The sequence below is a fragment of the Zootoca vivipara genome, chromosome 9, assembly GCF_963506605.1.
Source record: "Zootoca vivipara chromosome 9, rZooViv1.1, whole genome shotgun sequence".
NCBI lineage: Eukaryota > Metazoa > Chordata > Lepidosauria > Squamata > Lacertidae > Zootoca > Zootoca vivipara.
Genome location: NC_083284.1, coordinates 26,321,125 through 26,444,480, shown reverse-complemented (window position 1 = coordinate 26,444,480; position 123,356 = coordinate 26,321,125). Strand labels below are relative to the sequence as shown.

General features: G+C 43.5%; 1 long non-coding RNA gene across 1 annotated transcript; it reads left to right on the top strand.

Moving 5' to 3' along the window:
• Positions 1-6,009: 6,009 nt before the first annotated feature.
• LOC132592680 (uncharacterized) lies at positions 6,010-65,768 on the top strand. Its single transcript, XR_009558215.1, has 3 exons — positions 6,010-6,078; positions 64,977-65,047; positions 65,724-65,768. It is a non-coding gene; the product is annotated as an uncharacterized LOC132592680 (long non-coding RNA).
• The last annotated feature ends 57,588 nt before the right edge of the window (positions 65,769-123,356 follow it).

Sequence of the window (123,356 nt, the reverse complement as noted above, 5' to 3'; positions counted from 1 at the left end):
AAAAGGAAAAGGGAGCAGAGTGGGAGGATGGGGTGCTGGAAGCTGAAGAGGTAAGAAGGGTTAGTGAGCAGGAGAGGAGCAGGACTAGGAAACACAGATGAGGCAGGCTGCTGAAGAAACAAGGGAGTCTCCCCCCACTTGCCACAACCAGCTCCCCCCCCTCCCAGAACATGCAGAGAAATAAAGAGAGAAGAGCAATGGGAGCAAGATGATGAAGCCTTTGGCTGCTGGGGAAGGAACTGAGGGATGAGCCTTAGAGAGCGGTGGGAAGGCGGAGACCTTCAGTCCTTGCAACAACTTCATTGGGGCAAAACCTACAGGGAAAGATTGTAGGTAGTTCTACAGCAGGGGTCAGCAACCTTTTTCAGATGTGGGCCGGTCCACCGTCCCTCAGACCATGTGGTGGGCCGGACTATATTGGGGGGGGGATGAACAAATTCCTATGCCCCACAAATAACCCAGAGATGCATTTTAAATAAAAGGACACATTCTACTCATGTAAAAACACACTGATTCCCAGACCGTCCATGGGCCGGATTGGGAAGGCGATTGGGCCACATCCGGCCCACGGGCCTTAGGTTGCCTACCCCTGCTCTACAGGATGCCAGAACTCAGCCCAGGAGAGCAACCATTGTGGGCAGCACTAATTCAGTCGCAATACTGACTTGCAAAATGGCCAAGGAGGAGGCAAGCGGCAGAATCTCTCCTCCAAAACCCTTCAGAGGACAGTTATCATAGCCTTTCCCACTTCACCATGCTAAGTTGTCACAAAAGAGAATTTTCTTTACAGCACTCACCTGAGCACTGGCTGCTTAGCAATAACAAGCCTTTGGCTTTACTCACTTCTGAGCTGTTGCAATGCTGTTTATTTATTTATTTATTTAATTTTTTTTACTTACTTACTTACAGCATTTGCATCTTGCTCTTCAGCCAAAACGAATTCCAGAGCAGCTTACATATGATCAAACAAACAAGACAGTTCCTACCTGGAGGCTTACTATCTTAAACCCACAACACACAAGGGAAAAGGGACATGGAAGAAAGAGGAAAATCAAAATTATTCACAATTACCTTCTGCCCCACTCTTTCCAGGCACAGGTGCATGCTTAAAAGCTCTGTGTCTGAGCATGGTCTTTTGTGCGTGAGGATGTTCCCCCGGAGCTTTCCCGCAAAAATAACGAAGAGGATAATGAAGTCAGCCAACACTGTCACTTTTAGTTTAAAAAAATTAAGACTGTCCTAAATTACATGAAGCAGAAATTCTAAGAACCTAAATCAAGGTGTGTGGTGGTTGTTGTCGTTTTTTAAAAAAAGAAAAGTACAATAAAATATATGGTAATGGTGATTCTCCAGTTTAATCTTAATATATGGTCTTTAACTCTTAGCACAAATGTCAATTGGTATCTTAAGCGCATCGCTGTTTGCTCCGATTGAGCTTTAAAGAGCAAGTTATCACGAGAAAAGATCAAGAGGAAAAAAATAAAAAGGGTGCTCAGACACAGAGCTTTAAAGCACAGATCCAGGGCCGGCTTTAGGGGTAGGCTGGGTGGCGCAGGGCCGTAAGAGGGGCGCCGCGCGGTGCCAGAGCGATCTCCGCACCACGGTGCCAGGGCGTCCGACCTGCTTGAGACGGCCCTGCACAGATCGATCATATCTTTTCTGCGGGAAAAAGGTAATTGTGCCTCACCCACAATTACCAGCTAGCAGGAGGTTCCTGATGGAGCTGGGCCTCCAGCAAAGCTGATGAAATTGTTAATGAGCCCTGCATTGAGGCAGTCTGATGCAATGGGTGCCCTGAGGTGACACAGCTGATGGGAAATGAGGCCAGATAGAGCTGGCCTGTCATAACAGAGCCAGTGGAGGGAGCTCTGCTTTTCAGCTCTCCCACTATTTCAGATAGGTTGCAGCTATGAGTTTTGGCTACACTGACCCCAAAGTCTGAAGAGCTCCTGAACAGAGATGACATTTGTCTCCTTACATAGTTTTCCTGAGTTTATATCCTGTGTCTCGCCCCCACTTTCAGACCTCAGAGCTGGAAAGCAACTGACATTGAAGGAGTTGAGGGCTGCTGTTCAGCTGCACCTCTTCCTTCCGTGTCGTCAGGTCTAGAAGTGTGGCGAAGGGGCTACTCAGCCATGTGGCTTGACCTTTGCACTGACTGGTAGTGCCTTCTCTCTGACCTTTGGGCACCATCATTCAAATCCAGCAACATCTGGAGGGCACCTTGTTGACTGCCCTTGCCCCATGGCATTCCACACTATTTTAAAAGAGCCATTAAGTGCCCCCCCCCCTGGCAGTCATTGTAGCTCACAGATGCCAAGCAAGCCATGGAGAAGCTATGAAGAGCTATAAACCAAAAGGGTTCCCTGGGTCCTCTCCTCCTGGCATTTTGCTATGTGGACTGCCTTTTCCGTTCAATGTCTCTGAGGCAGAGCAAGCATGTACGTTTCTGAGCACAATTCAAAGTGTACGTTTCCGAGCACAATTCAAAGTGTTGGTGCTGACCTTTAAAGCCCTAAATGGCCTCGGTCCAGTATACCTGAAGGAGCGTCTCCACCTCCATCATTCTGCCCGGACACTGAGGTCCAGCACCGAGGGCCTTCTGGCGGTTCCCTCGTTGCGAGAAGCCAAGTTGCAGGGAACTAGGCAGAGGGCCTTCTCGGTGGTGGCGCCTGCCCTGTGGAACGCCCTCCCAACAGATGTCAAAAAGGAAAACAACTACCAGACTTTTAGAAGACATCTGAAGGCAGCCCTGTTCAGGGAGGCTTTTAATGTTTAATAGACTATTGTGTTTTATTTTTCTGTTGGAAGCCGCCCAGAGTGGCTGGGGAAACCCAGCCAGATGGGCGGGGTATAAATTATTATTATTATTATTATTATTATTATTATTATTATTATTATTATTATTATGTGTTTGCTCTCACTCTTTTCTTGAAGCAAGTAGTCTCCTTCCCCATGGAAACGGCCTAATCGATGTACTGAGGCCTAGCAAGTTTTGTAAAGAACAGCCCATTTGAGAGGAAGGTTAGTGGCGTGTGGACTGAAGCAGCCACTCATTGTGGCCGGTTGGAATGAAGGGCTGTGGGCCTAAATAGTTTTCCATGTGGAATAAATAACTGGTCCTCCTTAAGAAGCTATGGTCTCTTCGTTGGTGAAAGCTGGAAGTGCACTTCTGTAGGTCCTAAGTCCCACCCGGGTACGGTAATAGGAGCAATGGAACTAACACAAAGAGGCAACATGCCAGGCAGGATACAACAAGATTTATTTGTTCAGCATATGCTAACCCAGTGATGGGCAACCTTTTGAGCTTGGTGTGTCAAAATTCGCCAAAAAACCTAGCATAACTCAGGTGGTGTGTCACTTCAAGAAGAAAAAAACCCCACAATTTCACAATATTTATAGTTTAAATAACAAAAATGTATAATTGTAATATATAACTATATTTAATAGACCGAAAGCTAATTATTTAACCAAACCAAACCAAATCAAAAACCCCTTATTTATCACAACGTGCCCAGAGTTGTTGAGCTTTTTTTGGGGGGGGGAAGCTGCTGACCAAAGTTTTTGAGCTTTTTTTGAGGGGGTGCCCCAAAGCTGCTGCACTTTTTTTGGGGGGGGAGAACAGAAATAAATGACGATTAATACCTTCGCTGGAACTAACACGCAGCACTGACATAGTCTGCCAAAGTGCAAAAAAAGCACAGAAAGGGTTAAAAAGTGCCAAATAAAAACAACTCAGAAAAGGGTTAAAAACGAACCTGTTGCACCCAATCAGAAACATCCACTGACTCAGCTAATTGAAAAACAGACCAATCGTTGAACACAATCTCTGGCTACCAGGAACAACAACAACAACAACAAAAGGATCCGAGGAGGAGTGGGAGAACAAATGGGGGGAAAACAACAAACAACAACAACGTGATGCGCTTGCCAGCGGTGAGGGCTCTGCGTGTCATGTCTGACACGTGTGTCATAGGTTCGCCATCACTGTGCTAACCAAAGGTGCAGTGCAATCAGCTCGCAACCTGCACACCGACTGGTGGATGCACAATTCTTTTATACAGTCACAAACAGGCAGCATTTGATTTCCTTATCTACAAAAAGCACATGTATTCCAAACTGCCATACGCCCTTCTCCCTTCTTATCTGGTCTGGCCCAGCTTGTACTCCCCTCCTTCCTTTACTGGGTATGTAGGCATTTGATAACAGTTTGCAAGCTACGTGCTTATGGGCCCTTGCTTTTGTCACACTTCAAGCCCCTCTATACAATGTGCTGTGTGTGTGTTCCCTAAATACTATGCAACTATTTTCATATCAATTCTGTGTGTCTTAAAATAAAAGTATTGGCCCTTCACTTCAGTACTGATTGGAGAGCAAGTCCAGCCGTATCTCCCTGTACAGTACTGAGAAGGCAGAGCTACCTTTCCCCCCTTCTTCTGCTCCAGAGAGTCAAAAAATTGGCAAACGACCTGAATCAGTTTTATAGCAGGTTCGAAAGTCAGGCATTACCAACTACTGCCATTCGGTCAGCACCAGAGGCACCAACCATCACCTCAACCTGTTCTGAAGTAGTGTTCTGCACACTTTGTATAAAGTACTTTTACATTGCAATGTAGCCGAAACAAAATTCCAAGACCTGTATGTTAGTACTTGGCCAATAAATTATTATTCTATTCTATTCTATTCTATTCTATTCTATTCTATTCCTATCTCGAGGTTCAGGGTTGGAGTGTGACAAAAGATTAATGGCTGCACTGAGGCTCAACTTTTCAAGTAACAACAAAATGGAAAAGAAGAGTTGTGGTGTGTTTCTCCTTCTGAGCAAACACCTTCCTCCCCGCCCCACCCCACTCCCAGGTGAGGTGCAGGGGCTGCAGTGTGGCAGGAGCCCAATGGCATCACAAAGGCCTAGTCTTCAGGTAAGAACAAAATGGAGGGGAGCGACTACTTCCAGGTATCCTTGCCTCCCAAGCAGCTGACTATCATTCCCTTCAGCATGCCAGCAGTACCACTACTGCCCTCTACCTGAGACATATTTGGGAAACAGTCCTATAAGGGCTTCTCTACAAGTGCAAGGATTTACTGGTATATCTGGTGTAAGTATTGCTGTTCCTTACTAAGGTTTTGAAAGGGTTCTTTATAGGGGATATTGTTTTGTGTGCAACTGCTTTCCAACATGATTGGGTTAATGCCCTTCTTTACTTGAGACCAGCTCTATGCAAAATAGCAGCAGCAGCAGCAGCAGCAGCAGCAGCAACAACAAATAATAATAATAATAGTAATAATAATTTTTATTATTTATACCCAACCCATCTGGCTGGGTTTCCTCAGCCACTCTGGGCAGCTTCCAGTACATATAAAAACATAATGAAATGTCAGACATTAAAAACTACCCGATAAAGGGATGCCTTCAGATGTCTTCTAAAAGTTGTATGTACTGTATCTGCTCCAAATGCAACATCTAATGTTGCATGACACCAGGTGTGGGGCAGGCAGGTTGGATGTGGGGAAACTGTCCTTGTGGGCCAAATTGGGACCCCCAGCAACCCTGAGTAGGACTGTAGGCTGGAGTCTCCCCACCCATGCTGTAGGGAATGGGCCTGGCACTAGTTTAAAAAGTTGTGATTACTACTAAAAAGATGGCATAGTCAAGTTGAGGCCTCAGGTATTAAAGTGGCACGATCTCCCAGGTTTATAAGTCTTGGCCAAAGGAATCTGTGGAAATGTTTTTCTGGTCAGCAGGTATTAGAACAGACAGGTCCATCCACACTATATTCGAACAGTCAAATTCTAGAGGGTAGTTTGTGCATCTCTTCTTCGCATGTCTCTTCTGACAGGACACCACAGGGCCCATAGATCTTGTCCCAATGTACTTATCTGTAACTGATGAATGTTAATCTGCTAATGGTATTTTGTTTGTAAGTTATTTCTGTATTGAAGTTCTGTAACTTCATGTTTCTTCCTCTCTAGGAATGGGGGGGGAAATGTATTTTCTTGTTGGTCCTGCCTTCTACCTGGTGGAGTTAACTTTTTCCCCCTGTTTGCTGCATTTCCTACTGATCAGAAGAACACTTCAAAGTGAGTCCAACTTTCCATTCTCACTCTGTTTTGTGCCTAAGTGCAAAAGTTATAAACATGCCCCACCAAGTGTGAAGACTGTGCGTGTGTTGAATTAGTTGTCTGTCCCTCTTTAAAAATTGGACGTAGAAACCTGATCTGTTCATGACTGCTGTGTCCTTCACACTTGATGGGTTGTGCATGAGTATTTTGTACTTGAGTAAAAGAGGTAAAGTGAAAATTCACACTTAGACTTCTAGCTGTATGGTGATGTTCATGTTGCGAAATGATAAAGCAACGAAGTGATGACAGGGTTTTTTTTTTTAATAAAAAAATTCCATAATTTGTCAAAAGAACATCTGTTGCATATCTAGGATGAGCCTCTCAATCAGCAAACACAGGGAAATATATTCTGTGATAACTAATAGTTCTGCATTTCCCAAAAATATTAATAATCAAGGTGTAAATGATGCTTATTTCAAGTCCTAACAAAAAGCAAACTTCTTTAAAAAACATCCTAATTTTGAAAACTCAAATATCTGATCCACCACTATTTTGTATGGAAATCTACCCTGTTGGTGACAATCACATAATGATGTATGTTGAGAAGATGCATTTAAATAATAATTTCTTTTAGAGCTTTATTTGTGTATCAAAGCATGCATCATTTTCAGGGAATGTCAATCCAATCTAATTTCATGAAGATTCTTTTTAGCATGGAGATTCTTGGGCATCAATTTATATTTTGTAAACAATGAGCATCACAAGTGAATTGTGCATTTTGTAAGGTTTATGGCGCACAGATCCCCAACTTGTGCCATTAAGTAGACGGTTACAAGCTTATTCTCTGGTATTATTCTCAACAAAATAAGCAGCACTTCATTTACTGTTGATACTCCCCCCCCCCTAATTTCCTCATTTAAATAAAGGATTATATCATTCAGAATAATTATATATTTGCTGTGAATTGTTGTTGTTGTTTAGTCGTTTAGTCGTGTCCGACTCTTCGTGACCCCATGGACCATAGCATGCCAGGCATTCCTGTCTTGCACTGCCTCCCGCAGTTTGGTCAAACTCATGTTCGTAGCTTGCAGAACACTGTCCAACCATCTCGTCCTCTGTCGTTCCCTTCTCCTTGTGCCCTCAATCTTTCCTAACATTGGGTCTTTTCCAGGGAGTCTTCTCTTCTCATGAGGTAGCCAAAGTATTGGAGCCTCAGCTTCACGACCTGTCCTTCCAGTGAGCACTCAGGGCTGATTTCCATGGGACTCTCAAGAGTCTCCTCCAGCACCATAATTCAAAAGCATCAATTCTTCGGCGATCAGCCTTCTTTATGGTCCAGCTCTCACTTCCATATATTACTACTGGGAAAACCATAGCTTTAACTATACGGACCTTTGTCGGCAAGGTGATGTTTTAAGATGCTGTCTAGGTTTGTCATTGCTTTTCTCCCAAGAAGCAGGCGTCTTTTAATTTCGTGACTGCTGTCGCCATCTGCAGTGATCAAGGAGCCCAAGAAAGTAAAATCTCTCACTGCCTACATTTCTTCCCCTTCTATTTGCCAGGAGGTGATGGGACCAGTGGCCATGATCTTGGTTTTTTTGATGTTGAGCTTCAGACCATATTTTGCGCTCTCCTCTTTCACCCTCATTAAAAGGTTCTTTAATTCCTCCTCGCTTTCTGCCATCAAGGTTGTGTCATCTGCATATCTGAGGTTGTTGATATTTCTTCTGGCAATCTTAATTCCGGTTTGGGATTCAATTCCGGCTTGGGATTCCAGTTTGGGATTGCTGTGAATAGAGAGCTCTTAATAAATTATCTGAGCCTTAAGGCTTGTTTCACATGGGCAATTAGTACTTACTGGATGTGATAATTACCCTAACAAGGAAATGCTTGGGTGAAAAGTAAAGCTAAGTAGCAATACTGTTTTTAACAGCATATTCATATTATATACAACCTTCTGGTGGGAATGGTAAATCTTGTGTGTTTTAGGACACCAGAATCTCAAGATCTGCTTCTGCTTACATGAACCTGAAGTTCATCAGAAGCCTTTCTCCATATGCCTCATCCAAGGGATAAGCAGAGCAGAGCAACACAAGAACAGGATTTTTCAGTGGTGTCTTTCCGCCCCCACATTTGACAAATGCTCTCCATGAGGAAACATGCCTGGCATACCACTGTCAGTTTTTAAGCACCAGGCTGAGCAGGGCTGGCAGATTGAAGCAGTCACCTCAGGTGGCATAATCCTTTGGGGTAATGCCCCTGAGAGTGCCTTGCCTGCTACTGCCAGGGTTGCCCAATGGTGGCTTCCAGTAAGATCTCTCTGGAAGCAGCTATGTGACCCAAGCAAGTGCAGCTGCAGCACGGAAGAGCATCTTCCCGTTTCATCTCAGATGGGGAATAGGACTGGTCGCCCCTGAGGCTGAAACATTTTGTTTACCCAGATTTTTGGTGTTTATGTTTTTGAGATCATACTGTACTTGTTGTTGTGGTTAATTAAATTTGTAGTGTGGTCTTCATCTGAAGATCACAGGGTGGTTCACAACATAAAAATACAAAATGACAACACAAAACACGTAATTAAAAAAACCCACCATTGTTACTTTGCTAGATCTCATGATTGGTTTTTTTCCCCAAAGACTTCTTGGCTTTTTTCTAGTTCAGTGTGCCATTTCCTTTAGTGGCCAACCAGATGTTTATTTGAAGTGCAAAAGCTGAAACAGAAGGACAATGGAATCCTCCCACCATTGTTCTTCAGTCCCTGGTGATCAGGTACAAGCTACTTCTGATTCTCGAGACAGCATATGATTTTCATAACTCATAATGATTGATGGGCCTTATTCTCCATGAATTTGTCCAATCTACCTTTAGAGCCATCTTAATTTGATGCCCATCACCATGTTTTGCACTAGCAAAGTTTGTCTTTTAACTATGGATCTGGTATTTAAAATCTGGTGTTACATGGGGTGCTTTCCAGTTCTCTGGTAAGGAGGCCACATACCCACACACATGAGGGACAAGTTACCAAAAGAATACATTATTATTTAGACAAGCCTACCCAGATGCTTGGAAAGGGACGCAGGTGGCGCTGTGGGTTAAACCACAGAACCTAGGGCTTGCCGATCAGAAGGTCGGCGGTTCGAATTCCTGCGACGTCCCTGCTCCTGCCAACCTAGCAGTTCGAAAACACGTCGAAGTGCAAATAGATAAATAGGTACCGCTCTGGCGGGAAGGTAAATGGCGTTTCCGTGTGCTGCTCTGGTTCGCCAGAAGCAGCTTTGTCATGCTGGCCACATGACCTGGAAGCTGTATGCCGGCTCCCTCGACCAATAATGCGAAATGAGCGCCGCAACCCCAGAGTTGGTCACGACTGGACCTAATGACCAGGCGTCCCTTTACCTTTACCCTTACCCAGATGCTTAGAAAGTTTGGATGAGTTTTATTTTTTATTTTTTGAATATTTTTTGAAATTTATAACAATTAATGATACAAATCTCATTCATCATGTTATTTACAATTATTCTCCCTCCCTTCCTCTGGACTTCCCTCAACTCTCCCTCTGCTGAGTTATTTGGTTTTATTTGCGTGGACAGGCGGAGTCCTCCAAACCCCTAGGTGACCCCTTGAGCGGAATAAAGACGCAGGACAACATGTTATGGGGTTCAAATTGGCCACAGCTTTATTAAGATTCAGATGTAGGGAGACCTTGGCTCAGGCATTGGGCGTTATAATTCCCAATCCCCCGCTGGGGTTCTGGGAGGCTTCGGGGTTATCCACATGTATGGGGGTTAGGGCTGTCTCTGGAGAACATATGTTCAAGCACAGAGAGCCCGCCCCCTGTTCGCCGCCACTGGAAGGGGGAAGCGATGACACCTATTGGCATGGTCAAGGCTTTCCCCAATACCCCGATCTTGTTGTGGCAAGGGGGGTGAGGTCTCCGCCTCACGCCCCTCCCTCTAGGAAAATCGCCAAAGAATTCTGCCCAAGGCCTGACACTGCCAAAGTTGTGACGTATTGCTACGGGAAAGGCGAAACCTGCCAATGCAGGAAAATTCCTTTCCGACCCTTCAACAGCAGCCTTGACGTAGCAGCGCCTGTGTACCTGTAGAGAAAAGGTTAACCTGCAAAAGAACTTGAATGAGGGTGTGGAGGGTAGGAGAAGCTCTGGAATCAACTGGTGCTTAGGGGTAAGATTCAAATTCTATTGTGTGAGCAGGACAGTCCCTCCCCTTACCTGGCCATTCCCTGGCAACACCTCCCCAGGCAGGATTGGACGCTAGGCTTGGGTAGGCGGAGACCCCTGGCATCCTACCTGGGAAGGCGGTGCCAGTCCCGAACTACCAGGGAGTCGCCCTCTGGGATCAGGGGGCTGCGTGCGACCATGCAACTTTAAAATCATCCAAGAATTTCAACGCTCCTGAAATATTTTTGAATTGCAATTATATATATATATATATATATATATATATATATATATATATATATATAATATTAAGAACACTTCATACTGTTCCGGTGATGTTCCAAGAGGGCATAAAGCTCATCTGATTGTAGGAGATTATGAAAACATTCAAACATTTTGCCATAATGGCAGTGAAAAGCTTAGCATATGCATTTATAAGTGCAATTCGTCTGTAGGAGTCTACTTTGGAGAAATCTTTACTTGGCTTTACAATTAGGGTTAACTAATCCCCATGTTTGCGGGATTGTCCCGCCTTCTAGAATAGAATTAAATGAGTTTGTCAGCCATAGAAAATCATGCCTGTTCCTTTGAAGCTTGTTTAATTATGGAGTCAAACTATCAGTTTTGAAATCTACATCCTGAGTCTACTTGGATAATGTGTGAGATAAGCTGAATTGCTGCTTGTCATAGATGTGGATGAATTAATCTAAGCAAGGAATGTGAAAGAAGGTAAGGAAGGCTAATAAAGAGTAAGAACTGAATTGAAGCAGGAAAGAAGTGAGACTATATACATACCTGATTCCTCAGTCACATACTAATACTAGGCTTGGCAGACTGTAGGGTATCAAAACCATATTAATCTCACAGTGGCCTTGGTGGTGCAGAGTGCCTTCTATCAGCTTTGGCTGGTGCCCAGCTGCACCACTATGTTGCAGTTGTGCTGCATGCACTCCCCCCCCCCCATATTCCTTACTTACATAAAAACACTGTGTAATCTGGAATGGCTACCATGTCACAGTGGATTTCCAGCGCTGTATGAATCATGAAGTAGCCAGTGTGGTGCCCTCCAGATGTTGTTGAACAAAAACTTCAATCAAACCTGACTATTTGTTGTGTTGGCTGGGGCTGATGGGTGTTGTAATCTGGAGGGCACCACATTCGCTACCCCTGAATTAGACATATGCCCTGCTCTGGTGCATATTGGGGAATCGATACAGTTCCATCAGCCTCCTAGTTTTCAAGAGCTATGTGCCTGCTTCACTGAACTCTGCACTATGTCTCTCTGAGGAGCTTCTTACAAGAAGCTGAAAGAAATGGATTTTTCCCCCCAAGTTGAGATTGAAGAATTCCCTTGAAAGTTTCCCTTCAATATAATAGGGCCTTGGAATCAGCGGCGTAGCTAGCTGCTTGGGCACCCGGAGCGGCAACCCGCTCCATATGGCGCATGCGCCGTATGGAGCAGGTTGTCGGTGGCGGTCGGTGCTCCGCAGCTTGCTTGCTCACCTGCTCGTCGCTTGCTTTGCTTGTTCCTGCTGGGGCGGAGGCAAGGGACGGGCCAGGGAGGGGCGTCAGCGGTGGCCACTGATGCCCCTCTCTGGCCCACCCTTGCTTCCACCCCAGCAGGAAGAAGCAAAGTGTGCACCGAGCAAGTGAGCGAGCAGCCAACCGCCGAGCAAGGGTTTTTACCGGGTGGCGGGGCTCAGCTTAGGAGTCGGGGGGGCGCCAAGTGTCATCCCCCCTCCAGGGTGGGGCACATGGGGCGGCCCTCCCCCTATACCCCCCTTGCAAGCCCCTGCTTGGAATGACTCCTTCGTCAGGACAACATAGTGCTCCTGAAAAACATTTAGCTGGAATACTCAACCTTCCACATCTACCAGATAAAATATGTTTACAAAGTCACACCCTAGAATGGTCTGGATTTTAAGCTTTGCCTAGGTCAGGCATCACGAAACTTGTTTTGAGGCTACAGTTCCCATCATCCCTGACCACTGGTCCTGTTAGCTAGGGATGATGGGAGTTGTAGCCCCAAAACAGCTGGAGGGCCACGTTTGGTCATCCCTGGCCAAGGTGGTGGATGTTATAAAACTTCCTACCCAAATTAAGTGTTTAGTTTCAGCTTCTGTTATCAGTCATGCCTAATGAAGTTTGTCATCAAGATGACTGGGCTGTAGGGTTGCCAGACTCAATAGAGGACAGGACTTCTGTGCCTTTAATTGCAGTAGACATCCTGTTCCAGGTGGAGTCTCTTTTACACACTACAAAGATGTGGCGCCAGTTGTAGAATCTTAATTGTATAATCTTCTGCAAATGTGTTCATCCGAAGAAACACCTACGCTCAATTATTACTAGAAAGACAAATATTCAGATACTACAGCCCAGTAGGGTTGCCAGACTCAATAGAGGACAGGACTTCTGTGCCTTTAATTGCCCTGCTCTCTTTTGAGTCTGGAAACCTTAAAGAGAAACCAGCAGACCCTTTGTTTAATTTCCAAGCAAGATGGCAGACGGAGCTCTATTCGTAAGTAGAAACATTCGTAAGGCACAGAAGTCCCGTTCTCTATTGAGTCTGACAACCCTACTGGGCTGTAGTATCTGAATATTTGTCTTTATTGAGCATAGGTGTTTCTTAGGATGAACACATTTGCAGAAGATTATACAATTAAGATTCTACAACTGGCGCCACATCTTTGTAGTGTGTAAAAGAGACTCCACCTGGAACAGGATGTCTACTGCTAGTACTCAAGTGATTAAATAGGAGCATAGGCAGCTGCCTTTATTGAGTCAGAGCATTAGTCCATCTAGCTCAATGTCTCCACCAGGTATGGGGAACCTTTGACCCTCTGGATGTTACTGAACTACAGTTCCCATCAACCCTAGCAAGCATGGCGAATGGTCAAGGATAATGGGAGTTGTAGTTCAGCAACATCTGAAAGAACAAATACTCTAACTAGTCTACACTGACTCAGAGCAGGGAACATTCCCAGCCTTAGCAGGAAATGCTGGGGATGGAATCTGATGCTGTGCCATGGAACTTTAGCTTCTTCCTCACAAATGATTATCTTCTTGAGTTCTAGACTATGTACTGGAATATTAGAATCAAAGCATATATACACAACTTGCTTGCACACATGCACTGGTTTGCCTATAAAATAAGGGTGGGGTTATGCTTCAGGCTTCCCCAAACTGCAGCCCTCCGGATGTTTTGGCCTACAACTCCCATGATCCCTAGCTAACAGGACCAGTGGTCAGGGATGATGGGAATTGTAGTCCAAAACATCTGGAGAGCCAAAGTTTGGGGATGCCTTAGGGCTTTTCCACACTTCCGCTTATCCCAAGGAAAAGCACCAGGACAAGCAGAAGAGTGGACAAGCCCCTAGGTAATCAATACTGCAATCCTAAACATGTCTGCTCATATGAATGAATGAATTTACTTTATTATGGTCACAGACCAGCATAAGTAAAACATCTAAATAAACAGCATAACAATATCTCTAAGCGGATAATTATTAAATTAACTGGGAACAAGAACCAAACGTGGATTAAAACATATACATAGAATACTTGATTAAGCATAGGTAATATATGAATAAAACCGATAAGGAAAATTTAAAGGAGATCAGTTTAAAAAGAACTGCTCTATGGGGTGGGGCTTCAGAAGTGCGGATCTAACAATATGGACCTTCTATTTAGGACTGATTTGTAGCATAGACCATCCTTTGACGAATATATCACGGCAGCGCAAAATCTGGCGATTAAATATGTGACTTCTGGGCATTGGTCCTGTAGTAATAGGGAGATGCAGTGTTGTTCTGAATGCCCAGGGAACTTATATAGGATGGGCTGGATAAACCTAGCTTGAATGTCTGTGTAATACTGGCAATAAAGAAGGGCATGCTCTGTTGTTTCCTGCTGCCCAGTATCTGCTCATAAGTAAGTCTCAGTGAATTCAATGGGAGTCATCCCTAGACCAGGTAAATGTGTGGGGGATTTCAGCCCACATAGTCAGTAGTTTTAACAAAGTTAAAATATGTATGAAGAAGAGCAAAATTCAAAATCATGAATTTCATTAGCTATTTTTCTCCCCCTGGTGTAAAGCTTCCAGGTCATGTGGCCAGCATGACAAAGCCACTTCTGGTGAACCAGAGCAGCACATGGAAACACCGCTTACCTTCCTGCTGTAGCGGTACCTATTTATCTACTTGCACTTTGACGTGCTTTCGAACTGCTAGGTTGGCAGGAGCTGGGACCGAGCAACAGGAGCTCACCCTGTTGCGGGGATTCGAACCGCCGACCTTCTGATTGGCAAGCCCTAGGCTCTGTGGTTTAACCCAAAGCGCCACCTGCATCCCTTAACATACAGCTACGTTCTGTATGTTAGGGCAATGCACCAATGCCACAAATCTATTGAGGTGTCCTCATAAACAGTCAGATAGTATGGTTCCTGGTAAAAACACTGAACGGTGGTTGCAACATTAAATTGATCTAATCCTGGGTGTTTCTATAATCTGAAGGGATTACTTTAACAATAATAATAAATGCTATGGTGGAAGCCAGAACCTTTCCAGTTGTTTTTGAGTAAAGAGGAGAAACCCATGCTCAGAGATACTCTCTTTTGTATTAATATTGTTATATCTACTCAAGTGCTGAACCCAGGCATGGAAGAAACATGCCCCAGTTTCCTAAGTGTTTAAAACTATATACTGTATTGTTATAGGACACAAACTCAGTTTAAGTTCCAAGACCTCTGAGTTTGTGTTCCTTTGGAATGAGGCACAGCGGAGACTAGTGTTTTTAAGAAATAGTTTATTTTACACATATTACACCTGAAACCTTTATTGGAGTGGGTGCAGAACATTACACCCCAAGAGTATCGTTCGCTGTTTCTTTCATAGCTTCAGCAAGCTTGAGTCCAAAGCAGCAGCCAGCCATGCCCCCCCCCCCGGTGCAGCCTCTCCCAAGTTCTACCTACCGGTACTTCCTCCTCCTTTGCAGCAGCAGCCTCCCTTCCCGCTTCCAGCACCCTCCCATTCACCCTGCCAATCTGTTTCAGATGCCTGTTGCAAAAACCACTTGCAGGTGATGATATCACACCACCTGCAATCCTGGTAGCCTCCCCCTTTCTTTTCTGGCATTATCATCTTCTGCCATCTCTGTCACCACACCTCTAAGCCAAGCTCCTGAGGAAATTGGCTTGACTTCTTTTTAGGCCTTGCGCTAAATCCATTAAACAAACTCCACATATACTAATTTTAGAAATGATGGGGAGAATCTGGCATCCTCCAGGAATTTTAGGGGATCCTTGCCCCTTGCAAACTATTAACAATATTAATAAATAAAAAAGTAAATGTGTGGGGTTTTTAAGAAACATTTTCTTCATTCAGATTCATATGACATTCATATAATTAAGCACACATGCACTAGTATTGACTCTAAACATAACAGGTATCTCTGTTTCCTTCTTGAAAAGTTCATTGCCCTGATTAGCTGGCTTTCACTTCGGCCCTCATTAAATTCCCCTTGCAGTTTCATGTTTCCTGCAGGAGGTCATGTTAGCAAAAGGAGAGGTGCTCTCTTAACAAGCTTGCATTGATCACATGGAAGGCTTTGAATGTCAGCAAAGAGACCTTACACAGGACTCTCTGTTAAATGAAGATGCATTGCAAACAACAGAATCCTAGGTTATGTCCACATTGACCTGCATTACTAAGCAGTTGTAGTGGCTGGTGCTTTTTTTCTTCTACAGTGTAGCTTTGACCACAGTGAATAAGTCCTTGATTTTACAGTCCCACACGTTTGGCGTGCCTTGAGAGGTTCTATCATCCAAACAACTGCACAACTAATCTATCTTTGCATACCAAGGGGGTAGTATCTTGGAGCATCGGGTACATAGCTGTCAAGTTCTCCCTTTTTAAAAGGGAAATTCCCTTATGCTGAATAAGCTTCCTCACGAGGAAAGGGAAAACTTGACAGCTATGGTTGGGTATGTCTGACTGCCTTTTGAGTACACTGACATGCTTTTTCTACATTTGTGTGTAATTTACATGAGATGATGTGGGTACACATTCTGTGAATGTGCTGTGAGAAACACATGTATGTGTGACTTGTAACATTAGGATTGCCAATGGCAGGCAGGAATTTTTTTTTGGAGCAGGGGTGGGAAACCCGTGGCGCTCCAGATGTTGTTGGACTGCAGCTCTTACCATCCCTGACCATTGGCTGGGATTGCTGGGGCTGATGGGAACTGAGAATCTAACAACATTTGGAGGACCATAGGTTTTCCATCCCTGCTGTAGAGAGTCACATAGTGATTCCAGCTGCCTTATCCATCTTTGGAACATAGCCAGACAAGTCTGTTCCACATAGCAGTGATGGGGAATCCATGGTCCTGCTGACGTTTTTGGGCTCAGCATAGCCATTTAGTCAAGGGTGATGGGACTCTTAATCTTAGGGTTGTAGGTTTGAGTCCCATGTTGTGCAAAAGATTACTGCATTGCAGGGAGTTGGACTAGATGACCTTTGTGGTTCCAACTGCATTCCTAAGTTCCCAACACCTAAGCTGCAGTACTGCAAGAATAGACACAGGCCACAATGACTGGAGGTTATCAATTCATATTTCCAGGACTAGGTCACGCCATTGAAACCAAGTACAGTAGAACCTTGGGTTGCGGACGTAATCCGTGACAGAGGCACGTCCGCAACCTGCAGCGTTCGTAACCTGCAGTGCCGCGTCTGTGTGACACGATTTAGCGCTTCTGCGCATGCGCAAGCGGCAAAACCCAGAAGTAACCCTTTCTGGTACTTCCGGGTTTCCCGCAGCCTGCAACCTGAAAACACGTAACCCAAAGTGTTTGTAACCTGAGGTACCACTGTACTATGCTTTGCTCAAATTAATCCTTTACCTTAGGAGTATAGGAAGTTGACTTCTACCAAATCAAATCATTTGCCCGTTTAGCACAGTATTGTATACAGGGATTGGCAGCTGCTCTCCAGGCTTTCAGATAGGGTTCTTTCTCAATCCTACCTGGAGATGCCAGAGATTGAACACGCATGCTCTGCAGTTGAACTACAGCTCTCCCCCATAGCTACTAGGAAGGCAGTGCTAAGGATAGTGGCTTGTCTCAAAGCAAGTACAGAAAGCAACTTATTGATCCAAATTTTCATTGGATTGGTTGCATACAAAAATGGAGAGAGCTTTCTGACATAAAGAAATTTTAAATGAAGAAGACAATTCTGGCCTGAGTGGAGTGTAACACTAAAGGCACCACAATATGAGATGAAAAGAAATCTGTGGTTAGATCATCACATTAAAAAGGGTAGATAGCTACTTTCACAGATGGGGAGCTGGAAGGTTTATTTATTTTGGGAGGAAACATGCAGATACTATATAGGAACCTGAAAGTTTATCCCCACTGAGCAAATACTAGCTCAGGTGAGTGTGTGCGCGTGCACACAAGTATGTGAAAAAGAGAAAGGCATTCAGGTGGCTACTTAATGCGTAACCCCAAGAGAAGAAAAGAGATATGGATTGAGAGAATAGTATGGAGATATGGTTTGATCCAGGGGCACCAGCTGCAGGGGACCAAGCACTTTTCGGCCTTCTCAATATTTGGAGGGTAGGGACTGGGCCCCTACAATGTCCCATTAGTGCAGAAGCGAAGCACGGAGCCCAGCACGGCATGACTCCAGTGGGTGGCTCCTCCTGCTGCTGCTGCAGAGGGAAAGGATCACTGAAGCAGTCTCCTGCCTCTGGTGGCGCCAGGAGGAGGTGGAGGAAGAGCTCCTGACCGTTGAAGCTGTGCAGCTGCCACATTTGGCTCTGCCCCCCAGCTCCTCCCAACATCTTGACATCACGCGCCAGACATCAGGACGTTGCATGTGTGTAATGTCACTCATGTGTCATTGGCTCCACACCCCATCGCCCTCGCAAGCTGCCACCTCTGTTTTGCTCTGATTAATGAACTGAGGTGATGAATCTTCCAGCATCTTCTCTTTAATTGAAGTTCTTGCTTCAGTGACTTCAGTAACAAGCTAGTTGGATTCGGACTGTGTGGATTCAGACTCTGAGTGTGGGGAGTATTATCTATCTGTCTGTCTATTTATTTATTTATTTATCTATCTATCATCAATCTAATCTATCCAATTGATTGATCTGCCCAGAAATTTTTAGAAACCAAAAATATATTGTGATTTTTAAATGGTTAGTGTGATTTGTGAGTTTTGGACCCGCCATATTAAAATTAGGTGAAGTTACAGCAAAGTCACATTATGGTCTGCTATAGTGATTCAAAATGGTGCTTAGCATCTGAACATCAACAAAGACCATTGTCCCCAACTCAGAAACCCTTATGCTGAGTTCGGCTATAATATCTCAAGAGAAGGCCCAGCCTATGTCATAAAATAGGCAATGTCATGTCAAAGTGACAGTTTGACCATGGCATCCTCCTGGACCAGCTCTGGGGAATGGGAATTGGGGACACACTGTATTACACTGGTTCCAATAGTACCTTGAGGACTAAGTCCAGAGAGCAGCATTGGGAGAGTGCATTTTGCCCCCCTGGTGGCTATGTTATGGGGTGCCATAGGGGACTATCTTCTATTCAGTGCTGATTAATATCTACATGAATTCATTGGGAGTGATCATTAGGAGTTTCGGGATGAGATGCTATTAATATAGCGAGAAAACCCAGCTCTATTTCTCCATAACATCTGATTCAACAAAGTCCCCGAGCCATTGCTTGGATGCAATGGTGAGATGCATGAGGAAAAACAAGCTGAGCTTGAATCCAGCCAGATCGAGGCACAGTGGGTGAGTAGCTCTTGTGTGCGAGAAATTGGTCAGTTGCCTACCCTGGATGGGATTGCACTCTCCCTGAAGGAGCAGGTTCGCAGTTGGAGGGATGCTTATGGATCCAGCTCTGTCACTGAAGGCTCAGGTAGGCTCAGTGGCTAGAAGTGACTTTTGACAACTGTGATAGGTTCAACAGCTACGGCCTTTCCTGGACCGGTAAAGCATTGCCACATTGAAGTAGCATTGGCTACTTCTAGACTGGATTACTGAAATGTGCTGTATGTGGGGGGTTCCCTTGCTCTTGATGCAGAAGCTGCAGTCAGTTCAGAATGTAGCAGCATGGTTTCTGACAGGAGTGAGGCCTTGTCAGTATATAATACCTACATTAACACAGAAATCTGCACTGGTTGCCAATTTCCTACTGGGCCAAGTTCAAAATGGTAGCCGGCAGCCGGACATTGGACTGTCACTCCCACATCAGGAACCATCATACAGAGAGGTGTCTGCATGTACAGAGAGCAAACAAACATACAAACCATTTCCCAAAAATATATAGTAGATATATATAACAAAACATGGGGAGGAACTATTTTCTGAGATCTACAGAACTGACAAACATTTTTTGAAAAAATTTCCCTGCAATGTCAAGAGCTTAAACAAAAGGCTGCATTATAATGAAATGGTCATTTGACCAAACTCTTTTTTTCTGGCCCATCAATACTTCTTTGTGAGAGGGACATCTCTAAAATATGCCTTTGTCCTGAGTGGAATGTTTCCAGAGGCGTTCAACGCAAGTGTCTCAGTGGGCAGGCTGAAATACACAATGGGACCATACAAAGGTTAAGATTAAAATGTGTGTGTGTTTCTGTACCATGAACTTATTCATTACCTGGCTGCAGCTCAAGTCAGAACAATAGCGCTTAAAGGCTAACATAAACTTCTATAATGTTTTATACATACCCTTTTGCCATGCAAAACTATAAAACAATGTCTGTACCTATTTCCCTTGTATGTTTAGCAAGTTAACTGTGTTATCTCTCCAGCTACTTTTGGACTTTGATTTCTCTGGTCAGGAATGGAAACAGCGATATTGTTAAAGTGGGAAATAAGCCTTGATTTTGCAGACATACAACAGGCCTGGTCTGGCCTTAGGCAAAGCGAGGTAGCTGCTTTGGGTAGTGAACTTTTAGATGACATTAAAAGGCAGCAAATTGTCAATAACTTAGTTTATGTGTCTACTAAAACATTATATTAAGAATGCCTTGAGCCATTTCTGTACATTAATATATATAAGCTTATTAACCCCCCCCCCAGTAATTCATCTGGCCCCCATTGTCCAGAAGAAGCAGGCCTGCCATTGTATACCCTCCAACATTTCTCCAATGAAAATAGGGATGTCCTATTTAATAATAATAATAATTAATAATAATAACTTTAATCATAACCCACCCATCAGACTGGATTGCTCCAGCCACTCTGGGTAGCTCCCGACATATATAAAAACATAGTTAAACATTAAATATTAAGAAATGTCCCTATGCAGGGCTTCCTTCGGATGTTTTCTAAAGGTTGTATAGTTACTTGCCTCCTTGGCTCAGGGATTGCATATTGGTCCAAAGCAGATAGCAAGAAGAGGCAACTGGTAGGATGTGACTGAAGCCCCGTTGCACCTCTTCATGTGTTGACAGCACATCTGAGGGAGTCATGCTGTCTGGCCTCACCCTACACTGATGGTTGCCCCAGCCAGTTCCCCTCTGGCAGCTTATTTGGAGGCCATGTGAAATGGTCCTATGCGCATAGCAGCAGACACAAGCAAAACACAGTCCTGCCTTGTGCTCTACACACATATATTGATGCATTTGCAATGCCTTTTCACATAACTGTCAAATGCATGTCCAGTGGAGGGAATTGCCAGCACAAATGTGATTGGTGGGAGGGAAGGGCTACCTATCACAACCCCATGTCCCTTTTACACATGCTTTCAGTGCATGCAGTAGGCCAAATGAACCACCTACATTGTATCTACTGAAAAGGTCAAGAACTAGAGCTAAGAAGCAAGAGTAGTCAGAGATGGGGCCTTCAGGACATTGGACAGGTCCAAGGAGAAACAGCTCTTTCCAATATGTGCTTGGTGCTAACTGAGCATTTATATAGTCCCTCTGAACAGCACGCTCAACACCATCAATTTTATGTGTGAAGGAAAAGCATTTGCAGGGTGCCAATTCAGAATGTGCTGTCAATTCTGATTGAGACCTGTAACAAGCTGGAAACCCCAAACTCCAGAACTGAAACAAGTCCCTAGGATCTAAAAACACATACTGAAGCAGGAAAGGCCATGTCGGAGGGACTTTTAAGATGGAAAATTCTTTTGATGGAGAAGAGAAGGTTAAGGGGTGATATGATAGCCATGTTCAAATATATGAAAGGATGTCATATGGAGGAAGGAGAAGGATTGTTTTCTGTTGCTCCAGAGAAGCGGACATGGAGCAATGGATTAAAACTTCAAGAAAGAAGATTCCACCTAAACATTAGGAAGAACTTCCTGACAGTAAGAGCTGTTCGGCAGTGGAATTTGCTACCAAGGAGTGTGGTGGAGTCTCCTTCTTTGGAGGTCTTTAAGCAGAGGCTTGACAGCCATATGTCAAGAATGCTTTGATGGTGTTTCCTGCTTGGCAGGGGGTTGGACTAGATGGCCCTCGTGGTCTCTTCCAACTCTATGATTCTATGATTCTATGATTCTATGAAATTCAGTCTATGTTATAAGATGTGCTGCACTGAAGGCTATTGAGCAAGAATATATTTACTAATTTGTGGTTAGATTGGTATACTTCTGCAGCAAATACCTTGGACAATGGGGAAGTAACCTAAACTTTGTTAAAATATAGACAACAGCTGTGCTCCTCGGGTTAAGAACTTAATTCATCCTGGAGGTCCATTTTTAACCTGAAGTACCACTTTAGCTAATGGGGCCTCCTGCTGCCACCGCACGATTTATGTTCTCATCCTGAAGCAAAGTTCTTAACCCGAGGTACTATTTCTGGGTTAGCAGAGTCTGTAACCTGAAGCATCTGTAACCTGAGGTACCACTGTATAGAAAATGTGAATGAGTGGGTCAACAGGTGTGTTGGAAGCAACCACGATAGCAAAAAGTACCCACACTCTTGCTCAAAGCCGTTTGTGAAAGTTGGTGCTAGGGGAAATAGTTGCTGATCTTTGTACATAGATATGTTGGACTACAGCTCATAAGAAGTAGTCTAAACCGGATGAGAGAGAGCTAAGGAAGCAGACAAGCTCACTCCACCACAGCAAACCAGAAGAGCAGACACAACCTTGGATGTCTGAGGAAACCTGATCATACAAGCACTTATCTGGGAGTAAGTTTTATTGAACTTGCTAATACAGTACTTACTTCCAAACAGAGATGAATAGGTTTGTACCAGGGCCGGCTCTAGGCCTGGGCTGGGTGGTGCAATGCGCCAGGGCGCTTGGCCTCCAGGGGCGGCGCCACGCCACCAGACAGCTGATGTTTGCGCTGCTGCACCAGACAAGGACTTTCCTTCCTGATGATAAGGACTTTCCTCCCTTCCGGAGGGAAGTGATTTGCGTGTGGGGACCGCCTCCCGCCAGGGCGCCTGGCCACCAAGGGCACTCCTGCTCTGCCCCCACCTCCATGCCCATGCCTCCAGCACGCCCTGTGGGGCCAATGGGGAAAGCTTCTCCCCCCACCCCCTGCATTCGCTGCGGCCTCTGACTCCCTCCTCGTCGCTCCCTGTAAGGGAAAGCGAAAGAACAGCTCAAGAGAGTGCGTGCAAGGAGGAGCCGTCTGCGTGCCTTCACCCGCCCGCCCACTGGCCCTTCGTCCCCTTGCCTTGGGAGTGGCAGCGCCCGAAGTCGCCGTTCACCTGGTGCTTCGCGGGGAGGCGGGATGGAGAACCCTTCTGCCGCCGCCTGCTGCTGCCCCCACCACCCGCTGCAGCTGCCTTTGCCGCTTCTCCTGCTGCTCTCTGCCCTTTGCCTGCGGCCAGGTTAATGTGGGGCTCTGGCGAGGCGCAGGCGGGGGGTATTTAATAGGGGCTGGGGTGCCCAGTAGCCACACGTGGGGGGGGGAGAGCTGCTCTGGAACTATGGGCTACTTTGACCCGCTTGGATTTGCGTGCTGTGGGGTGGGGAGGCGGTTGGGAGGACGGTCCTGCTTATAGGCGTACCCGGGGGGGCAGGCAGGGGCAGCTGCCCCCCCAGAAGCAAAAAATTAGCGTATTTTACAGACCGTAACCAGCACTTTTCCCCTCCAAAAACTGAAGTGGAAAAGGGCAAACGAGAGACGTGTTTTGCTTTAGCAAGAGCCGCTCTATCTCCGCTTGCTTGGGGCGGGGCGGGGCGGGAACACAGCTGTAACAAAAACACATCAAATAAATAAAGCAAAGTGGCTATCGGTAGTTAAGCAGTTGAGACAATGGAGCAGATATCCCCTTTCAGGCAAGATTTGATAGCTCACCACTTCACCCTATTGTTCTTCAGTGGGAGTTGTTAATGAGCATTCAGGGATCACATTAAGAGTTCTATTGGCGATTTAATGAGGGTGCAAAGGATTCAATTTGTCTGAGGTGGCTCTGCAAGGCTAAAAGGAAGTGAATAAGAAAAGGGGGGCTGTAGCTTTGATAGACACAGTGATGTTCATAAAAAGCAGTGGTGTTCCAGTCTGCCCCTCCTCCTGCATCTGTATACTGTAAATCAGGGGTGGCCAACTCCCAAGAGACTCTGATCTACTCACAGAGTTAAAAACTGGGAGTGATCTACCCCCTTTTGGGGGGTTCAGGTCAAAGCTGTTGAGTTTTTTAAAGGAAGGGAAGCCCTGTTTTGGGGGGTTTAGGTCAAACTTGTTGAGCTTCTTTTAGGAGGGAGGGAGGCCCATTTTTGTTTAGGGCTTCAGGTCATAGTTCAGCTTTTTTTAGGGAGGAGGAAAATTTTGGGTGAGCTTTTTTAAGGGGTGCCAGTGATCTAGCAGTGATCTACCACAGACATCCAGTGATCTACTGGTAGATCACAATCTACCTGTTGGATGTGCCTGCTGTAAATCAAGCAGAGAGAAAGCTACTTACAAGGCTCCTGTACAGGCATACTGGTATCTTCCTCTTGCTGCAGAGTTCCAACATCACAGCGTCACCCACAGGCACCCACAAATGTGAGTTATCCCTCTCTCTATTTCTTCCTTCTTTCCTTCCTTCCTTCCCTCCCTCTTCCATCCTTAATAAAATACTGGGGGGGGGCAGGTAAGCCCCACATTGAAAGCCCATCAACATGGGGGGTGACTCTTTCAAATACGGTATTTACCAGTAATTGGGGGGGGCACCTAGGCCTCTAGGAGTTGGCTGCTATGCCTAGGACAATTCAAGAAAGCAGAATTATGCATATGCTATGGTAATATATCAATAGAATCATAGAACTGTAGTCGGAAGGGACCACAAGGGTCATTTAGTCCAACCCCCTGCAATGCAGGAATTTTTTTCCTAAGGTGGGGCTTGAACCCACGACATGGTTGAAATATTATGCTGATATGCAGCAACGCCTCGGAGCCATCATGACTGCGGCCGTGCCTTGCCTCGCCCTCGCCCGCCCTGCCACCCCCTCTCACCTGCCCGACCCTAAACAGGAGTAAACAAAGAGGTGCATCTGTGTCTAAGAGGTGTGTGTTTTTGAGAGAGAGGGGGAGATCTGAAATCCCCGTCATCATTTCCTAACTTGTCCGGGAAAGAGAGAGAGGAAGAAATCCCACATCACTTGAACTGGTAATGTTTGAGTCTGGAATACGTGTGTCTCCCAGCTTCGCAGGTCGTTCACTGTGCTGGAATCGTCCTCCAAGGATCTAAAAAGCTGGCGCCATGGAAACACGGATGGGAACTTCCCTTTTCTCTCTCAGAGTAACATTAAGGGGAAATTAACATGCCATTGAGGTTGATAAGGCGCTAATGAGGGCGCTGAGCTGGCAATGGATGCGTTTTGCTGCTCAGGCTTTCTAATGGGCAGGAGGGTTGAAAGCTGTGAAGCCACTTTGAATGGGATGCAGGCAAGAGGCAACAAGGTGATGGGGGGGGGCGCCAGAGGGATCTTCGCACCATGGCACCGGATATGCTTAAGACGGCCCTGGTTTGTACTATAAGTGTGCTACCAACAAACCTAATACTTGAATAAAGGACTGCAATGCAAGTCAGTCAAACTCAAATCTGTTACATTATTGTTTGCTTGAGATTAAATATGATACACAGTAGATTGTATGTTTAACCTTGTTATGGAAACAGGTGTCTAAAAATGGCAGTATATTTATTTTGCTTTTTTTTTAATCTGACCTGAAAGTTTCACTAATAGAAACTTCTCTAGAGCAAACTGGGACCTGTTTATATTTGTTCAAGCATTTTGAACAGGTTAATGATTTGAGAACACATGCAAGGGTCAATTAGATATGCTTTGATGCCTTCTGAGGGTGGTTTCAAGATATCCCAGTCACCCCCATAGTTGTAACATTCTTAGTTTATATAAAGGAGAGCTGACCTGGACAGTTGACACCATTTTGGCAGATTTAAGATAATGGGGAAACAGTGCCTTAAAAGGCTCTTATTTAGAGGGAGAGTGGTGGACTGAGCCAGGCTTGAAGCTCATTTACTGACCTTGAACCATTTACCTTCTCTAGTCCTAACAGACTTGTTGCAAGGATAAAGGGGGTGTCGACCCTGAGCTCCTTGAAGGAAAGTGGAATATAAATACACGTTGTTATTAATAATTATACAAATATCTTCTCCTGGACACATAGGGATCATGTGACTCCCTTGTTGAAAAGGCTGCACTGGCTCCTAATCTATTTCTGGTTGTTGTTTTTAAACCCCTCTAAATAGTTTAGGACCAGAGTATTGAAGGGCTGACTTCCTCCATACATAGCAATGTGGAGGTGAGAGAAATGAGGGATAAGCAATAGCAGAGGGAATAGCTCAAAGCTCTGTCTTCTCCAAGGGGATCCTGAAGCTGCTTCTTGAAAACATTCAGCTGAGTTTCCTCCAGCTGCCCTATGAAGATCACTACATTGTACTGATGTGGTATGAGGTATGTAGCTTCATAGAATCATAGAACTGTAGAGTTGGAAGGGACCCTGAGGCAGCGGCATAGCAAGGGGGCAATAGGGGCAGTCCGCCCCGGGATCCACTCTTTGGGGGGGGGTGACAGTCCCAAGCCGAGCCCCTCCAGCCTCCCGGTGGGAGCAGGCTTTTTACCTAGAGGCCGGAGGCTCGGGAGTCGGGGACACCGACTGTTACCCCCCTCCAGCTCCAGGGTGGCACCCGCCCGCCACACCGAGCGAGGCTTTCTACCTGGAGGCTGGAGGCTCCGTTTAGTCACCATTTTGAAGTCGCGAGGGGGCAGCATGCGTACAACATAGAGGGGGATCACGCCCCCCCTGTAACTTCTAAACGGAACCTAAACGGAACTTCCAGCATCCTGGTAGAAAGTATCGCTCGGCACGGCACACCTGCTGCACCAGCAGGCTTTCTACCAGGAGGCTGGACGATTCCCCTCTACATTGTACACATGCACAGCTTTGTTATGTAGTGGCACATGCATCATTACGTAGCGACACGCCCCCCCCCCCGGCATGGCAATTTGCCGCCCCGGGTGACACAGCGGCTTCCTCCGCCACTGCCCAGAGGCTCATCTAGTCCAACCTTCTGCAGTGCAGGATTTTATAAGAATTTGTAAAGCTGTTAAACGATTTAAAAAATGGGAGGTTCATTAATTGAAAAGTCAACTGTCAGAACAAGCCCTACTAAAACAGTTCTCTGTGAACAAAAATGTCTTGAATTGCTAAACAAGGTAAATACAACATATTTGTGTTAAAGTAAAGAATGTGTGTGCATGTATCAAGCTCTAGAAATATTGCCTTCAACTCTATCCTTAACATTGAGCAAAACTGTTGCTTTTCATTTCAAATAAGGTGCAACCTCTATTACTGATACTTTGCTAAAAGAAGTTACTGTAAACCAGGCACCCCCAAACTTCGGCCCTCCAGATGTTTTGGACTACAATTCCCATCATCCCTGACCACTGGTCCTCTTAGCTAGGGATCATGGGAGTTGTAGGCCAAAACATCTGGAGGGCCGCAGTTTGGGGATGCCTGCTGTAAACCAACATTTGTTCTATATGATCTTCTTGGATAGGGAACTGGAATTCACTTTACGAACTGTCCACCTTCCCCTCATGTTAATAGATGTTCCTGAGGTGTCAGCTTACCTAATTGCCAATAATTCTTCCCTTCAATTATTTTCTGCCCAATTCCCCACCTTCCAGCCACATCCTCTAACATGACTCAGTCAGCAGAGCTTAGCCACCTTACTTACTATATGCCACCAGGACTGTTTTCAGACTAAATTGTGGGCTCAGTCTCTGCTATGTTATTGCACCACCTACTTTGGTGGCCACAGCTAGAACTGGAGTCTAACCAGAACCATCTGACTTGAGGTACCAGTGCAGGCCTTGCACCAAGGTGTGTTTCCCAGCATAACTTGTCAGAGATTACCTGACCTCTGGCTGGACCTTTTGTTCTTGTCTTTCTAATAAACCATCAGCCTGTCTTCTGAGTATGTGTTCTACCTCTTGCCTATTTTTATCCTTGCCTACCTTTCCCAAAATTGGGCCCCAAATGAATCTGTAAGAATGCTAGGCCCCAGGCTCAACAAAGACAGAGCTCTTTTCCAGCTCTGTTAACTACCAAAGATTCATTAAACTGGAGATGCAACAGAATGAATCTGAAACCCTATCAACCTCATAAGACCCTCTGCTTTGTAAATATTGACGATATTGCATCCTCATGCTGTTCCAGACTCATCCAAATTTGTAATGGCGTTCTTTGTCCTCATTTCCCTCTGATGGCAGCAATCCAAATCAGTCTGGTTCTCTAATCTTCTCTCTTCCTAACCTCATCCTCAGAAAAGTTCATGTTCCGAAGTATTTACCTAGTCGACGATCACTTCTTTTCATCACATGAAATTTAACAAAACGTACAAATTGTGTCCTCTGGGCCCTGGACTAAATGCTAATACAGGTAAAGTCTCCGTTTTATTGCATTAGAAGGCTCAAACCTTTTAATTTTTTTTTCTAAACTCTGGAATATTTATTGTCATGAAGACTGAGAACTCTGCCATATGATATATAAAAATTACATATTGTAAGTACACCTAATTCTAGTTCTTTCCTACCTAATTAAATCATTAGCAAAATGATCTGACTTCCATTGCTGCTAATTGTTGGCCATTGATAATATTATCACTGGGAGGGGGGGTGCAAAAGGGGGGGGAAACCTCAATTGTTCTTCCTGTTAACAGAATCTTTTTATTTTCCACCCAAAGTTCAAAAGTGAGTGTGGATTTTAATGTATTCAAAATGATGCCATCCACACAAAAGAAGGAGGTATCAGCGGGCTTGGGGAAGCACCAATATTTGCAGGACCACAAAGAAGTGATGGGGAAAATCCTAAGAGGGGCATCAAAACATCTTAAGGACGACTCAACATGCTTAGTGGCCAATAATGCTGAATGACTGATGAAGTAAAAGTGGAAAACGGAGTGGGAGTGGGATATCCTGGAGAAGGACATGGCTGAACACATTACAGTGTTTTGTTGCAAGTTTCACTTGTTCCTTTCATTTGCTTGAAAGACGAACAACCAGTACATGGTAAGACTTGAAGAATTACAATGCATTCATATGCACCATTGCAGTGCTTTAAGAACTGAAGGTTCAACTATTATTTTCCCCCACTACTGCATACATTCAATGTCTTGCTACACTTTTGAGTTACGGAAAGCTCCCCCTCCCCCTCCTCATTGTACTTCCCCCATTCCAATGAGTTCTCTCACAGTATTTAACTTGTACATTTTTATATTTGGTGCCAGGATGCACCACCTTTTGAAAGTTTCCCATCAGCAGACTTGTTTGGATGTCATTCATTAACTAGGCATGTGACCTGTAAGTCAGATGTGTGAACAAATTCTAATCTGTCTTTCCACTCACTAACCCCTCTAGACTAGAGTTTCTGAGAACTATTAAATTCACCTTAAAGGTAAAGGTAAAGGGACCCCTGACCATTAGGTCCAGTCGTGACTGACTCTGGGGTTGCGGCGCTCATATCACGTTATTGGCCGAGGGAGCCGGCGTACAGCTTCCAGGTCATGTGGCCAGCATGACAAAGCCGCTTCTGGCAAACCAGAGCAGCACATGGAAACGCTGTTTACCTTCCCGCTGTAGCGGTACCTATTTATCTACTTGCACTTTGATGTGCTTTCGAACTGCTAGGTTGGCAGGAGCTGGGACCGAGCAACAGGAGCTCACCCCATCGCAGGGATTCGATCCGCCAACCTTCTGATCAGCAAGCCCTAGGCTCAGTGGTTTAACCCACAGCTAGCTCAGCCTAAAGATTTATGCATCAACTTGTTAGAAACCAGCACAAATTTTCAAATAGACAAAATAAGTGCAGCATGTGAAATGTGGGGCGCCTAAGAGCACTGAGATTATCCATCCACATGTATGTCTGCAGTGTGGTGCATTTTCAAGCATGAAGCATTTGATGTGGCCCCATTTCATGCAGATGATAGCATGCAGCTGCATCAAGACTGATCCTAAATGTAAACAAAAATATGATAAAGAGCAACTTGTTTAAAGTCACTTCCAAGGATTTGGTTGAGAGTCTATCACAACCTTGATCGTCGATATAAACTTATAGTTTAAGGTTACCAGACGTCCCCGTTTCCCGGGGACAGTCCCCGGATTTACAAATCAGTCCCCTGACAAAATCCATCCATTCTGACTGAACTTGAGAAGTGTCCCCGGATTCATTGAAAAAAATCTGGTAACCTTATTATAGTTAGGCAATTCAGTCTAACCTCCTAGGGCAACCATCAAGGTCAGTGCAAAAGTGATTGAATTGTAATATCAAAATCCAACAGCAACCTGGTATAGAGCATAATCATCTGTCTATATAACAGTGAACTGAATCCATTTAAGATAAGTATTTGACCTATTCAAGGTTACTACTATTTGTACTACTATTTACCAAAATGGTTGTTTAGGTCATTGCTAAATGTACTGTGAAAGAAGTTATTTTCTTTTCATAAAAACGTGAAAGGATGTTTAGCAGGTTAACTATATGCCCAACTTTAATTATGTAAGACTTTGTAGTCTAGAGAGACACTAAGACCATTCTGGTATCTGATGGTAATTTCTGGTTCTTTTATTTATGTGTTTTTGTCTGACCTGTAAAAACTTACTGATTTTGTCAGTGGCTCAGACTCTGCAGACTCAGCATATGCAAAAAAGCTTATCATATGTTTAGTATCAAAGGTGCTGGTAATCTGATAGAAGCTAGGTTGGGTCTTGATCGAGAAACAAACAAACAATAAGGTTAGTGAAAGCCCATAGAAAGAAAGGATGTGATTGTCCCGGAAGGGTTCAGGCAGCATGCAGACAATGAAAGCTATTATGTATTTCCTTTGGTACAAATGTTTGAATACAGAGTATTGTGACATTGCCTGCTCCCAGTGCCTGGTTTCATGCTCGCCTTGACCTTCAGTGTGGGTTGATGGAATTCTAAAAGGAGGATTGTATTACATATACATTAGAGAAAAACACATAGGGTTGTAAGTACTGTTATTCTGCAAGCTACAGTAAAGAAGAAGGAGGAGGAGGAGGAGGAGGAGGAGGAGGAGGAGGAGGAGGAGGAGGATTGCAATATGGAACATAAAAAGGGTCAATCATTCTCTGCAAAACAATAGTCTAAACTCTACATTAAAGGTAAAGGGACCCCTGACCATTAGGTCCAGTCGTGACCGACTCTGGGGTTGCATGCTCATCTCGCATTATAGGCCGAGGGAGCCGGCGTACAGCTTCCAGGTCATGTGGCCAGCATGACAAAGCCGCTTCTGGCAAACCAGAGCAGCACATGGAAACGCCGTTTACCTTCCCGCTGTAGCGGTTCTTATTTATCTACTTGCATTTTGACGTGCTTTCGAACTGCTAGGTTGGCAGGAGCTGGGACAAAGCAACGGGAGCTCACCCTGTCACAGGGATTCGAACCGCCGACCTTCTGATCAGCAAGCCCTCGACTCTGTGGTTTAACCCACAGCGCCACCTGGGTCTACATTAAAATACCCCAAATAGCTTTGAACTGCTCAGGGATACATATATCCAAATGCACTTTTCAGAACCCAGTGCATACATTTCAAACAATCTAAAAGCATCCAGCATAGAAACAGGTGCCCATGGAAAATGTCAAAATTGAAGATCTGTCATCTTTTGAAAAGGGGTGCAGTGCCAGTGTTTCATTCTGAAACCAGTCAGTTTAATGGCTGCATCATCAAAAGAGGAATTCTGTGTGTATGAATAAAGTTTTCAGAGATCAAACACTACAGGAAGCTGTCTTATCCTCTCTGTCCATCTGGTCCAATGTTGTCTGCTCCGCTGAAAGCAGCTATCCCAGGCCTCAGGCAGAGGTTCTTTCCGTCACTTGCTATCCAACACATTTTAATTGGAAATGTCAAGAAATGAAGCTGGGACCCTCTATGCCAGGCATGTCCAAAGTCTGGCCCAGGGCTAAATCTGGCCCCTGGTCGATTTAATCTGCCCCCCCCAAGCAATTCTGAGAAATGAATCTGTTGCAGTCCCTGAGCTGCTCGGCTTGTTCTGCCCAGGAGCCAACGCATTGATGGAGAGCTCCAGCTCTCCAGCATCGACCCTTGGAACCGCCCACCCACTGGTTCGTGCATGTGCCCTGTTATGTTTTCCGGCTGCTGGCCAGCTCATGCAGGCGCCCTGTGTGCGGCTCTGTATCGTGGCCGCTGTATGCCGGGTGTGCAGCTCGCTCTCCCGTGCAGCTCGCTCTCCCGGCTGCCTGCCTGCAGGCTCTTGCAGCGACTCACTATGCGGCTCGCTCTCCCTCCCGCCTGCCTGCGGGCACTTTCGCAGCTGCTCTCGCCTGCTTATCTACCCCTCGGTGAGCAACAACTTTCGGGGGGGGGGGAGTAAAAAAGAATAAGTCCTTCAATAGATCTTGAATAAGTCTTGAATAAGACTTCAATCCTTAAAGAGAGCTCAACAACTTTGGCCGGCCCTCATGTATGTTCACTTCATCAAATCTGACCCTCTTTGAAAAAAGTTTGGACACCACTGCTCTATCCAATGCAAGTGCTGTAGCACTGAGCTGCAACTATTTTCACATCGAGTCAAAACAGATTGATTTCCAGTTGCTTCACATTCTTCTGCAAGTGATTACAATGGAAACATATTTTTAAAACACACACATACACACACACACCGGTGATAGGTTTCCATCTCTTTGAACAGAAGAGGGTTGCGGAATGGTGCTCCAGAAGTTTCTAAAGGTCAGTGAGGCGAACAAAAGGGGGTGGGGAACCTCTCCTAATTCATGCTGGTGATGGAAAGTGGGACATTTTCAACCAGTTGTAACTATATCTGTCATGAGCACACCAGCTCCAAGTGTAATCTCGCAGCCGGCTGCAAAATGCAGTCAGGAACAGGGAGGCTAGGCTGTGACGCCGGCACAGGACTCCCCCTGCCAGGGTCGACTCCCCCTGACCTTGGAGGGCTGGCTGATAAGGGAGGGACAGAGAGCAGGCTGGAATATAGCCAAAGCTCCCCGGAAGCCCAAACAGGCGTGGAAAGCCACAGAGACAGCTTTTCAGAACAGGAAGGGGCTGCCCTGACCAAATAAGTCCAAGGCGTAGGTGTATAGGAAGGCTGCTAGACAGTAAGCAAATAAGAAACGTAAAGGTTGACGTTTCAATCTCTTCTGTCAACACAGGAAGAACTCCTAGATGGCTAGAGCCATCCGGAGATAATTGCTTGGGTTTTTTTTGCAATAAATCCTTTTTAATTACGTACGCTTACTGTGTTATTAAGCCAGGAACCTGGACTCCTAACAATATCCTGAAACATGGTAATAAGACAACGTTGGATGATAATAGACATATTATTTCGCAACCGAAATGACAATGTGCACACCAAATTAAATGTTGGTGTAGCTATCAAGCTTTGTGTACAATGTCTGCTTTTTAATTTGTTTTTCAAAGCACTGAATGTTCAAGAGTCTTGTTATTAATAAAAGAAGATACAGTACTTCAAAATAATTGTTGCAGAGTTTGGAAAGTGTTTTGGTGACATTACTGGTGTTAGTCAATCAGTACTGTGCATAGGCAATATCTGCTTGAACTTTTAGAAATCCCTCCCCCATGGCATGACTAGATAAAAAATCTGTTTAAACTCCGGGCAGTCACTAAATTGCTTCACTGCTCTAAAAACGCGGTACAAGTTTCACCCTCTGTAAACTCGGGACAATGAGAAGTTTTGCAAGATCTGCTTTTGAACAAATATAAAATGCTAATAAGACCCAGGTGGCGCTGTGGTTAAACCACTGAGCCTAGGGCTTGCTGATCAGAAGGTCGGCGGTTCGAATCCCTGTGACGGGGTGAGCTCCCGTTGCTTGGTCCCAGCTCCTGCCAACCTAGCAGTTCGAAAGCACGTCAAAATGCAAGTAGATAAATAGGAACCGCTACAGCGGGAAGGTAAACGGCGTTTCCATGTGCTGCTCTGGTTTGCCAGAAGCGGCTTTGTCATGCTGGCCACATGACCTGGAAGCTATACGCCGGCTCCCTCGGCCAATAATGCGAGATGAGCGTGCAACCCCAGAGTCGGTCACGACTGGACCTAATGGTCAGGGGTCCCTTTACCTTTACCTTTAAAATGCTAATAAGACTTTAATGAGATGTTCTCAAACTGCCTATATAAGTCATTCAGCTATAGATGGAAAGAACAGGATGAAATGTGCAATGCACATGATATTGGCCTGAGGCCCAGCATCACATCACCCCTTGACAAGGGCAATAGAGAAACAGAGTATGGAAAATTAAGAGAGAAAGATGCAAAGAGATTGAGTGCTTGGTTTTAAAAATAAAAGAAAATACATTTGCTAGGTCACCCTAAATATTTTTATTATGACTTTGCCACAGTCCAGCAAATTTCCCCCTCCTGATAGAAGAGACAACTTCTCTGTTGGAAAAATATGTATATATTATAAAAGATTTTCATGAACTGGCTGAGCAGAGTTTGAATGAGCTCTCCTTTGTGATGTTCCATTTATTTGATTGTAGCATGATAATTGTCATGAACATGGAGTTATTTCATCAGAAGAGGCCCAAGTGAACTTGGTTTTGCAGATTGCTTAATTGTTTAGGCTGTGCCCTCTACAAGGGTAGTCTAGCTGCAGTTGCAGGCCTATGGGGGGGATTCCAGATCCTACAGCATGGTCATGTCAAGAGAGACTTGCAACCCACAGCAGTGCAGCCCTCAGGGCCGTCTTAAGCACCCCTCGCGCCATGGTGCGCCAGATCTCTCCGTCGCCCTCCCGCCCCGTTTCCCAACGCGGCAGGCGGGTGGGCGCAGCGCACTGCGCGGCGGGCGGGCAGGCACAGCGCGATCTCTCCGGCGCCCTCCCGCCCCGTTTCCCAGCGCGGTGGGCAGGTGGGTGCAGCACGCAGCTACGCGGCGGACCGGCCGGCCAGTGGGTGGGTGCAGCTCGCAGCGCCCTCCTGGCAGGCCAGCGCCATGGTGCCCTGCGCCACCCAGCCTATACGTAGGGCCGGCCCTGGCAGCCCTGGAGTCCAAGGCATCTCTGCCAGCCAACCTGCCCAAGATGGATCTCAGTCTTTTCTCTTCCCCCTTCTCCCTCCCAGAACACCTTGCTTAAACTTCTTCCGTTTACCTCACACCCAGTTACCCTGGCAATGTTCCAGCCTCTTTTCACACCTCAGGGCAAGGGGGTTGGACAGTTCTCTTGCATTGCCAATGGCCCTGCATTGTTTCTTAATCACCCTAGCTTGGCCAGGTCATTTTGCATAGGCTAGTCCAGGAATTCTTCTGCAGCTTGTATTTCTCCCCTCACATCCCAAATGATCAAAATCCTACCATTTATTAATTTCCAGGGTACTTTGTCAGGTCTAAAATCAATAAGGCTCTTCTTCTAGCCCCATGTGCCAGCAGTCTCAGTGTTGTTTTGTTTTTAATAATAATAATAATTTATTATTTATACCCCGCCCATCTGGCCGGGTTCTCCCAGTCACTCTGGGCGGCTTCCAACAAAATACTAAAATACAGAAATCCATCAAACATTAAAAGCTTCCCTAAACAGGGCTCCCTTGAGATGCCTTCTAAAGGTCTGGTAATTGTTGTTTTCTTTGACCTCTGGTGGGAGGGCATTCCACAGGGTGGGTGCCACTACCGAGAAGGCCCTCTGCCTGGTTCCCTGTAACTTGGCTTCTCGTAGCGAGGGAACTGCCAGAAGGCCCTCAGCGCTGGATCTCAGTGTCCGGGCTGAACGGACACTTCTAAACTTTATTTTTCAATTTCTAGAAATACAAGTAACAAACCATCCACATATACCCACTGCCCAAGAAACATTCTGTGCATATACAGTGCAAATAATACAATCCAACATTAAGTTTGTAAAGTCTGAGCAGCCTTAGAGCTGTTTCCCAGGCCGCAGCCACACCTTGAAGAACTTTCTTTGTAGCTAGCCAGGAGAAGGGTGTGGCTGCTACATTGAGCAATTTGTTTTTATTAATATTTGTTGTGAGAAATTGATGCTGGATTGAGTGTGTATGTTTCTATATACCATCTTTTGCAATCATTTGTGAATGTAGGAGGCTTGGTTTTACATTTGGCTCACAACTTTCCGTTGGAAAACCTACTCTTTAGCAATAAATCAGAACAAATAGAAATCCATGGAAAATCTGATTGCCGTTTCCCCCAGGGGGAAGCGGTGGGGCAAATGGAAATGTAGATGAGCCCATTCCGTTACAAAATGTAGGATCATGCAGAGGATGATTCAGATGAGAATTCAGTGCGCATAACCTATGTGCAGTACAGGATCATGGATTACAACCAAGTGGGTAGTGCTGTAGTCTAAACCACTGAGCCTTTTGGGCTTGCCGATCGGAAGGTCAGCAGTTTGAATCTGCATGACAGGGTGGGATCCCTTTGCTCTGTCCAAGCTTCTGCCAATCTAGCAGTTGAAAGCATATCAGTGCAAATAGATAAATAGGTACCACTGCGGTGGGAAGGTAAATGGTGTTACTGTGTGCTCTGGCTTCTGTCATGGTGTTCTGTTGCGCCGGAAGTGGTTTAGTCATGCTGGCCACATTGGATCAGACCTTGCTTCCCCTTTTTAAAAGGAGGTTCCCAAACACCAAGAATTTCATACCTTTCTTATCTGTTGGTTGTTTGTTGCCGGGACTCCGTCTCTTCCTCAGTTAGTTGAAACGCAGGTTGGGCCGTCTTTGTCCTCCACTGCTTTCCCGGTTTTCAAGGATACCCCCCTTGGCACGCGCTTTGAAGAAAAATCCTCTGACTCGGCCGAAGTAGTAGAAGAGAAAAATGTGTCCCAAAGCGTCCTGCTTCAACCTTGGTACATCCAAGTATTCACGGCACCAAATGTTGTAAGCCAAAAATGGCTTATCTTCTGAGTTAGCCAATAAAACTCAGAGACAAGAGGAGTTAGGAGTCCACTTTGTTTATTGCAAAGCAATAAGGTTACAGTCGAATCTTCTCGGAATACTGCAACCCCGCCCAAAGGTCGGGCAGGAATTTATAACATTTCAGACAAAGGATTTTGATTTAACCAATTACATAAAGCATTACATCATTTAATATTTTAATATTCATCATTATCTCATTTCATATTTAATACGTATGTCATTACCTATTCTAATACGCATGCGCAATAAGCATTGCTAACTGGGCCAAGGATTGCTAACTAGGCCTTTGATTCTCAATAATATGTTACATTGTGAGATAGTATGCGTGTTGGGAACCTGTGTTACGTGTACTATGTAACAATTTGTGTTCTAGCTTATGAATTATATCTTTGTGATTTGTGTGTTAGCTGACCTTCTGTTCTGGTAAAAGAACGGCATCTTGCTAGATCATCAGTTTCTTAAAGCAACAAGTTCCCATAATTCACTATTATAAGCATATTCTAGGATTTATAGGGATTTACATTATCACCTTAATTGGGGCCCTTTGGGCCCCTGCTACAACATGACCTGGAAAGCTGTCTGTGGACGAACACCGGCTCCCTTGGCCTGAAGCGAGAAGAGCACTGCACCCCATAGGCACCTTTGACTGGACAGAACCATCTAGGGGTCATTTACCATTTTTACATGTATAGCAGACAGCCACACACTTGTTTTACACATAAAGTCCAATTCTTGAAGATTTGAATATCCTGAATGTGTCCCAGATTCTTCTTGCTTTGATTTTTAGGTTATTTTTTTTTTCATGATTCCCAACCTGGCCCTGTTCCCCCTGTTATAGATATTTTAGGGAGACTAGAGCAACTGACCTCTCCACAGTTAGCTCTCTCACCACCCTGGAGTAGCTAGCAGCTGAAGTGACACTACAGAGGCTGGCATGAACGGTTAAAACAAAACATTTATTTACAAACAGCAAAAGAACTGAGGCACACACAGACTTCACTTCTGACAGGAATAACCGACACCAACTGACACACAGTCACATGACCCCCTCTCTCTCCTAAGGTGGAATGGAACATTACAACACCCCCAATTCAAAGCAAAGCACAGGTAGGCTACAGAGATAATGTTTATATTGATTCTACCTTATTTATCAGTTTATATTCATTCCACCTTTTCTCTAAGGAGCTTGGGCTGGTGTTCATGTTATCATCACAGCAATCCTGCAAGGTAGGTTAGGCTGAGAGAGAGTGATTGGCCCAAGGTCACACAGTGAGCTGCATGGCTGATTTTAATCCTGGTCTTCCAGCTCTTAGTCTCATTAATATTCCTCTGCCTGATTCTACATTCTGGAAAAAAATATGTAAAAGTGATTAGGCTGGAAGAGGAGAATAATTTTCCCCGTAGGTCTGGAAATGTATGGGGCGCTCTTTGTTTATTGTGTGGCACCTTTAAAAGAAAGGTAAAGGTAAAGGACCCCTGGACACCATTTTAGGTGTTCAGCCGTGCATGTCGGCCAGAAGTGTGGGAGCAGTGGGGGCATCCTATTTTGGAAGCGCCTGAGCAGGATGAACTTCAGAGCACTGCAGTAGACGCCAAGTAAAGCTTCTCAAGGTCTTTTCTGTAGCCGATCTTTTTATTCTGGGAAGCCAGAATTCGAAGCTCCTTTGGAAGGTTCTACATGCCCCATGGTTTTTCTAACAAAGTCCTGGAAAGCTCTCTCTTGGCATGACGTTTAAACAAATGAAACATATTGCCCTAGGGACAAGGCGACTTTGTGCACACACACACTCGGATAAAGCTCCCAGTCAAAAGGAGAACAGACAACATCACATCCTTACCTCAGTTTGAGCTGCTGCTTCTTTTTCATATTTTCAAGTTATCTCTAATCCTTAGAGAAGAACAGGAACACCACACCCATGTCCTGCAAGCACTTTAAAATTGTACATATGTTTGTTCCTGTGCCCTGCTTCTGAAGCAATGTGGCCTGGATTATGAGGTTTAATATACAAGAAAGAGACAGCAAACTTCTATTTTATAATCTACAGTCAATAGCCAGTGGGGAGGCAGGAAGTCTGCTGACTACACCATACCCTCCAGCATTTATCCAATGAAAATAGGGACATCCTATTCCATTATTATTATTATTATTATTATTATTATTATTATTATTATTATTATATTTTATACCCTGCTCACCTGACTGGGTTGCTTAAGCCACTCTGGGCAGCTTCTAACATATATATAAAAATATAATAAAACATTAAACGTTTTAAAATTTCCATATATAAGGCTGCCTTCAGATGTCCTCTAAAGGTTGTATACTGTACAGTAGTCACTTATCTCCTTGGCTTAGGGGTTGCATAGCTCCATACCCTGCAACATTTCTCTGATACAGTTGTAGAACTGGAGGCCCCTCTACTCTCTTTGGGTCCAGTGTTGGACCATTTCAGTCGTATACTCCCCACTGATGTGGATAGATTCCTTCACGTTGGTAGGCCCACCACTTGCCCCCTTGATTCGTGCCCGTCTTGGCTGATTAGGGCATGCCCAGACGTTGCGTGGATCCCCCAGTTGAAATCATCCATTTTTCCCTTGGCATGGGGACATTCCCAGGGGAGCTGAAGGAAGCAGTGGTGTGTCCGCTCTTAAAGAAAACTTCTCTAGATCCTTTAGATCTATCCAATTACTGTCCAGTTTCGAATCTTCCATATCTGGGCAAGGTAATTGAGAGAGCAGGACTGCTGATTCTCTTAGATTTGTCAGCAGCCTTTGACATGGTCGATCATGATCTTCTGGACCACCGCCTCACCGATGTGGGGATATAGGGCATAGCCCAACAATGGCTGTGCTCTTTGATCTCTGGTCGGGGACAGAGGGTGGCACTAGGGAGGGAGATGTCGCACCACTCCTTAGTGTGTGGAGTGCCACAGGACGCAATCCTCTCCCCGATGCTTTTAAACATCTTTATGCGCCCCCTTGCCAGGATTGTCCGGAGGTTTGGGCTGGGTTGTCACCAATATGCTGATGACACTCAGCTCTATCTGTTGATGGATGGCCATACTGACTCTGCCCCGGACACACTGACCAGATGCTTGGAGGCTGTGGCTGGATGGTTCCGTGGGAGCCGACTGAAACTAAATCCTTCGAAGACAGAGGTCCTCTGGCTGGGTCGGGATGGCATGGGGATGCGGGACCAACTCCCTTCTCTTGCGGGGGCCCAATTAGTGCCATTGCCTTCCGTTAAGAGCTTGGGTGTAATCCTTGATGCCTCCCTTTCTATGGAGGCACAAGTTACTACAACAGCTAAGGCGACATTTTTTCACCTTCGCCGCATTAAGCAGTTGGTCCCTTACCTTTCCCGTCCTGGTACTAGCCACAGTGATCCATGTGACGGTCACCTCCAGGCTTGACTACTGTAATTCGCTCTACGCGGGGCTGCCCTTGAAGCTGTCCCAGAAACTCCAGCGGGTGCAGAATGCTGCAGCGAGGCTCCTCATGGGATCCCTGCCATGGGAGCATATTCACCCAGTGCTTTTCCAGCTGCACTGGCTCCCGGTGGAGTACAGGGTCAGATTTAAGGTGCTGGTTTTGACCTTTAAAGCCCTTTACGGCCTAGGACCCTCGTACTTATGGGACTGTCTCCCCTGGTATGCCCCGCGGAGGACCATAAGGTCCATAAACAGTAATACCTTAGAGGTCCCGGGCCTGAAGGAAATCAGATTAGCCTCTACTAGAACCAGGGCCTTCTCAACACTGGCCCCGACCTGATGGAATGCTCTGTCTCCTGAGACCAGGGCCCTGCGGGACCTGATTTCTTTCCGCAGGGCCTGTAAGACAGAGTTCTTCCGCCTGGCATCGGGCCTGGAGCCAACCTGATTCCCTCCCCCATTTTCCCTTTCTTTTTCCCTTTTATATGAGGCTGCATTTTTAATTTTTAATTTAATTTTGATGTATGTAGTCTTGTTGTTGAGTTGTATTTTAATCAGTTGTTTCATATTTGGTGTTAGCCGCCCTGAGCCCGGCTTTGGCTGGGGAGGGCAGGGTATAAATAAAAATTTAATAGTATTATTATCATTATTATTGGTGAAAATAGGGACATCTTGAGGAAAATGGGGACATTCTGGGATCAAATCAGAAACTGGGACAGCTTCTGTAAATCCAGGACTGTCCCCGGAAAATAGGGGCACTTGGAGGGTCTGTTGATAGGCTCCGGAGCCAAGAAAAATATCCTGAGTGCCACAGTACGTCAGAACAACAAGTGTTGGGAGAAAAGGACCATATGCTGAATTCTACTGCTCGCTCTGGAAACACAAACACAGGTTGGACGGATCCTGTAGATAGCTTCTTGCAATGGAGGGAGGAAGTACTAGTACCCAATGCACCATTTCAAAGTTAGCAGGAGGGAAGCGCAGAAGGGAGACTGAGATGTGGTATGTCAACCAATTACATAAGCTGTCAGTCACTTCCTTAACATGAGTCAGCACACTGGCTGAGAAATCAAACATAATCTCCATAAGCCACATGGAAAATGTATGCTTCCATACACTGCATTTTTACAAGATTTCATTGTATTCCTAATAATTTTTTTCTCTTCTCACTTAATCAAATAGCAGCCCTTTCACAAATCTCTATGGAGTATCTACAACTGAAGCTCTTTATTAGACTATTTCAGTGCAGAAGAAATTGTGACAAATATATGACGTTCTCTTGTTAATTTCTGCTGCACATTCCTCTTGCTGGTGCCTCTGTTTTTGATTTAGAGTTATTGTTCATTGTAGCTGAGATAAAGAACAGGGACAATGGCAGTGTGGGAATATGCCTCAAAAGAGAGAGAGATCAGGTGAGCTATTTGAGCTGGTTATCAATTGTTAATTGTCTACTGATCCTTAAACTAGATACCTAAACTGAAAAGACCACTATCAGCAGCAGATGCAAATTATATGGATCCTGTAGGTGTGCAGGTCCTAAAAGATAAGTGGGGTGCTAAATTTTTTATTGCTTCCCCGAGCCTTTCAGATCTGCTCAGTTTTCCTTGTTAGTCAGAGTACCTGTTCAACTTAGGAAGTAAAGTGATAAATTTCATTTGCATACACTCTGCATAAAATAAATTATGTTTGTTTACAGTCTGGCACCCAGGGGATTGTTTATAATTATTGTTGGCTTCCTAAAGTGTATAGCTGGCACATAAATTTTCCAAGGTACCGTATTCCCCCCCAAAATTGTAAATATGTTTATCACAATGATTCAGCATAAAGCAGAGGCCCATCTAGTCCAGTAAACTATCTTCACAATGGCTGGCCAACAGCCTATAGGAAGTCTACAAGCAGAATACAAGCACAACAGCATTCTCCTACCGTATGTACAGCTGGTATTCAGAGAGCCACTGTGACTGGTCGTCATGGATAGCTTTCAATATAGTTTAGAGCAGAGTTTCCCAAACTAGGGTCTCCAGCTCTTTTCAGACTACAATTCCTTTCATCCCTGACCTATAGGTCTTGCTACCTATGGAAGATGGAGTTGTAGTCCAAAAACAGCTGGAGACCCAAGTTTGGCAAACACTGATTTAGAGCTTTAGAGATCATTGTTGCTGTTACTATTTCTTGGGGAAAACTGGTTTAGAGAAATTTAGGCTATATAATTTGGTTGCCATTACTCTATCCTGTGAGAGCTATTTCCAGACTTTAACTACGAGCTACAGTATGTGGAGAGGTACTTCCTTTTGTCTTTACTGACTTCAGAATCTTTCAGCTTTCAGCTTCTTGGTTTTTCTAAACTAAAAAGCTCCAAATATTGCAACTATTCCTCATAGGAGATTGTTCCACAATCATGATCATTTTGAGAGCCCTTTTCTCAACCCTTCTCCACCTCTACAGGTTCCCCTGAAGCTCTGCCTGTCTTGTCTTGCATATGGAATGGGCAGCATTTCAAAGGTGCCCAGAAGGTCCTGGCTTTGTACCTTCTATGCAGCAGCTTAAATTTTGCTTTGGGAACATTATTTCATTTCCTCATGCCATTGGTACCAACATTGGTACCAGCCCCATCTATCCAGCTAGCTAGATGATCATTTGTATCCTTTGCACCAGCCAGGGAAGTCATGTGGTTTGCACAGGGTTGGATTTAGGTTTGATGAGGCCCTAAGCTACTGGAGGCAATTGGGCCCTTTATATGTCCAGCTGTCCTTTGTCAACAATATGAATATATGCTATATGCTATACCAGCGTTTCTCAACTGGTGTTCCGCGGCACACTAGTGTGCCGCGAGACGCTGGCTGGTGTGCCGCGACGTGCCGTGGCGAGAAGGGCGATTTGCTGCCTTGTCACGTGCCTAGTCACGTGCCGCAATGAGAAGGCGGCCGCCATTAGGGGGCACTGACCCGCCATAAAGGAAGCCGGCGGGGGACTTCCGGGTTGCCGCGGATTGCTCCAGACGCTCCCTGACGAAGCTCCGGGGAGCGCTACTCTTTGTGGGGTGAAAACGGGCGGTTTTGAGGCTTCAAACCCCCGTGTGAGGAACAGGGGGGACTCCCTGCCTAAAGAGGGGTTGCAGGGCGTTGGAGGGGTTCCCGCAACGGACTGCGAGGTCCAGAAGGGGATCACAGACGCCAGCTGCAGCTCTCTCCCTCCCGCACTGAGAAAGCCTGGCTGCTGAAGCGCACAAGCGGCAAAACCTCCGAAATAAGAAAGAACCGCGACCTGCATAAAAGGTTGGTGCAACTCTACCCTACTGCAACTCTTCAGAATTAAAGAGGCTATGTATCTGTAGAAGTGCAAAGAGATAAAAAAAGAGAGAGATACTTGAAAGGCATTCAGAGAGATACTTTTAAGAGGCGCTTAAAAGAAACATTCCAAACAGACTGAGAGAGGGCAGAAGGGAGCCTTGCTTGCCTTGGAAAGAGATTGCAAACAGCGGAGGAGTTTTAAGAAATAAAAATAAAGAGGGGGTCAACTCTGATGTATTTAGATAACTACAATATAGGCACAGAGTTAATTTTTTAAACTTTTTTAATGGTGGTGTGCCTCGTGATTTTTTTCATGGAACAAGTGTGCCTTTGCCCCAAAAAGGTTGAAAAACACTGTGCTATACCATATGCTATATGGTAATTTATGGACCTAATAGGTATCTAAAGCCATTTGCACATGCAGAATGTAGGCACCCTATATATAGAAATGAGCAAACCAGTGATATTTTAGGGAGCAGGCTAGCAGGTGGGGCCCATTATTTACATCATAGGAGCCTACACAACACAAAACGCTGTTGCTGTATGTTGGTTTTATTTTATTTGTTTTTTATCTTATATTTTGGAAATCTACATCCAGTTTTTCTGCCTTTAAATTTTTTGGGGACCCCCAAGAGAGTGGGGCCCTAAGCTATAGCTTGTTTAGCTTATACATAAATCTGGCACTGGGTTTGTATAACCATTACACATCCAGCTATCAATTTTCCTTATAATTGACTCTCCCAATAACAGGAGTCTTCTTTCCCCCTGTGGAATATTCTCAGCATGACAAGAATTGACTGCTTCTAAGGGATTGTTTCCAACTTCCATACAGTGATGTCTTCCTTCTCTGTGGCCTTATTTTCAATGGCAGTGGTTGAGCCACCACCCTGGGGGTAGGATACTGACTGCTATGGTCCCTCATTACCTCATCCATGAACTCATCTGATCAGCTTCTTCTACTTGGCCTCAAAGGGGGGGGGGGCGTATTATCATAGGAGAACAGGATCTAACTGCACACACCTGTGAGTTCTGTTCAGCAGGAAGATAGCTATACTTGGACGTTCTGTATAACTCCCAAATATTTTTCACTTGTGTTGGCAAACTGTTCATTAATCTTAAAGGGACATTGCACCACATCTCCTTTTCATGAAAACATGATTATATATATATATATATATATATATATATATATATATATACACACACATACATATATATACACACAGTATGTGTGTGTGTGTGTGTGTGTGTGTGTGTGTGTGTGTATATATATATATATAATGTATGAATTTCTATAATGGGACCAGAGGTCAATGAATAAAACAGGTCTCCATTGAGATGTTACATGGATGGGAAGCCTTTCTTCAGCAGGCAAAATATACTATATTATTATTATTACTATTACAACAATTTATGACCGACACTTCACCTTAAGATACCAGAATGGATTACAACTATTAAAACTCAACATTAATTGTAGAAGTTGGAAATCTCATTTTGTGACTTTTTGTATAGTAGCAGATCCATCATGGCTAATGTCCCCAATGCAGGTATTACTCTCTCACCATACACAGAATTCTCATCTCTTACAGGAGGTGCCACAGTAGCTCGAGATAATGTAGTGGCAAGATGCATGAGTTTACCTGGGGTGTGTGCTACATTGATTTGATACCTTTGAAGTTGTAAAAGCGTACACTGCAAGTGGGCAGGGACACCAAGGATTATTATTTTTGAAGTGGAAAAATTGATTTTAATATGGATAACTGAAAAACAGTTGGCCGGTGACAGCATTTCTGAGAGCATAATTTGTGAAAAAGCTTTACATTTGCATGCCAACCTGATCAGAAACACCCCTGGAGCAAGTGCTGGGGATGAGAGTTTCAGGCAAATAGAGGGTGGTTTGATAATTTTAAGAGGAGAAATGGCATACACAGTGTGGTGAGAAATGGTGAAGCTGCCAGTGCCAACAAATTAGATGCTGACCAATTTGTTTTGGAATTTAAAGATTATGTTGAGTTATTATTTTCTGTAATAACAAGACTACTTACCCAATCAGTAGCACCCATAGCTCTGGATAGCCAAAAGTATCCTTTAAACTCTTGAGTATCGCAAAAGGTAGCTTCCAACATCCATGAGCAACAGGAACCACTGTTGCATAAAAATAAATATGGTGAAGATGTTCAAACTCACCAAGACCATATAGCACATAGCCATTTCTCTGTCAGAGTTTGAACTGTGTGCACACTATCATCTTGACAAACCAAGTTCATAGTGTCAAAGACTGCCCTGTGCAATAATGAAAGAGAGGAGCTATCTGTCATATAAAATCTAGATGTCGTTCATTGTGAAATGTGACAATCAAGGACAGTATATATGTTCCTTCATAAGCCATAAGGGTAGCACTACTTTTAGTTATTACTTTCTTGTTTGGTAACCCACAAAATAAGAAAAGTGGCAAGACATTTGACCAGACATTTGCCTAAGCTCCTGTATCCAGTTTGAACTACGTTTGGCGAGACTCTCAAATCAGTGTACAGTGGAACCTCTGCCTGTGACCATAATCCATTCCAGAAGTCAAAACAGGTCGCTGGGAGAGGTTCCGTTGTGCTTCTGCACATGTGCGAACGGCAATTGCCATTCCTGCGCATGCGCGACCGGCAGCAAACCTACCAGTTACTTCCGGGTTTGCCACGGATGTTGGGCAAAATGGACGCAAGCAGAGGCGGACCTAAGAAGAGGTTTGACTGTACATAGGATTTCAAGATTAATAATGTAATTCCATACATTTCCTCTGAAGTAACTCCCACCAATGGGCTTATTGCCAATGGGCTTATTGCCCAGTACAGTGAAACCTCGTTTTTCAAACATAATCCATTCTGGAAGACCGTTCGACTTCCGAAGTGTTCGAAAACTGAAAACTGAAACCGAAAACTGAAATAGGGAAACTTAAAACGGAAGCTGCATAGCAGATTCAGCTTCTGAAAATTGTTCAAAAACCGGAACAGTTACTTCCGGGTTTTTGGTATTTGGAAGCTGAAACGTATGACAATGGAGATGTTCGACAACCAAGGTTCCACTGTAAATGTGTTTAGAATTGCTACCCCCCCCCTTCATTCTTTCCTATATTGTGTGTCTTCAATATGAGTGTATCAAATCACCACTTGTTACACATTAAAGCATCGCCAGGTCAAGAAAACAATGCCTTTAGCTCTAGCTGCAAAAGATAAAATTTAAAGAACCAGTGAGATAGATGAAACAGGGAACAAGACTGCACCTGATGCCATCCTAGCTGTTTCCTTGCTGGTAAGGATGGAGTGTTTCATTGGTCAGAACAGACACATTACTAGACCTTCCTGCTTTGGCATGAGAGGGAGCAAGAGCGAGAGCGAGCACAATAAAGATGAAGTTTCAAAGGTGCTGACAGATGTACCCCCTATCATTCATCTGATCTGAAGAGACACTGAATCAACAGAATAAAGATCCCACGGCAACTTCTCCGCAAACAGCTACTGCCCTTCAGAATGATACCTTTGTCCTTCAGTGATCCTTCAGGTGCTTGAGGAAAATGATATCCTTAGCATTAAAAATAGCACAAAGCATCCAACTCTGAATAGGAGAAGGAAAAGATAGATTTAATATAAAATAATGTGCAGCTTTCTTGCTTTCTTCATTCATTCCAGTCTTCCCTCTCTTTACTAACATGCAAACACTTAAGAAACTTTTTGGCTTCTCTGTTTGACTCATCATTTCTGCTTACACTCTGAGGTAGATGGAGCAATCAGCGTGTGAATGGAATTATATGCACACTGAAAAGTGAATGACTGGTTGATTGTTTTTATGTACTATCACTGTGGTCATTTTCATCTCACACCTAGAATTAGACATGCAAGTAATCATGTTTACATATGGAGCAATCATGTGGTTGAGTGTATAACTGATGCATGCATGTATCGTACTGGTGTTATATTCAACATATCTTCATTGCTGAAGGGAAATGTTAATTTCTGCTTTTAGCCTTTGTGGTGTACTTCCTTATTTTCAGTTTGAGGAGAGGAAACTTCCCTCACTGCCACTTTTTTCTGTTTGGTAGTGCTGTTGGATTCAGTGTTGTTACTGAAGGCACAAGTGCAATCTTTAAACAGGTTTATAAGAACAGCTTCATTTGCTTTATATATTTTGTAAAGAGCATGGAGAAATAGGTGCTGTTCATAATGAAAATAACAAAGGATTGTGATATTTGAGAGTTGCATCAGCCTGTGAAATGCTACTAGTTCTATGCACAAGGCCAGCTAGAGAGGCAGCGCTGTGTGGTCTCAGTGAGTGGATGAGATGATGGTGTTGGAAGGAAGGGTTTGGGGTTTTTTTAGGCACTGGGAAATGTTTGGGGACAAGACTGGCCTGTACAAAAGGGATAGACTCCACTTGAATGGGGTTGCCACCTTTGTTCTAGCAAAATACAGGACAGGGTGGTGTGTTGAGGTTTGGGGGCATTCCCCCCTCCAAAAACTGGTGCTGAAGTGACTTCAAAGCAATCCATTATATTCTATTGCAGCCTAACAGGACAGCCCCTCTGGAACATAGCTGTCAACTTTCCCCTTTTTTAAAGGGAAATTACCTTATTCCGAATAGGATTCCTCGTGAGAAAAGGGAAAAGTTGACAGCTATGCTCTGGAATTTGTCACATACGCACACACACACACACACACACACACACACACACACACACTAATACACACACAAATTTGTAAATCTGTCTGTGCTTGGCTTTGTTGTTGTTGAGTCGTTTAGTCATGTCCGACTCTTCGTGACCCCATGGACCAGAGCACGCCAGGCACTCCTGTCTTCCACTGCCTCCCGCAGCTTGGTCAAACTCATGTTCGTAGCTTTGAGAACACTGTCCAACCATCTTGTCCTCTGTCGTCCCCTTCTCCTTGTGCCCTCAATCTTTCCCAAAATCAGGGTCTTTTCTAGGGAGTCTTCTCTTCTCATGAGGTGGCCAAAGCATTGGAGCCTCAGCTTCAGGATCTGTCCTTCCAGTGAGCACTCAGGGCTGATTTCCTTCAGAATGGATAGGTTTGATCTTCTTGCAGTCCATGGGACTCTCAAGAGTCTCCTCCAGCACCATAATTCAAAAGCATCAATTCTACCTAGAGCTTAAATACATGACCTTTCACATACCCTTCCAAACACATGCATTTGGACAGGATCCCTGTGGCGTTTGCCTATGAAGAGAGTGGTGTCATCCCCAGTATGTGTGTGAAAGGGTTAAATGTAAAGCCAATGAGAACCCAGGGGGCAGAGTCAGCAAGAGTATAAGAGGGGGGGAGTTGAGAGGGAGATGAGAGATGAGAGATGAGAGAAGAGATAAGATAAGATAAGATAAGATAAGAGAAGAGAAGAGAAGAGAAGAGAAGAGAAGAGAAGAGAAGAGATGAGATGAGATGAGATGAGATGAGATGAGATGAGATGAGATGAGATGAGAGAGTTGTGGTTGTTGAGCTGTGGGGAGTCTGTGGGTTGGTTTAAGCTGTGTGAGAAAGTAAATCTGAGTCAGTGACAGTCAGCTTCTGAAAGGAACAGATAAGAACCTAGGCAGTTCTGGTTGGGAAATGGGAGGAGGTTGGTTGAATTGTGAACTTGTGAACTTGAGGGTGGGAGGTATAGGAAAGTATAGGCTGGTATAGGAACTAAGTTAATATTGACCGAACACCATATTTGAAACCTAGTTGCAGGGAACTAGGCAGAGGGCCTTCTCGGTGGTGGCGCCTGCCCTGTGGAATGCCCTCCCAACAGATGTCAAAAAGGAAAACAACTACCAGACTTTTAGAAGACATCTGAAGGCAGCCCTGTTCAGGGAGGCTTTTAATGTTTAATAGATTGTTGTGTTTTATTCTTCTGTTGGAAGCCGTCCAGAGTGGCTGGGGAGACCCGGCCAGATGGGTGGGGTATAAATAATAAATTATTATTATTATAAATTATTATTTAACAACCCTGACTGGACTCAGTGATTACCAGGAAGTACCTGGTTGGTGGCAGCAAGTTACCGTGGCAGAGAGAGAGAGAGGACCTGAAATACAGGAGGAAACTGTATCAATACAGGACGTACCATTTTACATTGAAATGTGGGACAATCCTATATTATGCACGGCAGGTGGCAACTCTATGTGATTTGAACCAAGGTGGGACAAGGCTGTTGGAACTTAAAATAAGAAACAGATTCCAGGGGGAAAGCCAACAAGAACTGGGAAACACCTGATCTGGAACAAATCATCTCCCGCAGATGAGGAAGGGTGAAAATGTTTAAACGGGGTGGGACAAAACTAGGCTTGAGAATACAGGAGCACATGATAGCACTTCACAAAGCACAAAGGACTGTAGGATAAAACGCACATGCCAAAGACATCGGGAGAGAGATTGCATGTATAAATGCTTATAAATTAATACCAGAAACGTCCAAACCAATATGGGCGAGCCAGAGCGCTTAGCCTTAAGGGGAGCATATACTGGTATATAGTGGGCAGAATAGAAACCTGATGGAATGGGGAGAATCAGTGGGAAACAGTTATCTCTGGATACAAACTCTAGAGGAAGCTGTGCTGGAGATGGTGTCGCCCTGTATGTTGAAGACCACATAGAGTTTAACAAGTTAAAAATTCCAAAGGGGGCAGCCTCCTCCACATAATTGTTGTGCTTAGTGATACCACGCTCCCCTTTGGGCTTCATGGGGGGGGGGAGGCAGGACAGTAAATGATAGGAGTGAGTGATTTGCTTTCATGTCAGGGTGCTGATCTCTGTGTCTAATTTTTTTTATTAAAAAAAATCATTTTGCTTCCTCCACCAATATATGTTGGAACTTTGAGATTCAGTGGGGAAATTGTTTGGTCAGCTAGATATGACTGCTAAACTTGGGACTAGTTACCTCTGTTCTAAGTCAATGTGTGTGAGAGAGAGAGGTATGAAGATTTAAGTGCCCTTTCTGTATTCAAAGAACGAAAGAACTGGAGAAACAGCTGGTACAGGAGCGCTCATGCCCTTTGCAGAAAGAAACCAACAGAGAGATCAGGTATTTCACCAGGAGTCATTTTCCTGCAATGGTAATCATACCATCAATTACCTAGTGCTGAAAGGCTGGGCGTATAAGTAGTGGAATGAAATGTAACACCTTGTGGCTAGAAGCCCTTGCATCAAGCTCATTGAAGCAGGGGTAGTGGTAAAAACAGTCAACAGTGGTAGAGTGTCCTCAGACAATTTTGTTACTGAACATCATCAAAGTAACTACAGTTCTTTGTGCACAAGAAAAATTGCTTCAGGCTATTCTGGGCAACAATCCATATAATTAATCTTCATCACTGTGACTGAAAAAAGAGGTAACTTTAGGAAATGAGGGCAGGTGTTAGAAAAAATTAACATAGACCTGTGTATTGGGTACATAAGCCAAAGGTTCAGCACAAACCGAAGGTTCAAATCACTTTGCTTCTGGTAGAGCATCAGCCTTGCATGCAGAAGGTCTCAGGTTCAACCCCCAAATTCTTCAGGGAGGATTGGGAGAGTTGCCTGTCTAAAACGCAGGAGAGATGCTGCCAATTGGTGTAGACAGTACTGTGCTAGATGGACCGATGAAGTGATGTTGTAGAATTCCTATGTTCCTAAAATATGCCCAGGATATATTGTTGAATGTTCTCAAGCCTTTTACTCTGAATCTATACCAGCCTTCACTGACCTGGTGCCCCCAGATGCTGTGAACTAAAACTCTCATGGGCGCTGTCCAAGGCTGATGGGAGTTGTGGTCAACATCTAGAGGGAACCACTTTGACAAAGTGTGATCCACACACATACATACATTCATACACAGACACTGTTGATCTAAGGCAAGGAAGAGTGGGGCAACTGGTCAGAAGGGGACCAGTCTAGCTAGCTAGCATAGTGAAATTCCAGTCATTCGCTGTGTCTACTGGCTCATTGCAAGCAACCATAATTCTGAGTGTATAATAAAAATTGTTTTCATTATTAAATACACAGTTGGAAAGCAAGACATTGCTGCCTGGAGATTATTAATTTCCCTTATTTTATGAGCAGGACTGCAAATGCAAGGAATGAAGACATGTTAGGAAGCCTGTGTGAGTGCATTTCCCACTGAGATCCAGCTCTGAGGGCCTTCTGGTAGTTCTCTCATTGCAAGAGGTGAGGTTATAAGGAACCAGTCAGCAGGGGCATTGCAATAGGGGGCGGGGTGCCCCGGTCTCCACTCTGCGGGGGGCAGCACGGCGCCACCTCACCACCTCCACCAACGGCCGCCGCATGCACCCGCCCCTCGCTGGAGCAAACAGGGCAGCTTGCTCGGCTCGTGCTTTGATTCTTTCTGCTTGGGCGAGGCAAGGGGTGGGCTGCTGGCACCCTCTCTGGGCCGCCCCTCGCCTTGCCTGAGCAGAAAGAATCAAAGCGCGAGCCGAACAAGCTGTGGCACGGAGCGAGTTTTATAGGGCGACCCCGCGCCATGGCTTGCTCGCAGTTTGGCGGCGGCGGAGCTCCAGCACCGCTGGCGCCAGCGCCAAACCCGCTCCATAGCACGTAGCGTCGCTCCGTAGTGATGTAGGGAGCGACGCTGTGTGCTACGGAGCAGGTTTGGCACTGTAAAACTCGCTCCACACCGCAGCTTGCTCACAGTTTGACGGCGGCGGAGCTCCAGCACCACTGCAGCCAAACCCGTTCCATAGTGCACGTGTGTGCAGTGTCCCTCCGTAGTGATGTAGGGACGTGCTGCGTCACTACGTTACTACACAGCACATCACTACAGAGGGACACTGCGCGCCAAGGGGCGGCTTGTGACACCGCTGCCAGTCAGAGGATCTTTTTGGTAGTCATCATAGCTGCCAAGTTATCCCTTTTTTAAAGGGATTTTCCCTTATGCTGAATAGGCTTCCTCGCGAGAAAAGGGAAAACTTGGCAGCTATGGTAGTCATGCCTCCCCTGTGGAATGTCCTCCCAGCAGATGTCAAACAGGCTATTTTCATACCAAAACTAAAATAAAAGAAATTTGAAAGAGATAACTTTAAAATGTTTTCAATTATGTGTGTTTTTTTAAAAAAATAAACGATTAAAATTAAGATACCTGCTTTTAGAAATGATCCGTTTAAATGAGTGTGTGGCGCCATTTGTATCTTTAGTAGGTAGGAGCTTCAAAATGTCATATACAGTGGTACCTCTGGTTAAGAACTTAATTTCTTCTGGAGGTCTGTTCTTAACCTGAAACTGTTCTTAACCTGAGATACCACTTTAGCTAATGGGGCCTCCCACTGCTGCTGCGCCACCGGAGCACAATTTCTGTTCTCATCCTGAAGTAAAGTTCTTAACCCGAGGTACTATTTCTGGGTTAGGGGAGTCTGTAACCTGAAGCGTCTGTAACCTGAAGCGTCTGTAACCCGAGGTACCACTGTATATATTTTGCCAACCTCAGGCCTTTCCACAATATATTATTTAAAATGCATTTCAATTTCAGTCTTCATGGGAGAGTGATCAGCCCTGTGGCAATGAAACAGTTAATTCTGCATTCCCTGGGATTGAGCTTCATGAACTGAGAGTCAAATCCACAGATTTTGCACATTTTGCAGACCTGATATTCAGAGGGCATTAGAAGGGTGTTTCCTGATTAGATTCCCATGCCTGAGTCTTCAGCATAGAGAGATAGAGAAATAGATAATTTCCTTTTAAACTTTCACCAGAATTACGAGCGTGGGTTTTTTTGTTTTTGTTTTGTTTTGCCCTCTGTCTTTGTTTTGTGCCCCTGTTACTCAGCCCTGCACTCAGTTGAACTTGATGGAATACATTGTGCAAATCCATGGCTATCACTTGTGTATCAGCAGGTGAAATCTCAAGAATATAAGCATTATTACAGACTTTCTGATGAGAGTCAGGCGGAGCCCAATACCAATAATGCCAACCCTTTCATGTAGGAAGTTAAGGTGGACATTTTAATAGGGAAAGGTAATAAATGGTTGATTGCACCAGGATGATAAAGGCACACACAAACATTCTTACACATTACAGTGTGTACATTCTGTACATCAAGGGAGGAATCATTAAGTTGTTGCTCAACTGCTATTAGTGCAACAAAATGTTTCACAGAAATGTGCAGAGCTGCAATTCCTGGCTGCAGAAACCAGGATGATGGGAAGAGTCTAGGTATTTAGGCACCTGTAACTATTTAGGTCAGAAACTGGGCCCAGTGCATTTTGTCCCATGCAGTGATTATATTAATAATCTGTCTACCCTGATACAGATTATTAATATAATCACTGCATGGCAGTGTATGCCCTGCCTTCCCAGTCAAAACCTAACAATTGGCACCTGCTACGTAGAGCAAGGGCTATTAATTTAATTTTAAAATCTACATGGCTGTCCACACAGAGGTATTCTCTTTTTTAAAAAATGATTTTTATTACATTTCCAAATACACAACATCAAACAATCAAACAACACACAATGACAACAACAACAACAACAAACAAACAAAAATAACATAAATTTTTATATTTTTCCATCTCTTCCCCTATTCTGATTCGTTTTGCACTACCAAGCTTCGACTTTCCTCCCTCCCATCATTCGATTTTCTTTTCTGCTCCTATCTCGCAGTTTCTTTTAATCCAACTAATTAAAACCAATTCGTAGGATTTTTTTCAGTCCTGCAAGTGTCTTTAAACTTCTACAGTTTTTCTCCATATAGTCCACAAATTTGCTCCAATCCTTTTGGAACCTTGTCTCTCCCTGGTTTCGGATCCCGCAGGTCAACTTTGCTAACTCTGCATAGTCAATCATCTTCGTCTGCCACTCCTCAATGGTCGATAACTCCTGTATTTTCCATTTTTGGGCTAATAAAGGTCTAGCTGTGGTTGTAGCATACAAAAATTCTTTTTTATCTTCTTTTGCAATCTCATCTCCTATTAGTCTCAATAGAAAAGCCTCAGGTTTTTTGGGGAAAGTATACTTACTTTTTCCCCAGTTCATTATATATCATTTCCCAAAATCTTTTTACTTTTTCGCATGTCCACCACATATGAAAAAAATCACCATCTTTATCCTTACATTTCCAGCATGATTTACTACTCATTCTATACATCTTAGCTAATTTCACTGGTGTCAAATACCATCTATACATCATCTTCATTACATTTTCTTTCAAAGCAGTACATGCAGTAAATTTCAATGTTTGATTCCACGATTTCAACCACGCATCATATTCAATATTATACCCAAAATCTTTTGCCCATTTTATCATCACATCTTTTGTCAACTCATCTTTCGTATACCATTCTAACAGAAGATTATACATCTTTGACAACAATTTCATTCTGCCTTCCAACAATTCTATTTGAAATTTGGACCTTTTATCTTCAAAACCAATTTTTTTATCATTTAATAAAAACATCATTAACTTGGTGGTACTGCAACCATCCAGTTAATACCTCTTTTATCTCTTCATATGGTTTCAATTTCCAACCTTTATCTGATTTCATCAAAATATCCTCATAGGTGGCCCTCCTCCCCTCTATATTAAATTTTTTAACAGTCAACACCTCCACCGGCGAAATCCACCATGGGGTCTTTGTCTCTAACAGCATTTTATTTTTTCCCAAACCTCATATAATGATCTTCTTATCACATGATTTGTAAAACCCTTATGAACTCTTGTTTTATCATACCAAAGGTAGGCATGCCAGCTAAATCTGTTGTCGTAACCTTCTAAATCTAACAAATCTGTGTTTTCCAGTGTTATCCATTCTTTCAGCCAACAGAGACAGGACGCTTCATAATATATCTTCAAATCTGGCATGGAGAATCCACCTCTCTCTTTTCTGTCAACCAATATTTTAAATTTTATCCTTGGTTTTTTTCCCCTGCCAGACAAATCTAGACAAAATTTTCTGCCATTCTCTGAATTGTCCTGTCCCTTTAATTATAGGAATTGTTTGGAATAAGAATAACATCTTGGGCAACACATTCATCTTAATCGCAGCTATTCTTCCAAGAAATTCTATTCCACGTTTCCAGATCTCTTTTTATCTCTTTCCACACTGGTTCATAATTGTCATTAAACAAATTGATATTCTTTGCTGTCATCCATATTCCTAAATATTGTACTTTTTTGCCACCATAATTCCATATTTTTGTTGTATTTCTTCTTTTTCTTCCATCTTCATATTCTTGACCACCACACACAGAGGTATTCTCTGGGCAGCTTACCATGAGAAAAATATTTAAAATGTATTAGTTTACTGTTAAAATATCAGGAAAAGACAGCAGGGGAAAGAACATCTTTACAATGCAGAAAGCATAAAATAATTTAACGCCAGAAACTGTAAGCGCAATTTAAAACCATGGATTTTTAAAAGGGTTTCAACCTGGCACTGAAAAGACTAGGTGAGCCTAGACTAGGTGAGCCTATCTGGGGAGGCCACTGTATAGCTGGGATGTCTCTGTTGAAAATTCCCTCTCTTTAACAGTAACCTGCCTCATTTCACTTAGTGGGGGCACCCAGAGCAGGGTCTCCAAAGAGGATCTTTTAGGCATGTGCAGGAAGAGGTAACCTGGTCCCAGGCTGTTCGGAGTTTTAAATGTTAAAACCAACACTTCAAATTAGGCCCAGAAATTAAATGAAACCCAATGCAGTAGGTGAAACCAGTGGGAAGTAGGGTAGAGAAACAGGAAAAGGAAGGAGAAACAGGTACAGGTGTGCTCTGAGAGTACACCAGGTTCCTGCCTCTTGGAGACTTCATTCATTTATTTATTTTGCCACCTGGGAGTGGTGAGGAATTTTCCCTAGCTTTGCCGAGTTATCAAAAGAGTACTCAGACTGCATAGAGGCACACTGTCCTGGCTCCTGTCCAAAAACGCAAATGCATGTATTTAAGAAAGGGATCATTATTCAGACAAATAATGGTACAGGCTCAGCAGCAGACACAAAGCTCAGGAGTTCAGCAACTCAAGAGCACGACAAGAAGTTCAGAGCTGGACAGAAGCAACAAAGATGCCACAACAAAGTTCCATGCCTCTCCCACCAAGCTTTTAATGGCAAGGCTTGGTACACTCACTCGTAAGACTCACTTGCCTTGTGGGAATGTCAGGTTTGCAAATGTGCTCTCCTCTGGGATGTGTGGCTCTGCACCTAGTTCTAGATGACAAGACTGCACCTTCCTGTTGGGGCTCCTGTTCAGCCTTTGCCAGCTCTGGTCCCTCTTCCCTCTTGGCTGCCCCAAACCCTCCTGAGCTATTAGCAGGAAAGCTGCAGCAGGGAGAGCCAGCATCCTTGCTGTTTCTGGCCAAGTGACTGAAGGGAGAAAAGGGAGATCCCTCAACAGAGGTCCACACCATTCAGACCTGCTCTCTGTTTCTTCTGTCAGATCCTGCCAACCTCAGCCCAATCCTGACTACGCCGTGGGGCTCATAACACACACACACACACACACACACACACACACACACACACACACACACAATACACATTGGAAGAATGTTTTAGGGAGTTGTGAGTAGCCCTGCCTGCATAGCTGGCATGTACAGTGGCTATGTCACTGCTGTCCACAGAGCCCTCCATACACATGAAGGAGCTCTATGCATGTTCTGACATGTGGATAGCAGTGGGCATGGCCATTGCATGCGCTGCAGATCTCAGCCTAGCCCACACAGCCCTGTATACCCTTCCACCTGTTTACCTGTTCTTTCAGTGCACAAGGGAATAGCTTGAACCCCCCATGTGTTTGGTCATTATGTCATCAGCTTATCCTCTCTTCCACTATTCCACTGGAATGGCATTTGAAAGCACTTTAATGTATTTGCAGTGTAGAATTACAGTTGGGTCAAAAGCCCAGAACCTGCAGAGATTTGCAACCCCAAATTTTTGAATTTTTAATCTACTATCCAGGCTGACTGTTTAGTTTGTTATTCTGTGACCTCTCCTTATCCTTCAGCCAAGGTCCTGAAATGCTGCCAAAGCCTGACTTTATTCAAACAAGCATTTCTAAGCCTGCCCACATCAAGAAAGGAAGAAGAGTTCCATAAAGTAGTAGGGCCAGACTGTGAGTTACCGAATGTTACAGCAAGTTATGGTTCAATAAGAAGGGAAAGCTCACTGTTGGACAGAAAAGCACTTTGTGTAGTTCAATACTAGGACTTCTTCAGAGTTTCTACCTGTTCTCTAATTACAGGTCTATATACCTTTAACAGCTGTATGATTGTCAGAGGTAGAATAAATGAAGCTTGAGCAGCAGTTGCGAACCTGTGGCCTTCCAGATATTGCCGGACTTCATCAATCTCAGCCAGTATGGTTAATGGGCAGAAATGATAGGAGTTGTAGTCTAACAACTTCTGGAGGGTCATTCTTGTCTTAGAGTTTTGTAGGTGAAATCATAGCTGCCAAGTTATCCCTTTTTTTAAGGGATTTTTCCTTATGCTGAATAGGCTTCCTCGCGAGAAAAGGGAAAACTTGGCAGCTATGGGTGAAATATGGAAGAAGGAGAAGGGTGGAGGCTGAAGCAAAAACAATTTAAAATACAGGTGTGCATGTAAATAATAAAAATTACTTTCAGTCATATTATTATTACCTGGGGCAGCCTATATTTGTTACAGTTCCAAGGTTCCTCCCACACTGCACCTGATAAGTTCTGCGAAAGTGAATAGTGAATTGCACAAACAATGGCTTCACACAATTCTCCCTTCCCAAGCAAGCTCAAGTTGCAGATGTTCCCACAAGCTGTTCAGGCAAGCGTGCTGCTCCAGGTAGCATATGAAGTAGTCCTCCACCAACTGTACAGTTTGCAGGGCCGGGAGTAGGAAAGACAGCTTAAAAGCAATTACTTTTTCCAGGAAGGAAAGTAACCTTTAAAAATGATAACCCAAGATGTGTGATGAGCTAACATATAATCCAATTTGATGAGAGCAGAATAAAGCTTGGAAGCTCTCAGGGTAGATAACCAACCATCATACAGTTCAAGGTTATTTTTGCTGAAAGGCAAGGGATCGTTTGATTTATTACTGCAGCAAAGTCCAGGGCAGTCAGCTGTAAGGAGTGTGAGAGTGTCTGCTGTTGTAGGAGCCCTGAATTTAGTTAAATGCTAGCAAGTAAGTGTCTTGTTTTAACACCGTCTTCCAACTAAAGTGATTTAAAAGATCAGCTGCAGAGATATGAGCTTTCAAGATACAAAGTCATATTTCAATAAAATAAACACTTAAAAGTGAAAATTTCAGTTGCATGCCAATGCAGATGAATGATGAATGAACAAATGAGTGAATGAGAGGAGATGACTGCAGAGATCTGCCTGAACATGTTGGACAGAAGGAGCAGTGCTGGATTAAACCCTGTGGAGGCCACTAGACAGTTGAAATCTTAGGGGAGGGCTTTTCAAATTATCTCCTAATACTTTTTTATTTATTTTACCAATCAACAATTTTAATAAACCAATTTTAAGATCAAATCAATCTTATTTGGATCTGTTGTTTTGGGCCTCCTAAAAGGCATGGGGTCCATAGGCTAGTGCCTACTCTACCTATTTGGTAATCCGTCACTGAGGATGAGGATGCCAACAAGGATGCATATAGAGTTTCTTGAAGGTGATGAAAGGACAGAAACTGGACACAAAGCTGCCGACTGAGGTGGGAAGCCAGCCTTGACTGATCCCATGCTTTTTATAACAGGACAGCAGAATTTTCATGGCATGCAGAGAGGCACCATCACCTTTTAATTGCTGCCAGTGTTAATGCTATAGTTACATGGCTAGTTCAAAGTTTTGCAGTCTGAACTGGTAAACAGGGTAGCTATTTTTTGCTTATAGCTGAATGCTATTTCTAGAGAATCTGAACTAACAGTACAGAGCCTCCAATTCTGCAATCTTCCTCACTAACAATATCATATTTTCAACAGCAACAAAAAATACACAGGTCTGTGTCTTAGGGCAGGCTCATATGCACTCCTGTCATTGCTGCTGGAAAGCTCCTGTCATCACATCAGCTGTCTCAAGAGCTGTGGGGCATATTTCAATGAAGTTGCCACAGTGCTTTGAGAAGGACCATGGCTCAGTAGTAAAGCAGCTGCTTTGAATGCAGAAGGTCTCAAATTCAATCCCCAGCATTTCTGAGTAGGGCTGGGAGGGAACCTACTTGAAACCCTGGAGAGCTGCTGCCAGTCAGTAGGTGTCTTCTTCTTCTTTGACAATCACTCGTAGCCAAGTAAGATTGTCTTCCATGAACAAGGTCTTAACAGTGAGTCCCTAAGTAACTGTGGAGGCCAACTCTGGATCCACACATCCTTCCACATTGGGGACATAGGTTATTGGGTGGAAGCTAATCACAGTGAGGGTTTGCCAAACGTGGCTTCCTCTTAGCACATTTCTCCCTTTCATCCTGAGCTCAAGCATCTTCAAAGTCAACGACACCCTTGGTAAAGGCTATTCTCCAATTGGAGCTCTTGCAGGCCAGTGTTTTCCAATTTTCAGTGTTTATACTACATTTTTTTATTTGCCTTGAGGGAGTCTTTAAATCTCTTTTGTTGACCACCAGCATTATGCTTTCCATTTTCCAGTTCAGAATAGCGTAGTGGTTTGGAAGACACTGGTTGAGCTTATCTGCACATATTTTCCCCTGATTTGTTTCTCTCATTCCTTGCTCTTGACAACAAGTGAACTATTTTAAAAAACCGGTCTTGCTAAAAATGCAATCAATTTTCACATACTATATCCATTATCGTACACATTATGATATGTATAATATTATATGCATAAGGTAAAGGTAAAGGAACCCCTGACCATTAGGTCCAGTCGTGACTGACTCTGGGGTTGCGGCGCTCATCTCACGTTTTTGGCCGAGGGAGCCGGCGTACAGCTTCCAGGTCATGTGGCCAGCATGACAAAGCCACTTCTGGCGAACCAGAGCAGCACACGGAAACACCGTTTACCTTCCTGCTGTAGTGGTACCTGTTTATCTACTTGCCCTTTGACATGCTTTTGAACTGCTAGGTTGGCAGGAGCTGGGACCAAGCAACGGGAGCTCACCCCGTTGCAGGGATTCGAACTGCCGACCTTCTGATCAGCAAGCACTAGGCTCTGTGGTTTAACCCACAGCGCCACCCGCGTCTATTCACATATTCGTTCCAGGTTTCCTGCAGTAACCATCACATAAATGGACACAGAGATCAAAGCATACAATTGTATAAAAATTCTTATGTGTTAAGTATTAACAGAATCAGGCTTTAGAAAGATAGTGTTGCACAGGACAATATGCATTTATATGTATTATGCACATGATATACTTTTTTACTGTTTATTTTTTCCATATGTTTTTATGTATAATTCTCATATGATCTGTCAGACTTTTAAAAAAAAGGCAATGCACAAGCATCTTAGACATAAGCAGCTGCTCAAATCAAGAGGCAAAATGTAATCAGGTTGGAACTGCCAAACTTCATGCTTGAATCTGCTTTCTTAAAGGAACTGCAATTATTTGAACCTTGGTGCACCACCTCTAATTGCAATACTTTTATCTACTACATCCCTGTGGGCTCAGAGTGTCAATCTCCTCAGAAGTAAATGTGTGGTGAGCATTTCATTAAACTGCTAAACATCTTTTCAAATGTTCCTTTCAAAGACCAGTTCTTTTCATTATGGCTAGAACACGCTATGCTGAAGACCTTTCAAAGACCAGTTCTTTTCATTATGGCTAGAACACGCTATGCTGAAGACCTTTCAAAGACCAGTTCTTTTCATTATGGCTAGAACACGCTATGCTGAAGACCAGTAAATGAAGCATTCTTGCTGCATCACACCTGCTCTCTTTTTTTTTGCTTTTTGCTATGTAATTTTGGATTTTTTGGTTAATTAATTACCTTCCTTCAAAAAGAAGAAGAAGTAGAAGACTCATCTGTGGATTTTCCTTTCCATCTTCAGTGCTTCGTACAATCATGGAACTGTAGAGTTGGAAGGGATCCCAGGATTCATCTAGTCTAACCTACTGCAATGTCAGGATCTCAACTAGATCATACATGACAGATGGCCATCCAACATCTGCTTAAAAACCTGCAAGGAAGGAGAGGCCACCACCTCTCGTGGGAGTCTGTTCCACTGTCGAACAGCTGCTTTCTTGTAACTTGACTCCATTGGTTTGGGCCTTACCCTCTGGAGCAGGATAAAACAAGCTTGCTGCATCGTCCATGTGACAGCCCTTGATATATTCAAGATAGCTATGATATCTTCGCTCAGTCTCCTCTTATCCAGGCTAAACATACCCAACCATTCCTTATAAGGTTTGGTTTTCAGACTCTTGTTCATATTGGTTATCCTGCAGTGTACATTCCCAGCTTGTCATTATCCTTTTAAAATTGTGGTGTCCAAAACTGGACACAGTACTCCAAATGTGGACTGACCAAGAATAGTGTGGGACTATGAATTACCTTGATTGGGACACTCTCCTTCTGTTGATGTAGCCTAGAAGAGCATTCACTTTTTTCCTGCTGTATCTCACTATTGACTCATGCTGAGCTTGTGGTCGACTAAGACCCATAGATCCTTTTCACATGTACTGCTAATAAGCCAGGTGTCCCCCATCTTATATTTGTGCAGTTGTATTTTCCTGCCTAAGTCTAAAACCTTACATTTGTCCCTATTGAAATTCATTTTACTATTTTGGGCCTAGTTCAATATGTTAAGGTAATAATGAATCCTGATTTTTATTTAGTTGTTGGTATTATGCTGCAAGATACATGATTTTTGAAATGCTTAATTGTAGTAATAGTAGTAGTAGGAATAATAATAATAATAATAATAATAATAATAATAATAAACAATTGAAACTCATTAACAGAGAGAAAGCATCTAAGTTGCAGCCCATGCTTTACATGCTATCAGATGTAACAGTGCCCTGATAACTTCTTTTTTTAAAAAAAAAGCGCTTTGAAATGATGGAATTTAGAACTGAGTATGGGGGTGAGAAAAATTGGTATGGGGAATAAAATATATGAAGTGCCGAGGGCCTTCTGGCGGTTCCCTCGCTGCGAGAAGCCAAGTTACAGGGAACCAGGCAGAGGGCCTTCTCGGTAGTGACACCCACCCTGTGGAATGCCCTCCCATCAGATGTCAAAGAGAAAAACAACTATCAGACTTTTAGAGGACATCTGAAGGGAGCCCTGTTTAGGGAAGCTTTTAATGTTTAATAAATTATTGTATTTTAATACTTCTGTTGGAAGCCGCCCAGAGTGGCTGGGGCAACCCAGCCAGATGGGTGGGGTATAAATAATAATAATAATAATAATAATAATAATAATAATAATAATAATATATTATTGTTATTATTGTTATTATTGTTATTATTACTATTATTACTACTACTACTGGGAAAATACTTGTGAATAACTTCATCTTGACCATATATATATATATATATATATATATATATATATATGCCATGTCCTTTGGGTCACTCACAGCAGATTATTATTATTCCCCCCCCCCCATGCATGTGAAAAACAAATAGTTATGGTAATTAATCATTTGAGTAGGATTTTCTCCCTGCTTCCACTTTCATCTGATTATGGAATCTAAGTTCATAATGAAGTAACACTCCTTGGGAAATATATCAAAGGAAAAAGTGGACAGGGCCAACAGTCTTAGTTTGTAAGCAGTGCTCCCCAGAGCATTTTTGGAAGCTAGCACTTATGCTTAATGCGAGCTGACATGTGTTGCCCATGCAACACAATGAACTCTAGAAACTGCTCCAGAGACTGAGCACAGATCTCTTTGTGCAGAGCCGCTGGGACTATTATCTGTCTCTGAATGAAAACAGCGGTTGGATTCCAGCTTCTATTGCATTGTCAGAATCAAGCTGGCCAATAGCCCCTGGGTTAATTTGTCCTTGTAACCTTGATATATGTAATTTTTATAGGGGGAAGGTTGTTAGGAGATAAAGTTAAACAAAGTGCAAGCAGCCAGAATGAGACTAGAGCTGAGCTGAAATTTCCCAGATGATGTATTTCTGACAAGAGTTCTGGGATTCTTATTTTGCTCAGCTCCGCCCCTGCCATTTCCAAGATGTATTTCTGAGATAATTTCTGAGTTTCTTATTTTTCTCATCTCCCCACCTCACTTCCACCAAGGAGACCATTTTGCATAATTTTCTCCATAATTATTTTCTACCATTCCCCATGCACAAATGCAACTTTCCGGGGCACTGCAAAGAATGCAGAAAATGGTGGGCAAGCTGCCAACATACTTGCTGTTGCCACCACTTGTAGTGGCAGCGGAAACAAGAGGAAACACCAAACTGTGAGGGGAAAAAAAGAGGTTAAGTTGCTGCCATTGATGGGGGAGAAATTAAATTCAGTTCTCATTTGTAGGTAAATCTACACGATTCACACTTTCTGAAGCAGGACTCTGCCATCCTTTAAAGTGTTCACTTCTCTGATTTTTGCCATACAAAGTTCTCTATGCAAGTAATGTGTACAACAAATGCATATACTAGGGTAATGTGTGCATAAAATGCATCTATTAGTGAAAACAGCATATAAAAATGCATTGTTAAAAAACTGTATATTATTATACTACATTTAATATCCATTTTTATTAACATTTGAAGAAAGTGGTCTGAGTTCGCATGAAACAAGTCTCTGCTCTGAGAAGAGGCTCTGGGAAGAGGCCACCTGAAATAGGAGGCAGCCTGAGAAACCTGTGCCATTCAGAGCTTCTCAAAGATAAATATCTCTAATTGTAATGAGAAGTATGGATGGCTCCTTTGTTTCTGTTGATGGATTGCATCTTCAAAACAAAAAGTTAAAAAATAGTCTTGCATGCTTACCATTTAGGCCAGGCATCCCCAAACTTCGGCCCTCCAGATGTTTTGGACTACAATTCCCATCTTCCCTGACCACTGGTCCTGTTAGCTAGGGATCATGGGAGTTGTAGGCCAAAACATCTGGAGGGCTGCAGTTTGGGGGTGCCTGATTTAGACTCTCAGACACTTGCCTGAGTGTAAGTCGCAGAAGGCTTACTTCCACCTAAGCATGAATGGGATTAGAGTGTCCTAGTTCCATCTAAACATGCACAGGATACAGACTCTTAGTTTCATGTTCCAATTTTACAAATATTTTAACAAAGAATTACAAACTCAGTAAAGAGAATCACATCCTCAAATCGACCCCCTCCCCACCTTTCTGTGGTTACTTATTTTATATCTTTTACCACCGCATATCCAATTCAAACCTATCTACCAATTTTCCTTTGATATTCCCTTAAAGTTATTCTTTCTGCACATTTTTACATCAATCCTGCTAATCCTAATGATTTACAATAATTCTTCAAATAGTCCACAAATTTTCCCCATTTTGTACTAAAAAGTCTCTGTTCTTGATTTCTTATTCTTCCGGTAAGTTTTGCCATTTAGGCATACTCCATTAATTGCTTCTTCTTTCCATCTATGGGCATGGAGTCACATACATAAATAATTTATTCTGTTACAGTATTTGGGTTCCTCAGAACCTAAGAGAAAAGCTTCTAGTTTTTAACTAAAGGTTATCTTCAACATTTTTAAAGCTCATTATAAATCATTTTCCATAAATGTTTTGCTACCTTACATGACCACTACATATGGAAAAATTAACCCCCTTTCTCTTTACACTTCCAACAGATATCTGGTTCTGATCTATACATTTTTGCTAACTTACTAGGAGTCAGATACCATCTAAACATCATTTTCAGGTAATTTTCTTTTATCGTGTAGCACTCTGTAAATTTCAAATCTACATTCCACAGTCTTTCTGATGCTGCCATTTCAATATTATGTCCCATATCCATTGCCCTGCAGACTCTTCGTTTCACTGTGGAACAGTGAGATTGAAAGGGTTATTGATTGCTCTCTCTGGCCATGGACACTTCAGGAGGCTCATTGGTTTACTGAGGAGCTGTAGGCAATGGAATAGACTGGACATCAGCTAGAGTACAGGTGTTTTAGGTCTCGGTGGGAATCTGACAGAGGTATGACTACATAGCTGTTCCTACCACAATGGTAGCAAAGGAAGCATATATCTTTGTTCATGGGCGTACCAAGCAAGGGGCAGGGGGGCAGCTGCCCCGCCATGAAGCAATTTTTTTAAAAAATGGTTATAAAGTGATGAAATGAAACAAAATTAGGTAGGGTGATGGCGAATAATCAGTTGTTTACCACACTGAAATGATTTAAAAACTGAGAAGTATCTAGAGCCACCTAGCAACTGGTAGAGGAATCTATGTCAGCCTGCCATTGGGATTCAAGGGAGGGAGAGGTCTCTAGCGGGCTCTAGCAGAGAGAAGAGGGAATCTTCTAGAGGGGTCTCCTGAGTTCCGCGTCACTAAACTGAGCCGCCCGCTATTAGTTTACCTTCTTATTTACATTTAGAAGACATCGAGGCTGCCTAAATGGATATAAGAAACTGGTTCCAAAAAGGTAAGGTAAGTAATTTCTGTAGAAAATTAAATTTTAAAGGGTAAAGACCTGGCTCAGAAGTACAATGGGAGAGGACAGACTGACTGGGTTGTGTTTGATGAGCGTCTATCAGAAATTCTTCAAGGAAAATCAGGACTGGATTGAAACGAAAGTTTGGAACAAGTTTTCTTCAAACCCAAGAAAAATGATATTGGTATAAGACATGTAATTAGAATAAAAATTAAAAAAATTCAAGCATATAATTGTTTGTAATAACTACCGTAATAAAGCACTGCTATAATTATATATAATTTTCTTAAAATTTTGGTTACATTCGCCTTTTCCGTGCTGAAATGTCACAACCTGAACGGCCATGGCTTGCCCCCCCCCCAAGTTTTGATCCTGGGTCTTTGTTTCTATTGAGTTCTCAGTGAATCGCCCAGTAGAGATATTTAGACTGGTAAACAGGCTGGCCTAGAACAGGGTGGTATCATTGAAGATGGACCAGTCAATCACGCAGATCCATACTGAACTTGAGGCCAGAATTGGTTCAAGTCTATAGCAGGCCCTGGCAGCGTCATCAAATTACACCTAGTGTGATCAGTTCCTATTGTTGCAGCCCAAGGATGTGAAAAAGATGCTTACGGCAGTGAGGCCAACAACATGCCTTCTTGATTCCTGCCCATTATGGCTGATACAGTATTTTAACAGGCTCCTGAACTAGATGGTTAAAGGGTTTCTTCTAGTTTATCTTCTAATTTCTGAGAAATCACATTTGAAGATAACTGAGGAGAAACAGCTTGTCCACCCCTGCCTTTAGAATCTTTGAAAGCTCAGTTCATAGAAGTTCTTTCTCCACTCCCAGAAGTAGGCAGTGCAAAGGCTGACTCTCACAGTCTTAGAAAGCACACAATGAAGAATGTATTCCATGTATTTTCCTGTCTGCTAGCCTAAGTAGGCTGGTAGGAATGTACAGCCTCTGCTGTAGATTTATCTGCACATAAATTATGCAGTGCTCCCATTGGATTGTGAAACTGAATTGTTTGCATACTTTTGTAATAGCCTCATGTACACATGACGTATCACTGCATACCAAATGTGCAACATGGCTACAAGTTGCAATGGTTGGTCTGCCAGCTACACCCCCTTTTAGACAGCAATGACTTCGCCACTGTACTCTGGTAACTTGCAGCTTGAATTATTGCAATGCACTCTACATGGTGCTCTTTGTGTAAGACCCAGAGGTCTCTCTTGGTAGTCGCACTGCCCTCAAAAGCTTGAGTGCGGGTGCCCCAGGAGTTGCCATCCAACCTCTGTTTAAAAACCTCCAAGGAAGGAGAGTCCACAACCTCATAAGGAAGACTGTTCCACTGTTGGACAGCTCTTACTGTCAGAAAGTTTTTTTGGTATGTTTCGTCAGAATCTCCTTTGAATCCATTAGTTTGGGTCCTAGCCTCTGGAGCAGGACAAAATAAACTTGCTCCATCTTCCACATGACAGCCCACGAGAAATGTAGCATTGTACAGTCATACCTCATGTTACTGACGCTTCAGGTTATGTGTTTTCGGGTTGCGGACTGCAGGAAACCCGGAAGTGCCAGAACAGGTTACTTCCGGGTTTTGCCACTCACACATGTGCAGAAGCACTAAATCACACTATGCACCTGCGCAGAAGCGCCAAATCGTGCCGGCGCCTGTGCAGACGCCGCGCTTCAGGATGCGAACGCTGCAGGTTGCAGACGTGCCTCCGTCACAGATTATGTCCGCAACCCGAGGTTCCACTGTAGTTGATTGTTCTGGCTGTTAACATACATCATCTACTCAGCCTTTAATCACACAATCCTGTGATGTTTGCTCAGAAGAAAGGTGTTCACTTTGGCTTATACCCTAGTAAACTTGCTTGCGTGTCGAGGTCACAGGACATCCCCCCCAAATAATTCACACATCACACCGTAAATGAAAGGTTTTGGCATTATTTTGGCCACAACTTTATTTAAAATACAACCAAATGTGAGTGGTTGCTTAGGCATTGGTTAATCCATCTGTCCCCTGCCCTGGGACAGATCTGCACTGACTTCCACTACCATCTAGGGAAGTCAGTAGGTAAACACCCCCTGAGAGAGGTTGGAGCTGTGTGTGAGGCCCCTTAACCTCTCCCCGAATGTTCCCCGAGGCTTGTTGCTCTTGTATGGCCCAATTCCCCTTGCAGGGGGGCGAGAGCCCTTCGAGCCCCAGGATTCCTTTAACGGAATACCTCTATAAGCAGCAGCAATTTGGAGGGGTAGGTCGAGACGCATCCTTACCCCTTCACCAGCCAATTCTTTAACCAATGCCTAACCGTCAACCTTACAAGTTGTGACGATTTGCTACGCAGTAGGCAAAAACCACATGGCAACAGCCAATCAGCCAAATAGACAAAATTCCTACCAGGCCCCTGCTCCAAAGCAGGCGACCCAATGACAGGCATAGCAATGTCAATCGCAATAAGCCCTTAAAAGGGGGGCGGGCGGGCGGGCGGGAAATCCATTGCACTTGGCAAAAGTGAAACCAGCAGTAGCACACAGGAGTTTATAAAGGCTATGGCTGTCAATCAAAACTTGCAACATGACTTCCCCCCCCCCCCAGCAACACAAAATATGCCCAGTCACCCAGTGGCCATCTTGCCTAACCTACCCAGCAACCCCAGTGGTTGTCCTGTTAACCCTTCCACAACTCGTGCTCTCCATGAATGGAGAACCCGTTTTATGGTTGCATTCTTAAAAACCAAACAAGCAAGATATTTCACTTAAATGACCTAGCAATGTTACCTAAAATACATGTTTAGCTCATAAACAAACCAGACACAAAAGACTGTGAATAGAATTGTCATTCTCATTATCAAACTCCAATACAGTGTGTGATAGATTTCAAATGTAGCATGGGTGGGTAGAAAAGTGGTACAAATCCCATTTCGCATACAAATTTCCCCTTCACCAACAGCTCTCCAGCAATTTTTCTCATGGCAGGACTCTGTCACTGGGTATATGTGTCACCTAGGTGGTTTCCATGGGCACAGTGGCATCCTTGAGGTCTTCCCCTAGTGTCCATGAAGCGTCTTGAGTCCTCTCACTCACTGTAATGTCAGTCTGAGAGTAGTTACCTTTTTCTCCTTTGAAAAGTACACACGGCTGAAATAGGAAGTTGGAAGAGTCATGTTCTTTCCTCTTTCAGCTCTATGCACTTTTAAAGGCTCAGATGAATTCCCCTGGATCCAACTTTTACCCAGATCCCTTGCAAAAGCAAAGTGTTGGTGGGCAATTTCACTATATTTCACTCTTCATGGGGGCTGATCTGGGTGAGACTGAACCAGGGAAAGTTGGAGAGCACCATGCTCAACAATTCAAATGTGTCCCTGGGGCTAAAAGGTTGGCAATGCCTGTGGTATAACCTAAAGCAGGAGAAAAATCCAGGAGTGAAATAGTTTGTAGAGGTGACAGTATGGACTGGGGAAGGGAGCCTTCCTCATTCATTCATTCATTCATTCATCCATGCTATACTTTAAATCAGTCTCACAAGTGCAACTCTTTATAGGAATTCAGCACAACTTAGACAGATCCTACATCCCTGACCTTGTTGCCTCAAGGTTGCAGCAACAGTAGAAATGAACTGATATTTAGTAACAGCATTTTAGAGACTTTTAAAATTAATTGTGGGTAGGTTGTTGTATGAAGACCAGGACTGTGCTCTTGATGCAAGCAAGTGGGCTAAAGGGCCTCTTCTGTTTATGGTACCAAATATGCCATCAAGAGGATTGTTGAGGTCACTCAGCCCTGCCATGTGAAATAAAGAATGTGTGGGCACCACAAGAAAAGCCATCTACTGTATGTTAGTGTCCTTAGTGGAGCAAGTGAAATCAAAAAAATGTGTGTAGGCCACACAGTCATTCAGGCACTCTGTTCTGTATTTTGCTGGCAGGGTCACTGTTTCTTGTGCTCATTGAATTCCGTAAAAATGCTAAAACATGTGCATTGTGCAGATGAGATAATAAAGGCATGGATAGATGGTTCTGAAACCAAGAGCTTAGAGTTTATGCTAGAAACTTATGCCAATCCTGACATAATAATAATAATAATAATAATAATAATAATAATAATAAAGTAATTTATTATTTGTACCCTGCCCATCTGGCTAGGTTTCCCCAGCCACTCTAGGCGGCTTCCAACAAAGATTAAAATACATTAAAATGCCACACATTAAAAACTTCCCTAAACAGGGCTGCCTGTCGAATTCTTTGCTCCTTTTGTGTTTGCTGTTGATGTGTAAATGTTTTTTGAATCTAGTCCAATCTTCCCAGCCCCAACCCTCACTACCTGTTGCATTTGCAGTTATCAGGGCTGTTTCAGAGCAACTGGTATTGGTATTTCCTGGCAATTTTGTTTCTTTGAACCTCTCTAAATCACCTGTTGAAACCTCTTTGAAGAAGTGCATAAAAGTTAAGTACTCACCATTGTGGGGGAAATGGCAGTGATGTAAATGCAATCCTGCAAATTTTAGCAACTAGGGCAGTAGTAAGCCCATGCAGCTCTAGTGCCAGGTCAAACAGGCAAGGCGGCCAGTTTATTAATCACACAGAAAAAAGAAAGATGTGAACCATTATTATGCAGAAATGCTCTGCTGCAGTTTGTGATCATAACAGTTGTTTGCCAAGTCCCCGTGACCCCACAATTCTGTAAGGGAAAGAACATCACACAGGGCAACAGCATATTGGGTTTGGGCTTGATTATGGCCACAACTTTTATTGGTTAAAGTAGAGAATGGTTTGGTGTAGACATTGGGTAAAGCCATGGCTATTCCACTCCAACCCTTCTGCTGGCAGTGCATCTAATGGTAAACCACATCTTAGAGGGGTGCTCTCTGACCTACATCAAACTGGGGTACCCCTGCAGGGTCCCTGTTGAAGGAGTGGTATGGCCCTAGCCCGCTCTGGGCGTCAGACAGAAGCCACTCCTCCTGGATCCTTTTAACCTTTCCCATGGAGGGGCAGGCAGAGGCTACAACCTCCCCTCCAGCCAAGATCTAGGCCAGGGGTCAGCAAACCTTTTTCACCAGGGGCCGGTCCACTGTCCCTGAGACCTTGTGGAGGGCTGGACTATATAAAATCCAATATTAAACCGAATTCCTATGCACACTGCGAGGGGGGCAGGTAGTCCTCCTCCCCCCACACACCACAGCCCCAGCTGCTTTCTTGGTTTGCTGCCTGCCTCATTCACTGAAGGGCTGGTGGCAGTGGCACAAAACGGGCTTCCTCTCCGCCTAGTGAAAGAAGGCGCTGCACTTACTTTCCCAGGGGCTGCCACCACCACTGCCGCTTTTTCTTCTTGTGAAGTGGATAGGCAGAGCGAGCTCGTCCACACCACTCTCTGGCCCACAGGAGCACCAGGGCAGTGGTGGCGGCGGCAGGAGGAAGAGGCTGAGCATCAGTGGCTCTGCCAATCAAACCAGGCACGGCATTTGATTGGCAGAGACATCCCCACACTGTGCTGAGGTAAACTAGGCATGGCATTTGATTGGCAGAGCTGCCACCGCCTGGTCTCTTCCTCACGTCACCATCGCTGGGAGTCTCGGCTTCACAGCTGGTTCCGGCTTCATGGCACGGGCCAGATTTACGAGCCTGGGAGGCCGCATTCGGGCTCCGTGCCTTAGTTTGCCGACCCCTAATCTAGGCTTACCCAATGCCTAATCACCTTACAAAGTTGTGATGATAGCTATGAAGTAGGCAAAAACCAGATGGCTGGTGCCAATGTGCCAAATGGAAAAATTCCTACCCGGCCTCAAATACAGCTGCCAGCTTGGTCCATAGCAAGGTCAAAGTGCAAGTAAACACAATCAAATTAAGAGAGGGTGAGTGGGAGGTATGGTAAAGAAAGGGCAAGGAAAATTATTGGGCAGGCCACAATTTATTGATCCCTGGGAACAGGCCCAAGTGACCCCATTGGCTGGTTGGGCCCGCCACCAGGAGAATGCCTCTCAAAGGCTATTGACATTGGTCAATCAGCTGGCAGCCTGCCATTTGCAGCTCACAAGAATTATGAAATTTATTCTACAACATTACAAACATCCTATATGGTAATAGAATCATAGAACCGTAGAGTTGGAAGGGATCATGAGGGTCATCTAGTTCAACCCTCTGCAATGCAGGAATCTCAGCTAAAGCATCCATGACAGATAGCCATCCCATCTCTGTTTAAAAACCTCCAAGAAAGAAGAGTCCACAACCTCATGAGGAAGACTGTTCCACTGTTGAACAACTCTTACTGTCAGAAAGTTTTTTCTTATGGTTAGTTGGAATCTGCTTTGAATCCATTGGTTTGGGTGCTAGCTTCTGGAGCAGGAGAAAATAAGCTTGCAACATCTTCCATGTGGCAGCCCATGAGAAATGTAGTATTGTAGTTTATTGTCCTGGCTGCTAACATACGTCATCTACTCAGCCTCACACATTCTTGTGATGTTTGCTCGGAAGAAAGGTGTTCATTTTGGCTTACACTCTAATAAATTTGTTTATGGTTGCATTCTTAAAAAGCAAACAAGCAAGTTACCAGCATTTCACTTTTGTGCTTAACAAAAGAAACAAATAACCTAGCAATGTTACCTAACACAAACCAGACACAACAGAAGCAAAACTGTGAGGTGACCAATTACTTCCCTTGATCTGGACACGATACTTCTGTTGATGCAGCCTAGAATAGCATTAGAGGGACGTGGGTGGCACTGTGGTCTAAACTACAGAGCCTAGGGCTTGCCAATCAGAAGGTTTGCGGTTCGAATCCCCGCGACGGGCTGAGCTCCCGTTGCTCAGTCCCAGCTCCTGCCAACCTAGCAGTTTGAAAGCATGTCAAAGTGTAAATAGATAAATAGGTACCGCTCTGGCAGGAAGGTAAATGGCGTTTCCGTGTGCTGCTCTGGTTCACCAGAAGCAGCTTAGTCATGCTGGCCACATGACCCAGAAGCTGTCTGCGGACCTGCTCCCTCGGCCTATAGAGCAAGATGAGCACGCAACCCTAGAGTAGTCCGTGACTGGACCTAACGGTCAGGAGTACCTTTACCTTTTAGAATAGCATTAGCTTTTCTGCTGCACTGTTGACTCATGTTAAACTTGCAGTCCACTATGACCCCTAGATCCTTTTCACATGTATTGCAAGTAAGCCAGGTGTCTCCATGTTATATTTATGCATCTGGTTCTTCCTGCCTAAGTGCAGAACCTTACATTTGTCCCTACTGAAATTCATTTTGCTACCTTGGACCCAGTTCTCCACTCTGTTAAGCTCAATTTGAATTCTAATTCTGTCTTCTACAGCATTAGCTACCCTTCCCAGTTTGGTGTCATCTACATATTTGATAAACATCCCTTCAATTCCTTCATCCAAGTCATTTATAAAGATATTGAACAACAATGGGCCCCAAAGAGAACCCTGTGGCACCCCACTGGTCACTTTTCCCCAAGATGACGAGGAACCATTTGGGTTCGATCTGCCAACCAGCTACAAATCCACTTAACATTTGTCTTGTTCAACTCAATATTGTCTGAAAGCTATGAAAACTATATTTTATTCTCCAGGAAGCAGAGAGGGGCAAGGAGGCATATTATATGTTTAAACTGGCCCTGTGGTGTCATTGTAGACGATGTGGTCCGGTGCACAGAAAAAAAGACTTCTTTCAAAGATTTAATCCTGCATCAGATGCTTGTTACATAGGCTCACAGTTTGTCAGACATTACCCTCTGGTGGTGATAGATGGAAGCACATGTGTCAAACCAGAACAATTCTCCAGTCTCTTGAAAGCGGAAGTTGTTTCATTACTTCACTGAAATTAATTTCATTGTGAAAGAAGAAATCTAGCCTGTAGCTGTTATGGCATATTGGGGATATAGGATGGACTGAATGTAGAAGGTATTGCTAAATAATATGTTAAAAAAGCATCACATATGACTATTGTTAAAAATTGGAAGCATTTTGAGAGAATTGGTGAAGAGGCGTGATATGAGAAGCAGACATCAGCAGGATTGCACTCCCTGCTCACCGGATGGAGGAAACCAGCTGGCTGCAGGGTTCTGCTCTACCAGTGCATCAGTGAATGGTTTGGCAAAGCAGCACCCATTGCGACTGAACCCTCTGTATACTAGAGAACTCTCAATGGGCAAATGCAAGCTGTTAGAATTTTAACCCATATTACAGACAAATGTGAAAATTAAGTTGTTTATATATTAAATCCATAGGTCTCAGGGTGGTTCACAAATAAAGTACAACCTAAAAACACAAAATACATGATAAAAAAACAAAAACCACGAACCAATAAATCTTCCTCCAAACACATTCAAAAGAGGTATAAAATGTTAATCAGCTCCTAAACCTGGCTGAAGAGAAACATTTTTGCCTGGTGCCTAAAGGGATATGATGAAGGTGCCGGCTGAACCTCCCTGGGGACAGCATTTCACAAATGGGGAGCCACTGCAGAAAAGGCCCGTACTCGTGTTGCCACCCTCCGGACTTCTCATGGGGGAGGCACGCGAATAAGAGCCTCAGATTATAATCTCAGGGTCCATGTGGGTTCAGGTGGTATTGAGGTATTATGATAGTGAGCCATTTAAGGCTTTATAGGTCAAAACCAGCACTTTGAATTTGGCCCCAAAACTAATTGACAGGCAGTAAAGTCAGGCCAAGAGGGACGCAGGTGGCATTGTGGCCTAAACCACTGAGCCTAGGGCTTGCCGATAGAAGGGTTGGCAGTTCGAATCCCCATGACGGGCTGAGCTCCCATTGCTCGGTCCCAGCTCCTGCCAACCTACCGTAGCAGTTTGAAAGTACGTCAAAACGCAAGTAGATAAATAGGTACTGCTCTGGTGGGAAGGTAAACGGCGTTTCCATGTGAGCTGCTCTGGTTTCGCCAGAAGCAGCTTAGTCATGCTGGCCACATGACCGGGAAAAACTGTCTGTGGACAAATGTCAGCTCCCTCGGCCAGTAAAGCGAGATGAGCGCCGCAACCCCAGAGTTGTTCACGACTGGACTTAACTGTCAGGGGTCCTTCACCTTTTTTAAAATCAGGCCAAGATCTGTGTGATATCTTGGTGAGGAACACTGCTGCCAAATTCTGCAGCAGCTGGAGCTTATGATTCATCTTTAGAAGCAGCCCTACATATAATGTGTTGCAGTAATCTAATGTAGAAGTTATTGCAGCATAGACAACAGTAATTAGGCTATCCCTGTGCAGACTGGGGTGCAGCTGGGCCACAATCAAAGCTGATGAAAGGCATACCCACTCAGGAACCTTGCCCAAGAAGGAGTGATTAGCAACTAGCCTGTAGTTATTTTGATTTTCAGAATCCAATGAGGGTTTCTTGAGTGGCTTTACCACTGCTTCCTTCAAGCTGACAGGGAATACTCCTGCTTGCTATGAGATATTAACCACCTACCTGACCCAGCCAGCTGTCCCCTCCCTGCTAGTTTTTATCATCCAAAAGGAGCAAGGGTCCAGAGTGCAAGTGGTTGCTCTGAGAGATCCAGGCACCATGTCCACATCCTTGAGCATTACTAAAAGAAAGAATACTCAATGTTTTGTCTATCTGTCTTTCTTTGTCTTATCCGGATAAAACACAGTTAATGTGAGGTGAGCAGTTGGCAAAGGATCCAGGCAACAAAGTGAAAAATGTAGGGAGTGTAGTACAATGAGTTTTTTATGTCCTTGAAATAAATTGTGAATATTTTTTCCATCCAAGTCCTCTGTGGCTTTGACTCCAGCAAAGTCAAATAACTTACCTTGGCAGAAACCATCACCTTCACTTCTCCATTCTTCTTCTTCTTCTTTTACTTTATTGATTACATTTTTCAGTAGTTGGTACAGATATGACATACAATATCACAGACTTTCTTTAATTCTATATTCTTGATGCCAACTCTGACAAAACGTAGAATCCAGACTAAGTGTCCAGTAGGTGATACTCCAGCTGCAGAGATAGGGCTTAGATGCCTCCGAACTGTATGTAACTGGTGCTTTTTGTTAGAACAAGACAGGACCCTGAAAGATAAAATACATTACGTTTTCATTGTTGGGGGGAAACAGCTTAGTCCATTTCCCCCCTCTAGATGTCCCACCATACTCAAATAATACAAATACATATTTCAGTGTGCACAGCAGGCTCAATTCTACACCCAGGTACTCTACCGAATTCAGCAGGGTAAGCCCAAGACATTTTGCTGCCTGTGGCAAAGGACAAGGAGGAACCTTTGCCCATTCCATGTACTAGGCTGGCTGTTGAATCTTATTTCAGTAATTGGACAGTATCTTCTATAACATCTAATGGCAGCAGGCTGGCACAGGGCTAGGCAGGAGGCGCACACACACGGCTCTGTCCTCTAGCTTCTTGCCTCTGCCCTCCACCCACTGCATCAGCCTCCTGAGTGGCCTAATATTAGGGCTATAAAAATGTGGGAGATACAAGGCCATGCATCAGTCATTGGCCCTGCTCCCTCCATCCTGACTGGCAAGACTCTGCATGATCTGGAACCCGTCAGGGTTTCTGATCACGGGACATCTTGTAAGCCCATTCAGGTAACCACACTTACCAGTTCCCTTCAGACCGTGCCACACAAGTGTGCTATTGTGCACAGCCCCATGCCTTTTAATAACTTAAGAGCCTGCTGGATCATGCCCATGGCTCATCTGCTACGGTATCCTGTTCTCACAGTACCCATCCAGATGGGATGCTCAAAAGCATGACTCAACCTACATGATTCCTAACAACTATTATTCAAGGGCATAACAATTAATACTACAACATTTTACTTCTACCCCACCCATCGAACTGTTGCCCCAGCCACTCTGAGCGACTTCCAGCATAATATAAAAAGACAGTGATAGAAGTCTGCCTCTGACAGTTTCCTACACACAGTTTTATAATGGCTCTCAACTCATGGAATGTTGTTTTGAAATGTGAATTCTAAATGCAGGCAAGAAGTTCATACATATAAGAACACTAAAGGATGAAAGAAACTCACTAATAATAATAATAATAATAATAATAATAATAGCCTGTCACTGAAAGACAGTAGACAAATCGGTAATGGGATGGACTGTCAAAGTCTTGCTGCTCACTTTACATGGGAAGCTTACCCAATATCATTGAGCTAGCAGAGGAAATATTTCAGAAACTTGGATGCCTTTCATAATGTTTATCAGCAAGGATACTCCAGCAATTATCTTGTCTTTCGTACATGTGAGGCTAGAGAGATATGTGTGTCCGTGGATTTGTTGGTGCTTTAATGTCTTGCAGCAGAAACTATGCAATGTGTCATGAATGCCACCATTTCAGCATTGGTTAAATGTTTTACCTTTATGTGAGAGGCAAAAGGTAAAGGGACCCCTGACCATTAGGTCCAGTCATGACCGACTCTGGGGTTGCGCACTCATCTCACATTATTGGCCGAGGGAGCCGGCGTACAGCTTCCAGGTCATGTGGCCAGCATGACAAAGCCGCTTCTGGCAAACCAGAGAAGCACATGGAAACGCCGTTTACCTTCCCGCTGTAGCGGTTCCTATTTATCTACTTGCATTTTGATGTGCTTTTGAACTGCTAGGTTGGCAGGAGCTGGGACCAAGCAACAGGAGCTCACCCTGTCACAGGGATTCGAACCGGCGACCTTCTGATCAGCAAGCCCTAGGCTCAGTGATTTAACCCACAGCGCCACCTGGGTCGCTGTGAGAGGTATTCAATTGCAAATCACTATCTTACAAGTTGGCCTTTGGTCTCTTGTTCCCAGCCAGAGTGGAAGTAAGATGTGTTAATAAAGCTCTCCAGGACCTGCATAGCCTTAGGTGACATGCAGGCTAATACAGGCTGGAATGGGAAAGAGACACAGTTTTGATTTCTGGAAGAAGTAAAGTTATTTCTAAGAAGCTGAGCCTGTGTTGCCATGCACATGATCTTATGGAACTGTTTGGGTGCATAATTTACTGGGTGTGTGTGTATGTGTGTGTGTGTTCTGTTTTGAAGAAAGTTCTGCAAGTAAAGTTTTGAATAATACTCATGGGTCTGGATAGTGTTTTATTCCAAGAGGAGAATGTTTTTACGTATCCAGTTACTTCATGCTGCACAATATCTGCATTAGTGCCTGTTCCCTGTGCATACCTGGGCTGTAGATAGGACATGGGAAAATGCTGATGATTAGATCTCTCAATGTTTTTTTCCTCCACATTAGAAGCTGTTGTGGGTGTCTCCGTGTCAGAACAGAGTGCAGAAGGCAGCATCTAATTCTTTTCTGCAATGACATTTCTCCTTGCACCCCAACGCTCTTCTTAGAGTAAGGGGGAGGGGTGCTTCTATTGTGATTGTCTTTTTTCCACAGTGAGTCTAATAGAAGAGAGAATTTAGATCAGGGAAAATAGCATGGGGAAAACAGTGCCTCAGCCCAAGGCTTTTAGGCTGGTCCTCAGAGAGCCACTATCTAATGTTTAAGGCTTAAGGGATTGTTGTGAGGGAATAAATGGGAAATGGACATGTCGAACTTCTTCAAGGCTGAACTTCTTCAATGAAGGATGAGATACAAATGGGAAAAAATAATCTAGATATTAAATAGTAATTATAAATGCTACAGGCAGTTGTGCTTGGAGACATTGCAGCTGGAGTTGTAAGTGTGCTTTTATGCAAGGTTGCCATGGCAAGGCTCTGAAGAAATTCTTCGGAGGAGCTATGGAATCACATGGTTGGTCTGATTCATTAGGACAATGAACCTGCAGAACTCTGAATATGGAATCCCATTGTATATTTTGAATTCACCTATTTCCTTTCTCTTCTTCTCCCCAGCAGGGTTTACTATACTCTGCAAAATAAAAGGTTTTAGATCTACAAGAGAACTAAAGACCACAAAGTCATCCGCTGCTCACTTTTCTCACACTTTTAAAATACTTGCTCCTAAGGTAGGCCTTGGACAATCTTTTGGATTCATTTCTCTCTCTTTATCATTCCATCATATTGAAATGATTATTAATAATAATAATATAATTTGCCATTCTTACTACAGTATTTGAAATATATTTTCTGTCAATGCCCCTCCCCATTCCACAGATTTTTAAACACAAAATAAATGCAGATCACTAGGACAGTTTTGCATGGAACCATGCTGTCAAAAGCAATTCAACATTTGATTAATCTTGATACCTCAATACTCCATTATTTTTATCCGGGATAAGAAGATAAGAACACAAGTAATCCTGTGCATCACTTGAATGTTAGATTACAATGCACTGACCCTGTAATAGTCATTCTAGTCTTTTCCATTGCTAGACCAAAGTGATATCCAAATGTATTATGATCACAGTAACCCCAAATAATAATGGCTTAATCTGACCTCAGTGTGTCTCTCTGTGTGTTTGCTCTTCCCCTGTCTTTAGGCACAACTTTTTTATCTGCATATCTGAGCATTGGTGGTTTGGTAAGAGGTTTGTGGTTTTGATAATGTCTTTAAACGACAGGCTTTTTTATCAGTTAGATAGAGTTAACAGCTGACGCCTTAGAGCCAAAACAACATAATGTAATATCATTGCTGGGTAAAATCCTTTGAAGTCCCTAAAGAGAGAGACAGACCTGTACATCTATACACATTCTAAGTAGATGTGTTATTCAGAGTGCTGAACCTCTAGATCTGACATCTCACCTTCCTTATGTTGTTCTTCTGTGGGGTACATTTAGAACTATCTCTATGCCTGCATGAGCTTTTAGTAAAATTGCTTTCAGGGACACAAAACCGGGTGTTGCTGATGTAGGTAAATGGGTTTTTGTAGATTAGAATATTGGCTATTGTAACTGCTTCAACAATCTATATAAAAAGTAATATCAGTCTTTGAAAACAACTAGTTATTTACACCACAGATAGTGATTGCCAAGAATGGAAAGGAACTGAATTAACCAGCAACAGACAAATGGCTTCAAAATGCCTTACAGACTTTGATAATGATAATGATAATTATTCACTTCATGAGACTCTGTGAAAATAGACAATCCACATGTGAACCATTAGAGGCCTTATATGATATAGTGGAACAGAACTTAAGCCTACCGAGGACAAGGAGTCTGGCAGGAAATATTGAATATGATTTGCAACATCTTTTCTGGTGACAGAAACCAAATTTTTCATCCTTGTTTGTTCATTTATTTGTTTTGCTTCTTGTTTTACTTTATGAAAATAATGCCAAAAAGCAAGGCTTATTTGCATGTGTATTGTTATAAGTTGTGGGTGGGGGCCTGTATGCTTGAGCCCCCTTCTAATTTCTGGCTGCAGCATGGATTCAGTTCCTGGAGAATAGCCAGGCTAGCTTCCTAGCGAGGTAATGGCCCTCTAAATATGCGCCATTAAGGTAACAAAGGAAGTGGCTCTGTGACAGACAGCATATGGGTGGACCCAGTTTCTCAACTCACTGGTAGCAAGACAAAAACCAGAGGGTTTTTTTTTTCCTTTAGAAAATGTTTTTATTAAAGATTTTCTTGGGTTACAGAAGTACGTATATCATTTTTGTTTTCAGATCATAAAGTCCTTTGTACAGATCAGTTATATTCGTTGTGAGACTTAAATGTTGTTTACAGTATAAGTTTGGGGAAGAAGAGAGGGAGGGGAGGGAGGGGAAGAGAGAGGGGATAGAGAGAGAGAGAGAAGGGGGTGAGATGGATTTAAAGGGAGGTTTAGACGACCGTTTGGTCTATTGGGTAGAGTTTATTTCATAGCCTATGTCATGTTCCCATTGTTTTTTGATTGAGATGAGGGGGTTTGTGGGTTCTGGACAAGTATCAGTTATGTGAGCTAGAAGCTAGAAACTGGCAGGCTGCAGGCTTGGCAGTTGGACAACAGTGCTGTATGCTTGACAACACCCATTTCCCATCAGCAGTTGATAAGCCAGCATTGCTCTTTCACAATGAGTTCTGTTACGTTGTGCAGAGTTTTATCTTAAAAACTTGCTCCAGGGTTGTGACAAACGTGTTTACTGAACAGCTGATGTTGCAAAACTGCTTCGGGCATTGATAGAAACAGATATTCTTTTCTTCATCTCACCTGTACATTTTCTTTCTAGAGAACTGTGTCAGGATTATTGTGAAGACAGGGGTTTCTTTGCAGCCCCAGAACAATTGTAAAACTCCAGATGGTAACCATACAGTGTGTTATGATCTGGTCTAGAGCAGACCATCAATACTAGATCATAAATAAAAGCTCTTTATTGTAAATACCTATGATTTCCAAAAAGGACATTAGGGACATCTTAACTGAACATTGGGAGCAATGAATGATAGAATGAAATATTGAGTGTGTAAAGCCTTTACCTATTTGTGTGGGAAACATTTTCATCTACGGTAGTTTTAAAAACAATTCGCATGGTTGTAAAAACCTGTTAGTCTAATGACACATTTGCCATATGGTGCTACAACATAACAAAAAACTTAGAATAGTTTAGGGCATATGGCAGAATTAATAATCCATCTGATTTACAGTACGATCCTATTGAAAACACTGGGACTGATTTCTGAGGTTTGTGCTGCACACAATTTATTTCCAACAAGCATCCACTTGGAACAACTCTTGCATAAGCTCCATTTAAATACAGTAAATGTAGACTCTGCAAAACAAAGGTGGAGTTCTTACTATGCAGCTCCCATTTGTTTCAGCAAGGTTTTGCACAGGTAGATTGGGGCCAACGATGGTATCTTTTAACATTGCTGCTATTGATGATGGATATGTGAGTATCAAACAAAGTGGATCATCAAAGTGACCCAGATTATGCCATCCTTTGCTGTTGTCTGGAAATCTAGTCAAACAGTTTGCCTGCTCAATTTTGTCAATAACTTACAGTACTACGGTCAAAATGTAAAGTGTATGACTTTAGATCAGGACAGCCCAATTTCTTATACCAAGTGGGCCACAAGTGTACTTTGACATGGAATCCGTGCTGGGATGGGGGAGCAAGGCAAAAAAAAGTGATGCCCCCCACAGCCCACACACTGCCTTCCCAAAGCCAGGTAAGCGAGGGAATTGGTCTTGGGAAGGAGGAAGGAGGCTCTAGCAGAGTCCTAGAGCCCTCCAACCTCCTTCCCAAAGTTAGCAAAGCACTAACTAGGCTTTGGAAAGGAGGATGGGGGATTATAGGACCCTAGGACCCTGTCAGAGCACTCATGCCTCATTTCCAAAGCCCAGCACCTTTACCAAGTTTTGGGTCTACTCTGAATAAAAGTTAGCTGAACACAACCCAAATATTCGATTCTTTACAATAGTGTGGAAAGAAACACAATGACTGTGGCATTTCACCTCTAGAGGGCCTAGAAGGGGTTAAGTTGCCAGGGAGGGAAACGACCAATGGGAGCTCTCCAGCCAGAAGCAGGGTGTATATAGAGAGGAGCAGGCAGGCAGATGAGGAGAGAGTTGGGAGAGTTAGATGTGAGGAGCATCGGGTTCGAATTAGAACACTAGTACCAATAGGGACAACATTACACCTGGAGGGGAGGATAATCTGAGGAATAATTATCTAACCTGGGGGTGTGAGTGTGTGGTTCTGAGGTACTGAGAAGAAGCTGTAACAACAAGAGAAGAGAACTCAAAAGCTGTTCTGGTTGTGGGTTAGATTCAGAGTCAGTGGGAGTTAGCTAAAGGGTGAGAGAGAAAACCCCTAGCTGAACTTTGTGACAGGAATCTTGAAGAGCCTAGCCAGAGGAACAGAAACTGAGAGGAAATTTCTCTAGAGTTGTTAAGCTTAATAGAGATTCTCACAAAATGCCAGCTAAGAAAAGTAAACCAGCTGTGAGGGAAACCTCTATTGAAAGAACCCAGGAGGAAAATGGGTCTTTACAAATTGAAGAGCCTAGAGTTGAAACAGTTAGTGAAACCCCATCTGAGGGGAGGGTTCCACAAATGTCTGAGGAATTTGAGAGGTGGAAATTAGAGAAAGAATATCAGTTAAAAGAAACAGAAATGAGATTACAAGCTGAAGAAAGAGAAAAGGAAAGAGAATTAAGAGAAAGAGAATTGAAATTGCAAGCTGAGAGAGAACTGAGAGAGAAAGAAATGCAATTTCAAATTGAAATGAAAAAACTAGAACTAACAGCTCAGGAAAACCAAAATAATAGCAATAACACTAATTCCCAAACACAAGGGAAAATAGATTTGAAACGTTTCCCTGAATTTAAGGAGAAAGATAACCCAGAAGCTTTTCTAATATCATTTGAGAGAGCCTGTAATGATTTTCAAGTAAAAGATGAGGAGAAAATGATCATTTTAAGGGCTAGAATTAGCGGAAAGTTAGCGGAAATTTATGCTAATATGCCAGAAGAGCAAGCAAACGACTTTGAATTATTTAAACAAATAACTTTTACCCATTTCGGAATTACCTCAGAACAGCTAAGAAAGAGGTTCCGAAGTGTGACAAAAGGGAAGGAGGAAACATATGCTCAACTGGGCACCAAGATTTCACATTACCTCACCAAGTGGCTAGACACAGAGAAAGCCAGTACCACATCACAAATAAAAGAAGTGTTTGCTTTAGAACAATTTTATGAGACTATACCCGGCCAATTAAGATATCTAATAAAAGAGAGACACCCTAGAACCCTTCAAGAAGCTGCTAATTTAGCTGATCAGATAAATGAAATTAGGGACCATAGATTTGATGACCCAAGTTTTGGCGGGAAACTGTGGGGGTCTCCCAAAAACAAATCCCAGGCAGTGAAGAGAAACCTTTCCTCAGAGACTGAGAAAGGAAACAGAACCCAAGGCAGCACTAGTAGTACAAATGAAGAGAAGGGGAGGAAAAATAATTACACAAATCCTAAAGAAATAAAATGTTGGGAGTGCAATCAATTTGGCCATAAAAGTTTTCACTGTAAAAACAAGCAGGAAAAAGCTCCAAGTGTTAGCCCTCAGAAGCAAGCTTATTGTGTCCAGTCAGCTGAGGCAAGTCAAGCTAGCCCAGTCACCCCGACGACAGCAGCTCCACTCAGCCTTCATGCTGTGGCAGTTGAAGACACAGTAGCTCATTGCTATACCATTAAATATGAAAATCAGTTGTTGAAGAATGCTGGGGAATTTATTGGGATTGAGGGGAAGCAATTTATTGCGATTCGTGATACAGGATCTCAGGTGACTCTGGTGCACACAAATTTTGTTAGTCCCTCTAAAATAATCCCTGGAAAAGTGAGGAGAGTAAAAGGAATTTCTAAACAGCCAGCGGTGCTGAAGGTCGCACGGCTTGAAATTCAGTACAAGAATTGGTCAGGAGAATGGGAAGTGGCAATATCTGAAGAGATTCCCTCTGCTGTGTTAATAGGATGGGATCTCATAGAGCATGTACAGAGTTCTTTTGTATTAGCACGTACTAAAGTGAGTCAGCAGTCACCTCACGCTGAGGAGAATGCTACTGTTGCCAATGAAGCTAGAGCTGAGGAACTAAACGGTGAGGGGGGAAATGAAGCCCTGTTGGTTCCTATTATAAGAAAACAAAAACCTAGCTTTGCTCAGAAACAACAAGAAGATTCTGAGTTGTTAAATTGTTTTGAGGCAGCCAATACTCTAACACCTGAAAGCCCTGAAAAGTTTTGCTTGAGCAAGAGACTTTTAGAAAAGGAAGTCCAAGCTACCCAAGCCAGGGAAGGAAAAGAAATGTTTATAGAACCTGTGATTGCGAACCAAACCTTTAGTTTGGCTAAAAAGCAAAATGAAGACACTGAGAGGCTGCCACATGATTTATTGTTAATGCAAATTACTCAGAACCCAGAAGTTATAATTAGCCCACCAAGTTCTTTAGGGAATACCTTTTCTAACACCAGTGATGCAAAGGAAAACAACTTGCTTTATCAAGGCTGGGGGAAAGTAGATAAAACTAGTCTGAGTCAAGTTGCAGGAAAAGGGCATGAAGAAGTTAAAGTGGGGGGAGAAAAAGATTCCAAGTTAGAGAGTGATCCTTGTCTCTCAGGACCCACACAAGAGCTTCCTAATGTCGCACAATCTCACAAGAGTTGTATGGATAGGAAAAACTTATCATACCATGTTCCTGGTTCAGCGGAAATATTACATATGAAAGAGAGCGGTTCGAACACTTCTGACAAACCCAGACGGGTACAGTTTAGCAGTGGTCCAGGAAAACTCAATAGGTCAAGATCCGTGCCTAGAGATAGTTTCACTTCAGTAACTGACACGATTACTCTTTCAAAAACAAGTCTGAATGATACTGATACTCAGTGGCAGAAGGACCTGTGGCATGTAAGCAAAGTCCAAAAGAGCTGCAATATTACTCAAGTGCCAGCTGAGAAAGCAGAGTATGTGATCAGGAAGTCTATTAGTTCCAAAGAGGCCAAGCCTATAGTTTTTAAGGAAACTACTGAAGAACCTAACTTAAGTAATACAGAAGGAAATGACCAAATTAGTGCCAAAAATAGAAAGCTGACTGTGCAATGGGGGTCAGTTAAGTGCAATAAAAGATCTGTTGCAGATAAAGTAAAAGTAACAGAATTAGAAATCTCGAAAAGTGTGACTTTGTCAGAAAAACCTAGGGAAGATATTGAGAAATCAGATGCTACAGCTATCCCTAAAATGCTTAGAAGAGGGAGGAAGCGAAAGGCTGGAAAACAAGCCATAGTTAAAGAAATAGCAGAGACAACCTCCATGGCAGTGCCTGTCCATCCAAAGACAAGTCCTAACCGAGGAATGCCAGTTGCGTCTGCAGCAAAGATTCCAAGACCCAGAGGCAGACTAAAAGTATGCCCACCTGAGAGGAATGCTATTCGCGAGGGAGACAAGAGTGAAAGAGAGGTCGGTTGTGAGCATCCACGAGCTTACATCAGAGAAGAGATCCCAGTTGACACCCACAGAAAGTCATCTCATAGATCAAGAGCGTCATCAACGTCTAGATCCGACAAGAGTGACAGCGGTACCTCTGATATCCGAAATTTGGACTGACAATCTACCCAGGAGACCGGAGGAAGAAGACCAAGGGGACATTTTAAAAACAAAAAAAGTTTGTTTTATGCATTTAGAAGTGGTATGTATATGTGTATATTTGGATGGGAGGAGGTAAAGGTAAAAGTATAAATGTTGTATTTTGAACTATTGTTGTTTGAACAGGAGAGTAACTGTAAGAAGTTAACCCTCCTGTTTCAAACTTAATTAAGGGGGGAGGTATGTGGCGTTTCACCTCTAGAGGGCCTAGAAGGGGTTAAGTTGCCAGGGAGGGAAACGACCAATGGGAGCTCTCCAGCCAGAAGCAGGGTGTATATAGAGTGAAGCAGGCAGGAGATGAGAGGAGAGAGTTGAGAGAGTTAGAGAGATGAGGTAGATGAGATGAGAGGAGAGTGAGATAGATGAGAGAAGTTGGTGTGAAGATAAGAGCTGGTTAATATTGTGGTGGCTGTTAAATAGTGAGATAGACAGGATATAGTGTTATGAGTTTAGTGATAATTATTATTAGTTATATTTAGAGGTAATAGGCCGGTAATTCATATTTAGAGGTATTAGGCCGGTATAGGAACCATCTGTGATTTTGAAACCATTTACGCTTTGTACAGTAACCAATACGCATAAGAACATTCAATAAACCATCTTGTTTTATTTTACTATATCCTGGTCTGAGGAGTGTGAGTGATTGAAAGTATTTGTTTGTCATTGGCACATCACCAATAGACCGTCAAACGTCCGGGGGTGATGTGCAGGTCAGAGTGACCGCGACAATGACCCACTAAAAATACACTTTTCATTGTTACAAGATTTAATGGCATTCTCTATGTGAACTGTCTTTTTGATAGTGAAGGGTTAGAAACCTCATAGCAATGTGCTACTGTTGTGTAAATATTATAGAGACAAAAACCTCAAATATATCTGCCCTTTGATTGCTCTCTTCCCAGGAAGGTCTTTAGAGGGATATAAAATCATCTTGGTCATAGATTTACAACTTTATGGAATTGAATCAGCGGCAAAACTTGAATTCCAAGTAGAGCTGAGCCAAGTTTCTCCAACAACATTATCCTGACAACATTCCTGAGGCTTTTCATTTTCTCCCACTCCTAGAAAAAGGGGCCGCTTTGCACAATTCTCCTTCAATATTCATCTCCATTTTGGTCAGGTTGCAGACACCATTCTGTCCCTCTCACACATGGGCATAGCCAGGATTTATTTTAAGGGGGGACAAGCTTTTTGTTGGGGGGGGGTAGAACTGAGTTATCTGCAATGCAATTGGTCAGTTACTTGAGCATTTTTATTTATTTACTTGATTTAGGGGGGTGGCAGCTGCCCCGTGGGTCCCCCTGGCTATGCTTTCACACACACTGCCCCAAAACAATGCTAAGCTTGAAGCATAGTAGTGGATGTAAAATGGTGACCAGGCTGAAACCACAGTTGCTGTTACTTGCAATGGCAACAACAGCAGCAGCAGCAGCAACAACTGTGCTACTGCTAATGGTGAGAACCTGTTGAAGAAACTGCTGGAAAAGGTCTCCTCCCCCTGAAGAAATTTTGTTTGCCCACAAAGAGGGTGAGGAATCTTTATGAGGCCATTTGCTCATCATTCTAATTGTAATATCTCCTTCTGCCGTGATTAGTCAAGAGATGTTGCATATTGCATAGGTATTTGGATAATAACAGCATATATACTTCTATAAAAACGTATGGGAATATATTACATTGTATTATTTTTTGTTTCTTTCAACACATGTTCATTCTCCCCCCCCTCCTTTTTTCCTGTATCACTTTATTTCTTTATAATTGAAATTCTTTCAATAAAACTTTAATATAAAGAGAGAGAGAGATTGCATGAGGAATGAGGAACCTCCAGTCTTGAGTTGTCTCCAGAATTCAGCCCTCTTCATTACAACATTTAAAGCTGCCTGTAACACATTTGCTTTCTGCCCATTTCTAAGCCTCCATCGATCTGATAGAATAGAATACTAGATAGGTAGAATCAGTGCTATTTTTCTTGAAAAAGAGGTGTCGGAGCTTACCATGAACGCCTCCATTGTTCTCTAATAATGGCAGTGGCACCCACCTGAGAGGTGCCAGAGCTGATTTTCTGCAAGTTCTTGCTGGGGGGAAAAAGAAATTGTTTTCATGTGCCAGCTTATGTCCTTAGGGCATTTGAAAAGTTCAGCTTTGCAATTTCATTTTAGTATCTCTACATTACTGCAGACGATTCCTAAGCCTATTTTTGAGCACACTGGGCATTCAGAAACACATATTACAACTGCCCTTCTATGCCTTGAATTCCTTCTTTCTCTGTCATGTAAAGAAGGAAGAAAATGTTGAAAAAAGGCTGCACACATGTTACCAGTCTGTCAGAGGTCAGTGCTGCAGACAATACACTACATGAGAGTAAAGGGATGTGGCTTCCCCAACAGGGGTTTTAAAATAAACAATACAGTTAACCAAACCAGTCAACATGCCTTTGCTGGGTTCCCATCATAAGACCACTGGCAACTGCTCACCGATGGAGAACCTTGAACTTTGATATGGGTGGACTCTGCTGTTTGGAGATGTTGAAACAGAAGATAATTGCTTCTGAAGTGCTGGGAATAGTTGAAAGTGCCTGAAGTTGATCCAAGGGCAATTAGAAAAACCCAATGAAAGAGCTAAACAAGGATGCCTAGAGGCATATGCTTTAAAGTGCAACATTTTATAGGTTGCAGCTGAAGAGCTGAATGCGGCAGGCCCTAAAAAGAGGAAACATTAATCAGCTTTTAACTGTGAGAATAGCTACCTAGAGGAGGTAGAATGAAAGGGAGAGGCAGATGTGTGGGAGCTTGCAAAGAAACAGCAAAACTACAGTGCATCCCTGTGATAATAATAGTAGATACTAAGAATAATAATAAACACTAGGGAAAGGGTTTGAAAGAGAATGATGGTTGAATAATGAATGGTGAGAATTCCTGTAAAGAATGGAGAGTTCAGCATTTATTTTAATAGGGGGGAAAATAGGTAAAACATTGTAATGTTGAGAGAACATCAATCAATTTATTGAAGCAGCCAACAGGCCGCACAATCAGACTTCTACATCCATCAGGTACTGCTATAACAAATCACTAAACAGCAATTACTATTTAATAAATTGATGTTATTGTAAAGGATTGTGTTATTTTGTGGACTTTATGTATCCTTTTTATTTGATTTTGTTGTGAACTGCCCTATAGCTTGTGCAAAGGGTGGTATATAAACTAAGGTTGCCAGTTTTTTTTCAATGAATCCAGGGACACTTATTGTTCGCTATGTACATGTGAATGTTGAGAAAGCTGTAAATCCGGGGACTTTCCCCAGGGAAATGGGGACGTCTGGTAACCTTAATATAAACCACCAAAATAATAAATAAATAAATAAATTAATGTCATACAAAAGTGACAACCAGTGTGGCTGGAGCAAGCCGGTCAGATGAGCGAGGTACAAATAAATCATCATCATCATCATCATCATCATCACTGGAGGAACATGATTTAGGCTCATACCTTCATTGCTCTCAAGAGGAATTTAGCTACAATTTCTGTAATATTATTATGTATCTCTCAGAGAGAAGAAAAGCACAATCTGCTGGTGGTGTACCAGGATATAAAATAGTTACCGTACTTACTGGATCAATCAAGTTTTCCCAGAAATCTCTATAAGAGTTACAGAGCAACAAGATGTGGCTTACTGTTTTTCTGAGCCTCAAGGTTATAACTTATCCCTCTGCACACACACACACACAAAACCCTTCCACCCCCAAACAACAGGAAAATATTGCATTGAAATGTGCAAGAGAAAATGCATCCCCTCTCTATATTTTGGTTTGAGGAATTTAAACTGTGAATGAGTGCAAAGCAGGCTTTAAGTTAAAAGAGTCCTCAAATGCTGTATACACCATTGACTGACTGACTGAGAGTAAGTGAATAAAAGTAACATCCTGGATTGAACACTAGGTGACAGAGTGAAACCATTAATCTTACCCCTTGGGGACGCTGTGCAATTCTATTGTCGTTCTCACCTTGTGACAAGTTTTAAAACTGAAACAAATGTATTCCAGACTCTCGGTATGACAACTGTGGCCTGATAAGTGGAATTATAACAAAACAACATCGGCACTTAAGCCAACCAACACTAGTCGAGCCATGGTGATTCATGAGCTTGTCATCAGCTAGTTCAAAAAACTTAAGAGACTGTAAATCATCATAAGTTTCAAAACAAAAGATTTTGGGGTGCCCTCCCCGTGATAAAATAAAGACACAGAAGGATAGAGGGATCCCAAATCTGCTTCTAGGACCACCACACAATGCAGTAGTTGTGATATGTTTGCACTTCTCAAAAAAATAATGATTAATGAAAACAAAGGGGTTTTTGATATTGCATGGACCCAAACCCATCCATCATAGCAAATGCAATAAGTTTTGTGGCATGCTTGAAAAAGAAAAGTGAAAAACTAAAATAAGTCTCTACTGAGCCAAATTGCAAGAAGTCTACTTTTACATTGATGATGATGCCAAGGAATTGTCCACTTGTTTAGTTATAACAGCATCCTATTTTTCTCTCACTTAAATGGGTTGTAGGTTGAATTGGGGTGGGTAAAATAATCCCCGGGTGTCAATGACTCTTCTTTTGGCTTATCAAAGTGACCAGCAGCTTTGAAAACTAACCATTTTAGATATGCTTATGGCATACTAAGTGCTATATCACTGGTGTTTAATATTTTCTGTTAGAAGCCTTTATGTGACAAAGAAACCCAACTGTTGTTGTTTAGCAGTTATTATTTTTGCACATTACATCTCCATCTGCAGCATTAACCAGTGAAGTTATATAAGCAGCAAGACATAAAATTAACAGAAAACGAGGCTCAAACAACATATAAAAAATCATTTCTAAGGAGGAAGAAAAATCACACAGTCAAGGTAATTTATGGAGAGAATTAATGACTCGTTTCCGAAGGCAAAAACGTATTCCAATCTTTGCATCCATTCCCAGAAAGTGTTGTCTCATCTTAATGCTTAATTAAAATGAAAGCAAGCTCTGCTACCCCGTATCACCAACACCCATCCTGTTTTGGCTTTGTCAAAATGCAGGTGACCTGGCATTATTTCTCAGCCAACTTAAGAGGTTTTTTACTGCCTGACTGAATTAGTGCCACGTGACCCAATGATTGCAGGAAATCCCCTTGGTCTTCAGGGGAGAAGAAAACCGTTTTCTGACAAAGGCACTCAAATCAAGGCAGCTTCTTGTTTAGCACTCTCTAATTATGGAACAGAAATTATGACCGAATGTGAAGAGAATTTCTTTTTGAGATAAGAAGTAGTGGATTTAATCAGTGTTTCATCTCCCGAGAGAGAAAAGGAACTTTTCCATGCTTAGAAATCTTGCATCTTTCCATTTTGTCAAAAGTGACATGGACAGATAGATACAGAAGTTGGCACATGTTTTTCTTAGCGTTCAAGATGAGCATGTACTAGGATTTTGAATTTATGTTTTGTTTTAGACCTGTGCATTCTTGAGGTTACTCTCCTAAGCTAAGCATACTTGGGTTACCATCTTGGCTGTGAGTCTTGGGGACCTGCTTCCTGTCTCTAGGTTAGATAACTGCAACACATTATACACAAGGTTGCCTCTGAAGACAGTTCAGAAACTTCAGCTGGTGCAGAAATCGGGAGCCACACTGCTCACCAGGACAAGATGGTTTTAGCATATTACACTGATCCTGGCCTGACTCCACTGGCTCACAATTAGTTTTCAGGCCCAAATCAAAGTGTTGGTTTTGACCGATAAAGCTTTAAACATCTCAGGACCACAATGCCACTTCTCTCCATATGAACTGGTCTGAACCCTGCAATCATAATCTGAGGCCCTTCTTGGTGTGTCTCCTCCACGAGTGGTCCAGAGGGCGACAGCGCAAGAACAGGCCTTTTCTGCAGTCGCTCCCCATTTGTGGAATGCTCTCCCCAGGGAGGCTCGCCTGGTGCCTTTGGCTGATAAACTTTCTGTGGCTTTTAAAATGTGTTTGTGTGTGCGTGCCGGGGGGGGGGGGTTAATTGGTTTATTTAGTAGGGGTTTTTTTTTACTACAGTTTTAGTTTTAGTTTTTGTTATTTGTTTTGTTTTAGTTTTAGTTTTGCTACATATTTTGTGTTCTTATATTTAACAACAACAACAACACTTACCTGGAATAGGTTTAAATTACATTAATGGTATTTGCTTCTGGGTAAAAAAAGGGAAAAAAACAAGTCTTCATTTTGCTTGAAATGGCCAAATTCATGAATGGAATCCTGATTTAGAAGCTGGTGCAACACAATTTTGTACACCAAGAAATTGCTTTCCCACAAAAGCCTAGAGGAGATTAGATTTTAATAGACTTTGCAATGGGTGATACCTGATCAATTAAAGTGGGCCAAGGAGATTGAGTTGAAGGAGGAAAGGAGACCTTTCTCCTTCTTCTTACAATTGATTTCTTCCTTCCATTGCTAGTTTGCTCACTGAACTGCCTGCACAGATATCAGCCTGGTTTAAGAATCAAGATCTCAGTTAGGAACAAGCTATGTGCTTACAAACTCCCACAATACCCTTCCCTCTGCTTAGCAATTTTTTTGGGGGAGGGGGGAGAAATAGGAATGCACACCTCCCAAAACATTATGAAAACCAAAAAGCTGATCTACTGACTAATCTACTGACTTCTTCATTCCACCTTAAGACGGGGGACAACCATGTACACCATCCTGAACTTCTAGGAGGAAAGGTGTGATATAAGTAAGTAAAGAAATAATTTTAAAAGGTGCATTAAAATGCTGGCTAATTTTTCTGAGGACCTTTACAAAAGAATTGCAAACTGATGCAGTAATGTGGTAAACTGAATGAATGAAAAAATGAGCAACTCAGAGAAACTGAAATTAAGAGATTAATCTTTCTTCCACAGTGCAGATTTCCTGGATTCTTGAACCATGTTTTCTCATGGCATCCCTTATTCCCCCCCCCACCTTTACAATTGACTGAGGTTTAAAAGTTCCCTACAAACCAGAATATCAAACTTGGATCCATTTACTGGTTTAAATGTAATGGAAACTGTGGTTTAAGATATCAGGAATTCTTCATCAAAGCTGGGTGTGTGAAGGGAGGGAGAAAAGAAAGAAGAATATATTAACCCTAAGCAGACCCTGCATGGATGTTTTCTGACTTTTCTCTCCAAGTAATGCTATTGTGATCTATTACTTCAGGAGAATTGAGTGGGAAGGAGGTGGTAGAGTCATGAAGTGGTAGAGTCACTCCAGACTATATGCACCTTCACACACAAAATTACTAAACTTCATATTAGGTTCATACTAAATTCATACCTAGTATGCAAGCCACCAGACTAGATCAGAGGTAGCTAACCTTTTTCTATCCAAGGGCCACATTTTGGGTTTGCCACCCCTTCCAAAGGCTATATCCGGTGCACGGATACATACATAAGCCCTCACTACACAGAGGAATATGTTTCCCATGGCTATTTTCTGCACTGTCTCTACTAGAAGTAGAGATTGGAGAGAGACTTTGTTTGCACCTGCCTTACCCCCAGCCAGCGGCAGAGGAAGCAGCTCGGGCACCTGGGGTGGTGCGTCCAGGGGTGGGGCGAGCTGCCCATAGGGGCAAGGGCGGGGCACACTGTGAAGCCTCCGGAGTCTGCCTGCTTCCTCCCACTCAGGCACCCTACAGCTGAGGGGGGGAGAGGCAGCGGGCGGACCGTTTGGGCAGCGTGGAGCCTGCACGCGCCCAAGCCACTGTGTCCCTCATAGGAGAGACACATGGTTCGGGCGCTCTGCAAGGCAAGTGGAAGTTTCCACTTCTCCTGGGCTGCAGAAGTCTTGCTTACCAGTAGCTATGCCAGTGGGTTCCTATACCTTTTCTACCTCAAGTTGTAATGAGATCTGAGCCTCTTCGTCTGTTTTCCCAGTCCTGAGACAAATTTGGGGCCATACATACTGGGGGCCGAGCGGAGGGGGTGCTTCAGGGTGTTGCAACTATGATGTAGTGCATGTACAGAACAGAAGACAAGAGGCGAAGGGGGTGCCAAATTTTGGTCTTGCACAGAGTTCAGCAGAAATTTGAAAGACCAAAGTCGGCCCCTGCCCAAGGTGCTTCTCATGGACAGGCTGATTTGGCATCATAATTGCAGGGAATGTGGGCGTTATCAGGATGATGTTAGTTCTTTCTTAGAGAGATCTGCTTCTGGAATGGTATTTCCTTCCATCATGTTTCTGCAGCTTCTGTTTGGCCTGCGACTTCTGAATACTATGGGTAGCTTTTTGATGCTGCTGAAGAGGCAGAGTCCTAATGTCCTGTTTGTTCAGCTCAGCTCAGTTCCCAGCTTGCTTCTATTCTTTTAACTTTTGGGCAGAGTTATCATCCATCATCCTTTGCAGATTTACAGTACTTTACTGAGAAACTGGCTAGTATAAATGGGGCATACAATTATAAAGTATGTTATATAAATAGTGACTATGGCTACTACAACACTGAATGAGGAGTGCAGGAAGTCACGCCATCTGGATTATCCTGAAGAAACATGAATCTGTCCATGTCCCTTCTACTATGTAAATTGGAAATTATATCAATCTGTGGTTCACCATCTTTTCATCCCTTAGCAGACCCTGAAAGCATGTTCCCCACACTGAACTCATTTGGTAGGGGTGTGAATTATACAATGTACAGTGTAATGTTATTAAGAAACATGAAAAGGTTTCACAAGGTGTGGAGGGGGAGATTATTGGAGGAAAGCTGGTGGGGTGATGAAAGTCAGCCAAGAGAAGCAGAAAACCTGATTTCTTTGCTTGCTGAGTTACAAAGAGAGAGGGGAAACCCAAGTATGTCTCTTGATCTGGTGCTCCCAGGTTTGTTCCTCAGAGGGGATCTCATTAAATAAACTAATTTTCTTTTTTACTGCTCCTGCATGAGATCAAATTGGACAAGAAAGTTCAAGATGCAACAAAACCAGTATATATACACACATATAAACTAAAATGATTAGAGGTTTCATTTCTTTTCCTTGGAATACTTGAAGTTTCATGGTTCAGTGGTAGGTATCCTGTGACCCTCCAGATATTGTCAGACTCAGTGCTTTTTAAAAAAAGAAAAAAAGGTTCCAGTACTCACCATTAAGTTGTTACAGTAAGTGCCACACTTTTAACCTTTGGAAATGAAAAAAAAAGTGCTGGTACTGTGTACCCTTGAGTAGCCCCAGGAAATCAAAAAGCAGTGGTCAGACTATAACTCCCATAATCTCTGACCATTGGCCATGCTGGGAGCTGGAGTTCAATAGCGCCTGGAGCACGCCAGAGTATTCAGGAACACATGCAGTTCCATCAGTCTCCAAGGGGCCATCCGAATGGACCCACCACCCTTGCAGGGGGTAACTTCTCTGCTTTAAGCCTTGTTGTTTTTTCTTCTCTGCCAGTCAGCTGGACCCCATCTTTCAGTAACAAATTATTAGTAGCTTATCTGGAGAAGGAAAGTCTCCAGTTGAAGCCTTTATTTTACCTGTCTCCTCTACCCCTTTAAGTGCAAAAATGTATGGATTTCTAACTGATTCTGTTTCATCCATTTGTGCTATGTTAGAGGGAAGTTTCATATTTTAACGTAGATCTTCTCCCCTCTTGCTTTTTTCAAGCTCCTTCCTGTGTTAGTTCCTTGAGCATCAAACTGGGTGGCTGACGTAGCCAGATGCTGTAATGTGCTGGTTTTCCTTTGTAGAATAGCCATAGGTGTTAACACATAGCCTGTGATATATGGAAGCCTGCTCGTGGTTGATTGTAACAATAATTTCTTGGTTACTGTATAAACATCTTCTGACTCATAAATCTGAACCAATATCCTTTGTCTCTGACAGAAGCCGAAAGAGAAGAAAGGAGTTTGGGATTTTACAGACAGGCAGCCAATTAGTGGTAAACCTGAGAAAGGAAACCAGCCATTCTCAAATTCACACAGCCGTTTGAACAACATGGCTAGACTTCCTTCTCTGAGGTGATTGAGCAAGCCCATTGGGGGATAGTCAGGAACCAGTACAAATTCCAAACCATTTCGTAGGAGTGAATCAGCTCAACAAGATGGTCCAAACTATTCTTCTTTTCCTGGCCACTTGCCCTTTCCAAAATCTGCACTACTACTCCAGTGTTTGTAGCTAAGATCATTTTTATAGCACTTTCAGGTAAGATGATTATGTCTGGTGACTGGCTTTTATCAAAATGGCTTGTAAGTGCTGCAGTGCTGTGTAAATGATGAAGGACTAAAATACAGAATGAGAAGAGGTTACACCTGCACTATTATACTACTTTAACAACTGGGAACTGTAGTTTGCTAAGTGTGCTGAGAGTTTTTAGAATACCCTTCCCCCCTCACAGAGTTAAAATTCCCAGAGTTCTAAGAGAAGAGGGATTAGCTCTGTAGCTCTGTGAGGGTAATAGTGAGGTCTTCTAATAACTCTCAATTACCTTTAACCAACTATAGAGTTTCCAGGATTCTCTGAGGGATGTCATGCTTGTTAAAGTGGTGTGATATTGCAATGCAGATGGGGCTACAGTTAAACTAAAGTTCCCGGGTTTATCTGTGGGGTGAACCATGTATGGCATGGATGTGCCCCATAAGATCCGAAGGAGAAAATCATAGAATCATAGAGTTGGAAGAGATGGAACACCATCAAAGCATTCCTGACAGATGGCTGTCAAGCCTCCGCTTAAAGACTTCCAAAGAAGGAGACTCTGAAATGCTGTAGTAAGGAGTGACTTCAGTTACTCTCACATTGATGCTTGTTCTGGTCACAACAAAGAGGTAAAATCTCCCAAAAGGAAGATAGAAAGTGGTCCCAAATTTTGTTTGCTTCTGCTACATTTGGGAAGGTTGACTGTGGGTCGGTGACAGGTCATTTTATTATTATTTTCTCCTAAATTTGGTGAATCAACAATGTGACCAAGTTGGAGAACATTTGTGTTGTGGTATGCCTTTCACTCTTCCCAGCTACGTGCTCCAGGTTGTAGATAATCTGAATCAGACCTTTCACGCTGAGCCAACCACCTCTACAAAACACAAGAGGCAACTCTGTAGCTTGGATTCAGTGGATAAAGGAAGTCCTCATGAGCAGCAGACTGAAAGAGGGAGTCTTACAGTGTAGCTTTTGATGCCGGCTGGATGACATTTCCTCAGTTCTACGTTGCCTCTAAAAAGGGACTGATATGAACTGAGACTTTAAAAAAATAATTATCAGGGGATTAGAGGCCCCAAACTTGATCCAATGGCCTTTTCTTTAAACGTGTGTGTGTGCATGCCTGGATACTCACTGCACAAATTCTTCACTGTAATTGAAATGGGGAGACATTCACAAACTTTTAATTAAGCTCATTTTAAAAGTAGTTGAGCATTCATAAACAGCTCCATGGTAACAAAGGAGTTCATGAGGGTACTCGTGGGGGAAATAGAACAAAGATTTGAACAAAACAATTATGTAATCACACAGTTAATTTGACTATTTAATTTTATGTGGCGATATTTCATTCCCTTAACCCTAAAACTGCAGAATTATCTGTGAGACCACTGATACCTTTGCTATTAGGAACTTTATCTTAGCAATATCCTTCTGGTTTCGTTTGGAAGAAAGATTCATGGTGACTTTTAAAAAAGGGGGGGAAAGATTTATGTACAATGGAGTCCATTGTTGGACTCCAACTCCCATCAGCCTCAACCTGCATGGACAATAGGCAGGGGTGATAGGAGCTGGAGTCCAGCAACACCTGGAAGGCCACAGGTTCCCCCCCCCCAACTGGCACAGAGGAAAAGTGGAGGCAAACAACAGACACTCCTATCAGGCAGTATATCTAATATACCTTAGCTCCCCAGAAGGAGGCCCCCTTGCCCTGGGTGTTTCCAGCCTCCAACTAATTCATATTTCTCTCTAACCTTTTTCAGATATCTCTGCCCCTTCACAATGACCATCATATGAAAGTAATATTCTATGATTCTATTAATAATAGAGACATACTCCTTGGTCCCATACCTTCCTTTATGCTATTGTAGTTGTCTTCATTCATTGGAGGGCTGAATGTCTGCAGTGGTCAGCCGTGTCTCCTTGTAAACTTGCTGAGAACCCTGATCCCAGTTCCTCCATCTCACTGATCACAAAATTACTGCCTGTACATTGTTGCCAAATGCTGACTCACCTAGAATGCCATTTTCTTCCATTACAATCGTAATGGATGGTTATGGGAGCCTGGATAACTATGATGTACTTCCTTAAAGAGGAACCATTGAGGGGGGAAGTGCAGTAACTGTGCTCTGGTGATGCATGTTTGAGTCTCTATCGCTCAGCTTTCAGCTTTATCTCCTAGTTCCCCTTGAGATGTCAATTCCATTAATCTTTCTGTAACAAACAAACTAGTGGGTTGCATTTCCTGGCCACAACGTGCATACTGAAAGCACCTTAACTAGGGCATGGAAAATTCTATTAGGCGGTGAGAAATATCAGCCTAAAAAAAGAAAATGAATACCAAGCTTCGACTGTTTGTTTTCTATCACTGTGGAAGTTTGTAGCATCTGACACCCCACAACACACACACACACACACACACACACACACACACACACACTTCATAGTCTTTTCATTCTCTAGAGGCTGCCATTGTCACTGCTGACACCAGCCTCTTGCATGCTCCTAGATATAAATTGCCCTAAGCAAGTCAACTTAGATTGTTTGCATAGTTTCCCTATGGCACTATATCTCTGATAAAGTTTCACTCCAAAAGACCGTTGTCAGAACTGCATCGAGTATAACCAGTGATTCTAGTGTAAAGTTTTTCTAAACCTTTGAGAAGTGGGAACTTTGAATCTTAAAATTGGAGGTACACTTCACTGTTACACATGAAACAGTTTTGGCTCATATAATTTTGGGGGAAGTAGTCAAACCTGGGATGCAGGTAGTGCTGTGGGTTAAACCACAGAGCCTAGGGCTTGCTGAACAGAAAGTCAGCGGTTCAAATCCCTGTGATGGGGTGAGCTCCCATTGCTCGGTCCCAGCTCCTGCCAACCTAGCAGTTCGAAAGCACATCAAAGTGCAAGTAGATAAATAGGGACCGCTACAGTGGGAAGGTAAATGGTGTTTCCATGTGCTGCTCTGGTTCGCCAGAAGCGGTTTTGTCATGCTGGCCACATGACCTAGAAGCTGTACACCAGCTCCCTCGGCCAATAATGTGAGATGAGCGCCGCAACCCCAGAGTCGGTCACTACTGGACCCACTACTGGACCGCAACCCCAGAGTCGGTCACTACAGGGGTCCCTTTACCTTTACCTTTAGTCAAACTTTATATCAGTGTGCCACTTTCCAGCACAACAGGAGTTTTGTTGCACTTTGTTTCAGTAACATGCACATCATGTTCAATTTCAAGCAGTAAGCGAGTTACTGCTTAATCACCTCAAGGATTCTAGAGTGAGCTAAACCCAAAAGATAAGCTGAACCAGGAGTTTTCTTTTTTAAAAAAACTATATTACACTAGTAATATAGAAACCCAGCCAGATGGGTGAGGTATAAATAATAAATTATTATTATTATTATTATTAGTTGTTGTTGTTGTTGTTGTTGTTTTTGCCCTGGATTTTTTCCACAGGGTTTGTAACCAACACATAGCTCACAGCTGAGCACTGATGTGTTTAATATGGTTTCTGCTGCTCTCGCAACAGTGGCTGGGTTTTCACACCATATTAAACCCCAATTTTAAAATAAGTGCTGTGTAACAATCGTTTTCATTCTGCTAAATCGTGTCCTCATCGCTGAGGGCACATGTCATGGTGAGATCACTAAGACTTACTTCACCGTTTGTGTGGGTGGGATCGTTTGGATAGCCACAACAACCCGATTGGGTCCCTCGGTTGCTGGGGTAATTCTGGCCAATGGGGTTGAGAGAATTTGCAGCCAGGGACCTATTTATACTGCTGCACTTTGCGTCGAGCTTCCTCTTAGCGCCTTGTGCATCGGATCACCCGCCCCCCTCCCTATATTTAGGGTCTTGCTATGAGCTTGCTATGCCATCGTGGGTCGTCTGCTTTTGGGACAGGGGCCCGGTAGGAAATTTCCCATTCGGCTGATTGGCTGGTGCCACTTGGGTTTTGCCTGCCGCGTGGCAAATCGTCACAACTTTGTAAGGTTTGGCAGTTAGGCATTGGTTCAAGGTGTGGTGAGGGGAGGTTGTCACACCTGCCCCTCCCAGTGTGCATAGGGTACTCCATTGAAGAAATCTGGGTGCTCGCCATGCTTTTGTCTGATCCCCTTCCAGGGGTTAGGGCCACGCCAGAGCACCTGGGTGCATTTTGGGGTAAAGTTGTGTCTGTGTTAGGACTAATACTCCCCCGTATGTTTACCCCAGTAGGTTTACCCAGACTTCTACCGGTGTCCAGTTGTCAGTGCTGCCCTGCCGGAGGTGTAGGTGCAGCTAGTCAAACCAATGCCTAAGCAAACCACTCACATTCTGGAAACAATAAAGTTGTGGCTAAAATTATACCAATAACCTTGAACGAATATTGATGTCAACTGTGTCTGTCTTTGGGAGGTCTTGGGGGTCTTCACACGCAACACTAATGCAGAAAAGTAGTGTCTCAGTTGCCCTACAGGACTCTAATGTGGAATCAACCTTACTCCCAAGTAAAGCTGCAATCTTAACCCCACTTACCTGGGAGTAAGCCCTATCTGAATTCAACAGGACTTCTGAGTAGACACTTTGTGAACTTTCTCTTCTTCTCTCCTGAATTGACTGTAGCTAAATCTATTGATACAATTTGAATAAAAATGGTCGGGTTTCATGCGCAGCTCAGTTTCTGGCTTATAATTGCAGACAGCCTCAAGCAACTTCCCTGCTTTATTACCCTTACACTGGTTTATGTTATAGCTTAGATCAGAGAGCTTCCAAAGTGTGTCCGCTGTGCCTGAGTGATCATGTGTTTTTTGACTTTGACAGTTTATGAAATATTATTCCAAACACAGTGACCCAGAGATTCTCGCTGGAAATTGAAAGACACTAATGGAACTGTTTATTCAACTGGAACCTCCAAACCAAGGCATGTTGTGCTAGCCATGATTGCAGATGCTCAGGGTATTGGGGCAACTTGCTATGCCTGTGAAAGAATAGCAGGAAACAGGGGCGTACCCAGGATCAAAACTAGGGGGGGCAAGGGGCGGGGCCAAGGCACGGGAGGGGAGGGGCCACAAAGTGGGAATGTGGGCGGGGCTACAGAGCCCAGGTGAAATCAAAATAAACCTGAAGCGACGGCGGCGAAGGGGAGAAAACCAGCGGCCGCCTAGAGGAGAAGAGGGAAGTCTGGGGGTGGGCGGGGGGGGGGGGGGAGAGAAGGGAACCAGGCTTGGATCGGGGCCTCCGTGGAGGTCTGGAGCAAAGCCCCGGCCTCCGTGAAGCTATCCGAGGCTCCGTTGCTGCAGCGGTCTGGCAGGCGCTGAACGATTCCCGACGTTCGGGAGACCTTTGAGCACAGCCGCGCTGTGCGCATGCGCCCTGCACGGCGGCCGCCGGAGTCCACAGCCGCGCTGTGCGCATGCGCCCCGCTTTGCGCATGCGCAAAGGTCTACCGAACGTCGGGAGCGTCAGCCCTTGCCCCCTCCCACACAGCGCGGCTGTGTGGACTCCGCACGGCTCGGGCACAAGAGACTGCTGCGGGTGCCGAACTCGCGCTCCGCTGGGCTGTCCTCCGCCTCTGCCCACCAGCCCCGCCGGCAGCGCCACTCTTGCCCGCAGCTGCCCGACCGGCCCTGCCTCTAGAGTAGGGCAGCGGCCCCTCCCTGCCCCGCGGTGGGTACGCCCTTGGGAAGTTAGACAAACACGTGCATATTCACCATACCATAACGCAGCTGCTGGAATCTGCTCATTTCTTTGGGTGCATAAGTGTAGGAATTATTCTGTCACTTCTTTGTATCTTCTGTTTGTTGAAAATAACGTATTTGAATAGAAAAGCTCTGAATAAATCTGACAAATGTGATGATATGTAGCGGGTGGTGCCATTTTCGCCATAATTCACCACTTCCTGATAAAAGAGGGTTTCTCAGAGTAGTAGAAATACAGTGATACTGAATTGTTGCTGTGATGGCTGAACATGGAGGTGATATGTGGGCCCTCTGCTGAACTGTATTCTCAATCTCACCAACTCTCTGCTTACACAGTTGTATGTTGCAATCCAAACCAGTTTGCAACTAGGCAGAAGTGTCATAGCTCAGTGCAATAGCATACAGAAGGGCCCGGTTTGGATCTCTGAAATCTCCTGCCCCAGACCCTAGAGAGCTGCTGTCAATCAGTTTCCCATAGGCATTTGGTTGGTCACTGCGTAAGCAGATTGTTGGACTAGATGGGCCTTTGGCCTGATCCAGCAGGGCTCTTCTGACGTTCTTAGGCTGTGTTTCATAAAATGCTGTCCTGGTTAGTTAACATGAAAATGAATCATAAGTACTCTGAGCAGCACTTAGCAGCAGTGTGCTATTTATGGAATGCTGAAAGTAGCATTGGTGAAAGGGTATTTGAGGTGGCAGCCGCAGGAGGAGTAATCCTTCTGGGATGATCAGCTTTTACGGCAATGGGTTACAGGGTTAAGGGGCGTAATTAGTATATGTAGCAACAAGGAGTCCTTGCCATCTGTCACCTGTGATTGCTGTGGTTGATCTGTATTACCTGTCACCATCAGTCAAGATGCCTGTCTATATGCTCTCGTAAGTCTACACACTGCAGAAGATATGAGCTGCAGGAAATACAGTGATAGGAAAAGTAGGTGGATATTGTAATCAATAACTTCTGAAGTCAGGGCTAAACTGACTATATTTGACTGTAATCTTATACTGTACTCACTTCCCTGGCTGAGAATAATTCTAGTTGATCCCAAGGGGCTGTTTTTTTTTTTTAAGCAGACATGTACAGGATCATACTGATAGTCTCCCAATTTTTATTCTTAAATGAAAAGCAGTTGTTGTTCTTGGCTGTTTGTCATTTAAAAGAAAATAATAATAATAATAATAATAATAATAATAATAATAATAAAGGTTGGGAAATGGTGACACATGTCTCCCATGTAAGTAGCCTTGCCATTTCTAATGAGAATAAATTACATTTTCAGCAGGCATTCTCAAACAGATCTCTTAACTATCTCATTAGCCTTTTTTGTTGCAATTGTAGTAGGTGGCAGGACCATAGAGGTGGGGATGTGCTGCCCTCCCGTCTTTCCAATGCTGAGTGTTGCTATAGCTTACTAAGAGGGGGAAGGGCAAGGCAGCAGGGGTGCAATGCATGCTCAGGGCTCACTGACCATTTTCCTCTGTTCCTGTTCATATCATCTGAGGTGTCTACTTCACCTCAAAGGGAACTCATTGTTGCATCTTGATGCAGATTCTGCAGGACAGTCAAACGCTTCTTGAAATGGAAATATTTCCTCTCAGCTCTGTTCCACAAGCATAATATTAAACCAGACCTAAGACCACACCTAGAAATAACCACACCTGTCCAAATGGTGTCACTATGACTCTGTCCCTTGACTGTCTAATTGCCTGCAGTTTGATGGCATATATCTTTCTTCTGAACACCAGCTTGGATATAAGCTGATGGGCATTTGTATCCTGCCTGATCTCTCTCTCTGTCAAATCTGGTTCATCACAATAGGATTAGGTAAAGGTAGACCATTAGGTCCAGTCGTGACCGACTCTGGGGTTGCGCGCTCATCTCGCATTATTGGCCAAGGGAGCCGGCGTATAGCTCCCAGGTCATGACAAAGCCACTTCTGGTGAACTAGAGCAGCACACGGAAACACCGTTTACCTTCCCGCTGTAGCGGATCCTATTTATCTACTTGCATTTTTGACGTGCTTTCGAACTGCTAGGTTGGCAGGAGCTGGGACCAAGCAACGGGAGCTCACCCCATCACAGGGATTTGAACCACCGACCTTCTGATCAGCAAGCCCTAGGCTCAGTGGTTTAACCCACAGCGCCACCTGGGTCCCTCACAATAGGATTACTGACACACAATTTACTAAATAGCATAAAGGAAGGTATGGGACCAGTGTTCAGTTTTCTGTTACTAATGCCTCTTCCTATACTAGTCACAGTAAAACAGTTAAAACAAATGTTTGTGGGTGGGACAAATATGTGAGCTCTCTGGAGCATTGTGGGTCATGTAAAATGGAAGGCAGCTTCCTAATCCCAACTCCCACTGCCAAATAAACCCACACCATAAGATGGTCAGGCAGGAAGAACAAATCATTGGAGTTTGTGGGCCCTCCTATGGCTTTAGCAGCTGCCCAAAGATGATGGTTGCTGATGCCACTTCTAGTTTTAATCAAGGGCTGCTGTGTTTTATGTTGTAAACTGCTGTGATAGATTTAATTGTTTCCTATTTCAGAATCACACACCAAAGTAAACTCATTGTGACTCTAGTCTGTTGTTGTTGTTGTTCTTTTCAAAATCATTTCTGTGTGCAACCCAAATTAAACCACTTTCAGCTAGGTTTGGAGGTTGGTGCTTTTTTTGTGCACTGTATTTCAATGTGATTAGGTTATTTCTGCATGTTATCACAAATTCTAAATGAATGTAATAGCCCATTTTGCCATTAGCTTATGTAGTGTGTCATTACAAATAATTACACCCTGAGGAATTGGAATACTGAACCTATAGCTAAAGGAGTTCTGATTGCAATAGCGTTAGCAAGGAAATATGCCCACACCATTCAATCTTTTCAACTGCACTTTTAAAAAAGTACAGAAAATTGCTGTATGCAATATATTCTTGCTTCTAAGTAAAATCCCAAGTGGCAAGCTTCCTAGGAGCTATCTAAGGAAAGGCGAGGTACTGACAGCAAAAAATACTGCACTACAAAATGAAACTTAGCAATGTTTTTGTCCCACAACTCAAAAGAGCTTATACCCTGGGGAATGGTACAACCCAGGAACTTTTGTTCCACTGCCTCTGTAGTGACATCTGATGCAGTGTTATGCTAGGAACATAGGAAGCTGCTTCATACTGAGCCACACCACTGGTCCACTTGGCCAGTACCATCAGCGCTGACTGGCAGAAGCTCACCCGAGATTCCGAGATGGGACATTTCCATTCCTACCTGGAGATGCTGTGGATTAAACTGGGGACCTTTGACATGTAAACTGTGTGGCCTACCACTGAGCCATGGCCCCTGTTAGTGAAGCTACAAGGGAGAACAGAGTGGGTAGGCTTTAGTCACAGCTTTACCCTAGAATATGCTGCAGCAAAATCCCTCAGCAAAGATGGGAGTGAGGTGAGGTGATTTGGTTTGGGGTGTTTAACCCTGTCAGTAATACTTGAGAGGTGTATGTGGTAGCTTTTTCTGATATCTAGAAGCGAGGGCTTTTAAAATGTGAAAGGAAAGACCTGTGATCACTTATTCTTCAATCGGAGGATTAAAGTAAGTATGAAGCATGTTGGAAACAAAACGGGAATATTAGCGGTACACACAGACACACACACACACACACACACACACACACACTATGAGAGTTAAAGCTGAATGGATACTTTGATAAGGCACAACACTTTGTTTCAGTCAACACACTTTACAGAAGTAATAAAGAACTTTACTTAAAACTTCCACTTTAAACCTGGTTCTAATTAAATTGATTCCTCCTACAATGGCTGTTTTTACCTCCTTTAACTGGAGGTAGAACATAGCCATCATGGTTAGTACCCATGGATAGCCATCTCCTCCATGAATTTGTCTAATCTTTTAAAGCCACCCAAGTTGGTGGCCATCACTGCCGCCAAGAGTGAGTTCCATAGTTTATATAAAACAACAACAACAGAGAGTCTTTTGTTTGTCCCCATGCTAGTTTCAGTTCGTTGATTAACTTTTCTAGTAGGGCTGTATTGTGCAAGTATATTTACACATCGTTGTGGTGGAGTAGAATTTTAAATAGCAAGATCATAAGAAACCAAATTCAGAAAAAGCACAGGCAGTTATAATCACATAACTAACAGTGGTAATTCATAAAGCAGTTGTTGACAACAACATCCTGCATTGCTAAGGCTCTTAACACCCATGGTGTGCTAGAACTCCTTTGTCTTGGTTCAAACTCAGTATGAGATGGCAAACTCGGAGAGTTAATATTAAAAATTAAATAAATCCATTTGCAGCAGGGAGAGGAGTCAAGAGTTGAGAGCTTAAGAGCTTGAGAATTAAGGCTTGAGAGATGAATTTGCTTGAAAATGAGTTTGTAATACTCAAGTGAACAAAAACTTGTGGGCACTAAGGGAGCATATCCCCTATTGACCTTCCTTGATTTTCCAGGGATGACAAATTGCATTGAGATTAGCATCTCCATCTGCTGAAGAGGGAGTATTTTGTTCTTGGAAGTTGTTCCATATGCTCAGCCTATAGACAAGGTTTTCACTAGATTCATTTGACTGGGCCACAGTTCCAAATACACTGGAAATATACTACATGCATATCAATAAGCACAATATGCACAATCCAGAGATGGATTTATTTATTTAAAGTATACTTTATGCCTCCTTTTTTGCAGAGCCATCATGACGCAGCTTTCATAAAATGTAAAATACAATATATAAATATCAAAATCTAATATGTACTGTGGAAAGATGCTTGTTTGCTATGCATTTGGAGACTTGTTAAGATATTATTGTGCATGATGGTTCCTGACAACAGGGCCAATGGCTGCAGTTTAGTTTAACTGAGATGCAAAAAAAAAGCCCCAGTGATGATGGGCAAGCATAGATTACAAGCCCTATTTTGTAAAATGGAAGCCTCAAAGTCTCACAGCATATGCAGACAGAATTCCATTTACACAGAAGTCTTTCTTCTGTGTAAATGGAATTCTGTCTGCATATGCTTCTGTGTGGAAATCAAAAGCTTAGGAGCGTAGCATACCCTGGGACATTAACCAATTCCTTGGAGGCAGATAAATGACCACAGACACTTTTTAGTCAAGATGAACAAGGTCTTAATCCGTAAACAGTATGATTAATTTTTGTGGCATGGCTCATAGACTGAAAGATTCCCTTCTATGCTAAGCACAATATAATTTTTAAAAAAGCATAAAACAGTTTGCAGCAGAGGATCAGGAGAATGCATATTTGATTCATGAAACAACATAACAAAGTTGCAGATACCCTCAAGCAAAAGACTAAGCAAAGCAAACCACATTTCAAATCTGTAAGGCTAAGGCTGCAATTGCATACACATTTACCTGGTGGTAGGTCATGTTAAGGAGGAGCACGGGTGGTGCTGTGGATTAAACCACAGAGCCTAGGGCTTGCTGATCAGAACGTCGGCGGTTTGAATCCCCGCAACGGGGTGAGCTCCTGTTGCTCGGTCCCTGCTCCTGCCAACCTAGCAGTTTGAAAGCACGTCAAAGTGCAAATAGATAAATACGGTAGGTACCGCTACAGCGGGAAGGTAAATGGCATTTCCATGCACTGCTCTGGTTCGCCAGAAGCGGCTTGGTCATGCTGTACGCCGGCTCCCTCAGCCAAAAACGTGAGATGAGCGCCGCAACCCCAGAGTCGGTCACAACGACCTAATGGTCAGGTGTCCCTTTATCCTTTACCTAGATCCTGTTAAACTCAGTGGGGCTTGCTTCTGAGTAGACAGGTAGAGGATTGCACTGTTATAATGTATTGTAAGATCCTCTTGGTGCCCCAGCAAAAGACTATCAAAACCCCATGATTATTAGAGTTTAAACATTTATTGTACTGTAATTGTTAAAGTGAATTTCTGTTTAATTATTATTTGCTGATATTTAATTTTATTGTGTGGTTACCAGATTTTTTTCAATGAATCCGGGGACACTTTCTCTGCCAGGCAAGGTGCAAAGCCCTTCTTTCCCACCCTGTGAAACATAAATGCGCAGAGTTTTTTTTTTAAAAAAAAAAAACCTGGGCAATGCCTACCTGCCCACAACTCCTGAGCCTCCCCCGATCAGTCAAAACAAAGGGGAAAGGTGGCAGGAGATCTGTACCGCCGGACGTACCCAGTTCCCCTTTGGCAGTGGCGGTGGCAGCAGCAGTCAGCAGCTGTTGCACACAAGACACATCATATGGGGACCTCCAGAGAGAAAAAATGGCGGGCACCACGGCTGCGAGCAGCTCCTGAAGCCAGCCAGAGACAACTGCGCTACCAGACTAGGTCCGGGCTGTTGAGGCTGCTGCTGCCACATTTCCCAGGGACAGATTTGCAAATCTGGGGACACTCCAGGGACAGAATTTGTCTGGGGACAGATCTGCAAATCCGGGGACTGTCCCCAGAAACCAGGGACGTCTGGTAACCCTATTTTATTGCATGCTATTATATTCTAATGGATTATTGAATATTACTTTATTTTATATAAGTTGTTTATTTTAAACATGTTTTTATTATGAATTTTTAAAATTGGATCAGATTGCTACAAGGGGTGCAATCGTTGTTGTTTGTTCATCTTGTAAACCACCTTGTGTATAGTAATATAGAAAGGCGGTATACAAATTAAGTGAAATGAAAATATTATTCGGAAAAATCAGAATCAGTACGCCAAAAGCAAATGATTTACTTAATATTTTTTTTAAAAAAATAACTTTCCTAAAGGGCCCAAACTGTAGTTTGCTAAGATGCAGGGAACTCTAGCACTGTGAGAGGCAAACTGCTGTTTCCGGGAAAGCCATGTGTGTTCTTACCATTTTGATGCTCATTCATCCAGTTGGGAGGGATCCTTTCAGAGTTCCTTGCAATCCCTTTTTATTTTAATTACATCTACATCTACAAACCTGGCCACCTCACTACGTACCCCTGACTCCGAATCATTTATAACACTGTTTTCATTCCCAGTGCGCATGTGCTGGAGGCAGGGGCAGCATCATTGATATGGTAGTGCTGCCTAGTACACATGCACCATGTGCACCACCAGTACCCAGCTCAGCCACGCTAGTTACAGTGGCAGCACCAGGAGCCCAATGGCAACAGCAATGAGTCCTGCCAGGCTCTACATGCCCACCAAGCAGGGGGCTGGTGCCAGGCCTGCTCACCTTTCTCTGCTCCTAAAATTTTACAAATCTAATAAATAAAACAAAACATTTAATCCAAATCCCATTCACATTGTTGGGCAATTATTTCACGAACATCTGCATGACCGCAGCAACATAGTCTGTCTACAGCTTCAAAGGAAAGAGGAGCTGTAAAGCAGATGAAGAAAATATTGTTCTCCTGTCAACCAACTCCAGGTTTAATGCCAAACGTGCCAAATGGAAGCTCAATAATGAGACAAGAATTCTGTAGTCTGCGTAGTGCTGAGATGTCTGGATTCCTGCAACTCATTTGCAAGATGCATCTATCTGGAGAAGTATCAGAAACACTTCCATCAGTCAACATCCCATATATGATGCATCTTACCCGAATGCATTGTAAGCAGTTGGCATTCAAGTAGTTGTATTATTCAATTACATTTCACATTGGCCATCTACTTTAAGAAAAAAGAGAAACAACAGAGTTTTTCTAGCATATTTGCAGTGCAGTCCTAGGTATCTCTACTCAGAAGTAAATCCATAGGAACTGTTTCCAAGAAGTGTGCACAGGATTACAGTTTAAAGTGCAGAGAAAATCCCTTTCTTAAAGTAGGTACAATTGCCATTTTAAACTACATAAATAATAAACAAAAATGAAAGGAGTCACAAGATAGTGCAGTTTCATTGTCCAACAAGGTTGTCCCCCCACCATGTGGTAATCAAATCCATATTGTCCACAATCCCTTTTTTAGAATAAAATACACCCAATAACCCTTTAATATTGCCACGTTTGTGATGCTGTTTCTTTTGGGGGGGGGGAGGGAGCTGTGCTATGGTTTGTTCTTTATTTATTGCTGCTTTATAGACTGTGAGCTGCAAGTTCTGCATACATATTCCATCTGTATATTTATCTGTAGCTATTTTTCATAAACAGGTGTGCATTCTACTTAAAAATGCAATCTTTCTATACACACTGTTTTCCTTTTAAGAACCGAAGTCCTGAAACTTCAAGGGAAACAGTATTATCATTTTTTTACCCTAATGGAATTTTCCCCCCTCGAGACCCAGATGTTCTAAATGTGCAGAAAGAAGGCATGATTGTAAGCTTGCTTCAGGTGTTGTTCTTGTCTCAAACATGGGTGGAACTAGCCTCTATAAAACTCTCCCTTTCCGCTGCCTGTACACATTCATTCTATGTGACACGAGTCCCAGGGAAGTGTCTTGGAGGGGCTGACCAGACCAGGACAAGGGATTTGAAGAGTTGGCGGAATTGCCCTTTGATGACCCTGGGGAGGGGCCCAGCAAGTTCAGACGGGTTGTGTCAGGGTCTTGGGAGACAGAAGAGTCACAGGTGAGTCGGAGTCTGAGGGAGGGCCCGAGCAATATAGTCCCCAGCACACTACTTTGTCCTCTTGCAGGTTACCCCAGGCACTTTGCATCTACTTCACCTCCAGTTATCATGCCAGCTTCATCTCCTGCCCTGACATCAGCTCCAGAGCCCATCCTCTTGGGAGTAATCTGCTGCTCATACTGGTTTGGAGCTGCCACTATTGCCTCTTCAGTTGCCTCGGTCCCAGAAATGCTACTGCAGGTGGGAGCATACAGCTCAGGGCCAACAGCAGCCTACCCACCCATTAGCCTCAGTGACAGGTCCCACATGGGGAGCAGATCCAGCTGTTGCTGCTGTAATGGCAGCAATGGCTATGGTATGCTACTTGGAGGCTGGATCTGCCACCTCCTCGGCAGCCCTTTTCTAGGCTATCTCTACAGCAGCCACTTGGTGAATAGGTGCTGCTGCTGGTCTTCTCCCAGCCCCAGGGAGGAAATGGCGGGGGCTGCCCTCTAGGGTCTTCTGGACCTTGCACTTACCCAGTGTAATTCACTTCTCCCATGTGACAGCCTTTGATTCCCACTTCAACCATAAGGTAAGGTTCGTTTGATTCCCCCATTGTTCCTGAGGTAGATCTTCACTCCCTCTTTGTCCCTGGTGGAAATGCTTATTCCCTGCTTGTTCCCGATGTGATGTAGATCTTCACTCAGCCCTTCCTCTCTGGTGGAGGAGTGACACCATTTGGGGGTTGTCCTCGGGTGCCAAAATGTATTGGGATGGCTCTGGATCCAACCCTCCAGAAGGAGTTCAAACACAGTTCCATTTGCCATGCTGAAGTGCCTGCCCGCCCTATTCCCCACATCGTGGAACCTAAGGGAGCATGTCACTTGTTGACGGCTTAGTTTGCTAAACCATCATAGCATCTGTTGCGCCTTTGAATCTTATTTTCCCTACAGACTATACTGATCTGAGCAATGGAGATTTGGGCAGAAACCACACTCTGGTTTTGAGTTCTTCACCCACCCCCCACCCCCAGTAAAAGCGAGGACACTACACACTTAGAAGGCATACAATGAGTTTTAGCTTATATATTCTGTAGAATGGCAGTGCATCTCTCAACTCCTTGGGAGTAATCTAATGGCAACTGTATGCAAATTGGGAGTTAGACCAGGGCTAAAAGTGGACAGGAACACCCATCTTTTTCTTCTTCCCTTTCACTCCCAATGTCCTACATACAAATAGTCCTCCCCAGTCATCAGATGAATCTTTCGATGAGGAGAGAAAGGACAATTACCCGCTCCTTAATTGATCTACACAAATCAGCTGAGAATGGATGCTGTGTACCTGTGTGTGTGTCTGCAAGAGTATGTGTGAGAGTGTGTGCACCCATCCCCAAGTATTAGTCCTAAGTGAATGTAGCCTTTAAGACAAAAATGGTTAACAATCTTGGTGAAGGTATCTCACCTGGGGACTGGAGTTCAGTCTACTGTGGACGGGTTAGTACTCCCATTGAAAGCTGATATTCATAGTGTGAGATACTCCTGGATCCATTCCTGAAACCTGATGCACTACACCATCATTTTAAAATAATACTGTCCAAAAGTAGTGCAACTGCAAGAAAACCTGCCGGTTGGAAATAACATTTGCATGAACATGCATTTCTGGAGCTATATTTTGATAATGTGTTTCTTGTTACTCCTAGAACATCAGGCCCCTTAATTTCCTGAGAGCACTGAGGTTAATGATTTACATGAGTTTCTCTCCATCTGTGGAATAAGCTAGACAGGAAGGAGGAAAAAATGTGCACACAAAGAAATGAGTATGAAATTATCATTTTTGTGACAGCAGCAAAAGCAGGATCAGTATTGCGGACGTTTCACTACATTAATGTATGCAGAAGTCTGTAATGCATGCAGACAAAAATATACTTGCATGTATGAAAAGAGTAAGTGCATTCTTCTATAGCATTGCATGATAGTTATAGGATTCACTAACCACTGAAGCAAGTATATTGTCCTGCAATGCGACTAAAGTGTTTTAGGACCATAAGCCAGTTGATATGAGGTAACTGTTTAGCCTCTCATTGGTCCACCTTTATGTAGAGGAAATAGCACATAAACTGAAAGGATGTTCATATGCAGGAAATGTTGTAACAGTATTTCATGCATGACCCAGCCTTAAATGTGTTGGCTTCAAATAAACCTTCCCCAACCAAGGTTCCTATAGATCAGGGATCCCCAAACTTCGACCCTCCAGATGTTTTGGACTACAATTCCCATCTTCCCCAACCTCTGGTCCTGTTAGCTAGGGATCATGGGAGTTGTAGGCCAAAACATCTGGATGGCCGCAGTTTAGGGATGCCTGCTATAGATGATGTTAGACTCCAACTCCCATGGCCAATGGTAAGAGATGATAGGAGTTGTGATCTTACTCCCATCTGGAGGGTGCACATTGGAGAAAGCTAGACTGAGTGTTCTGCTGATTACTATTCTGGATCAGAGTGGTTGACTGCTCATCTAGAATCAAAATGTGAACAAGTATAGTGAAAACAAATCAAAATATCATTCAAGAGGTATAAAGGTTAATTTGTCTCCACATCTCTTCTTGTCTTATATTTTCTAACAGTACAGCGGATTAAAAAGTGAAGGAAAATATGAAATAGAAATGGGTATTAGGAGTGAGTGGGACGTGGGTGGTGCTGTGGGTTAAACCACAGAGCCTAGGACTTGCTGATCAGAAGGTTGGCGGTTCGAATCCCCATGACAGAATTCGAAAGTACGTCAAAGTCCAAGTAGATAAATAGCCACTGCTCCAGCGGGAAGGTAAACGGCATTTCCGTGCACTGCTCTGGTTCGTCAGAAGTGGCTTAGTCATGCTCCCTCGGCCAGTAAAGCAAGATGAGTGCCGAAACCCCAGAGTCATCTGCAACTGGACCTAATGGTCAGGGGTCCCTTTACCTTTATCTTATTAGGAGTGAGTGCAGTGGTACCTCTACTTATGCACACCTCTGGTTACGTATCCTTTGGGATACGCACATGGCAAACCCGGAAGTATTTTTCTGGGTTTCGCCGAATGCGCAGAAGCGCTCTACCGCACCGCGCACATGTACAGAACAGACACCTCCGGTTGCAAAAACCTTGGGATCCGACCGGAGCTCCGGAACAGATCCCATCCGCAACCAGAGGTACCGCTGTAATTTATTTGTGATTTTTTTTGTAAGATGGGTCAATCAAGGGCCAAGAGCAATCAGTATTCTGATCTATTGGTTTCAGTCGAGTTTAGAAAGAAAGAAACTCTGTAAAGTTCAATGACCTAATAGTTTGCAAGGCTCAGCTGGCCCTTAATTTGGCTTACGGTCTCTCATCAGTTCAATACATAAGTTTGTCATCATGAACTTCTGAACTCGTCTCATAAGAATGCCATATGGAACATGGGAAATGGTCTTCCAGCTGCTAAGTCTAAGAATTTCCATTTACAATAGCCATTCTGCAGTCAGAGAGTTCTCATCAGATCAGTGTCTTTAGGAACAGTCTTAACTGGAATCTATCCCATAGCAGATTTCTGTTATACAGAGACATGGACAGCTGCTGCTATCTCCTACAGATCTTGATTATGACAAATCTCAATCTCAAACATGAAAGAAGCTGGTCATCTTGGGACTATGTCACATATTCCATATTCCATTTTTCAACATAAGCTTAATATTAGTGTCTGAAAAGTTCTGACAAACATAATATCTAATAGTCACATGCCTGTTTGCACTCTAGGTACATGCACCCAACCAACAGATGCAGAAACTTCCCTAGCATAAATCTGGAACAAAATGGGAGCCACATGGCCATTTGCCTGTTTTATATTTCATAACCTATTTGTGGTCCCTGTGTTAGACTTAGAGTCTAAGTGGGGGAAAGTCACGTAGAGGTGAAATGTTCAGCCTAGTCATAAGGCTGTTTCCTTGAAAGTGAGTTCAATGGAATCAGTGGGATTCTGAGTAAATATGCTTAGTATCAGATTGATAAACTGCAACACTAAGGCCAATAATGCGAGATGAGCGCGCAACCCCAGAGTCGGTCACGACTGGACCTAATGGTCAGGGGTCCCTTTACCTTTACCTTAAGCATGTTTTAGCAACACTGTGCCCTAATCTGCATGGTGTGAATGCCACATTTTAAGAAAGACATTAACAGATACTGTATTCTAATCAGATGTTATGGTTACTCAGAAGGAAGCGAATTACCCTCAGGTAACTATTTTAAGCCCTCACAAAAATCCACCAGTATATTAGTGCAAAATTCTCTTACTGTACACATTTTTGTAGGTAATTTAGCCTAATATGGATTTTTGAAGGGAAAATATCCCTAATATAATTCCTTTTGTGAGTTCTTTTCACCAGTATATTGTTATGCACATTTTTCTCATGTATATGCCTTTTTGTTACCTGGCTTGGAAACTGCCCTGCAAAATTCAGAGACGTGTGAATTCCAGAGGATGCTTGCATTTCATTTCGCATATTGTTTTGGAAAGAGCGAATTTGATAGGTTTGCCCTTAAATGTGAACAGAATACAGTATCTCCTCTGTTGCTACAGGGGATAGAAAGTGTGAGAGAGAGGGGTGGTGTACACTGCCCTGGGCTCCTTGGAGAATGGGTAGGATAGCAATGTTATAAATAAGATTGCAGCCTTTGAAGAATTGTGGCAAGCTATTCAGCTAAGCAAAAGCAGTATCCCACATTTTAGATAACTGAATAAAAGAAATGCAGAACACAGGACTGTGAATATGTAGCTATAAAGGCAAAGCAAAAGGGTTGCATTTCATGAAAAGCAATCCTCCAGTAAGTAAATGCTGAAACTGCAGGAGGAGATTAGATGTAGAGATGGTAACATTTACAGCTGGAATGGGTTGTGCAGAAACCACAGGATGTTTGCATGCCATTTATTTATTACTCTAAAATCAACTGTGACTTAAAGTGAGACACAGCTGTAGGATTCTGTGGCTGAGAACAGGGAAGCTGGCTGGAGGAGGAAAGAATTTTCAAGTGTTTTGAAAGATTAGGTGCCTAAATTTATACCTCTGGAAGAAACCGTGTAGCAGGGGAGATCTTTGATCCTGTAAAGAGAAGCAGTGCTTGGAATAAAGTACCTTTAATTCCACCTGCATAGATATGCTCCCATATTGTTGCTGAGATGCCAACATTCTAGATTGCTAGTAAAGTAAAAACTGGAGAGTGTATTGTTCTGCCTAACTTGTGATATTCTGAAATATAGTTATTGTAAATTAAGCCCTCTATTTACCAAAAGAGCCTCTAACCTCCCACTTCCCAATAGCAAATAGGTGGGAAGGGCAAATATTGCAGAAACATTTTTCCCCATTCTATTTATATATATATATAGTTTTTTTTCCAGTTTCCTGGCAAATCATAGCTTAGCCTTGACAATTGTGCCAACTGCTAAGCCTATTTAGGTAAATGTCGCAGCATTACATATTTCACCCATTCTAGCTGAACACGCAAGGGAAGCTGACATATACTTCCTCTTCTTTGCTTTACTGCTGTTACATGGTAATTTTCTACAGATATAAACTCCCTGATCCACCTAATGACCTCTTAAGGCATTACCTTCCCTGCTACACATGTTCACTTATTATTTTGTCTTCACATGTTATTTGTTCTTAAGTGTCAGGACTTCTCCTTCCAAATCCATTGCTGTTCTTCGGTTTATGCTTTAGAGGCCACCACCCTCTTTTCTCCATTCCTCTAAACAGCTCATTCTGCAGTGTCCCAACAATGCTTCCCTTCCTCAACCTCTCTATTCTCCTGCTTCTCTCAGCTTTTCTCTTTCTGGCTCCTCATGAAGCCCATGCCTCCCCCCATAGTATTTCTGCTTTATCTCTGGTTTGTTGGTGGTGGGGGTTCCTACAAGAGCTTACAGAAGCATAACCCCATTACTGTTGGCTCTTTGCAACACAGTACAAAACTATGCTCATATCTACGTCTAGAATGACCCACAGAAATGGTGTGCCTTGATTTCTACTGGGGCTTCTTTGTCTGTTTATACAAAGGCCATCTGGTCAAAAGGAAAAGGACCCATGATTTACCAGAGGGTGTTGCTAGGAGGCAGGGCAGCTCTACCTGCACAGTTCAGGCACATGACTTCTGAATGTCTGAGAGTATCCAACACAAGCTGCAGGCAGTGACAATTGCTATGCATTCAGCAGCTATGTACCCACATGGTGTAACCCCAGCCACTACCCACTGACTCCACTGACTCCTATTAATACCCTTTGGTGGGGGGATTCCTCCCAGCTTCAGCAATGCTGGCTTGGTACAGTGGCAACCCTTGGGGTCTCAAATTTCAGTGGTGCCCCAGGCAACATCAAAATTTGGTGGCCACCTCTTGCCTTTCATTCTATATCATAGTTGTGGCGCCCCCAAAGCTCTGCTCCCAATGCAACCAAACCAGTCGTGCTCCCCTAATCCCCCTCTGCTGGGGACTACATATTCAGCTCACATCCCATGCCCATGCCCTGCATCTCCAACCACACACCCCTCCATGTTACATACATGGCAAACTGCTTTTGAAACCAAGCAGCTGGGTGTGTGCCATAATGATCTACTGGCAAAAGAAAGGTCACACAAAATCCCATAGGCCATACTATTAGCTATTTGGATCCTGGCCAAGACTGAAGCAGCTCTGGTGTCTTAAACATCATCCCACACATACAGGTTTATTATTATTATTATTATTATTATTATTATTATTATTATTATTATCATCATCTATGTGCCGCAGGCAAAGACTGAAAAGAGGGTATAGAGCTGTAAATTAAGGAGATGTCTGCATTCTCTGGTGCTCTGAGCTCCAAGAAAGAGAAAAGGGAGATGTGTGAAAGACACAGTGTACTTTTAAAGATCAGGGTGATCTAAGACTGACATCATTCCCTGTCTTAGAGAAAGGCCAACTCAGCATTTGCCTCATTGGTTTTGCCAGTCTTCAGACTACAATTTGTGGTTCAACCAACGTCCAACCAAACCACCCTATGGTGTTAATTCAATAAAACACAGAATGGTGGTCATGCATTGGAATTCAGTGGATTTGTACCTGTGCCACAGCTAATTAAAGGCTATGTCACTGTCACTGGATTAAAGGTAAAGGGGCCCCTGACCATTAGGTCCAGTCGTGACCGACTCTGGGGTTGCGGCGCTCATCTTGTGCTATTGGCCAAGGGAGCCGGCATACAGCTTCTAGGTCACATGGCCAGCATGACAAAGCCGCTTCTGGCGAACCAGAGCAGCACACGGAAATGCTGTTTACCTTCCCGCTTGGAGTAGTACCTATTTATCTACTTGCACTTTGACATGGTGTACTCACTCCTAATAAGATAAAGGTAAAGGGACTCCTGACCATTAGGTCCAGTTGTGGATGATTCTGGGGTTTCGGCACTAATCTCGCTTTACTGGCCAAGGGAGCCGGCATACAGCTTCCGGGTCATGTGCCCAGCATGACTAAGCCACTTCTGGCGAACCAGAGCAACGCACGGAAATGCCGTTTACCTTCCCGCTTGGAGCGGTACCTATTTATCTACTTGCACTTTGATTTATACAGTGGAACCTCGGTTTATGAACACCTCAGTTTAGGAATTTTCGGTGTATGAACGCCGCAGACCCATCTGGAACGGATTAATTCATTTTCCATTACTTTCAATGGGAAAGTTCGCTTCAGTTTATGAACGCTTCAGTTTATGAACAGACTTCCGGAACCAATTACACCCATGCTTCAGTTTATGAACATTTCAGTTTAAGTACTCCGCGGACCCGTCTGGAATGGATTAATCCACTTTCCATTACTTTCAATGGGAAAGTTTGCTTCAGTTTATGAACGCTTCAGTTTAAGTACTCCGCGGACTGTCTGGAACGGATTAATCCACTTTCCATTACTTTCAATGGGAAAGTTCGCTTCAGTTTATGAATGCTTCAGTTTATGAACAGACTTCCGGAACCAATTGTGTTCATAAACCGAGGTACCACTGTATCAGCCTTCCCCAGCTGAGTGCCATCCAGATGTTTTGGAATATAGCTCCCATGAGCCTTTACTAGCACAACTGAGTTGGCTGATTTGCTGATATGATTTGCAGTCCAAAAGATCTGGACGATATCAATCTGGGGAAGACTGATTTGGACAACTATAGAAGAGGGGCAGTTTAACGCTGCAAGTATTTATAGTGCAATATAAATACTCCAGGCCAGATAAATGGAAGTAATGCAGCACATAAACTATGTAATTAGTTCCAACAGCAGGCAGTGATGGCCACCAGATTGGATGGTTTTAAAGAGGATTAGACAAACTCATGGAGGATAAGACTACACCCCTAATTTACAGACTTATGAGCGAAAGTATTGTTGATGTTTAATGCATGTATTCATTTAACATGGCTGCCCCCTGTCCCTTTAGCAATAGATAAATACAGGAGCTCCTGAGCAGGATTGGGACCACAGTGTGCAGCGAGTGCTATTTAATCCTTTCTCCACCTCCAAAGTCCTGCTGTATATCCCCCTCAATGGCTATTGGTGATGGGAGGGGAGCTTCCATTGGTGCCAGCGTCTAACAATTTACGTATTCCCAACCACCTATTAACAGCAATGACTAAAAGGCTCCCTGCTCACCTAAAGAAAGCTGGTGAGATTTTATTTACTGATTACTGGTAGTCTTGTACTCAGGAGTATTTTCCACCCACCCACCCACCCCAGTTGTAGGGCTTCTGCGGCTGAGTCAGGCAGTGAGGCAAGCTTCCAGGAAACTACTGAAAATGATATTTCTATAAGCAAAGGCTAGCACAGAAAACAAGTCGTCATTTCAGGCATTCCATGGATCACTAGTTCCCCAAGTAGAATGAATTATATTGGAAGGATATAAGTATAGGGCACAGCCCAGAGTTTAGCATTTTGAAGCCTTGTTAATTTTAATGGGTAAGAGTTCAGCCTGTGCTTAACTTTTGGCTGGCTCATGCCTCAAGCAACTTAAAGTTCACTTTGTACAATTGCTCTGATATTCGTACAGATAAGCATGTAAGACAGCCACCATATTTCACAGGGTAAGCCAAGTTCCCATAGTATGCCATCAAAGTGGGTGAGAATGCACTGGCAAGCAGACAGATTTGCTTTCTCAAAACACTAGATGTTCTAAATGTGTTTGCAGAACAAGGAAACATCCAGTTTTTTAAATTAGACAATGGATCATAAAAACCTGATTTGGATACCACACACATAACCAGCATAACACTCTTCTGCAAGAGTTTTAAAAGAAAGTATCTACACGGTATTTAGACAGCTGTTCAAATTCTGCTCTTTGACTCACATTCTAGCTTTCGGCATGTGCTTCCAGCTGGCGAAGACTTAGTCTGCAGGGGAATGCAGGCGCAGCCAAAGACACATACTGTTGTATGTGAGGGTCAGCAGGAGGAAAGGCGGAGGGAGCAATCAGAAAATGCATACACAGGGGAAAAGCTGAAGTAGCATCACACTCCCAACACACAACAGAAATAAATTTTGCAAATTCCATTTTGAATTTTGCCTTTTTATTGGGCAAGGCAGAAGCAGTGACATCACCCAGTGTCATTTTAATGGAATGCTGCTGACCCACCTGGAAGAAATTCTGTCTAAGGGGGCTTGGACAGCACAAAGCTAACTCAGAAGTTAGTCCTATTGAAATCACTGGGGTTAAAGTGGAGTGAAGATTGAAGCACTGGAAGTCTTTATTTTTCTTGGTTTTAGGCTACAGTCCTATACACACTTTGTAAGCATGGGGAAGAAAAGTGTTCAGTTCACATTAAACTGTGTCACATATCCCAAACCAATAAGCAAACCAAAATACAGCTATCTCTTGACATGTGCACTTCTCCAAATTTGGTGAGGCAGTTATCCAACTAATAACTGCATGCAAAAATCATACATTATGGGAAAGTGTGCACAAAAATGTATTATATGGGGAGGGGGGTTGCTGACAAAATACATATTTTAAATCCTGGTGCCCTTCAGAAGTTCCAGACTGTAGTTACCATCAGTACCAGGCAGTACAGCTGAATTGCAATCCAAAACTTCTGGAGGGGTCCAGGTTGGGGAAGAATGTATTAGATGATGTACACATGAAAACACAAACAGTTTTTTCATGCAGGCCTTAAAAACAACAACAACTGCAAACCAGTGAGGAAATGGGGAAAACAAAACTCAAGATGGTGGAAAATGAGGAAAAGATTATTCTCTTCCTGCTTGGCCTTATGCCCCAATGTACTCAACAGGTCCTACTTCTAAAAGAAATATGGGATTTAAATCCTAATCTTCCTTAGCAAGTGCAGGGCTGCTCACATGGAACTCACAACAAGAAGCCATATTCCGTAGCTAGTCTAGTGGTAATCATAGTGGGGAGGCTTTATCAACATCTTGTTTTTATAATACTTGAGTGTTAGAGGTAGTACCTCTGGTAGAGGACATGTTGTCATAGCTGCCAAGTTATCCCTTTTTTAAAGGGATTTTCCCTTATGCTGAATAGGCTTCCTCGCGAGAAAAGGGAAAACTTGGCAGCTATGCATGTTGTGCTCCTTCTAGGGTAGTTTGTCCACCTTTGATCGCCACCCTGTGCTTGGCTCTCACCTGTGGCTCCTAGATGCTGTCAGCATGTGACAGCAACCACACCCCAGAAACAGCATTAACTGGCTAGCTAAAACAGGTGAGGGTGGCTGGTGTGCCTCAATCCCATAGCGAGTTAGGGACTTGCCCTGCATGCAAATGCAGGCTCCAGCAGATTGAGCGGGAAAGGAAAACTCTGGCCCACATCAGTGAGGCTGAGATGGGGATCTTGTCATCTGGGCAGCCCAGGACGGATGTCCATACACACTGCCCAGGCTTGTGCCCCAGGGATGTCATTTTGGTGCTGCTAATGCAACAGTTTGACTTCACTCCCAGACATGCACCCCATTGTCTCTTGAGACAGATGGGTGCCAACTATTTACTCTTTTGAAAAGATTGTATTTTTTTCTAGTCTTAATTTTGAACCAAATGCAACCTTTATTAGACAGTTTAGACAACAATATCATCACTTCTAAAGCAAACGTAGGGGACTACGTAGGGGACTACATCAGAAATAAAAATGGAAAAGCCTGCAGTTTGAATGGCCAATAATGAAAGTGGAATAGCGAGTGCAGACAAGATGTCAACAAGTTTCTTTGGCTGCCTCCATCAAAAAAAGTAGGGCTGTGATTAGTTTCTAGGACTTCAAAAAGTTTCGCTGCATACTTACAGCTTTTTCACTGACCTTTGTTGTCTTGACTATAATCATGCAAAGATTTGTGCCAGAGTCCAATGCTGTATGTTTAAATGATATAAAATAATGGCACATGTAATGTTAAGCAGCTGCCTGGGATTTTTCTAAATGGGGGAAAGAATGCTGTAATCCTGCCCACTATTTCAATCTGGCATAATTAGGTGCAGCTGTGTGCAGGGTGACAGGCATAGTTGCCACTCATAACAAAATTTAGGATTGTAATTGTGTGTCCTGTTTCATGTCTTTAAAGGGCTATTTCAACCATCAGCGGAATCCATACCCTCCTACTTACGTACCCTTGACAGTTGATCATTATATGCAAATGTTCTCTGTTGTAATACACATCACTTGTATTCAATAATCTGTCCTGGCTGTGTATGGTAGCCCTCTCCCCCACATTCCTGAATTACACAGGATTAAACAGGACTTTTATATTCTCAGGCTACTGGCTCCCATTTAAAGAGAAGAAATCCAGTCTAGTGCTTTTGCCTGTCTTTTTCTGTAACACCCCATTATGTCATAGTGGGTTGCTTTCTGCTAAGTGTAAGACAGGCATCCCCAAACTGCGGCCCTCCAGATGTTTTGGCCTACAACTCCCATGATCCCTAGCTAACAGGACCAGTGCTCAGAGATGATGGGAATTGTAGTCCAAAACATCTGGAAGGCCGAAGTTTGGGGATGCCTGGTGTAAGCTATGAATAAATTGTGTTCATGCATCTGTCCAATTACCTGGTGTAAGAACCCACTGTCAGAGAAAGAGGTAGAGCCCAGTCCCCAGTCCTCAAGGATACTAGCACCCAAAGCTTCATATCTAGACCAAAGAGTGATGACACACTATGCAGACACGGGCTCAGTGAAGCTGGTCTTCATGTGTGTAAGGGGTTGACTTATGAATAAGGAATCCCTGTTGCTCCTTCACTGCCAGTGACTGCGATCAGAGTGCAGTTAAGGCATCTGTAGTATATAATGCCTCCCTTGTCCTCCTTACTGAGATTCCCTGTCATATTGACCTGACCTTGCTTTTGGCTCCTGCTTTGAAGCCGGATTGATTTGTTGTGCTTCACCTAAGCTTGTTGTAACTATGTGGCACCTTGAACCTTGGTTACATGGGCAAATGTTTTGGTAACAGCAAGGCTGGCCTGCCCATGAGGCAAGGTGAGGCAACTGCCTCAGGTGGCAGGATCCACATGGGTAGCCGATCTGACCTCTGTGCCATGGTGGCGGTAGCGGCTGTGGCAAGCTCCTTAGGGGCTAGATCTGCTGCTGTCATGGCATGCTCATGCCACTTCCACAGCGAACCTCTTGAGAAATAGGAAGTACTGCTGGTCTCCTCCCACCTCTAGGGATGAAATGGTGGGACTGCCTTTGGCAGTCTCCTGGGATTTGCACCATCCCGTGTGATTCAGAATGGGATACACCACCCCCATTTGATTCCAGTTTCAACCATCCAGTAAGATTGATTTGATTCCTTCCCTTGTCCCCAATCATGATGTAGATCTGCATTCCTCCCTTTCTTCCCTGGCAGGGACTGGGGCACCATTTTGTGATTTGCCTCAGGTGCCAAAATGTATTCGGCTAGCCTTGGGTAAAAGTTTGTGCTCTCCTTGGACTGGAGTAGGAACCTGAGTGCATAGAAGCTGGGGCGGTGATTTGGCCACCTGAACTGAGATCAGCTTGATCCAATCAAAGAGGGATGCTATTGCTTCAGATACATTAGCACAGGGATGCTATGGGGAGTCTAGTTGACAGATATGAGTATGGGATATGAGTGATCATGAGGAAGAGCTTTAGCTCAGTGGTAGAACATACACTTTGCATGCAGAAAGTCTTAGGTTCCACCCCGGTATCCCCAGGTATAGGTAGCTATTGGAAACTGTAGGTAAAGTAGAGGAATGAGTGGTCTGCCTTGGTATAAGGCAGCTTCCAATAGTTCTGAGTGTTTGCAATGTGAGTCTGCAAAAAGGCAAG